At 34.3% G+C, this 115,907-nt stretch overlaps 6 protein-coding genes across 17 annotated transcripts; 4 read left to right on the top strand and 2 right to left on the bottom strand.

The window, feature by feature from the left end:
• The first annotated feature begins 227 nt into the window (after nucleotides 1–227).
• On the top strand, nucleotides 228–23,351 carry LOC126720721 (uncharacterized). 10 transcript variants are annotated; one of them, XR_007653624.1, is made up of 13 exons: nucleotides 230–724; nucleotides 873–968; nucleotides 1,635–1,718; nucleotides 3,093–3,167; nucleotides 3,297–3,377; nucleotides 6,734–6,873; nucleotides 7,516–7,761; nucleotides 9,263–9,437; nucleotides 12,402–12,485; nucleotides 17,368–17,557; nucleotides 17,883–18,088; nucleotides 19,975–20,219; nucleotides 23,333–23,351. XR_007653624.1 is itself a non-coding variant. In XM_050423488.1 (12 exons), exons 1-12 carry the CDS (start codon nucleotides 587–589, stop codon nucleotides 20,167–20,169), a joined length of 1,710 nt encoding a protein of 569 aa, XP_050279445.1. In that variant the 5' UTR covers nucleotides 230–586; the 3' UTR covers nucleotides 20,170–20,376. The 10 variants fall into 10 exon arrangements, 3 of the variants coding, with proteins under 3 accessions (XP_050279446.1, XP_050279447.1, XP_050279445.1); XR_007653623.1 differs by lacking the exon at nucleotides 23,333–23,351 and adding an exon at nucleotides 22,601–22,937; XR_007653622.1 differs by lacking the exon at nucleotides 23,333–23,351 and adding an exon at nucleotides 21,513–22,572.
• A 26,953-nt stretch (nucleotides 23,352–50,304) lies between these two features.
• Nucleotides 50,305–55,910, top strand: LOC126720720 (NAC domain-containing protein 21/22-like). Its single transcript, XM_050423487.1, has 3 exons — nucleotides 50,305–50,569; nucleotides 53,664–53,938; nucleotides 55,210–55,910. Exons 1-3 carry the CDS (start codon nucleotides 50,404–50,406, stop codon nucleotides 55,678–55,680), a joined length of 912 nt encoding a protein of 303 aa, XP_050279444.1. The 5' UTR covers nucleotides 50,305–50,403; the 3' UTR covers nucleotides 55,681–55,910.
• A 4,419-nt stretch (nucleotides 55,911–60,329) lies between these two features.
• Nucleotides 60,330–61,304, top strand: LOC126721480 (uncharacterized). The gene has a single exon (XM_050424516.1). It carries the CDS (start codon nucleotides 60,330–60,332, stop codon nucleotides 61,302–61,304), a length of 975 nt encoding a protein of 324 aa, XP_050280473.1.
• Nucleotides 61,305–76,927: 15,623 nt separating this feature from the next.
• Nucleotides 76,928–87,961, top strand: LOC126720719 (DNA repair protein recA homolog 1, chloroplastic). The gene is made up of 13 exons (XM_050423484.1): nucleotides 76,928–77,279; nucleotides 81,012–81,103; nucleotides 81,260–81,335; nucleotides 82,211–82,273; nucleotides 82,391–82,520; nucleotides 82,664–82,749; nucleotides 82,871–82,996; nucleotides 83,266–83,370; nucleotides 83,481–83,537; nucleotides 84,130–84,192; nucleotides 84,272–84,348; nucleotides 86,634–86,706; nucleotides 87,609–87,961. The coding sequence occupies exons 1-13, from the start codon at nucleotides 77,070–77,072 to the stop codon at nucleotides 87,711–87,713; spliced, it is 1,263 nt and encodes a 420-aa protein (XP_050279441.1). The 5' UTR covers nucleotides 76,928–77,069; the 3' UTR covers nucleotides 87,714–87,961.
• A 1,392-nt stretch (nucleotides 87,962–89,353) lies between these two features.
• Nucleotides 89,354–92,083, bottom strand: LOC126720718 (photosystem II 10 kDa polypeptide, chloroplastic). Its single transcript, XM_050423483.1, has 5 exons — nucleotides 91,883–92,083; nucleotides 91,554–91,612; nucleotides 90,853–90,908; nucleotides 89,772–89,824; nucleotides 89,354–89,609 (listed from the first exon to the last, which is right to left on the bottom strand). Exons 1-5 carry the CDS (start codon nucleotides 92,034–92,036, stop codon nucleotides 89,515–89,517), a joined length of 417 nt encoding a protein of 138 aa, XP_050279440.1. The 5' UTR covers nucleotides 92,037–92,083; the 3' UTR covers nucleotides 89,354–89,514.
• Nucleotides 92,084–95,379: 3,296 nt separating this feature from the next.
• On the bottom strand, nucleotides 95,380–103,497 carry LOC126720717 (uncharacterized). 3 transcript variants are annotated; one of them, XR_007653618.1, is made up of 10 exons: nucleotides 103,354–103,492; nucleotides 103,144–103,243; nucleotides 102,354–102,534; nucleotides 101,032–101,104; nucleotides 100,755–100,934; nucleotides 98,924–99,021; nucleotides 98,653–98,741; nucleotides 98,372–98,545; nucleotides 96,434–96,577; nucleotides 95,666–95,820 (listed from the first exon to the last, which is right to left on the bottom strand). XR_007653618.1 is itself a non-coding variant. In XM_050423482.1 (9 exons), exons 2-9 carry the CDS (start codon nucleotides 103,205–103,207, stop codon nucleotides 95,649–95,651), a joined length of 1,026 nt encoding a protein of 341 aa, XP_050279439.1. In that variant the 5' UTR covers nucleotides 103,208–103,243; nucleotides 103,354–103,497; the 3' UTR covers nucleotides 95,380–95,648. The 3 variants fall into 3 exon arrangements, 2 of the variants coding, with proteins under 2 accessions (XP_050279439.1, XP_050279438.1); XM_050423482.1 differs by lacking the exon at nucleotides 96,434–96,577 and having other exon boundaries at nucleotides 95,380–95,820; nucleotides 102,354–102,529; nucleotides 103,354–103,497; XM_050423481.1 differs by lacking the exon at nucleotides 96,434–96,577 and having other exon boundaries at nucleotides 95,380–95,820.
• Nucleotides 103,498–115,907: the final 12,410 nt, after the last annotated feature.

Genomic DNA, 115,907 nt, shown 5'->3' with positions numbered 1-115,907 from the left:
ACTAAAAACAGAGCAATACTAGGATTACACTATTTTACACAACTTTAGCCATAAATCACCATATGGTGAGTTGTGAGTGGTAAATATATGGATTCACATGGACTCACCACCACTTTTCTATCACTCACAACTCTCCACGAGTTTTAGTCAAAGTTTTGTAAAATTACCCCAAAAAAAAAAAAATTGCTACGTCAAAGAAGCTTGATGTAAAAGCAAAAAACAAATTTTTTATTCCCACACACGCGTGCGCTATCTCACTATCTCACTCTCTCACGCAGACAACCCACCACAGCTCCTGCCATCTCTCCCTCCAGCCTCTCTCCGCCCAGCCCAGCCCAGCCTTGTCTCCCCTTCTTCCAGGCTTGTGTGGTGATTTTCGGTGCGGTTGGGTGCCGTGGGTGGCTCGTGTGGTGGGTTTCGGCGTGGCTGGGTCGATCGGTTCAGTGGAATTCAGGACAACAATGTACTAATTTCCTTCGTAATTTAATTTAACACTGCCATTCAGAATTCAAAAGCTTAATAAAAGTGAGAGAGAGAGAGAGAGATAGCTGTATCGACTATCGAGTAGACCTTGTCATCCCTGACAATGGAATTCAGTACAGCAAGCGATTGCAAGTATTCATGCGACACAGCTGCACATACTCTCCACTGGATCAACGCCATCATCCACTTCCTTAAACCCTTCACTTTCTTCATGCACGCCCACGTCGTCAATTTCTTCAAGGTTTTACTTTTTCCCACCACCCCCAACAAAATATTTTCCTTCTCACTTTCTCGCCAACCAAACAAACAAACAAACAAACAAACAAAACCCATTTCAATATATATATATTTATTTATTAATGCTAATGTTGTTGTTGTTGTTGTGACAGGATAGACTATGGGAATCTGTTGATAAAGAATGGATGGATTGTCTACGCAATGAACCTATTGAAAATCTTCTCCTCATTCCCTCTGGAGTTGTCCAGGTTCTCCATTCTTTTTTCTAAAAGAAATTAGTTTAATTTACACTTTTACCCTTAAAGTTTGGGTTTTTTCCATGTGGGTCCCTAAAGTTTTGAGAATTTTTTTTTTTTTTTTTTTGAGAAACTAAGTTTTGAGAATTTTGATTTCATTTTCTAAAGAGAAAGTCTAGGACACAACTTTAATGAGTGGTGTAAAAAAAAGTGTGATTGTTTACCACTTACAGTCGACTACTTCAACAAGTTGTGGCTAACGGTGTGGTCCTAGAAGAATTGTTTTCTAAAATAGTATTTATGTCCATGCTTGTGGCTAATCTTGTCGTTAAGAGAGAGAAACAATGTTGTCTTGTTGACCATTTGGGAAATAGAATCAAACTTGGGGATCAAATTGAAAAATCTCAAACTTAAGGGACCTAAATGAATGCTGCAAACTTTAAAGGATCAAAATTGTAATTTAGTTTGGAAATTTACTTCATTGTCTATGTTGTAGGTTGGAATTAATAATTCTGTATGAGCCTCATGTGTTTTGCGTGGATTATTTTGATTGTCTTTGATGGTGGGGTGGGAAATAGTGCATTGCCATGGTGGTGGTCATTGTTTGTCTTTATGGGTCCAATTAATAACGCTATGTTGGTCTGATGGTTGAATGTTTGTGTTTGTTTTTTATGGTAGGATCACTGGCCTGCTTCACTGAAGGATTTTATAGTGACTTTGAGGTCTCTTGTGTTTCCAAGAGAGCAGGCGGACTTACAGACGGTATGGTGGCTTTAGCTTTCTGTCCATGGCACTTTTTATGCAGATTATTAGGGTGCAGTGTTGTGTTACAAAGGATCAAGAATTTATCTTAAGATAGGTGCAGCTAGATGCAAAAAATCACAATTGGGCAATGATCACTACATTTTGCATTGAACAGAGAATGTTGGTTCTAGATGTTCTTCGAGAGAACAGTATAACACTCATGAGTGATTTTATTAATTTGGACTTTTCAAATGGTTGTTGATTGCCAATTTTCTTTGTACTCTTCCCTGGTAAAAAGGAAGTGGAGGATAAGGTCATGGGTTCAAAATTGTATGAATCTTATTTACCTATATAAATGGTTTTTACTATAATTTTATTTTGTGATATTTACATACTTATAATTGATAGAGTGCAAGGAGTCTTATGTGCAAAATCTAATCTAAGTGACACCTATGATAAAATGGTACGCAAGGGATTCGATGGACATGAAAAGAAATTCTTTCTAGTTTTGTCATTGCACAAGACAATGTAAGAGTTGCTAATTGCTTTGCCTCTTTATGTTGATCTCTATTCCATTTTGCGATGTCCCAAAATATGGTCCCCTTTGGAAACTCATTGCATAAGACAATTTAAGAGTTGCTAATTACTTATCAAAAAAAATAAATAAATAAAAAAAAATTTAAGAGTTGCTAATTGCTCTGGCAATCCATTGTTTCTTATTTTCAAGATTGACGAATTCTTAATAGATGGTGAGAACCCCATGATTGGTGTTACAAGTGTAAGTCGGGTAGGGAAACAACAAATCATTTTCTATTTCATTTTGATGTTGCCTAAGAGTTGTGGACTTTACTTTTCCCTTATTTGGAGTTTTGGTTGATTGTTGGCATGTTGGAAAATATGTTATGGAAAGGATTGTAGTAGTGTCATATGAAGTCCACTTCCTTTGCACAAAAATGTGGTGTATTTGGATGGAGTGAAATGTTTGGAACTTTGATGGATGTGTAGCTTCTATCGTGGAATTGAAGCTTTTGTTTTCAAGGGTCTTTGTATGATTGGATGGCTGCTACTTTGTAGTTCTCTTTTCCTCATTTGTTGGAGTTTATTGACCTCGTATATTTTAGAGGTTAGATTCATTTAGTGTTTCTCTTGTATACTTGGTGTGTACTACAGTTGCGCCCTTTTATTTTGCATATTTTCAATACATTATTTTACTTATATATAAAAGTTTGCTTATTTGGTTATTCCTTTTGCCATTTTTTGCATTATGTTTTAAAGTGATTTTATTGCTTTTCTTGTATTTTCTTTTGAGAGGGGGTGAGGGGTAGGGGGGGGGGGGGGGGTGGTGATGGACAATAAGACAGTCAACATTAATAAGCTTTTGATTTCTTGCAGGTATTACCTGGTCTGCATGTAATTTCACTTAATAGCGTTCTTGCTCAAGGCATGAATATGAAGAAAAAACATGAAGTAGGTTACTGAGTTTTTCAGTTTCTTAATTGCATTTTTTATGCCTTTACAGTTGTTCTCATTTTTGAGCCACGAAGCTGAGTCCTGGTTACATTATTGATATATAACTTTGTTATTTTATTTGAATAGGTTGAAGTTCTTTCTGCTGTTGTTAATTCGATTGCTGACAGTGCAAGAGGTCATACCATTGTTGATGTTGGTGCTGGCCAGGTGTGCCCTCACTTGTATTTTGAATGTTCCCTTGCATCTTAGTTAACATAGACATAAAGACAACTTTTCTTGCAAGTGGTTGGTCATATATTCGTTTGCCTTTTGTATGTTGATCCTGAATGTTGAAAGTAGTTTCTTCTGATAAAATCATGTATATGTATGCATTGGTTGGCAACTCCTAGTGTGTTTTTACTTATATAAAAAAAAATGTATGCATATAAGCATGTTGTGTACCTCTGTGGATATTTTTGAGAAGATTTGACTATTTAATGTTTTGTCCAGTTAATTGCCATTGGTACATCATCTCTTCTGTTTACAAAGGACTTCTTTGCCACTTAATTGATTTTGCATATTTTTAGATAAGTATGGGTTTTTACACTACTCAGGATTGGAAGCATACTAAAATACTACATTTACAAATCTAAGTTATGGACTGCAGATACAATGACTGTATGTCTGTCTGACTAATTGAGACCTTGGGAGTAGGCAAATGTTATGGCAATTGCATTGATGATAGTGGTTTTACCTCTGTAGATAAAACGAAAAAAAGAAAAAGAAAAGACAATGATGGTTATAATCATTTAATGAAGAAACAGATGACTAATTGACATTGCTATTGTGGTGTGTATGGAGAGAGAGGAATGCATGTACTTTTGAGGATTGCGAATCTTTAGGGATGATATTGAACTTTTGTTCTTAACATCTTTCTTTGATGATGGCAGCAATGAGTGGCTTTAATGTTATATCTTTGATTGAATTTGTAGATATTGTGAACATCATAAGCAAGTTTTTATTTTGATGTCTCTCTTATATATGTCCCATGAACTGGGGTTTCATGCCTTTTTGCACTTTTTAATGAATTGTTACTTTATATAAGAAAGTATTAACAGGTAAAACATGTGAAAAGTATGGACAACTGCTTGTCAATAAGTGTGTGTAAGTATGTATATTTATAGTCATTGTTTGTTTTATATAGAATGGTAATGCATAACTTATTAAAAGAAAGAAAAGAACGCTAATGCATACAAATATTGCGTTGCTAACAATAAGATCAAGTCGTTCTTGTTTTACTCTGACAATCCCAACCTTGAACATTTTGGATGCACTGAATAAATTTTTTAGGGATGGAAATGGGACAGGTTTTTTATGGGAATCCCATTCCCTGCCCTCGCCCTGTGGGTGGTTGGGCGAAGCAGAAAACTACAAAAAACAAAACTAATCCTCAAGCTCATTGCAATAAAAAGAAACTTAATCATACCGTGTTCATTGAAAAGCCAATCAATGTGGGTGACATTTTGGTCAGGAAACTATGTAGAAGATAGTATTATTTTTTTGATAGGGAGAAGTATTTTTCCTCAAAAGAGGAGATAGTTCAAATACACAGGGTCCGTTTGTATTGAGCTTATTTTTACTGAAACTGAAAACACTGTAGCAAAATAATTTTTAAATGTGTGAATAGTATCGTGGGACCCATTTTTAATGAAAAAGTTACTGAAAAGTGGAATTTGTGGGTCCGTGAACAGTACATGAGTGCATTGTTCACAGTTGACTTGGTCAAATAGTGTGGCTGAGAAAAAAAAAAAAAAAAATCAGAAAACGCAGCCCATGATTCAACGGAAAATTTCCGCTAAATCCAAACGGGCACACAATGTGTGCACTGAACCACTTCTAATTTTTTTTTTTTTTTTTTTTTTGATAAGTAAGAAAGATATATATTAAGAAGCTACCTCATGAAAACACAAGGCAGAACAGAGAATACAGAGAAGGAAACAAACAAAAAGAGAGAAGAAAAAGAAAAAAAACAAGAAAACAAACGGAGACAACAGAGAGCAAATTAATTATAGAGAAGAGAACTAAGGAACATAGGGATAGAATCACTAGAGGTGAGTCCCCAAGCCTTAGACCAATCAAAAAGAGAGCCACTAAAATAAACGAGCAACTGGTCATCAGATTTGTCCCTATCCTCAAAAGTACGCCAATTTCGCTCCCTCCAAATACACCACATTAGGCACAACGGAGCTAGATTCCAAACGCCATATGAGTGCTTTCCAAACCAATTCCACCAACCGAAAAGCCACTTCTAAATTATTATAGTACAAGTTTCAAGAGATCTAAGAACTCTAAAAGAAGTAGATGAAGGAATGCTACCCTAGGTAGTTATCCAATCGTACAAGGATCTTAACAAAGATTTTTTTATAATATAATTAGGGCATGTGACACTATTAATGGTGCAATCATTGATTGGGTAGAGAGAAATAATACTTTTTGGAAGCCTAAGATTAAGGCAAAGTCCAAGAATAAGTTTATGGGGTACTTCATTAGGTTTATTGGTGTTCCATTTTATGTTTTATTTGATTGGTTCTGGACTTAAATGTATTCTTGCAATTCTGTAATTGTCGTTTGTTGGTGGGTCATAGTTCTGGCCTTGGGTTTTGTTTAGTAAGATTTATAATCTATACTCAAAGAATAGATAAGGTTGAATAATAAAAGTGATTATTTTGGTTGTGAAAGGCATGTGTGCCCTACTGTGATATTTTTCCTTCTTTTATCCTTTCTTCTCTTTCTTGTGGTACCATTAATGGGTATTGTTTGTATTGCCATTGAACACCATGAGTTTCTCTCTTTCCTTCTTCAATACAACCCAAATCAAGGCATTAGTATTACCTATCAAAACCAAAACCATAAAACCCCACGTAATTTCTCCACCAAATAGCCATCAAATAACTCATCAAAATATCCTTTAAATCTCTAACCCTATCTTCTACAATTTTAAACTCTAGATCCACAAATTCTCCTAACCCTAAACTCAATTCTCCTAACCCTAAACTCACCACTAGCACATGTAGAAAGATTTCCTAAAAATCTATACTACGACAACTATCAAAAGTTCTACTGTCATTTACCAAATTGTCCATAATACACACAACAGAACCGCTTTCCAAATCTTGGCTCTGCTAGGACGGTGAAATTTTCCTTCCCAACAATTCACCATCTGCTGCACAGACTTCGGCATAACCCAAGATACCCCAAATAAGGCAAACACAAATGAACATATGTCCCATATGCCACTGAACATTGAAGTAAAAGATGATCAACTGACTCCACACTATTCTTGCACATATAATACCAATCAACGATCACATTACTTTCAGCATTGAGAACCTGGGGTTGTTGAGTTACTTTCTTAATATTAAAGTTGCTAATTTTAAAAAAGGCATCATTATATTGTTATGGAAGTACCTTCTTATACTAAAAAGATCAAAGTTGATCCTATTTATGTTGCATTTGATTAAAACTTGAATTTTTTTTTGATTACTTCCTATGTTTCGGCATCTCTGATTATATTGTTCTTTTAGGGTTATCTTGCACAAGTTCTTTCCTTTCAGTACCAACACTCTGTAGTTGCAATTGATGCATGTTCTCATCATGGAAGCATCACAGATGCACGTGCAGAACGAATTAAGAAGCATTATGCAGCTCAGATGCGTAAATCTGAGTACGGGAATCAACTTTTTCTTCTTTTAATTCCCTTTATTTTTTGCTTTTTGTTTATGCTATTTGTTATACACTTCTGTTTTCTTATTTGCTTCCCCCCCTTGACATTGGGAAGTCTATGGCTCCTTCCAGGTGGTAAAGGGGTGTGCATGTTACATGCTAGGAATTTGAACCTTAAGTTAACATGCACTGCTGGAAATTTGGACCTCAATGAACTGGAAATTCGGTTTAATGACTAATACTTAAAATGTATAACTCTAAATATAATTGTGGCTTTTTTTCAACACAAAATAAGGAAGACTTTCTATCATTTACAGTCTGATATGATTTGTGCATCATCAGATCTTGTTTAAAATCAAGCAATCGTGAATATATTTTCTGTAGCCTAGACGAATTCAAGTGTTCTTACTATCTCTTTGACCATATAAGTAGTTCATACTCTAGGAATTGTCTATCATTTGTGGAAGTGATTATGATGGCTACCTTGGTGCCGCTACCTAGCTTATGTTGTCAAATAGTCTATTGAGCTCTAGATAGTTCTTATTTGAAGACAACCTAGGTCCTGCCATAGATATCATAATTGCAATGTTATTTGCATGCCTTGTACTTCTTGATGACCAGCATTTTTTTAATGGGTTGTCAGAACTGGAAACTGGAGTTTGAATGTGCCTAAGACAATCACATGCCGGGTAATGTCTATTGGCATGTTGAAAGCCTTGACTGGCATGTCTCTTCATAAAGATGATGCTGAGCAACTTAGACCGTTTGAAGAAGATAATGCACAACTTGAAGGAGAAAAATTAAAATCTTCATGCAATGCAAACAATGATACTTCTTTGGTCCTTGCTGGACTTCATGCTTGTGGAGATCTTTCAGTGACAATGCTAAAGTGAGTGCCAAAACATGTTTTAAAACCTATCCTTTCACATTCTAAGTTCAATGCATATCTGATTTGCACCATATTCCTAGAGGTGGACAAAGCTGCCCTAAATGAATTTGGGGATTCGAATATAAGATTTAATGACTGTTAAATGCGCTATGACTCTAAATCTTAGTTTGAAAATAAGGGGGATGCTGGTATGCTATATTCAAAGCAAACTCTTTGGGAGCACATTTTTTATTTATTGGTAAGTTACACACACATCTTGAACCCGTGACCTAACCCTCCCCCTAGAACTTATAAGGGGAGAAGGTGCTAGTTGAGCTAGAGCTCATTGGCACTCTTATGCAAGCACTTTGGTGTTGAAAACCAGATTTTGGAGAGGAAATTATGGGAGAACTGCTTTGATAATTTTCCATGCTTGTCCAAACTTACGGTTTTGATTAGATAAAGGTCTTGGGAGGAGAGGGGGGTGGGGTCACAAGGAACTTTCATATTTCACAATTAATGGGGACAATATCACGACCTAGTATTGTATTTTGATTTGACTCAAGGTCACTTCATAAGTTGATGCCCCTGCCAGTGTTACTGTTTGACTTAAAAGTATGGGTCCTGTGGTAAAATCTATCCATGGAGAGGACAAATAACTGACCATATTGGTATGATTCTGAGAACCCAGATCAAGTCACCATCCTGTTCATTTTTCTGGTGCATTATTTTTAATTAGCATTGCATTTTATTGCACCCCAGCAATTCATTGTCAAGAATCTCCTCTAAATGTAACCATTGCATTCTTGTTATGCTTTTCCCCGTTACCTAGCGCTTAACAATTTCCTCTTGATGTAAACAATCATTCGCAATCTTTCTGTGTTGCATGCAAAAAATTCAATTAAGCATTAATATCTACTGTATGGGTGGATAAATAAATCCTTTGTAGTCTTTCAGCAAATCTAATTATATTTTGTTTCATCTTTGATGATCATGTCTTTCCTTAATACTGTGTTATTCTTGGCCTCCCCTCAACTATTTTGGTTCCTTTAACTTGTTGCAATTAATTCTTTTGCACTGGTTCTCTTATAGATCTTTGTTGCACCTGAATAAAACATCATAAGGGGTGTCTTGATTCCTTATTCTATATCTTTCATTCATCTTATCATCTTCATCTTAACGGAAATTCTTACCTATCAAAAAAAAAAAAAACCTTATCATCTTCATCTCTATATCTTTCATTCATCTTATCATCTTCATCTCAATTGTTCTCATTTTATGGACATGTTGATTTGTAATTACAACATTTTGTGCCATAAATCATAGCTACCCTTGGAGCAGCCCAACAAAATTTCCTTTTACAACCACATTATACCTCAGACCTACTTCTCTGCTTCATTCACAGAGCTCTATGTTGTATAAAAATTTTCCCTTGATCCCCTATTTTCATGGTCATATTTGAGTGTATCTTGTTACTTCTTAGTGTCTAAGAAAGAAGGAATGCTATTCTTTTTTGGATCAGGACCTTTTTGGACTGCAAAGAAGTTAAAGCTATTGTTAGCATTGGCTGTTGTTACAACTTATTGTCGGAAGAGGGTATCGACAAAACTGAAACTCAATGTGGATTTCCAATGAGTGCTGGTGTTAAGTCTGCAGGCTTTTCACTTGGAAAAAATTCGCGTGATCTTGCTTGCCAGGTATATGCATATCTTGCTTCTCTTATTTTCTTTCATTGACTAGAGCAATATCATATGCATTGTTGTACATGTGGGTTTGTTTTTTATGGTAAAAAAAGAAAAAGAAAAGATAAACTACCTTAAATCACAACAACAGTAACAAAGCCTCTCACCAAATTGAGGAAGAATAAAATAAAATGAAGCAGAAATATAACAATTTTATTGAGGGCGCTTTTTACATTGGAAGAAAATAAGCAAAAAGCAGTATGAAATCAGGTTGTCCCTGGGACATTGTAACTTGATTAGACCTGTCCAGTCACATGTTTTCAGCATTCTAGAGTGAGGCCATAAGATGATGTAGAGTTAGTTTGTTATTGTGGCTTGGTACATGTTTTCATATTATCCGTTGTACCTTTGGGCGACATTGGAGCTGTTCCTCATTGCTTGATGTGGTGCATTTGGCGGGGAAAAAATAACTGGAGCTTTGAGGATTCTAAAAGGACAATTCCTGACATTAAACTTCTCTTCTTCAAAACTTTATCAGATTGGTTGTCTGTAGTAGGCAGCCATTCTATTTTATTTCGGTTTTTCTTTGATGGATGCTTGTAATTTGTTTTTTTTTTATTGTTCTTGTCCCTAGTGTATACTTCTTGTGTGCAAGTGACTTTTTTTTTGATATTTTAATAAAATTTTTCATTACTTATCAAAACAAAAAATATTATCCATTGTACCTGAATTTCATCACCAATTGATGACTGCTGCCTTTTTAGATTTCTAAAACCAGACTTCTAAGACAATCTGAAAAATAATACATGTTGGATTACAGACCAGTACTTCTGACATCATAATCATTTGTGCGAATGTGTTAAACTTCCAAAGGGATTATGTGAACCTGTTAAACCTCCAAATGCTCTATGTCAGTTTGCTAGGCTCAAATCTCTTCATTTCACATATATTAATTATTGTGAATGTGGGATGCTCCTGTGAAGAGATGACATAAATGAGATGGATCTTAATGAGTTGACCCAAGCCTGGTACCAGAAGTTTAAGCTCCTCTTGTCATGATTTGGGTTGTTGATCCAGTCCTAATTAGATTACAAGAGGTACAAGTTTATCTCAATTGAGATAATCAGCTATATTTATGATATTGTGGCTTAGATCAAGTTTGCAAAGTTATGGGTGGCGTATAGGAAGGCTTTACTATGAGTTGTGTTTGATATATATATATATGTGTGTGTGTGTGTGTTTTAAGTGCAAAGGAGCAAAATCTATGTACGGATGTTAAATTGAAAGCATTAGCTAGCTTCTAAAATCTAAATAATTTGTTAAATTGAAAAAATAATAGCCGCTTGGCGTGGACATCCAACTGAAGACTGATAGGAAAAATACCATCTTAAACCTATGCTGTGGAAGCGCAGTGACCTCAAATATCTGGTTGTTTGGCTTATGCAACATGTAAGCTATAGTGGTAGTGAGTCAGGATAGATGCCTTAATGGACTTGATATCTATTTTGATGTAGGATCTTCAGGAATTAAGAACTAAATTAGATTTCTTGATGAAATTTCAAAGGGTACTTGAATAAGGTTTGATGTGTAAAGGTTTTGGTAGGTTTAGATCATAAAAAGTTTGGATCTTGAATGTGTTTGATGGTGATTTGGTGTTAAAACAGTGAATAGAATGAGATATAAAGAAAGATAAACATTAGGCAATCACACCTAGGATTTTCTAAGCTATAACACTAATGTAGGAGGAGCCAATCACACCTCAAAGCTTAAAATAAGATGTTGGAATTTTATTAAAACTATCTCATTATCTCTCCTTTATTGAATACATAAAGACTCTTGAATAGGCTATTGTGATTACTAATCCTAGAACTAGGACTCCTAATAACCTTTTCCTAGAAAGAATAATATTCCTAATAACAAAGAAAGTACTTAAGAACTTCTAAATCAAATAGAACAATGACTCAGAATATAAAATAAGAATCATGGGTGGCCAATTACAGCCCATTCCAGAAAATCTAGAAAGTTCAAAACTACCTCTAGTTTAGTTAAATTGAATACATGAAGACTCTTTTATAGGCTATTGCCAATACTAATCCTAGGACTAGGACTCCGAAATAACCTTTTCCTAGAAAGACTAGTATTCCTAATAACAAAGAGGAGTACTCAAGAATTTCTGAATCAAATAGGAAAATGACTAAACTACCCCTAGTTTTGTTAAACTTTATAACTACTGAACCAGCAACTTTCTGAAGAAAAAAAAGAGGGTAAATTACACCCACCTCCAGTTTATCTAAATGATACTCCCCCTAAACATATGTAAAAGTCACATGCCCCATTGAGGTTTGAATAAATACGATAGATATGGAGTCATCTTCCTCTGTGTTAGTCCTAACTACTGAACCAGCAACTTTCTGAAGAAAAAAAGAGGGTAAATTACACCCACCTCCATTGAGGTTTATCTAAATGACACTCCCCCTAAACATATGTAAAAGTCACATGCCCCTTTGAGGTTTGAATAAATACGATAGATATGGAGTCATCTTCCTCTGTGTTAGCCCTCAAGTCTGTTTAAAAACAATACTGGCTGAGAATTTTGTGAATTGCCTTATTAGCCCTTGAATTATATTTAACCTGCAGCCTTGTTTGCATTAGTGTGCTTTTCAAGGAATGTGGTTTGAGAATTACATGGTGCCTCTTCCTTTATGTTAGCCCTTGAATCAGTTTAAAATGATATGATGCCTTCCTTATGATATTCTCCTAAACACTTCCAATTTTCTTGCAGTATGTTTGCCCCTACAGGGTGTACTTACATTTATTATGTCTTAGACCTGGTTGTATTTTTTTCTTTCTGTTAAGGTTTGTATTGGCAGAATTCATATCTTTTTCTTTTCACTGTAAAATTACAATTATTGATGCTCCTGTAAATATTTTATTTTGGCCTTGTAAAGATAAAATCATGACCTTGCTTTATCTTATTAGAGTGCAGAGAGATGGAGAGGTATGGAAAAAGATGCCGGCCTTCACAATTTTGAGTTGCATTGTTTTCGTGCTGCTTTCCAGATGGTATTCAATATTTACAATTTTGTTTTGTTGTCAGATTATTATTGTTATTATTAGCCTGTGCAATTGCTTTACTGCCTGGCATCCTTCTCTATCTCTGTGTTTACACGTGAAAATCTTAGTGGATTTTGACATGTTTTTTCATCTGATTGTGTCAGGATCTTTGTGTTTTCGAGAACATGTAGGATGTATTTTAAATTCTGCTTGTGCTTGCAGCATTTTTATGTGTTTGTAATAAGGTACCAGCATGCCTTATGTGGTTAGTTTGGAAGGAACGCAATGCCTGAACTTTTGAGGACATTGAAAGACCCGTAGATATGTTGAAGAACTTGCTGGCTAGGACTTTGTTTGAGTGGTCTCGTATTTGGGGTCTTATGCATTGTAGTTCTTTGTCTGATTTCCTTATCTCTATTAGACTTTCCTTTTGATTTGATTGTATTTGTTTCAAGGGCAATGCATTTACAATCGTAAACACATTGTTCCTTTTCATCAATAAAACTCTTATTATCTATCAAAAAAAAGTATTTGTAATGTATAATGATGTCTCTTATCAAATCCAGAATATTTTTGTTGTTTCTTTCCAGTTTACTGGATAAGTTGTTTGAAATATTTCTTGTGAAAACATACCAAGAATAATTGAATGGAACAATGATGCAGTATAGTGTAGGAGAATAAGATAAAATAGGAACAAAAAGATAAACAAAATAAACCCTAGGCTTCACCCCCTAGAATCTGCCTGAAACCCTAGGCATCACCACCAATCAAAGAGCACTAGTATAATAAGGTTTTAGGGATTACACCAATAGGGAAAATATCTAATTAAATCCCATAAAACCCTCAACATTAAAAACCAAATTCAAAAATAAATCTTAAATGATTTTGGTGCTCCTTGCATCAAACAACCTGAGCAAGATCTTCAAAATTGATTACAACCAATATATTTGGTCATGGTTTATCTACTCATGGTGTATTCTAATCAGACATGAGATTTTAGTGCATTTTGGCTTTTGTATTTCTTGCAATTTTATGCCTCTTTTTATGTGGTGATTACTAATTTTATCATTAATCTAACTTCTTAAAACCTTAATCTAATATTGGTATATTAAAATGGCATTTAGAATATTTATCATTATGGTTTTTGTTAAAAGATTAGAAACATTTTGGACAAAAGTTTAGTAAAAAATAACTGGTAAGACAGCCAAGGCCTACACTGTGACATTTTAGATGATATCTTTTTTTTTTTGATAAGTAATAAGTTATATTGATAAAAAAAGGAACACCCTAGTACACAGGAAGTGAACAAGGGATAAGAAATCAAATACAAAAATTGCAAGAGTCTAGGAAATCAATAAAAGAAGGGAATGATTGTTTTTGCAAAGCAAACAACCAATCCCTTAAAGTTCTAAAAAAGAGTAGCTTGAGGTCCGGAATAGATCTCTCAATATCTTCAAAACATTTACTATTTCTCTCCCTCCAAAGACACCACAATAAGCAATGAGGAATGATGGACCAAATATAACCATTTCGATGACGACCAAAGCTGCCTTGCCAACACCGAAGCAGCCCCAAAACAGTGTGTGGCATAACCCAAGTTACTCCAAATAGACCCAAAACCATAGACCATAGATCCATAGCAAAAGGACAATGAAGGAATAGATGGTCAACCGATTCACCATTTCTCTTACACATGTAGCACCAATCCAAAATCTACACCTTCCTTTTTCGTAAATTATCAATCGTCAAGCATTTCCCTAAGGCAGCAGTCCATACAAAGAAAGCTACTCTAGAGGGAATCTTCTGCTTCCAAATACTTTTCCAAGGAAAACCATAGAAAGTGGTGCCAACTAAAATTCTATAATAATCACTAACCAAGAAACCCTTATCTTTGCTAGGAATCCAACACATTTTATCCTCACCTAGCCCCCTTATAGGAGAACCATATATGGTTTCCATGAAGTCTGATATAGCTTCTAGATCTCGAGCATGCACACCCGTAAAGAGTCTCACATCCCAAAAGAGGACACCATTGGTGGATATCATAAGCTCAGCCACATTGGCATCCTTATTCCTGCAAAATCTGAACAAGTCCATATATCTAATAGCAAGAGATGTCTCCACACCACCGGTCTTGCCAAAACTTCACTCTAAACCCATCACCAATATCATACAGAATATGGCGAGAGAAAGAAGGCCATCCCTGACTGATATTTTTCCATAAACCAACACCATAAGGGCCATTCACAGATCTGGTACACCAGCGCCCCCACACACATCCATATTTCATCTCTATCACTTGCCTCCAAAGGGCATCTTCCTCAATCCCAAATCTCCAAAGCCACTTCCCAAGTAAAGCTTCATTGAAAAGTCTTATCTTCCTTATACATAAGCCACCCGAAGAAATAGCAGCACAAATAGTAGCCCATTTAACCAAATGAATTTTAGGATCATCTCCAAAACTGCCCCATAAGAAATTCTGTTGGAGCCTCTCAATTCTGTTAGCCACACTAGCAGGTATAGGAAATAAAGATAGAAAATAAGTGGGTAAATTAGATAGGAAACTGCCCCATTGTATCATGTTTTTTTGTTTGGTATTGTCTTTCTATGGTGTATGTTGTGTTCAGGGCCTTATCTATATGTTGTATCTTAAGTAAAGGAACCTCTTAGTGCAAATTCTTTTGTGGAGTCTTTATGAATTGTTGGACTTGGTATGTTTATGAGCTTGTTATACATTTCATGGTCCACTTCTTAACAGGTTAGAGTTTGAGGACTGATGCGCCAATGAGTTCCAGCTCAACTAGCATTTCCTCCCCCTTATAAGTTCTTGGTGGAGGGTGAGATCATGGGTTGAATACCCATTGGGTGTATGTGTAACTTTACCAATCAAAAAGAAAAAGTTTGTGGACTGATGCCCTGATGGTTTGTTCGCATAGTATCAGAGCTTAGGTGTGAGTGAGGTCCTTGGTTTCCTTGTTTTACAATATTGCATGTAAAATAGAAATGAAAGATTCATATACCAACCCTAATTAGAATGGCTTAGGCCCGAGGTTTTGTTTTGTTATTATTATTGGACTTAAGTCGGTGTTGACTTCAGTTGGCCAGGGAAAGTCAATATTATGAGAGAGACTTTTAATCTAATTTGCATGATTTATCTATATTTTTGGGACCATTGATGAGCAGTGAGTATCATACACATAAAACATTATTTCATGTAATTGAGCAACGTTAAGGAACATAAATGATCAATCAATGGTTAGTCTAGGAGTGAAACTTGCCAATGAGCTCTATTACAAATCGCACCTCTCTCCTCTCCTTAGAAAAGCAATGTGGAGGGTTAGATGTGGGTTCAAGACCCACCCTGGTGTGTGTGTGTGTGTGTGTAATTATCAATAATGGAAAAAAGAAAAGCTAGGAGTGTAACTTAACAACTCAAGTCTCAAAGTTGATCCTTAATATTAGAGTTGGAATTTTTTTTTTTTTAATTTTTTAATTTTTAAATTTAGTAGATCTTTGAACTTCAAGCATGTCTCTCATTTGAATGAAAAGGCAGCTTTTCATGCGCAAAAGTTGATAACTTGAAATCTCTTTTTGGGAAGTTATATAGGCTTATTTTATGAGAATGTGGACATTGGAAATTGTTGTTTGATTGCTGGACTTCTCAAGCTCAAACCACAGATTTTTAACCATTAGAAGTTGAACTCATATCCAAGAAGAACCTCTTCCAACATTTTTTCTTCTCCATTACTAAAATAAACATATTTGAAGTCAACTCATATCTATGCACTATTGCCACTTTCTTGAAATCTATTTTAAAGCTTTTCTAACTTGGTCCTATATCATGAGTTCTGCTTGTTGCATAATGTTATATGTATGAGTGAGAGGAAAAATTGTAATATCATTGTAATTACTCTCCTAAAAATAATATGGATGTGTGCTTGGGTAAATTAATTTACCCTATACACTCCAAATGCTTAACACATACTTTGATTCATTGATTCACTATTCTCCTAATAGCATTTCGCTGAAGTCTTGTTCTTGAATTTACTTTGTTGGGTAAAAGCATTATAATTTGAGTATCTCTCAGATAATTTTGACAAGACTTATTGTTTTCCTCAAATCTCTTTGTGGGCATGCCCATGCATGCACATTTATTAACACACACACACACACGTGGTACACACTCTTACACTTGCTAAATGTTTCCTCTTCTTGTACACACTCTTACACTTGCTAAATGTCTCTTCTTGTAGGAGGGATACTGATAACTTTCTCATGTTATTTGAACGTGAAATTTCTTGCAGTAAAGCAAGTAATTGTGTTCAACATTCTTGCAAGTGGATGATCTCATCTAGAGAAAAAAAAAAAGTAGTTTTAATGATTAAGTATCAAAAAAAAAAAAAAAAAAAATTTAAACACTTGAAATTTGTTTCAATTGATTTAAACAATGTTCGCTTTTAGTCTCAATTGCCTGTCTTTGTCTTTTTTGTTGTTTATTTGGAATACTCTCCATTCAACTTAATGTTTCTGTCTGTACCTCTACCTGTGTTACACTAGGAAACTTATAGCAGTCTTGATTTTTGATGAGCCATATGATAGTGTTTGGCATTTATGTGAACACCATTTTTGTGCTGGATGCATTCTATCTTTTTGGAACTCTTTTATATGAAGATATTTCCAACATGGTGCTAAAAGCATCCATTGAAAAAGAATTAAAAAAAAGGTTCCACAGCTTCTTTATTTTGTGAATCTCTGTTCCATTATATTTCTAGTTTCTGAAGACAGAATTTCTTATGAATGGTATATACTTTTTTTTTCCCCTTCTTTATTTCCCCCCCTTTGGGCATCCTCTCTGTTGCAAATAACATTTTCTTGTTCTTTTCTCCTGAAGGTTCTTTGTAAATATTATCCAGAAGTCATGATAACAAATCCTTCTATTGGTCGTCAAGGAAAGACTTTGCGTCGCCGACAGCATAGGAAAGTGGAGTATCCATTGAATCATAAAGAAATTGCGTGTCCATCCTTGCATTCAAACACGAAAGGAAGTTGCTGTAACATAGAACCTAAAGAACTGGAAACAGGTAAATAATGGTTCCATGTAGACTTTGAAGGTCTACCAGAATTCCAGTTGAGATAGAGCACACTGTCTTCCTCACACTCAGTCTTACCTGAACATCAAAGGGAGAAATAACAAAGAAAATAATAAAAAATAATGAGATCATAAGACAAGAAGAGAAGATGGTCAATTGATTAACCTAACACAACTGATATTGGCAGAAGAGTTGTATAAGCAATGGACATTGAAAGAGTTTGGCTGCATTTTCTGGGGTGTCAGCTTGAAAGTTTATAGCTAGGCTTACTGCTGTGAGGATGGGGACCTGTTCACTAATTTGAAATATGCTGCAGATAAAAACTCAGGCTTGGCATTGGACACAGATGTCTTATTTCATGGACATTCTTCCAGTAAGAGTACAAGATGTGAAGGGCCTAAATCTGTTGACAAATATGCACTTTTTGAGAAGTTCAGCCAGTCTGGATTGTGTCGTCTTGGTCTCAAACCTTCCCAGGATATAAAGTTCCATGAAATATGGAAGGAAGCAGAGCCATTTGCAGTACGTTACTCTAATCCCATGGTAGTTTGTATTGTGTTTAGAATAAATAGTTTCTGTGATTACTGCTTAAAAAGATAATGAGTGTCATCTTTAATTGAAAATTATACCATTTCCGTCTTGCTCGTAATGTTTGCTAATATATGTAGTCTGTGTTAATAAAATAAGTTGGCATATTATATTTGTGTATTGGTATCCACACTGGATGCCCATGACTAGAAATGAGGCTTTAGAGTCTTTTTATGCTACACTCACCTTGTGCTTTGTTTGGTTGGGGTGATGTGGGCAATGCTTATAATGGTGTCTGAACTGTTGGCTTGTTGGAAGGAGCACTTTGGAAACCATTGTGTTGTCGCACTTTGGAAATCATTGGTTGAGTCTTGGCAAGGTAAATTCAGGCGACATTGCAATATAGGATTTTTGGAGACTTGTGCCACATTGTTTGATGTGGAATATTTGGAGCGAAAGGAATGCTAGATGCTTGGAGGGATGCGAACGGTCATTGCTAGAGATTAAGTCCTTTTTCTTACATACTCTCCTTGATTGGAGAGTAGCTTTGTCACATTTTTCTTGTTTTTCCCTTCCTGTTTTGCTTGATCATTGTAATTTTGGTTATTGATTTTTGCCCCCACAGTACATCCCCAATGTACTCAGGTTGGCTATTTGTTTATTAATAAAATCTTTCATTATCTATCAAAAAAAAAAAAAAAAAAGAGATGTAAAAGGCTGTTTATGCATTATGGGGTGCATTTGGAGAGAGGAATGCTCAAACTATTGGTGGTCATGAGTTACCTGCATAGAAGGTTGAGTATGCATAGCATAAAAATAATTCATTGGGAGGGCCATGAGAATCCACATTGTACCTTCATCCATCAATATCTTGCTGCTGCTTCTGCTCAAGAGATGTAAAAGGCTGTTCCTTTATGCATTATTGGGGGGCATGTGGAGAGGAATGCTCAAACTATTGGTGGTCATGAGTTACCTGCATTGATGTTTGAGTATGCATAGCATAAGAATAATTCATTGGGAGGGCCATGAGAAATCCACTTTGTACCTTTGTCTTTTAATATCTGGCTGCTGCTTCTGCTTCTAAGGCAACCTCTCTACATTTCTTTATGATTGGACAGCTGCTGCTAATTTTTTTTCTTCCTATAATTTTCTTGAAGTCTTAAATATTAATATTTCTTTTGTATGCTCTTGTATACCATCCATGTGGTTCCACTCCCTTTTGCACCTTTTCTACTACATATTTACTTAATATGGAGAAAAAGGACTCTGGCTCTAATGGCACTTCCTTCTCACATAAGAATGAGTGGAGAGTGAAGTTGTGAGTTCAAAACCATTTGGGTGCTTGTGCAAAAGGATGGAAGAAAAAGGGAGGAAAGAAAAAGAATCTGCAGAAAAAATAATAAATTTGTTATAATTGAAAGAGCCTATGTCTTATGTTAGATTTTCGTCTTAAGCCCTTAACAGAATAATGAAATATGATTAACTACCTGTGGGTCCATAAAATTGAGCTTTGCTCTAATTACGTGTTGGTGCTTATAATTAAGATTGCTCTCTCAGCTTCCTGTCAATGATTTACCATCTTCATGAAAACTGCATGTTTGCCTGAAATTGATGTAAACTCTCATAATAGGATGTTTGATTGTAGTTACAAATCACAAATATCCTCTTGTAAAACTCCGAATCCTTTGCATAGGACTTTATTTGAAATTATTGGGGCTTTGATTACTTGAATTGTAGGATACATGTATAAAATGGCAGGTTGCACCAATAGTCATTAGGATACCCCTTTCAAAGGTTGCAATACTTTTCCTGTGGTGAAAATGTATGTGGAAGCAACTCTGGACAAGTACTGATTTGTATACCTTACGAATATCATGCAGGAACTCATAGGACCTTACTGGTCTCTTCGAGCTGCTTTGGGGCCTCTTTTAGAAACTTTTCTTCTGCTTGATAGATTACTATTCCTCCAGGAGCAAGGCAGTTCATTGGAAGTGATCATGTTGCCTATTTTTGATCCAGAGGTATCCCCAAGGAACGTGGCCATAATTGCAAAAAAGATTTTGACACAAATATGACTCCTTAGGCAAGGGAGATCAAGAAAAAAGATTATGCAATGTGAGAAAAGGTGAGATTTGCACCCCAACACCTCCACTTTCCCCTGTTTGTCTGTGTATGTTTGTTTGTTCTTTGATTTGTCTTCTAAATGGACATGAGTCTTGTGTTATGGCCTCAATAGTTCTCTATGAGCTTTAATCAATTATATGTTAATATCATCTGATCAATGCTTTTGTCCTCCTTTTGTATGCTTTATTCTTCAGCAGGTTCCTCTCAACTTGTTCATAATATTTGAAGTAAAATGAATTATAGATTGTCCAGATCTAGTTCAGAATCCAAGTTCAAGTTGTTTTCTAGTGTACTTCAGAATCCTGAATATTAATAGTGATATTGATATCCATTCTTTTACGTATTACAATCTATTCTATTAAATTTTAAACAATATGTATTGTCATCACAAAAGGGTATTTACAATAGATACCAACGTACTTCTGGACACTGCAATTATACAGTGCTCACTGTGAGGACATATAGTAGCATTTAAAGATTACAGTTTGCAGTGATTTATGCACAGATACAAAAAGGATGGGGAGTGCATACATGTTGATATTGCTGATTGAAAAACGGTTGGATATGGAAATGTAAATGATATATCAGAACACACATGCACGCATGCACACACTGTCAACAATCATTCACTTGGTCGCCATTTACTAATTTTTGGTCATTTACAACAACAACCAAGTCCTAGTCCCAAATTTTTGCGATCGATCATAGATTCTCAACGAACTAATTAAGGTCAGGCACGTGTATTATTTTCTGCTATTGAAATTTTTTTTTGGCTCCCACTCCTCTGCAATCTAAAAGAAAAATGATCATCCATGATCCCATCTTTATTAGTGCTTTCCTAACAGTAAATTGGCAAAAGAAAAGTGAATCTCAAAAACCGTGAAATGTGAGGTTCGGTCAACACGAATGCGTGAATTAATTTCTTTTACTCTGGTACTGAAAAGCCAAACACATATGGTCCAAAGAATGGGGATTCTTGGGGTTTTTACCTCTTCTGAATTGTGATTGCTGTAGGATTGATTTCAGAATTCTGATGTGATTATGATCGGTAGTGGAATGCTCGTCTAACTATTGTTGTTCAGAATGTGCTTTTATGAAAAAGACTAAATCCATACATGTTTTTTCCTACCTTGTAAATATAAACACTAACTGTGCTCTTGAAAAAGTAATCCTAAATAGTTGTTAAGAAGGATTCTTAAGGTTGGTCCAAAAAAAAAAAGGATTCTTAAGGCTTTTAGTTGGCCTCCATTGGGTAATGCCAATGACAGTCATCAATATGTTTGCAACTTGGCAGGGGTCTTTCGTAAAGCATAGAAACATTGCTTATTGGAAGGTTGTGTGACATAGCATTATGTGGTGTCTTTGGCAAGAACGGAATTCCAAAAATTTTGAGGGATGTGAACGGAATATCCTAGACATTAAAGCCTTCTTCTTCCGTACTTTGTTGGATTGGAGTGCTGCTTCTCTCTCTCTCCCCCTTGTTTTTCTCTCTTGCACTTGTTTGATCATTGTTTTTTTCTAATAAAATATTTTGTTACTTATAAAAAAAAGGATTCTTAAGGCTTTTAGAGAACAGTTAACTTGCATGCAGATTATAGCATCTTGTAAGTAATTTGTAAAGCCCCAGTATTTCATTATTTGTCAAATTTGAATCAGTTTATTTCTCTTGTCAGAAAGATTTCTAAAAATTACAGACAGTTAATGCTATTTGTGAGGAGCCTAGAAAGAGCATTAGATATCAGAGCTTCTTTCTGGTTTCAAAATATCAATGCATACATGTATAGCAGTGTATGTGCGGCCATGGGTATATGTACTTGTGTGTGTGCATTATATACACATTTCTAACGTGGTTGTAGAAGTGAAATCTGTATTTGTTACATTTTCACTACAATCTATGCATTCTCACTATGATCTATATAGGGCCGCTGCTATATTTTTCTTTACATTGCATTTTAAACCAAATATGTGTTGCTTGTGTGTTTAAAAAAGAGCCAATACACCTCTGACTTGTTTTTTGATATATGACTCCGCTTACTTGTTTGTTCTGCTCAGAAACTCAATAAATACAATAGGATTTTTCCTAAACGCCAACTGAAATCATATACTTAAAGGAACTCACTCTATAGGAATTTTTGTATTTTTCATTAATAACTTGTCAGTTGTCACCAACTATAAAAATTGCCAGTTGGCAACAAAAATTATAATTCCTCAATTTTAAGACTCTTAGGCAAGATTAATGAACAATGTAATCACTGTCATGATATATTGCTATGCAATCATGAATTTTATGAGTTGAGATAATTTCCCAGTACGTAACTTTGAAGTGGTAGACATAGAATAGTGGTGGTATTCCGTGCTTATTCTATATTGTTTTCTATGAAGGACAGGTGTAATAGTATATTCTCTGTTGATGCGGTTTAACATGTTGACTGGAGAATGCCAGATATCATAACCTCTACAATGTTTGGTGTTGTATTTGCAATAATTAGTTCTAGGAATTTAGTGATTGGAAATGTCAAAGGTTGAAGTATATGTGAACTTTATCCATTTAGCAACAGTTGTACCCACAAAGCAGTCTTCCTAAGAAGTCTTTGTTAGCACGCTGGGATGAAAAAGACAGATTCGTATGTATTCAGTTGTTATACATATCTTGAATGATTGTATTATTTACAGAAGTATTATTACTCTTGAAAGATCCAATGGATTTAAAATATTTCAAGTGCATATTCCAGTTGATGCCTTAGATAACAGTTGATAATGCTATAATCACAAACATTTTTTTTCAAACCATCTGGAAAAACTCCATCTTCACTCATCCTAAAAAATGAGTCACATTAATACTTGATTTTTCAAAAATAATGGTAGAGATGAAAGCTTGTGAGCAGTTTATGAACACTAACGATATTGCACCTATGATGATATGCTCTGTTTGTTTTGATGTAAAATATTTTCCGGAAAATGTTTTCTCATTTTCAGAGGTTGTTTGCAGGTAAAATATAGTCAAACTTGAAAAATATTTTATAAGAAGTTGTAAAATGTTTTATTTTCGAAAATTTGGTAAAAAACATTTTCCAAAATCATACAGTGGCTTTCTCTCCCTCATCTGGTTGCTAGGTCAATAGTTTGGTGGCCGAAGACTCCGTTTTGCCTACTGGTGATGGCGGTCTGGTGTCTCCGCTCTGCCTAATGTCCGGAAACTCTGCTTTGGCGATTGGTGTTGGTGGTTTGATGGTTGGAGATGCCACATCATCACCAATGCCGGAGGTCTGGTAATTGAAGACGATGATTTGTCAACTGGTGTTGGCAGTCCAGTCACTGGAGATATCTCTTTGACGATGATCGTGTGCAATCCAGTCACTAGAACCACCACTTTGATTGCCAGTTCCAGCAGTCCGATCATTGAACCTTTGGCACTAGCAGCTTTAGTGTAGAGTCATCGGTTTTGGTAATTTACTTGAAAAATTTTACTTGTCATACCAAACACCCGGAAATATTTTTCTGAAAATGTTTACATGTAAAATATTTTATGTTTGCAAATATTTTTCAAAACAAATAGAACACTAGCAAACATCACTTTCACTTAGATTTACTATTAACATTACATTTATTATGCATCAATAGTACAAGTTATACCTACTGTTGTGAGAAATGATTAAGGGGCTTTTTAGTGATAGAAACAATCTTTGGTGGAGAAATTTGTGGCGGCAGAGTTTACTACAATTTGGAGGTGGAGGTTAAGCCATGTGAGTTGTGATTGCCTCAGCACAAAGTTTACACGACTTGACATCAAATGAAACAAGCCTGCGTTGTCGTACTCGTTCCTGTAATGGTTGCTGTAATAGCAAATGCCAAACCTTAAAGAAGTCCTCATAACACGTGTGCATGTTTGAATGAATTCTTGTAGTTTTGGACACCTAGCTAGTTTTTCTTTGTCCTTCACTGAATACGGACACCCATGTAATTTTCAGATAAATCTACTTTGTTTTGAGCAATACGACATTATAAAATATCTCCATCACTATAAAGGGGTTTCAAACTAAGGTCCAACAGAAATGAGAAAACTTCTCCACTTAAAAAAGTAGTTTGAGAAAATAAAAGGGCACTTGCCCTCATGGGGTTGGTCAATGGTTGATCATTTATGTTGAAAATTAACGTATTGGAATGTTAACTATTTTTGTTAAATACTATGTATTTTGGTATTTCTTGAGCTTTCTTTTTCAATTCAGGAAAGGACATCATGAGTGCTTTCCTTTTCATTTTGACACTAGATGATGTTCTTATCTCTATCAAAATTATTGGGAGCTAGCATGGTTTTTCAGTTAAGGACCTGGATTCTGTAGTAGCAGATAAGGAATGGGTTCCTTTGGGTTTGAAATTCCTTTTCATTTTGACACTAGATGATGCTCTTATCTCTATCAAAATTATTGGGAGCTAGCATGGTTTTTCAGTTAAGGACCTGGATTCTGTAGTAGCAGATAAGGAATGGGTTCCTTTGGGTTTGAAATTCTTTCCTTTTCAACACCAATTATTGCTGACTAGTTGGCAAACAAATTCTGGACCACAGGGCCTTCCTTCCTTTTTATTTGTGTTGAATTGTTACACCAGTTTCTACTTTTCCATTTCAGTATGTCAAGCCACTAATTAAGCCTTCAGCCCTTTAATTTCTTTAATGTTATTATTATGTGTCTTATTCCTTATAGCTGCAAAATCTGCCGACTGCTCGATCTTTATCACTGACTTTATTGTTCTCCTCTCATATCACCAGTATCTGGCTGCTACTAGTACTAGCCAATGTGTTGTCTATATCATTCCAATTTTATTGTATATTTGAAGAGAATAGACATGTTTGAATAAGCTGTTCGAAAACGGTGTTTTGCGTTTACACTGACCGTTTGGAAAAATATTACGAGGAGTTGTGGTTGCAAAATAGAGTTTTGAGTTTTAAAAATGCTCTTTTAAACTCTCAAAATGCCTAACCAAATGGACCCAATGTCTAAATGAAAGAATTTTTACCATTTTTTTTTTTTTTAGATACAAGATAGAATTCCTACTCTAGTCTAATCTAAGTGTATATGTGTGTGAAGCTCTCTTTTGGAGACTTAGCAAATGGCACATTAAAGCCTAGTTAAACTTGAAGGGAGAACAATCTTGAGAAATAAGAAGAGGTTGGGTATCTGTAGGAAGACCATCTTATGAATTTTACATGGTAAGATCATGTTATCTTAGTTATCCGCAAGGGGGAGGAGGGGTTTCATTTTTGCTGCTAGACAAAACCATATAGGAAAGCAATTGTACGTACGCTTCCTTGAATAGATGTATGGACAAATAAGAAGAGGGTGGGTAGGCCCGTCACTGTGGAAGAGTCTTCTAATCCCAATTAGATAACATGGTCTTGTGCTTTAATTTTTTAAGAGTGAACTTCTTTTTTATTTTTTATTTTTTATTTTATATATATTTTGACATTCAAGAAAGGAGAAATTTAAATCCTGGACGTCTCTGTTATGCATATCTAAAGTTCTAAATTCTAATGTTTGAATAAGCTGTTCGAAAACAATGTTTTGCGTTTACACTAAGCGTTTGGAAAAATATTACGAGGAGTTGTGGTTGCAAAATAGAATTTTGAGTTTTAAAAATGCTCTTTTAAACTCTCAAAATGCCTAACCAAATGGACCCAATGTCTAAATAAAAGAATTTGTACCATATATATATATATATATATTTTTTTTTTTTTATACAAGATAGAATTCCTACTCTAGTCTAATCTAAGTATATATGTGTGTGAAGTTCTCTTTTGGAGACTTGAACTCCGGCGCTTACCCCCCACACCCCACAAATATTTATACTCATGGAGTGACCACCGCATCAAGGGTGTGCGGTTGTAATTTTTACAATAATTTGAATTCATGCATAGCAAATGGCACATTAAAGCCTAGTTAAGCTTGAAGGGAGAACAATCTTGAGAAATAAGAAGAGGTTGGGTATCTGTAGGAAGACCATCTTATGAATTTTACATGGTAAGATCATGTTATCTTAGTTATCCGCAAGGGGGAGGAGGGGTTTCATTTTTGCTGCTAGACAAAACCATATAGGAAAGCAATTGTACGTACGCTTCCTTGAATAGATGAATGGACAAACAAGAAGAGGGTGGATTGGCCCGTCACTGTGGAAGAGTCTTCTAATCCCAATTAGATAACATGGTCTTCTGCTTTAATTTTTTAAGAGTGAACTTCTTTTTCATTTTTTTTTATTTTATATATATTTTGACAATCAAGAAAGGAGAAATTTAAATCCTGGACGTCTCTGTTATGCATATCTAGAGTTCTAAATTCTAATGTTTGAATTTTTCTTCTTCTTTTTTTTTTTTTTTTTTTTTGAAAAGAAAGTTTGTTGTATATTATTAAGTTAGACTGTTCAAATCAGCCTAAAATACAGAATTAACATCTAAAAAACGTAAAAGGGTACTATCCAAGTAGACATGGAATATAGAAAAAGACAGCATTAAAATATGATAGAAAAGCAACAAAAGAATTTATATATCTAGGAATTCTAAAAACTTTGCATATTCTAAAAAGTTTATAGTAAGTAAAGTATAAGACATCAAAGTTGATTATATAAGGTCTTCAAAAAGAGTAATTTTTAGGTACTCCTAGAATACGAAGAATGGTATTCTCTTTATTCACATTCATGGTGGGGTTTGTTCATTAAATTCAAGATGGGGTCTACCATGGATGCGAGAAAAGAAAATACTATTTCATTATACTCCAGGACTAATTAAGAATTTTCCCTTCAAAAATATGAACTTTAGCTTCACCAAGCTTAACCCCCTCCCCTCAAAGTAACATGCATTCCTTTCTCTTCAAAGGCACCACGTTAAATACAAAGAAGCAACTTTTTGAATCCTCTCATTACTCTTGCCAAAATGTTCGTTCCAACTAGATAACACCTTCATCATAGATTAGGTCTTAACCAGAAGACACCAAATATGCAAAAAATTATTAACCACGACTTTGGATCCACCACATAATATTAGAAAAGATGAGACACATTCTCTTCATGTATTTTACACATAAAACACAAATCCATAATAATAATCCCTAACTTCCTTAAGATTATCCATTGTCAAAGTCGTTCTTAATGCCACACACCACAAGCAAAAAGCCACCCTTGACAATGCACTTACTTTCCAAATGCTATGTCAGAGAAAGACTTTACCTTCTCCTCCTCTCAATGCTTTGTAATAGCTTTTTAGTTGGAGGCCTTGCTTTTTCCAAGGGGACCATACCAAATTATCTACCTATCCACATTTAAATTTTATTGTGTATATATCTTTCAATAATTGTGCTATAGATTCTACTTCCCAATCATGCGCCTCTTGAATGAATATATGATCCCTTTAAAAGCAGCCATTCATGAACTCCTTAGTCCTTATAATCTACCACTCTAGCATCTCTACCTCTTGCAATTAGAAAAAAAGATTAGGATATGTCTCATTCAAGTAGTCTCACAATTCCACAAACTATGCTAAAAATAAATTTTAGAGTTATCTCCAATATCATAGCTGATAAAATGCGAAGTTCCATCCTTTTCTAGTATGCTTCCGTAATCCCACTGCCCATGGTCTCTTGACCTTGCCCGAATACCGATTCCCCCAAGTGGTGCCATACTTTAAAGCAAATGAGAATGCATCTTAAATAGCAAAGATGTGTAGTGTTTACCTCACAAAAGATGATGTGTCGTAAATGGGGATGGGATATTACAATTGTTTCCCCCTCAAATTATCATTGAAAAAATGTTCAAATAAACCCTTGACACAACTTTTTTTTTATCAACCAGCGCAAGGCATCCATAACCACCGGGAGCATTATCGGGGGTAATGGATCACCTTGATGTGAGCTCTTACTACAAGTGAAGAAACCAAGGATTGATTTTCACTAGAACATAAAAATTTGATTGTGGACACACAAAATTCTATCAACTTCCTTCACTTTCCCCAAAGCTACACAATTGAGGTAAATAAATCAAAAACTTCAATTGATGCAGTCATAAGCCTTTTCTATAAAAAATTTGGATAATTCCCCATTCTCCCAAATTTCAAGAGACAATTCAAACATTCATTAATTGTGAGGAAAATGTCAAGTATTTATTTGCCATGAACAAATACATTTTGCATGTTAGACACAACTCTCCCAATATTGCTTTAAAATTTTTGCCAAAACTTTTACCAAAATTTTATAAATACAACTCACTAGACTAATAGGCCTAAAATCCTTCACTTCAAGTGCTCCCACTTTTTAGATATTAAATCCATAAAGGTGGCATTTAAACTTTTTCCAAACATACATTTATCATGGAATTTAGAGAAGTACATTATGTCCATCTTTACCACACTCCAATAGGATCAGACAAAATGCCATTGTGAACCTATAGAGCCTATTGCTTTGTCACCATCAATACTATGCAAAACCTAAAGAAACTCTTCCTATTGGTGCTCTATTTATGGCATTAGAATTCCAACTTTGGTCTCCAAGCTTCCCATTCTTGATAAAGATGAGTGTAGAAATGCTTAATATGATCCTTTATTACAACCTATCATTAGTGAGTGTGTCTCCAATTTAAGCAGCCAACACAGATATTTTGCCTATACAAATTGGCCAATCGATGGAAAAACTTAGTATTTCTATCCCATGCTTGGGTGTGTGTAAATTGAGTCAAACCGTTGAAAACAATCGGCACTGATGCAACTGCACCGAAAAATGGACCGACATATGGAGTTGAACTTGGTGAGTGAGACCAAAGCTCTCTTCGACACCAGTGTAGTGAAATGGTCAGAGGTGAAATCTTGAAATTGATGCAAAACCAACCTAACCAACATCTCTCTCTATATATCAATAGATCCCTCTCCCCCCCCCCTCCCCCCCCCCCCTTCTCTCACTTTACTCAATATTCAGAAATACTCTCTCTCTCCCTTTCTCTCTCCGCCTACCATAGACACCCCAAATCCCTAAAGACCCTAACCTTGCTTAGTTTGATTTTTTCTTCTTCTTCTTCTTCTTGTGGGATTTAATGTTTAGATCTTAGGTTTTGGTTTGTTGTGGATTTTGATATGTGGGTTTTGATTTTGTAGTGGTTGTTTTAGTCTAAAATTTCCAAACCAATAAAACTGACCACCCCAATGGAGAAAAAATGCATCGCCTAAGGCTGGAGAATTGACCACAGGTGATGTTGGATGGTGTCCGTTGTTGGTGAAACTAATCCCATTGGTGCAATGCCAAAATTGGGCACATTTTTAAAGTCTTCAAATTTCAACCACATTTTTAAATTTGAAAGGATTTTTTTTCTTCTTCTATTAACTCCATTGTTATCAAGTAAAATAGTGAAGTGATCAGATATGGGTTATTGAAGCAGCCTCTAAATCAAACTAGAAAGATACATTTCCGAATTAGGTGAGGCCAAAAATTAATCTAAACTAGACATTACAGATGAATTGTGATTATTTAACCAAGTAAAAGCACCTCATTCCAAAGGAAAATCTTTCATAGCAATCTAATATAAACTCAAAAAAAATTCAACATCCATGTTGTTCTTGTTGCCTTATTATTTTGCTTGAAAAATGGATAGTGTTAAAATCTCACCCAAAGCACCAAGGCACATTCCCTTGACTATGTCTTGCTTTCCCATTGTCACCTTCTAGTTGCATATATTGTAGGAAAAAGGATACCATGTATTTGATACATGTGACCACCCACTCGCATGAGGTTGGATCATGGGGATGGCTATTAGAACAATGTCCCCCCCAAAATTGTTGGCATGGAGGACATATTCAATAGCATTAAATGTGATGTTTGGTAGGGTGAAATAATTTTTGTTTTGGGGGGGGGGGGGGGAAGTCAGTGGAATTCAACTAGCTCTCATTTTGAGGAGAACAATATCAACTGAGCCGACAAGTTAAAGAAAAGAGGCCACTGAGAAGGTAGATAAGTTATCTTATGACAAGTTAATTGTCAATATCCTCTGGGATGACAATCGAGGGACACTTGAGGACCAAACACTCATTTAGGGGATTTGAGGTCTAAAGTGGAGCTTGGAAATAAACTTATTTAGGGTTGGTTTTCCTTATTGGCTTAAGAAGGCAAGCCTGACCATGGGCCTAAAGGCTTTCAAGGAAGATTGGAATTCTATGGTAGTAAGGTAAAGTATAAAAAATAGGCCTAGTTTCATAATATTTTAAAAGATTTTATGAGGATTAGATACAAAAATTGTATTGTTTAGGATTTGAACCAATTCCAAATTTTCCTCTAAAATCGAGAAACCTTTTTTTTTTTTTTTTTTTCCCTTGCCAACACAACAACTCACAAACAAAGACCTAAACACCTCCATTAGTACTTCCTATCCTAGTGAAAGAAGAGGATTTGGGCAAAATGAAATAGCAATGGGTCCATTTTAAAAATAGGTTTGGATTCGTTAGGGTTTTCATTTTACACCCTAGGTATATAAACTTGTCATGATTATGTTTTAATTTACTATAATAGCTTAATTATTAATTTTATTTTATACAAAAAAAGAGTTTCTAAAACAAACATGTATCTTTCTTTCTCTCTTTAAATATTATTTAATTTGTGGGTTCTAGCTAGTTAGTTCAATTAGTAAAATCTCTTGTCGTCGAACAAAAAATCTGAGGTTCAAACTCTGCCTACAACAAAAACCGATTAGTGCCTTAGTTTTATGATAAAGAGAAATTATCATGGAACGAACACTATAAGTTGAAATACTATCATAAATATTGTTTAATCTAGTGTTAAAATGCTTGCTAATGCTTATATTTAGATAAAAGTATTTTAGATGTTCAAATTTAGGTTAACTTGACTTGATGTGATATGTTGAAGCGGACTCATAATTAATTAGATAAATGGAATAATTTGGGGAAAAATTTGAGTTTTCAAAAATAAATAGAACTGTTTTAGAAGGAAATTTCTAAAATTTAATAGTGTTTGATAATAGTTTGGTTTGTAAAAATTATTTAGATGGTTTGAATTTGAAGTTTTTTTTTTTCCTTTTCTTTTTTACCCCTAAACCCAACTTCTTGCCATTCTTAGACTAAAAAAAGAAAGTGAGGGATAGGAGGAAGAACTTAATAGGTGTCTTGTGACCCTTGATCACAACATTACATATATGAGATGCGAAAAATAGAGCAAAAGTTAATAAACTTTTTTCATATATCTAGATGAAAGATGAAGGGTTGGCTGTTGGTGTGTATTGAAATCATAAAAAAATTATATTATATTATTTAATAATAAAATAATTATGATTTTAATAATTTAATGATGAAGGTAATGGTAAACTCTAAGATTTTGATCGATTAAGGATGGTACAAACATTTCCCCGCCAAACTGTTTTTGTCCTTTTGGCCGTTTGGCTTGTTTTGCCAAATCTAAGATTTGTTTCACTCTAAATTCTATAATGAACATTATTTTAGAGCATTCATATGAAAGGTACTAAACCACTATAAAAAAAAACTATTCTTAGCACTTTAAACACCAAAATACATGCTATATCAAAGGTGATAAACCCTACGTTATTCTATTAAGTCCCACTCATGACTATTTTGACACCTTTGCTATGTCCTTCAATGCAAGCTCGAGACACACAAAAAGGGTACATAAGTACTCCATCAAATTCATTAAAAAGCTTGTTCTTTCTTTGGTAGAATAGTTAAACTTCTTAAACTTAGAAAGTATTATTCATTCCCTTACTTTCACTAAGAGAGATCGCCCTCGCTAATAGAGACGGGATCCTTCTTTTTATTTTATTAATAAAATATATTATATCCTTGGATTAATTATAGAATGCACATATATGATATACAGGAAAGCATCAATTTTAGAAATAGTTTGTGGTTCTAGGTAATTTAACTGGTAAATTCTTAAAAAGAAAAAAAAAATTGATAAAATCCTTTGTCTTCAAATAAAGGATTTCGATTCTATTCATGTCTATACCAAAACAAAAAATTCATTAGTGTTTTGACATAATCATAAGGAAATTAACATATTTCATAAGTTTTAAATTATACCGTGTCCTACAAAGTGAGTTTTTTTTTTTTTTTTTTTTTTTTTACAAATGGTTTAGGAATTGTTTTCACATTACTCCTTTTTCTTTTTCTTTTCTTAAAAAAAAAAAAAAAATCAATATTGATTTGTTTATGCACATTATTCCTGAAATCACATTGGTCAGATGGACTAGCCGATTGACAAACCTCAAGAGGTTTAGCATACACAAACTGACAAAAGGTCTTTCTTTTTTTCATTTTCTCTTTTTTTGATCTCCACAAAAGGTCTTTCTTTTTTCTTTTTTCTTTTTGAGAAAGCAAAAGGTCTTTCTTAAGGTGGTCTCAAAATGACATTATATATTTATATATATATAAATCTTCTATGGCCCCAAACTGTTATTATATAGGCCAGTAAAAAAAAAAAGAAAAAAAACTGTTATTATATTATCTTTTATCATTGTTGGTCCGGACCTTGTTTCATGCAACATTTCGGCACACTAGTATCTCGCCAAATGTCATTTAATTCAACATCTACGGTAGGCTCCTAATATTCTTATTCTAATGAATATTACTGATTCCTAAAATTTCTTAATTGTTTTAGAAACCAACTTATTCCATGGTTTATAGCTTATAATGTATATCATCCGATATATGTCGTGTTCAATAAAATCTTAAGGGTTAACAATATACTGCTTAGTGTTGGAGGAGAAGTACTCTACTATTTTAAAATTTTTTTAAGTAAATGAGATATTCAAAATTATTGTGCAAATTATTATGTAATTAAATTTATGAGTTACATTATGAAACTATGGGATAGAGTAATTGAATATAGGTTAGGATACAAAATAATTGAATAATTAATTTGGTTTTATTTCTAAGCGATCTACTGTGTAAGCTATTTTCTTACTTAGACACCTAATCGAAAAATATAGGGAGACCCATCGAGATCTTTATATGGTTTTTATTGACTCGAAAAAAATATATGATAGGGTCTGTAGAGAGGTTATGTGGTGAGTTTTGAAAAAGAAATTGTTTCCTCTAAATATATTATATTGATTAAGGATACGTATGATAGAATTATAACTAAAGTAAAAATAAGTGGATGCATTACACATAGGTTTCCTGTAACTAGGTTTAAATCAAGGATTAGCTTTAAGCATGTATAATGAGCTCATTAAGTAAATTCAAGAGGAAGTCCTTGGTGTATGCTTTTTTGTAGATGATTTAGTTTTAGTGGATGAAATTAGACATGAATTTAATATCAAGTTAGAAATTTGGTGAGATGATGCAAAATCTAAAACTTTAAGTCAAGTAGGACTAAAACAGAGCATATATAGAATGTAAATTTAGTAAAAATAGAAACAAAGACAGAGCTACTGTCGGAGGGAGAGGGTGGGCAGAGGGGGGCCATGGCCCCCCTGGGTTTTGAAAAAAGCCCTCCTCCTCCTTGTAACTTCTATGAAAAATAAAATTATATATTAGTTTTTACACCGTGCCCCCTTAAGAAATTAGTCTGGCTTCACCACTGGACAAAGCTATTAGACTTGTTGGTCATGACATTACCAAAAAGCGAAAGCTTTCAATGAAGAGATTAAAAATGAAGTGAATCATAGGAAAAGAGCATGTGGATAAAGTGGAGAAGTGCAAAGGAGTATTGTATGATCCTATAATACCTATTAAGTTATAAAAATAAATTTATAAGACTGCTATAAGACCATTTATAATCCATGGTACTTAATATTAATTCATAAAAGAAGAATAGGTTAAACGAGAATTTTAAGGTGGATAAGTGGGAATTTAAGGAAAAATAGAATTTGAAATAAGGGAATTCGCTTAAAGATAGGGTAGCCTCTATTGATGAAAATATGAGAAAGAGTCGCCAAAAATGTTTTGGTAAAAGAGTGTTTAATGCACCAGTGGCAAAGAGTAAGATGATTCAAGTTAAAGGAAAAATAAATAATAGAGGAAGACGGAAAATGATATTGATATATTAGTAAAAAAGAAAAAAGACATGTCAATTAATGAAGTAACTGAGAGCATGACTTTGGATAGAATATGATAAAGTAAAAAGATAAATGTATTTGACCATGATTAGTCTATTGAGAATTCATAATTGACTTCACAATTTTGGGACTAAGGTTTGGATGTTATTGTTATAAAAATAATAGTTCAATGATTAAATTTAACCTTTCAATATTAGCATAATCATGTATATAGAACAAATTATTTGTATATTCCTGAAGCACAGGGCCATCCTTCCTTTGTATTTGTGTTGAATAGTTTCACACCAGTTTCTACTTTGCCATTTCAGTACGTCAAGCCACTAATTAAGTCTTCAGCCCTTTAATTTCTTTAATGTTATTATTATGTCTCTTATTCCTTATAGCTGCAAAACCTGCCGACTGCTTGATCTTTATGACCGACTTTACTGCTCGATCTTTATCACTGACTTTATTGTTCTCCTCTCATATCACCAGTATCTGGCCGCTACTAGCCAATGTGTTGTCTATATCATTTCAATTTTATTGTATATTTGAAGAGAATAGACGCGTATGAATAAGCTGTTCGAAAACGGTGTTTTACGTTTACAATGACCGTTTGGAAAAATATTACAAGAAGTTGTGGTTGCAAAACAGAGTTTTGAGTTGTAAAAATACTCTTTTAAACTCTCAAAATGCCTAACCAAATGGACCCAATGTCTAAATGAAAGAATTTTTACCATAATTTTTTTTTTTTTTTTATACAATATAGAATTCCTACTCTAGTCTAATCTAAGTGTATATGTGTGTGAAGCTCTCTCTTGGAGACTTGAACCCTGGCCCTTGCCCCCTACACCTCACAAGTATTTATACTCATGAAGTGACCATTGCACCAAGGGTGTGCGGTGGTAATTTTTACCATAATTTGAATTCATGCATGGCAAATGGCACATTAAGCCTAGTTAAGCTTGAAGGGAGAACAATCTTGAGAAATAAGAAGAGGTTGGGTATCTGTAGGAAGACCATCTTATGAATTTTACATGGTAAGATCATGTTATCTTAGTTAACTGCAAGAGGGAGGAGGGATTTCATTCTTGCTGCTAGACAAAACCATATAGGAAAGCAATTGGCACTTACGCTTCCTTGAATAGATGTATGGACAAATAAGAAGAGGGTGGGTAGGCCCATCACTGTGGAAGAGTCTTCTAATCCCAATTAGATAACATGGGTTCCGCTTTAATTTTTTAAGAGTGAACTTCTTTTTCATTTTTTTTTATATATATTTTGACAATCGGAGAAATTTAAATCCTGGACGTCTCTGTTATGCATATCTAAAGTTCTAAATTCTAATGTTTGAATTTTTCTTCTTTTTTTTTTTTCTTTTTTTTTGAAAAGAAAGTTCGTTGTATATTACTAAGTTAGACTATTTAAATTAGCCTAAAGTACAGAATTAACATTTAGAAACCGTAAAAGGGTACTATCTAAGTAGACGTGGAATATAGAAGAAAGAGACAAAACATTAAAATATGATAGAAAAGCAACAAAAGAATTTATATATCTAGGAATTCTAGAAACTTTGCATATTCTAAAATGTTTACAGTAAGAAAAGTATAAGACATCAAAGTTGATTCATATAAGGTCTTTAAAAAGAATAATTCTTAGGTATTCTCGGAACACGGAGAACAGTACTCCCTCCTCTCATATTCATAGTGCGGTCCGCTTCTTAAATTCAAGATGTGGTCTATCATGAATGTGAGAGGAGGGACTACTATTTCACTATACTCCGGGACTAATTAAGAATTTTCCCTTCAAAAATAAGAACTTCAGCTTCACCAAGCTTAACCCCCTCCCCTCAAAATAACATGCATTCCTTTCTCTTCAAAGGCACCACATTAAATACAAAGAAGCAACTTTTTGATTCCTCTCATTACTCCTCTTGCCAAAACGTTGGTTCCAACTAGATAACACCTTCATCACAGATTAGGTCTTAACCAGAAGACACCAAATCTGCAAAAAGTTATTAACCACGACTTTGGAGCCACCACATGATATTAGAAGATGAGACACATTCTCTTCATGTATTTTACACATAAAACACAAATCCATAATAATAATCCCTAACTTCCTTAGATTATCCATTGTCAAAGTCGTTCCTAATGCCACACACCACGAGCAAAAAGCCACCCTTGACAATGCACTTACTTTCCAAATGCTATGTCAGAGAAAGACTTTACCTTCTCCTCCTCTCAATGCTTTGTAATAGCTTTTTAGTTGAAGGCCTTGCTTTTTCCAAGGGGACCATACCAATTTATCTACCTATCCACATTTAAATTTTATTGTGTATATATCCTTCATTTTCCCCAAAGCTACACAATTGAGGTAAATAAATCAAAAACTTCAATTGATGCGGTCATAAGCCTTTTCTATAAAAAATTTGGATAAATCCCCCATTCTCCCAAATTTCCAGATACAATCCAAACATTCATTAATTGTGAGGAAAATGTCAAGTATTTATTTGCCATGAACAAATACATTTTGCATGTTAGACACAAGTCTCCCAATATTGCTTTAAAATTTTTGCCAAAACCTTTACCAAAATTTTATAAATACAACTCACTAGACTAATAGGCCTAAAATCCTTCACTTCAAGTGCTCCCACTTTTTTAGATATTAAAGCCATAAAGGTGGTATTTAAACTCTTTCCAAACATACCTTTATCATGGAATTTAGAGAAGTACATTATGTATGTGTTTGGATTCCACGTCCACGGCTGCGTTTTGCGTTTTATGCGTTTTCTCTTTTTTCTTTTCTTTTTTTTGTGTTTAGCCCGCAATTATTGACAAGTCAACTGTGAACGGTGCACCCATGCACTGTTCACGGGTCTCACAAATTACATTTTTCAGCAACTTTTTCATTAAAAATTGGTTCCACAATACTATTTACACATTTAAAAATTATTTCGCTACAGTGTTTTCAGTTTTAGTTTTTAGTTTCAGCAAAAATAAGCTGTATCCAAACAGACCCTATGTCCATCTTTACCACACTCCAATAGGATTGGACAAAATGCCATTGTGAACCCATAGAGCCTATTGCTTTGTCACCATCAATACTATGCAAAACCTAAAGAAACTCTTCCTGTTGGTGCTCTATTTACGGCATTAGAATTCCAACTTCGTCTCCAAGCTTCCCATTCTTGATAAAGATTAGTGTAGAAATACTCAATTTGATCCTTTATTACAACCTATCATTAGTGAGTGTGTCTCCAATTTAAGCAACCAACACAGATATTTTGCCTATACAAATTGCCCAATCGATGGAAAAACTTAGTATTTCTATCCCATGCTTAGGTGTGTGTAAATTGTGTCAAACTGTTGAAACCAATCGGCACCGATGCAACTGCACCGAAAAATGGACCGATATAAGGAGCTGAACTTGGTGAGTGGAGACCAGAGCTCTCTTCGACACCAGTGTAGTAAAATGGTCGGAGGTGAAATCTTGAAATTGATGCAAAACCAACCTAACCAACATCTCTCTCTCTCTCTCTCTCTCTCTCTCTCTCTCTCTCTATATATATATATATATATCAATAGATCCCTCCCCCCCCCCCTCTCTCTCACTTTGCTCAATATTTAGAAATACTCTCTCTCTCTCTCTCCCTTTCTCTCTCCGCCTACCATAGACACCCCAAATCCCTAAAGACCCTAACCTTGCTTAGTTTGATTTTTTTTTTCTTGTTATTGTTGTGGGATTTGATGTTTAGATCTTAGATTTTGGTTTGTTGTGGATTTTGATATGTGGGTTTTGATTTTGTAGTGGTTGTTTTAGTCTAAAATTTCCAAACCAATAGAACTAACCACCCTAATGGAGAAAAAATGCATCACCTAAGGCTGGAGAACTGACCACAGGTGATGTTGGATGGTGTCCATTGTTGGCGAAATTAATCCCATTGGTGCAGTGTCAAAATTGGGCAAAAGTTGTACCAACTACACCATGCACACCCCTAATGGTAGCTCCTCTCCCAATTTCACATTCTATCTATAAGGTCTTCAAATTTCAACCACATTTTTAAATTTAAGCAGCCTCTAAATCAAACTAGAAAGATACATTTTCGAATTAGGTGAGACCAAAAATTAATCTAAACTAGACATTGCGGATGAATTGTGATTATTTAACCAAGTAAAAGCACCTTATTCCAAAGGAAAATCTAGCATAGCAATCTAATATAAACTCAAAAAAAAATTCAACATCCATGTCATTCTTGTTGCCCTATTATTTTGCTTGAAAAATGGACAGTGTTAAAATCTCACCCAAAGCACCAAGGCACGTTCCCTTGACTATGTCTTGCTAATTCTTCCCATTGTTGCCTTCTAGTAGCATATATTGTAGGAAAAAGGATACCATGTATCTAATACATGTGACCACCCACTCACATGAGCTTAAGTCGTGGGGATGGCTATTAGGACAATGTCCCCCCCAAAATTGTTGGCATGGAGGACATATTCAATAGCATTAAATGTGACGTTTGGTAGGGTGAAATAATTGCTATTATGGTGGGGTAGGGTGGGGGGGGGGGGGGGAGGGGGGAGTCAGTGGAATTCAACTAGCTCTCATTTTGAGGATAACAATATCAACTGAGCCGACAAGTTAAAGAAAAGAGGCCAATGAGAAGGTAGATAAGTTATCTTATGACAAGTTAATTGTCAATATCCTCAGTGATGACAATCGAGGGAGACTTGAGGACCAAACACTCATTTAGGGGATTTGAGGTCTAAAGTGGAGCTTGGAAATAAACTTATTTAGGGTTGGTTTTCCTTATTGGCTTAAGAAGGCAAGCCTAACCATGGGCCTAAAGGCTTTCAAGGAAGATTGAAATTCTATGGTAGTAAGGTAAAGTATAAAAAATAGGCCTAGTTTCATAATATTTTAAAAGATTTTATGAGGATTAGATACAAAAATTGTATTGTTTAGGATTTGAACCAATCCCAAATTTTCCTCTAAAATCGAGAATCTATTTTTTTTTTCTTCTTTATTCTTGCCAACAACTCACAAACAAAGACCTAAACACCTCCATTAGTACTTCCTATCCTAGTGAAAGAAGAGGATTTGGGCAAAATGAAATAGCAATGGGTCCGTTTTTAAAATAGGTTTGGATTCATTAGGGTTTTCATTTTACACCCTAGGTATATAAACTTGTCATGATTATGTTTTAATTTACTATAATAGCTTAATTATTAATTTTATTTTATACAAAAAAAGAGTTTCTAAAACAAACATGTATCTTTCTTTCTCTCTTTAAATATTATTTAATTTGTGGGTTCTAGTTAGTTCAACTGGTAAAATCTCTTGTCGTCAAACAAGAAATCTGAGGTTTAAACTCTGCCTACAACAAAAACCGATTAGTGCCTTAGTTTTATGATAAAGAGAAATTATCATGGAACGGACAATATAAGTTAAAATACTATCATAAATATTGTTTAATTTAGTGTTAAAATGCTTACTAATGCTTATATTTAGATAAAAGTATTTTAGATGTTCAAATTTAGGTTAACCTGACTTGATGGGATATGTTGAAGCGGACTCATAATTAATTAGATAAATGGAATAATTTGGGAAAAAATTTGGGTTTTCAAAAATAAATAGAACGGTTTTAGAAGGAAATTTCTAAAATTTAATAGTGTTTGATAATAGTTTGGTTTGTAAAAATTATTTAGATGGTTTGAATTTGGAGTTTTTTTTTTTTTTTTTTTTTTCCTTTTCTTTTTTACCCCTAAACCCAACTTCTTGCCATTCTTAGACTAAAAAAAGAAAGTGAGGGATAGGAGGAAGAACTTAATAGGTGTCTTGTGACCCTTGATCACAACATTACATATATGAGATGCGAAAAATAGAGCAAAAGTTAATAAAATTTTTTCTTATATCTAGATGAAAGATGAAGGGTTGGCTGTTGGTGTGTATTGAAATCATAAAAAAATTATATTATTTATTTAATAATAAAATAATTATGATTTTTGTGGGGCCAAAGAATTCGACAACCCCGACCCACTTTATACTGGGCCCAAGACCCGTGCCGAGGAGGGAGAAATGGCTAAGGACGGACAAAGAAAGCCCAAATGGCCTAGAAACGTTGCCGAGGACGATCTTGCTCTCGGCATCCCAAATCCCAAGAGGAAAGAACAGCATGCCGGTAAAGGTAGCCTCCCAGAGCGCCCCTAGGAGAAGGACAAGTACAGTAGGATACCCATGGGCGTATGGTGTAGGAGCAATCCAAGGAGAAACTGTCACCTCCGCATTGAATGCACCCAACTAACGTTCTGGCCGCATTAATGAGGAAATGACCCCTGAACAGTGCGACCTTGGTTGCCGCAACTCACAGAGGGTTTGGGAAGGTGGCTGATGGGACGAGCACTCGAGTAATGACCTGCATGATCAACAAGTGAAGGGTCAAGATCGACTGGAAAGAAGTATATAATGTGAGAGACCCTCCAAGAATGAGGGAGAGTGGAAAAAAGAGCAGGAGGAGAGAAAAAGGAGAAAACTATAGTAGTCTGCATGATCTTGGAAACCTCTGTACCCTAGTACTGAAGGAAGAAGAAGGATACTAAGTTCCTCGGACGAAACGCCCGAGGACCAAATTTCATGCTTTAATCCATATCCTTGTTACTCAGCTTGTTTGTAACCATGTCTAGTTGTTATAATCCAAACTAAAACCTAGTTCTTAAACCCATTCTCTACAAATTTATTGTATTGGGCTAGTTAGGCTTGAGACCATTCATCCAACAGGAGAAGTGCTCGAACCCGGTCCCTACAATTTTAATAATTTAATGATGAAGGTAATGGTAAACTCTAAGATTTTGATTGATTTAGGATGGTACAAACATTTCCCCGCCAAATTGTTTTGTCCTTTTGGCCGTTTGGCTTGTTTTGCCAAATCTAAGATTTGTTTCACTCTAAATTCTGTAATGAACATTATTTTAGAGCATTCACATTAAAGGTACTAAAATCACTATAAAAAAAACTATTCTTAGCACTTTAAACATCAAACTACATGCTATATCAAAGGTGATAAAGCCTACGTTATTCTTTTAAGTCCCACTTGTGACTATTTTGACACCTTTGCTATGTCCTTCCATGCAAGCTCGAGACACACACAAAATGGGTACATAAGTACTCCATCAAATTCATTAAAACGCTTGTTCTTTCTTTGGCAGAATAATTAAACTCCTTAAACTTAGAAAGTATTATTCATTCCCTTACTTTCACTAAGAGAGATAGCCCTCGCTAAGAGAGATTGGATCCTTCTTTGAGCCTTCTTTTTATTTTATTAACATAATATACTATTTCCTTGGATTAATTATGGAATGCACATATATGATATGCAGGAAAGTATCAATTTTAGAAATGGTTTGTGGTTCTAAGTAATTTAGCTGGTAAAGTTTAATTTCGATTCTAAAAAAGAAAAAAAAATTGATAAAGTTTTTTATCTTCAAATAAAGGATTTCGATTCTATTCATGTCTATACCGAAACAAAAATTTCATTGGTGTCTTGATGTAACCGTAAGGAAATTAACATATAGTGAATTTCATAAGTTTTAAATCATATCGTGTCCTAAAAAGAGAGCAATTTTTTTTTTTTTTTTTAACAAATAGTTTAAGAATTATTTTCACATTACTCCTTTTTTCTTTTTCTTTTTTTTTAAAAGAAAGAAAGAAACATAACTAAATGTAAATAATTAAAAAAATCAGTATTGATTTATATATGCACATTATTCCTGAAATCACATTGGTCAGATGGACTAGCTGATTGACAAACCTCAAGAGGTTTAGCATACACAAACTGACAAAAGGTCTTTCTTTCTTTTTCTTTTTCCCTTTTTTTGATCTCCACAAAAGGTCTTTCTTAAGGTGGTCTCAAAATGACATTTTATATATATATATATATATATATATATAAGGAGGGTTTATTAGAACTACTAGAGGATATATGGGCTTCTAAGACATTTACTTCTGGTGAAGGAGAGACTGATTTCTCTTCTTGCTGTGCTGAATGTCTAGCCTTTGTTGGTGGAAGGGTCTTTGCAGTAAGTTTGGTTTTGACATCACTCTTTTTATGCCATTTGAAATGTTTCTCAAAGTATTCAAAGAAAGGATAATCAGCTTTTACCTCTTTCATGAATAACTTCCATTACTCCAAAACTTCAACTTTTTGTTCTCTGGTATGGTTGGCTCGATAGGCTTCTCTTTTAACTCTGTTCTGTTCAGAATTAAATTCCTTTTCAAGCATGTCCATATCAGGGATGAAATCTTTTGTTAATACTAGGAGCTGATAGTCATATTCAGTTTTCTGCTAAATAGGATTCTTAAAATCAGATCCTGATGGTGAAGGGGGCTTAAGACTGTCCTGACTAGTGCTGTCTTCTTCTTGGTCAGCAACTGAGTCTTGTTTGGCTGTGTAACAAGGGGTACTAACCTGAGATTGGTCTTTGACACCTTGAAACTGTGGACCTAAGTCTCTTCTAGACGTAGGAGCTCGTGTTCTAGACGAACTATACTGGGATGCAGGTCTATCTTTTAAAAGGATAGTTGGCTGCCTAAAGGGTTGGCGTAGATCAATGGATCTAGACCTGTGGTGTAGATCTATGGGAGATCTGGGTGCATCATAATCTAAGGGTGACCTAAACCTAGACTGATCAAAGCTCAGTCTAACCGTTCCATTGGCTAGCTGCTGGATGATATCTAGATCTGGATTCCTAACAGGGTTCTGGACCTGTAAAGGATAATTTTCATTTTCTAAAGTCCATTGTGCTGGGAATGTTATTTCAGACCATTTCAGGGTCTTGGGTACCTAAACAGTGGATCTAACATCCGAGGTTTGGATAAGAGTAGTTTCTCCTGGCTTTCTCTTATCGAATGCTTGAATGGACATGTTGGTTCTCATGCACTTATAATACACCCTGTATATAAGAGCAATCTGTCTGGTACCATGTAACACAAGGTTTCCATGGGTTTTGTTGTTGAGAGTGAGGACCTTCAAAATGTGAGGGTCGTCAAGTGCAACTGTGAGGTTTAGGTAACAGTCGAAGTGAACTAGATTCTATGGTTCCTAGGAGACTATCATTAAACCTGATGAGGCGGGTGTCTCTAAGGACCATAAGGATTGAGTTGTTCAACCCTTCTCTGATCAATGGTTTTACTCCAACTTGGACAAGTCCTATATGGAAGAATTTATGATCTTTTTCCCTGTGAGCTTTTACGGCTGCAGGGAACAACAAATAACAGGTTTCATATTCCTTGTTAATGCTGTAGACTTATTCTATAGTCCTAACATGGTAGTCCGTTCTAAAAGACTTTTTTAAGGACCATGATGATGACTTATAGACCTGGGTTGTGGGAACTTTGGGTATGTTCCAATCTCCTAACTTCTGATCTAGATCTGAAAGCTGGTACGACTCCGAGTTGATTGTTCCATCTTCTTGTGGAATGTCAGGAGGGTTTGTACTGCTAGATCTAATGGAAGTGGAAGAGTCACTCCTTCTAAACATCCTATTTATCATTCTGGATTACAAGCCTAAGAAATCAATTACAACCTAGACTACCTTTATCTTCCAATTTTTGGATCTAACCTTAGATCTGAAACAAGGAGTGTATGGATGCCTTCAGTAATATGTTACCAACTTACCGCCGCTCGAACGCCTTTTGTGGCGTTTGCTACTACTAATCGCCGCTATTCCCTATTATTGGTGCTGACAAACCCTATCGCTCACACCCTAACGCCTAACGCACTCCTTGCTAACGGCTCAACGGGCTTTACTGTTTGACGCAGGTTTACACCAACCTCGGTACTCTAGACTTATTGGGCAGCAAACGGACACAAAACCGGGCTTACTCCTAGGCACGAAGTTGCACTACCTTATGTCAAAGATTTCCATGAAAAGAACATTCCTACCAAAGCCAGACCTATCCAAATGAGTCAAGAACTTATGGATACTTGCAAGGCAGAAATAGAAGATCTTCTTAAGAAAGGAATTATCAGAAATTCTAGGTCACCATGGTCTTGTCCAGCCTTTTATGTCCAAAAAAATGCTGAGATAGAGAGAGGTGTTCCTCGACTTGTCATCAATTACAAGCCCCTTAACAAAGTCTTAGAGTGGATTAGGTACCCTATCCCCAACAAAAGAGACTTAGTTAACAGGCTTAGTAAAGCAGTGGTTTTCAGTAAGTTCGACATGAAGAGTGGTTTTTGGCAGATACAAATCAGAGAGTCTGATAGGTACAAGACAGCCTTTACCACACCCTTTGGTCATTACGAATGGAATGTAATGCCCTTTGGTCTCAAGAATGCACCTTCTGAATTCCAAAACATCATGAATGAGATTTTTAATCCATTCTCCAGTCATACCATTGTATACATTGATGATGTACTCATCTTCTCAGAATCCCTAGACAAACATTGGAACCATCTTAGAACATTCTTCCAAACCATCAAAAGAAATGGTCTTGTTGTCTCGGCTCCAAAAATTAAGCTTTTCCAAACAAATGTACGATTCTTAGGCTTTGATATAAGACACGGTGTCATCAAACCCATAGATAGAGCCATACAGTTTGCTGAAAAGTTTCCTGATGAGATCCTTGAAAAGACCCAGCTCCAAAGGTTCTTAGGATCCCTCAATTACATTTCTGATTTCTATCAAAACCTTAGGCAACAATGCAAGCCTCTTTTTGATAGACTGAGAACCAATCCTCCTCCTTGGACACCTAATCATACATTGGTTGTTCAACAGATCAAGAAATACGTCAAGATACTCCCTTGCCTTGGAATCCCCTCTGAAAATTCCTTCAAGATAGTCCAGACAGATGCCTCTAACATTGGTTATGGTGGCATTCTCCTTCAGCGTGCTAGTCCCACTTCCCCTGAACAAATTGTCTGTTTTCATTCAGGAATTTGGACTCCCACTCAACTAAATTATAGTACTATTAAAAAGGAGATTTTATCTATAGTACTATGCATTTCAAAGTTCCAAAGTGACCTTTTAAATCAAAAGTTTTTAATAAGAATTGATTGTAAATCTGCAAAACATGTTTTAGAAAAAGATGTTCAAAACATTGCATCAAAACAGATTTTTGCACGTTGGCAAGCCATTCTTTCAGTTTTTGATTTTGACATTGAATTCATAGCAGGAGCTCAGAACAGTATCCCTGACTTCCTAACCCGTGAATTTTTGCAGAATCCAGCACAAAATGACCGGGAAGAAACCCGTACAACCTCAAACCCCCAAATTGCCTAAACAGCAAACCACTAGGAGTACCAGTCAGGCACAGAACCCTGGCCCTTTAGTACCCTTTTCCAGTTCTCCTAAAGTCTCACCTGTGTCACCATCCATTGTTGCCAATCGTTATTTGGTCTCTACGATCCCGAAACCAAATTACCATAGGCCCCAAGGACAACACAGTTACAGTTCTGCTTTAGCCACACTTCCTCCCAAAGCAACTTTAGCTCCATACAAATTTGAAGAACCCTTTGGTCCGATCGTGTCTAAGCAATCTTCATATACTCTCCCTCCCAGAACAGGCAGAGCTTCTTATATCAAGAAACCTTTTGTTCAGCATATCTCTTATATTGAGCCACACTTAGCTCATATAACGGATCCACTGGCACTAGCAATGGAAGTATTGCCTCCTGAATGGCATTTCCTTCCTAAAAGCCCAGAAAAGAGCATCAAATTCTATAAAGGCTTCATTCCAAGGCTTAATTCCTAGGAATACCTCAGAGGCTTAGTTTTACAACTTCCTCACTCAGACCTCCTCTCTCCCAGAGCTCTTTTACTTTGTACTCTGAAATACTTTGTAATCAGAATGGCTCTCTTCTCTCCCCTAGTTTACACTTGTACTAGAACTACACTTGTAACCTATTTATGCTTCCGCCCCCAGTGCCCTCTGAACGGCACCTTTCTTTTGTAGCTTACCCCATTTGGTATCAGAGCCAAGTTGTGGCCGATCGTAAGTGTTTGTAAGTTACTGTAATTATTTTGATTTTCAATCAAGTTGGCCGGTGATACCGCCATAGTTATCCATTATTTTATGGTTATACATTACTTTGAAGTATGTTATCTCTAACAAACATTATTTTGTTTTACATCTATTTTCTGATAGCACTTCCACTCCCATATGTTGCATTTTATATATATATAAATCTTCTATGGCCCCAAACTGTTATTATATAGGCTAGTAAAAAAAAAAAACTGTTTTTATATTATCTTTTATCATTGTTGGTCGGGACCTTGTTTCATGCAACATTTCGGCACACTAGTATCTCGCCAAATGTCATTTAATTCAACATCTACGGTGGGCTCCTAATATTCTTATTCTAATGAATATTACTGATTCCTAAAATTTCTTAATTTTTTTAGAAACCAACTTATTCCATGGTTTATAGCTTATCATGTATATCATCCGAAATATGTTGTGTTCAATAAAATCTTAAGGGTTAACAAAATATTGCTTAGTGTTTGGAGGAGAACTACTCTACTATTTTTTTTTTTTAAAGTAAATGAGATATTTAAAATTGTACAAATTATTATGTAATTAAATTTATGAGTTACATTATGAAACTTTGGGAGAGAGTAATTGAACATAAGTTAAGATATGAAACAACTAAATAATTAATTTGGTTTTATGTCTGAGCGATCTACAATGTAAGCTATTTTCTTACCCATCTAATCAAGATATTTTTTTTTGAGAAAAAGGTAAGAGAGGCTTTATTAAATAGAGAAAGACTCTTGACAAAATTACATCGCAAAATCACCCTGGAATACAACATCCATCTAATCAAGATATTTATATGTTTTTTATTGACTTAGAAAAAATATATGATAGGGTTTGTAGAGAGGTTATGTGGTGAGTTTTGGGAAAAAAATGTTTCCTCTAAAATATATTATATTGATTAAAGATATGTATGATAGAATTATAACTAGTGTAAGAATAAGTGGATGCATTATACATAGGTTTCCTATAATTAGGTTTACATCAAGGATTAATATTAAGCATATATCATGAGCTCATTAAGTAAATTCAAGAGGAAGTCCTTGGTAACTTCTATGAAAAATAAAATTATATATTAGTTTTTACACAGTGGCCCCCCTAGGAAAATAGTCTGGCTTCGCAACTAGACGGAGCTATTAGACTTGTTGGTCAAGACATACCAAAAAGCGAGAGCTTTCGATAAAGAGATTAAAAATGAAGTGAATCATAGGAAAAGAGCATGTGGATGAAGTAGAGAAGCGCATTAGGAGTATTGTACGATCCTATAATACCTATTAAGTTATAAAAATAAATTTTTAATTAAGGCTGCTATAATACCATTTATACTCCATGGTATTGAATATTAATTCATAAAAGAAGAATAGGTTAAATGAGAATTTTAAGGTGGATAAGTGGGAATTCAAGGAAAAATAGAATTTGAAATAAGGGAATTCGCTTAAAGATAGGGTAGCCTCTATTGATGAAAGGATGAGAAAGAGTCGCCAAAAATGTTTTGATAAAAGAGCGTTTAATGCACGAGTGGCAAAGAGTATGATGATTCAAGTTAAAGGAAAAATAATAGCGTTTAATGCATCAGTGGTAAAGAGTAAGATAATTCAAGTTAAAGGAAAAATATATAATAAAGGAAGACGAAAAATAATATTTATATATTAGTAAAAAAAAAAAAAAAAAAGACATGTCAATGAATGATGTAACTGAGAGTATGACTTTGGATATAATATGATAAAGTAAAAGGATAAATGTGTTTGACCATGATTAGTCTATTGAGAATTTATAATCGACTTCACAATTTTGGGACTAAGGTTTGGTTGTTATTGTTATAAAGTAATAGTCGAATGATTAAATTTAACCTTTCAATATTAGCATAATCATGTATATAGAACAAATTATTTGCATATTCCTGAAGCCATAATGATCAGATGGAGGAAAACCAATATATAGCTGATTCACAAAACCTAGAGTTATTTAGCATCAAGGTTTATGCACCACCACATTATTATTTTCACATAATATTTTTTTTATGGTTTATTTGCATATAATTTAAGGTCTTTACTAAGGTGGCCTCTAGACTAATATTTATATCCTTTATGGCCCCATATTGAGAGTATATATTTCTTTCTCCCCTCATCGTTGGTCAAGAAACTCAAGACCTCGTCTCACGCTAAAAAATTTCGGCACATCAATCTTACACGCACATGGTTTTAATATTCAACAAGTGGTTGGTTGTATGGATATCTTTTTGATTTTTGAGTGGTGAGAGTGACCGAGCATGATTGAAGCTGCACACCAAATTATGAAATGATATTTCTCCCTTTTTTTTTTTTCCTCTTACACATTTTTATGAATGTAATTAAGAAATATCTGACTTTTTTTTTAATTTTTTTACCATACTTAATATATTATTACATTGGAATGTAAAATTCATGACATTTCCAAGTGAAAATTGGAAAGGTCCAAAGATCACATGCTCTCATTTGACAATCTTGACTAATTAAAAACGAGGTTGAAAAGGTCACTACGTTGCAATTGTTGTATTCTTATAAATACGAGGTACGAAGTTTCGTAGCAATAGCCATATAGTACTCAAACCAATTATTTAAACCCTGAAATAATTAAATAATTAAGCTAAACTTTATATTTTCATTCTTTTTTTCTGGTTGGATAAACAGAAATTAACCCAACATCAATCTTTTTCACCATTTTATATTTTATTATTTTATAATAGTGTAATACAACTAGTTTTATCCTCTTTACTATCTCTTAAAAATGAGTTAAAAAAAAAAATTATGACTACACTTTCTTTAACCCTTATTATATAACGTTTTTTAACCTGACTTTCAATTACTTAGCTAAGGTCACTTTAAAAGTCCTTAGTAGAAACCAGCTTATCTACGATTAATTCCCAAGACGCATTAATTGTGATATTTTGAACCAAACAGGAAGTGAGACCCCGTAACATTAGCTCAAGGTCCGGTGGAAATGGACAATTAAAGAGAATGTCATCACACAGTGGGACCCACTTGAATTTGAGATTTGAGATTGGCTGATTCAGGTTCCAACTCTTGAAATGTTTCTAATCTAATCTAAACTCGTTGAATTTCACAGAGAAGTTCGAAGAAAAAGACAAAGAAGCAAAGGACCCCATGACTTTCTCCTCCAGGCCCCTCCCACACGTGTAATGTTAGGATTAATTGCTGATATGATTTGATACAAATTGAAATAATATTATTTTTATTTTTATCGTATTTTTATTGTACATACAAATCATAGCAGATCATGTTAAAAGTTTATGAAAAAATTCATGAAAAATATTGTATCTTTAGATTTATAGTCGCTTAACTCGTTGTTAATAGAAAGAGATTAAATTTTGTAAGGATGTGGTGTAAAACCTATGTTTTACCCTTTCAATTCAAATATGCTACATAATCTTAACACATATTTAAAAATAAGCACAACTACATTCAATCAATTCTAATATCTATATATAAATCCAACCAAATTGAGAATTTATTGAGATGTTATTAAGTGTGGTAAGATGTATTAAATTTCAAGTAAAATGTTAATATAATAATTTCTTATTTGATGGTATAAAACAGAGATTTTACACCTCGTCGTTATGAAATTCGAACTCTAATAGAAAAATCTCATGAGACCCTCTCACGGAGCACTTATTTTATGTAAAGAGGAGCTATCAGCCATACATTTGTGAGGTTCACATCCATGTGAGAGACGTAGTTCTGCGTCTAACTGTTACATAAAATAATAAATATTACGAAAGAGTAAGATAATATTTTAATAATATATTAGACTGTACATTTCAATAGGCTGGCAGTGATTATTTGGATCCTCATTGGATCCAAATCATCATGCCACGTAGGCAAGTTCCTTACCACACACTCTCTCTCTCCCTCATATATTCATGCCATGTCAGATATTTGTGATGCCATTTTGACCCACCATACTTACACGGAATTACCAGTTGACTCACCCCAAATTTTGTTACTTTATTTATACCCCAACTAGCCCCCCTTGTTTAAGATCTCAGAATTGAGAAAAACTCCCACACCTTGAGCTCCTTCACATACTGGTTCTCTCTCCTCTTTGTCTCTCTTTCTCTGTGTGATAAAATGAGCAACATAAGCATGGTAGAGGCAAATTTGCCACCAGGATTTAGGTTCCATCCAAGAGATGAAGAACTCGTATGTGAGTACTTGATGAAGAAGGTGACAAACTGTGACCCCTCTCTTATGATTGAAGTTGACCTCAACAGGTGTGAACCTTGGGATATTCCTGGTGAGTCCTGTAAACACCATCTTCAAATTTTACTCATCATCTTCTTCATATTTATGACCATGGTCATGTTCATCATCTTCTTAGTCTGATTTGTCTGTACTTTTTTTTGCAAAGTCATATCATTGTCATATGTGAAAATATTCTTGTTTCTTATCCAATACCTTGCGTATATTTAAAAAAAAAAAAAAAAAAGGATATTCCTGTATATACTAAGCGTATACACCATAAGCATATATACACTTAATATATGGAAGAGAAAGAGGGTATTTTTATATTTTGTTGGTTAGCTGGGGAAGGAAAGAAAAATGGTATTGTTATTTCCAGCTCTCTTTTGTTTTGCTTGAAAATGTGATGGGAATTTTTCCTCCTTTGGTTGTGGGTGAGTTTGATAGCAACCGGACTGGCCACAAATAGACACCATTATATGGTGGTCTACTTGCTCCATATACGTGGTCGAAAAAGATTGTAGCAAACCACGACTAATTGTCTAGCTAGCTTGGTATGACAAAACTTGTCATGATATTTTCTTTAACAAAGATTGATGGTAAATGAACAATGTTCTCTTATATGTATAAGTCATACAGCCGTCTGAATAGTGTTTTCTAGGGAATCTAGTTTGCATGGATTGTCAAAGCCAACATGAAAACCACTAGCTACATGACTGATTAGACCACAGGACTAGTTATGTTTCGACCAGTGGAAAATGTCATAACATTGTGCTATCATGGAGAAAATGAGAAATCCTAATATTTTCATCAGGGAGATGAATAAATTGGTGTAATTTGATAGTTTCAGAGCATGTGGCTTTCAAATGATCCATAATATCCATATTTGTTTGAAAAACAAAAGTTAAAATTATTGTCAATTTTAATACAAAAACCTTGCAAATTGATATAATGGTCAATTTGATTGATATCATCACATTAACAATATATAATAAATAAATTTCTTATGTACTCTTTTGTCTTATGTTTAGAAATTGATAAATCAGTTTATAGTGCCTTAAACATTACTCAGTTGGTTTTATTTTTTCCTTTATATTTAAGTTTTTGCTAGGTCAAACTGACAGCTTGTGCTTCATTTATTTGGTGTACCCTTTTCAAACTCAAGAGTTTTATTTTCCAAATTAGGCTAGTTACTTCTTCTAAGTATATTGACATATTGATCACCTTATTCACTTAAGAAGTAATATTAGAGATTTTGCTGCTCAAGGATCTTTGTCAAGTTGACAAAACTGTCATAAAAATCAAAGGAAGAATACTTTGTAAATTTCTCTACTAAAACATACCACTCCTTTTTTCTTTTTTCTTTTCAAAATTACAGAATTGTAAATACATTTATACATGCAAGTGAATTTACAAATTTCTGATCAATTATAAAAATGGTTAATTTTTTGACATGATTATTTCTTATTATATGTCTCTAATATATAATTCATTTTTGCATTTTTCGTATATATTAATCTATTAGTCTATTAATCTAATACAATAAAAACAATATTATCTTTTTTAAAGATAATAAGTTTTAACCATGTAGTTTGATCAATACAATTATACAACTACATGATTAGAGAATTGACTAAGTACTTAAGTTTAGTTTACCATGGCACAAAGAAAAGTCATTCAAAACAGTGTCTTTTTTGACCAATCTCCTAGGTAGATATGTGAGCACTCCTTTGAAGGCCAATAGAATCTCAAATATCTCTAGAGCAAACTCACTCATCATCATCAATGCCCTATCTAGTTTTTCCAAAATAAACCAAAAAATTTCCTATTCGTAGCTTTTTGAAGAAGTTGACAATCTTGGAACTGTCTCAACTAAAAGTGGTGGCACTGATTGAAACAATAATACAAGCACAAAGTCATCAAATCCCTTATTGTTTTTAGAATACATTGCAACCATACGCGTGTAGATACTTGTAATTCGGATTGGAAGGAAGTGAATTTTTCTTTCTTGCTCTTACCAAATCCAATAAGGCTTGTCACTATCATCTCTCAACTATTGGAATCTCCTTAGTTTTCAAACATTTAGTTCTTCTTCTAAGTCACAGTGTGACAAATGTTTTCAGCTACACAATAATATTAATTAAACTTAATCACTCACATATGCCATATGCGTGTAAGACAAGCAACTTTTCTTTGACTTGGCTTATTACCAGTATTACGTTCATAATTCTCTATTTATGGGGTAGATAATGACTACTCAACCGCATAATAATTGGATAATTGTTAGCTAATTGCCACAGATGATACTGTTGGTGCCATATTGTGCCTTGCAACGTGCTAATTATTGTAATCCTTTTAAATTTTTATGTGATGGAACATTTGATAGTAACATCTCCAGATTAATTTGAATTTTTGGTCCATGCCAATTTAATACATGAATATAATTAATATAACTTCAAACAATGATAATAATAATAATAATTTTGTAGTGTTACATGCCTTCAAATTCAACTTTTTTAAGGGATATGAAATCAAACTTATGTACAACTTTTAAAATTAAAAAAGAAAAAAGAAAAAAAAAAGGTTGAATAGTCCCCTTTTACCTAACTTAGCTTACTTTTGGATAGAGTTAAAACTGAATTTTCAGCTGCGTCTAGCGTTTTTTCGTGGGTCCTGTGAACAGCTGTGTACTATTCATGAGACCTACAAGTACTTTATTTAGAAGAAAAAAAACACTTAATTGGGTCTCATGATACTATTTATACATTTAAAAATTATTTTGCTACATTGTTTTCAGTTTTCAGCAATAAGCGGTATCCAAACAGACCCTTAATATTTAAGTCAAATACAACAATAACAACAACAAAGTCTTTCATTTAAGTAAATTAAGTTATCTCAAAGGGGCTGGAGATATACAGTTAGGAATTGAAAGGAAATTAATATATAATTTTTAGCACTGTGGTTAATGGTGGAGACATGAAAGCCACAGTTTGCTAGAAAGTTTAAAAAAGAAAAAGAAATCTACTGATTTTGCTGTACTTGTTGGAAGTGACTGATTATAATCTTGTTGCTTTTGGTCATAAAGAAAATTGATTGTATCATGACAAGTCTATTAACAATGTCACCATATATTTTTATGGATTTGGTAGAAACGGCTTGTGTGGGAGGAAAAGACTGGTACTTCTACACTCAGCGTGATAGAAAATATGCAACTGGGTTGAGAACAAACAGAGCTACTGCCTCAGGCTACTGGAAAGCCACAGGGAAGGACAGGTCAGTCTTTCGCAAGGGTTCCCTTGTTGGGATGAGAAAAACTTTGGTGTTCTATCAAGGAAGAGCACCCAAAGGAAGAAAAACTGAGTGGGTCATGCATGAATTCAGGCTTGAAGGACCACTTGGTCCTCCTAAGATTTCGTCTCCCAAGGTACCTTTCAATATGTTCTCCCTCTGGTTGATTTTCTCTATTTTATTTGCGAAAAAAAGAAAAGGAAAAAAAAAAATGTATATGGTCACTTTTAAAAAGCTTGAGTAGTTTAATTTTAGACTTATGAATGTATTTGTGTTTTAATATTACATATTTTGTTTACTGTCAGTCTCACACTAGAAGAAAAATAACAGGGTAAATGAATCATTGTCCTAGTAGTTTATGTATATGATAGTGTGATTTTCAAGAGTGATGTTATAAAATTACAAATTTTATTACATAAATTTTAAAAAAACTAAGATGTCGATTTTTACATATTATGTGTGACTCTAATCACATAAGCTGTTATTATGTCAATTTACAAATAATTTATAATAAAATAAATTGATAGTGCCCTTAACGGTTTCAATTTTTAATTGCAAAAACTTGTAGGTCAAATTTTTGACAAACTATCACTTCTGAATGACATGTCTACCCTTTTTTCGTACATAATTTTTTTCTAGTTTTTCCAGAAGTCACGGGGCAAGTTGTAGTTTACAAACATTTTTTCCTGATATGAAATATTGAAATCCTTGACTTTATTAGAAAAATTTTTCTCTATTCCGAAACCTTATTTGTCTTATTTGCACCGATTAATTAGTATGTAAATATTTAAATCATAATGGGTAGCTGACCTAAGAAAATCCTTCTTATTATTATATTTAAGCATATGATGTAAGTCTATATGCTAGTTTATTGTTCTTGGTCTAGTGCATATAACTTTGATTTTCAATCAATGGCTAGTGGAGATAAATATAATTAACAAGTTAGCTGACGGTAATGAAATCCAAGTCAAGAATATATAAAATTGACTTTACAAATCAACTAGGGGATATAGGCCAACCAACTACTTGTTGTATATACATCCACAATTCTTCCTCATTTGTCTGCTTCATTCATTCCATATGAGACAATGTATTCTGAAAACCTATTAATTATAACATGCATCACCATCTACTCTTGTTTCAATCTTCATTTAATTGGGTCAATTTTTTGTTTTGTTTGGTTTGGGACAAAATCTAAGTACATCTTGTATCTTAATCTTTAAGTTAATTAATTAAATTCAACTATGTATTTGCATCCACCAATGAATCACAAAATTGAATTGATATGTTCTTAAAAAAAAAAAAGAAGAAGAAGATAAAACTATGTTCCTAAATTTTGGTCTCTTCTTTCATGAGTCTAAAAGCTTCAGCATATTAATGTTACACATTTTTTGTTGGTATGCACAGGAGGATTGGGTGTTGTGTAGGGTGTTCTACAAAAATAGAGAAGTTGCTGCCAAACCTAGCATGGGAAATTGCTATGATGACACGGGCTCTTCAACTCTCCCAGCATTAATGGACTCTTACATCAATTTTGACCAACCTAAAACCCATGCAGATGAGTTTGAGCAAGTGCCCTGCTTCTCCATTTTCAACCAAAACCAACCCAGCCCATATTTCACACAGATGACCAACATGGAACCAAACCTACCCACCACCAAGATTAACACTGAAACCACTTTTAAGGGAATACCAAACAATATTGGTACTTATTTAGACCCTTTCTCTTGTGACAACAAGGTACTAAAGGCTGTTCTGAGTCAACTCAGCAGCACGGATAACAATCCTAAAATGAAAGGGTCACCAAGCTTAGGAGAAGGAAGTTCTGAGAGCTACTTATCTGAAGTGGGCATGCCCAACATTTGGAGCCATTACTGATTTTTGGCTTCCAGCATTGTTGTAAAGAGATTGTAGCGAGTATTAATATATATTTAAGTTTTCCATTGTTAGCATTATGCAACTATAGGGATAGTATTTTTCTCTTAACCGGTTTGGAACCAGTTTGGAGTAAGGTTTCTCCAACCCACTATATATGCCAACTCAAATGAGCACCTATGTGTACTTTTGTAGTCACATGATTTATTAAATGATTATGTGATTTGTTTAAATGATTTAATGAATCATGTGATTAAATACATGTGTATGTTCCTATGAATTATCACGTATCTCCTCCCGTTTGATTAATTGACTTCTTGATGGCATCAATTTTAACTTTATTGGGTTAAATATATATTATGAAATTTCATGTTTATTAAAGCCATAAGGGCCAAGGGTTTGGGGAAGCTGATTTGTAATGCATAGTGCAATATAGAAGATTGGAGAAGGTGGCCTTCTCCTATATATACTCAAACCCTAGCTAGGAAGAACCAAAGTTCTGATTCAAACATGGAACTTGGTATATCTAAGTTTATTTTCATCCTTGCAACCTGAGTTGCATCTTTTAAGGTTTGGGGTACACTTCCATCTCCTCCATCTCTTCCTAGAAGTCCATTTGTTTATTTGTAGTTCACTTCCATCTAATCAAGAAATAATTTTTTCCTCATTCACTAATTTTTTCTACATAAAAATATGAATTTCTTGTAGTAACTATTGAATTAAGGATTCTTCCAAAATCAACAACCTTATAATTTAGTGGTACTTCTCCTCCTTAGAAAGATGGAAATTTTGGTTTTAATCCATCAAGGATTTCCTAATTGTTTAATTGGTTCGTTAAAAAGATGATTAATTCTTGATTATTATAAGTTTTTAGTAATATCCAAAGTCTATCTATAGGGATAATATAAATGAAATTATGTCGGCATTTGGTTCATGAATTCAGAATTATATACGATTATTTCCAGGTCAACGACACAGCAACATTAATATTACATTGAGGCAATAATAAACTCCACAAACAAACATGGTAATTCATGCATGAAAAGTATAGTTTATTAATTTGATCAGTGCCTAAAATATAAATCCACACAAAAGGGTGATGGGTGAAAATTAGAAGGAATTATAGTCAAAATATGTTAGACAAGTGATGCATGTATGACTTGGAGGCTTCATGCACGACATATAAGATAGTGTCGCCAAGCCAAGGAATTAGTATGAACTAGTAGAGGTGTTACCAACCTTACCCTACAATCTTCAATAGGATAAAATTAAATCCAGAAACAAAACTTTGATTTGCTTCAATAATATTGTTTTGGCTTATTATCAATTGAATTGAATAAGCACATAAATGGGTTTTATTTATCTATAATATCATTGTCTTTATGCGTTGGTACTTAGTCATCACCTGTGGCACACAGTTGCAGGTTCTATCCAACCACATGACAAACATTTTGTAAATATTTTAGTTTATATTTTATAAATATATGTGTGAGTGTGTGTATTTTTATAATATAACCCAATGTGTGAAAACAGAAAGAAAATGTTGGAATGGGAATGAAGTGACATTTGGAACATTTTCCTCTTACTTTGATTTTTATTCTTTAATTTTTTTTTGGTTAAAAATTGAATATACATTTAAGGCATTTGGCTTGTCATGTAGTGCCAAACAGAAGAAAACAATTAAAGGGTTCGACCTTGTTTATAGATTTTAAATCACTGTCAATTTCCTTCACAGAACTAAGAAGAAAAGACAATAGCAATGAGAGGAGACTAAATCCCCATGATCTCACCGCAGGATTCGCTGACTCGATTTCTTAAGGAATTGTTTGGTTTCCGTGTTTGTTGGAGATTATTTTCTCTAAAAAGAAATAAATTTAACATATTACCTGTTTAAATTATTGTTGTGATTGATACTATAGAGATTAATACAAAGAAAGATAAAGTAGAATGGTAGGACTGGAACTTTTATGGTTTGGCCTAATAGTTTAGGTTTATAACAAAAAGTCCTTATATAGTAGTTGCATATATGTATACTCTAATAATGGATATACTAAGCCAAGAGTCTTGTAACTCAAACACCTCCTAATATTTCCAACTCGGTAGTATCGCAAAACCATAATAACTCATGTTATTTTACAAAATCATGATATAGCCTATATTGAGTTCATACAACCACTTAAATTCAAGGTGGGTGGTTGTTTGTTTGGGTGTTTTTTTTTTTTTTTTGGGTGTGTGTTTTGAGTAACTCTAGGCTATGAAGCACGGTGCGAATTCGGATTTGGATGCGAGTTCGGGACTTAGCAATTTTTTAAAAAGTAGGGTGCAGGTGTGGCGATTAAATAATTATTAAAAATATTTTTATATATATTTTCTATATATTGCTAAGCATTTTTTTATATAATGGTAAACATATACTAATTTAAGAGTAATGGTAAACATATATTAATAAATTTAAAAGCATATTTATATATATTATTATAATGTTTACAAAACCCCAATTTTAGCCCAATAACATATTTATAATATTAAATTATTTTCCTTCACGGTGGTTTTCAAAGTTTGAAAACCTTATATTTTTAAAGTTATAACTAAGAATGGAGTGTGACTTCTCTGAGCGCAAAAGGTCTCGAGAGGAAGATGCGGAACTTCAACGGAGTAACAAGAAAGTCAAGGACTCGACTACGGCTTTCGCTTCTGAACCCCCTCCGTCCTATAGGGACAAGCTGGTTGGTGAGATTCCAGGGGCTTTTGCGCAAGCCTTTAAACTTGATCCTGGTGTGAAGGAAACTCCCAGGCCTGATAGAGTCATTGGGGAACTTAGTAAAGGGTTGTTGACTGTCAACTTGACACCGGAGACGAGGAACCTTGTCCGAGCCAAATGGGCACATGCGCTGATTGTGAAAGTCCATGGGAGATCAGTGGGGTTCCAGTTCCTCCACTCCAAACTGATGAGTATGTGGAAGCCAGCAAGTAGAATGGACTGTGTAGACTTGGAAAAGGATTTTTATCTGATAAGGTTTGGATTGGTTGAAGACTATGATAATGTCCTCAAGGGAGGACCTTGGTTTGTGGGTGGGCATTTTCTCAACATCAGAGTTTGGGAGCCAAATTTTAAGCCTACATTAGCAGTGTGCAATATGGTCGCTGTTTGGATTAGGCTTCCCGAGCTTCCCATCGAGTTTTACGCCGTGTACTTAAGGAAATTGGAAGTGCGATTGGACCGATGTTACGGATTGACTCCAACACTGCCACAGAAGCAAGGGGTAGTTATGCCAGGATTTGTGTCAAAATTGATCTCAACAAACCTCTTGTTTGACAAATCCTTTTGGAAGGGCAGATTCAAGATATCCAGTATGAAGGGATCAATTCTCTCTGCTTCTCCTGTGGGCGAGTAGGCCACCAGTGAGAAAATTGCCCTTACACGGTGAAGGTGGTCACATCTGAGCAAAAAGCTGATGAGGTAGACATGTCAGTAGGTGAGGGGGAGTTTGAAAATAGGGAGCATTGTTCCCTAGAGGCGGGAAACACGGACGTTGATGTGAAAGAGGAGTTTGGTGCGTGGATGCTGGTTCGGCACAGGAAAGCAAGTGCAAATTCAAGGGGCACTTGAGGACTTAGTCAAAGAGTAAGGAATGGGCCTCCTACAGGTCTTGTTTCTCATTCTGAAGCCCATGACCCTCGAGCCCAACACTCCCCTGTTAGGACTGGTGTCAAGTCAAATCATGGGTCAGCGGATGGTAAAAGAAAGAAAGAGCAACTAGACGTTGCAGGGGTCAGAGAGCATGTGGATGAAGCTCTCTTGGAAAAGGGTGATTTATTGAAACCCAACACGGCATCTAGCTCACGAACCCAGGTGCGGTTTGCCCTTAACTCCCCTAATCTGTACCCCTCTCCCATTGGTGCGACTGGTGCTGAAACTCCAGTCTATTCTCCAGTGAATCGGAAAAGCTTAGGCAACGGTCGGAAGGGCGCTGGTAGAGCTGGGGTGGTTTCGTCCTCTGTGTCGAGCTCAGCTCAAGGTAACGCTCATGGAAGCAAGCAGCGCCCAGCAGTGGGCAATTCTTCGCAACGGAAAAATTCAAGTACTGTCAAAGGGAATGCTGGCTGAGGTAAAATCAAGTCCCACGATGATTTGGGGATGGTTTGACAAGGACGAAATGAAGGCTTGGAGCCATATTTTTCCTTTAACGCCGGTGAGTCAGAAGATGGGCTGCCTACCTCTAGCCGATCCAACTTGGATGGATTGGGAAAACCCCTGGTGGATCTTCCCATCAGACAGACCAACAGCAGCAGAGGCTCGAATCCTCAATTGGAGGGGTCTATCGCCACGATTACTGGAGCAAAGTTTGAACGAATTAGGCCAGGAGGAAGAAGTCGTGGAAAGGAAAATTCTGAACTTCGAGATAGCAGCGGTATGGTGCAGGGGGAATCTAATATCAAAGAAGCTAGTCTCGGTATGTGCCCCTCTCCCTTGCTTCAATCTTCTCATCTGCTCAAGCGAGAGAATGTAGGGAGTGTTGGATCATGCAATCTTTTGTGCAAAAGGGGAGATGGTCCCCAGGGAGACATTATTGATGGGATGGAGGTCGTTGAGCAGGCTGGAAGCTCAGACCACCTTTGATTGGTCCGCACCCCTACCCCAATCCCCATTTATGGATATCTTATTTTGGAACTGTAGAGGGGCTTTGAACCCCCGTTTTCATAGTGTTTTGGCTGATTTGATCAATGCCCATTCCCCTTCCATTGTGATCATAACTGAAACAAGGATTGGTGGAACTAGAGCAAAGGAAATTACGGACAGGCTCCCGTTTGATAGAGCAATCCATTCTGACACTATTGGCTACTCCGGCGGTATCTGGGTATTATGGAACTCTGATGGTGTGGAGGTTACGCTTTTGGCGAAAACTGAACAGGAGATTCATGTGGTAGTCAAGGTACGCTCTTTAAACTTTACCTGGCTCCTTTCTTCTATTTATGCAAGTCCTAGGCTAGAGGAAAGAAAATTACTTTGGAATAATTTATCTGCTGTTGCATCTCTTCATCAACTGCCTTGGCTTATGTTGGGTGATTTTAATGAGCTCCTTTCCAAACATGATAAACTTGGAGGAAACCCCCTTAATCCTAGGCGTGTCCAATTATTTAAGGAGTGTCTGGACTCCTGTAGTATGGTTGATTTGGGTTTTCATGGACCAAATTATACCTGGGTTAACAAAAGGGATGTGGGACAGTTTATTCAAGAGAGATTGAACAGGGGCTTTGCCAACCCCCTGTGGAGTGATCTCTACCCGGAAGCTACTATACATCATTTAGCCCGCACTCACTCTGACCATTGTCCTGTCTTGTTGAAGCTTGATAATACCCCTACCTCCAAGCTGACCAGACCGTTTAGGTTTCAACCAATGTGGATGTCCCATCCTCTTTTCCCGAATATTGTGAAGGACTCGTGGGCTGATGACTTACGCCTTAAACCAAATGTGGATAAATTTACAGCTGATGTCAAGATTTGGAACAAGGAAGTTTTTGGTAATCTTTTTCATAGGAAGAAAAGGGTGGAAGCTAGATTGAGGGGTGTCCAAGCTAGCTTAGCCACTTGCCTTAGGGATCACCTCCTGGTTCTTGATGCTTAGTTAAGAAAGGAATATTTTGAGATTCTCCAGCAAGAAGAAGAGTTTTGGTCTGTGAAGTCTAGGTATAATTGGCTTATCCAAGGGGATAGGAACACAAAATTTTTCCATACTTCCGCAATTATCAGAAGAAAGCGGAACAGGATTTCTTGTCTTAAGGATAGCCTTGGTAATTGGGTGCACAATGAAGAGGATATTGCCACCTTAATCAGGAACGGGTATCAAGACCTTTTCTCATCCAGTACCACTAGTGCGCCTAGAGCTATTTGGGATATCCCCACGTGGCCGCGATGTGTGCCACTAGATGATAGGGGACAGCTGACATTTGAGATTAATATCTTAGAGGTGAAGGAGGCCCTTTGGAGTATGAAGCCTTTTAAAGCCCCGGGACCTGATGGGTTACATGCGGGTTTTTTCAAATCCTACTGGAGTATTGTGGGTGATACCGTTTTCGGAGAAGTTAAGGAGATTCTTGATAAACTCTCTATGCCTGTCCACCTAAATGAAACTCTTATCACCCTTATTCCTAAATGCCCAAGAGCTGATTCCCTTGGGTTGTTCAGGCCAATTAGTCTGTGTAATACCGTTTATAAGGTGGTCACAAAGATGATAGTAAGGAGGCTTAGACCGTTGCTGCCTCACCTTATTTCTCCTCTTCAAACTGCCTTTGTCCTGGTAGATTGGGGGTTGATAACATGATTATTGCTCAGGAAATCATCCATACCATGAGTCTCAAGAGGGGCAAAGTAGGTTACATGGCGATCAAAATAGACTTGGAAAAAGCCTATGATAGGCTTGAATGGCACTTCATTCGAGATATTCTCCACTTGTACAAGATTCTGCATCAGCTTGTCAAACTCATCATGAGCTGCGTCTCCTCTTCTTCCATTTCCGTGTTTTTTAATGAGGGAAAATTAGATCCGTTTTTGCCTTCCCGTGGTATCAAGCAAGGAGACCCGATGTCTCCCTACCTTTTTATATTATGTATGGAGATGTTGGGTTTTCTTATTTCAGAAAAGTGTGAGGCAAATCTTTGGGACCCAGTTAAAGCCTCAAGAAATGGCCCTGCTTTCTCTCATTTGTTCTTCGCGGACGATTTGGTCTTATTTGCTAAAGCAGACTTGAAGAACTGTTGCCATATTAGAGAAGCTCTTGACTCTTTTTGTGAATTGTCCGGGCAAAAAGTTAGCTTTCACAAGTCCAAGGTTTATTTCTCCCCCAATGTCAACCAAGATTCTAGGGCCGACTTTTGTGAGGTCTTGGGTTTCAACTCAACTCCTAACTTGGGTAAATACTTGGGTTTTCCCTTAAAACACCCGGGTTCAACTTCTAGGGATTTTAATTTCATTATTGAAAGAGTCCAAGCGAAGCTACAAGGGTGGAAAGCCAATATGCTGTCTATGGCAGGGAGAGTCATCTTGTCTCAATTAGTTATTTCGGCGATCCCATCCTATGTGATGCAAGGATGTGTCTTACCGGCCAGGGTTCTTAACCACATTGACAAAATCAATAGAGACTTTCTATAGGGAGAAAGTGATTCAGGGAAGAAAATGCATATGATTAGCTAGTCTAAGATTGCTAAACCCAAGGCAAAAGGTGGTTTGGGCATTCAGGGCACCAAGGGAAGAAATCTTACTCTTGCAGCCAAACTTTATTGGAGAATGACTAGGTGTAGAGGTGCTGGCTGGGCTGAGGTCCTCCATAAGAAATATCAGTGCCAGAGGCAGAACCAGAGAAGTAGGCAGTCCCGGGTGTGGGCTGCTGTGGAAAAGGGCAAGGAGATTTGCGACTTAGGAGCAAAATGGACTATTGGAAGCAATAGTAGTCTCAAATTCTAGCATGATAAGTGGCTAAATGTAGGTTCATTGAGATCTTTAGTTGAAGGGCCTTTGGCCAGAGGAAAGGACAACTTATTGATCAAGGATGTTACTTCAAATGGCAGCTGGGACTTGCACATGCTATCTGTCCCACTTAGTCCTTCTATCCTAAAAGCTATCCATGCAACCACGCTTAGAAGAATCTCGGAGAAGGAGGACCAGCTGAGTTGGATTTCGAGCATCAATGGTGAATTCGACCCAAGAAATGCCTATTTGTTGGCTATAGGAGAAGACTTGAGTGCAAATGATTTCCTTGGGAAATGGGTCTGGAAGGTCAAGACTCTACCAAAAATCCAAGTTTTTTTGTGGAAATGCCTCCACAAAAGTCTACCGGTTAAAAGTATATTGACTCATAGAGGTATTGAGGGGTTAGGAGGTTGTGCTTTTTGCTTAGACAATGACGAAAGCATTCTGCATGTGCTTAGGGAGTGCCCTGTTGCACAGGAGTTTTGGCGCTTAGCTAGATGCCCTTCTCAGCTCCAATCCTCTTTTTCAAGTGACCTTGAGAGTTGGCTTCACGTGAATGCCCATAGTCCTCATCTGGCAGTTCTCAGGGACTACCCGTGGAAGTGTTTTTTTCTGTTTGGGATTTGGAACCTTTGGCTGCTACGCAACCGCAAGGCTTTCAAACAGCAAGAAGCAAGCCCCAACCTTGTCCAGGCTGTGGAGATGCAAGTTAGAGAATTCTTTTATTGTGTGGCTAACTGGGAGGAGACAAACAGGAAGGTAATCAAGCAAGTTAGGTGGTCCAAACGAAGTGGTGGGTGGCTTAAGTTGAATACGGATGGCTCCTTTGGGGGAGAAGGTGCTGCATCTGGATGCGGGGGTCTACTCAGGGACAGCAATGGGCTGTGGATTAGGGGTTTTGCAAAGGCCATGGTGGTTAGTTCTAGCCTCGCAGCTGAGATGTGGGCTGTGAGGGAGGGGCTCACCCTTTGTCTGGAGTTGCAGACGCAGGCAGTTGAGATTGAACTTGATGCAGCAGCAGCCATTACCCTTTTGTCTGGTAATAGCAACACTAATGGGGACCTATCTGGCCTTGTTGATGATTGCAGGGATCTGTTGAAGCAACTACCTCATGCTAGGATGCTACATTGTTACCGGGAGGCCAATGCTTGCGCGAACGCCTTGGCACGAATGGGAGCTGCTAGTGTTGGTGGTGATACTTATTTTGTTACCCCTCCCCATAATGTTATCCCCCTTTTGAATTTTGATTTCCTGGGCAAGCACCGTAATAGGCTTGGCCCCCCTGTTTGTGGAACTTCAGTTATTTCTTAATGCAATTACTCCATATTTACCAAAAAAAAAAATTATTTTCCTTCAAAAAAAAAAAGTAATGAGATGATAAAATCAAAGTATTAAAGAATAATAAAATGTGATGGGTAAAGGTGATAAAATCAAATAATCAAAACCTGTATTATATTGTTTTCACAAGTTCCAACCTTTTCTATCTTTTTGACTTTTCAAGTCCTTATCTCTTCTACCAATACACCTATTCAAAAATCTATCCACAATTCACAACTTTCTCCCTTGCTCTCTCTGTCACAGTTTCAAGAGCTCAGTTTACTGCCTTCACCAGTTAGTGCACATGAAGCAGTGTTGACCTTATCTCTTCTTCCTTCTCTTCTTCTTCTTCTTCTTCTTCTTTTTTTTTTTTTTTTTTTTTTTTTTTTTTTTTTTTTTTTTTTTAACAAGGGCACATAAAGCAGAAGAATGGAGAATGACGACATGGTGGCGGCCCGTTTCGGCCAGAATCGGGCCATATCGGTTAGAATCGGTGCAAATCCGAAAACCAAAAAAAAAAAAAAAAAAAAAAAAACGTGGCATAGATGCGCGGTCAACAACGTCGCACACCGTGTCGATGCGTGTTGGGTGCAGGTAGAGCGGCCCTAGAGCCGCACCTGTGCTTTCTAGACTCTAGGTGGAAATTTGATAAGACCTTGAATTTGGAATTTAAGCTTGTAAAGGAAAATATGGCATGGCTGATTGATTTGGATATGTAAAGACCAAGCTTGATGGGAACTAGAATGCATGAGACTATTGCTAGTGACAGGGAATGACAATGGTTAATTGGCAATGAATGGAGACCATAATGCTTGCTATGGCTAGAGGATGACTGCGTTAGTGGCCAAAGGATGACTACTACGATTGAACAATGGCTACACCAATAGCCGGAGGATATCAGCAAAGAAATAATGACTAGAGGGGATAGGTATACACAAGACAAATATATGCCAGTAGTAACAAATATTGGTTTGAAGATGTTGACACCGACCACCATAGGAGAGCTACATTGTTGATTGGAAGATAATTGAGAGGAAAGTTTCACAAGAATAGAAAGAGATTGATAGGAGGCGCGTGTGCAAGTTGGCGACTTTTGGGGAATTAGAAAAGGGTCTTGCTCTATTACCATATAGAAGTGTTGTTGATGTTGGGATTTTTATTTTATTTTATACAAAATAGAAATTTTACTCTAACATAATCTAAGTGTATATGTGTGTGAATCTCCTTTCTAGAGACTTCAACCTTGGCCCTTGACCCTTGCCCCTCACGCCCCACAAGCACTTATTCTTGTGGAGTGACCACCGCACCAAGGATGCGCGGTGGTGTTGATATTGGGATTGAGATTTGAGAGTGAATGAGAGAAAAATAGAAAACAAAAAACAAAGTTAACATGGTTAGGTCTTACGACATATGTACATAAAGGAAAGCCTAAGGAATATCCCTAAAATCATGATAACGTGTGATATTGTAAAATCACAATAGTCCATAGTATTTTATAAAATGATTAAACTTATGAGAGATGCTATAGCAACCCTAGCAAGTATTTAGAACCCTAAACCATGTTTTTTATGGCTTAATCACTTTTAAACAAAACAAATGATATTAGTCCAAGTGTAAGTGATTTAACCAATTTTGATAAAACTAAAGCTATACTGCAATGCATAACAAAACAGAAATAAAATGGAAATAAAGGGAAAGCAAGCAAACCAAACCAAATGCCAAGAAGTGTTTAGGAAGAGGAAAACTCGTAACACCAAGCAGAAAAATCTCTCCCCGACCATGCGTCGAAAATCTCCACTAGACAAGATAATTGCAGTACATAAGGATACTATGAACCCTCCAAGCCCAAAAGCCTATATGTACTTGAGTCCTTCAAGCTCTAGCTAGCAATCGACTGCTCTGAGTCCCTTTTCTCTCTAGCTTACTAGAGAACCTCCATTGAAGTACCAATGGAAACACCACCAAAATGAATTGGATTTGAACGTGACTTCTCAAGTTTTCATAAACCTTCACTCACTCGAAAGGTTTGTGTGTATGGGTGAGATGAGGGAATACAAAATCTCAATCAAAGATTGCAAGAGATGGAAAAGAAATGATAGAATGTGTTTTTGCTCAAAGCAAAAGTTATCTCTATTCTTACGATTGCCATGGCCTCTCTTGGATGTCTATCTTATCAACTAGGATTTTTTGAGACCCTTATTAGAAGCATTTTCCACACCTCACAGTTGTGTGCGTGAGCTGGCAGAAATCCACTGGCCATGCAATATGTAGAGAACAGAGTGTTGATACCGTATTTTGTCCGGCCCTTGCCATGGGCGGCTAGCACTAGTGTATCCTGATACACTAATGCTATAAATACCCCCCCCCCCCTCCCAATTTTTGAGAAAAATCATGGAGAAAAATAGGAAGAAATAGGTAGAGAAAATAGTGAAATAGAGAGAAAAAAGTGAGGAAAATTAAGAAAATAATAAGAAAATTTTGGAAAAATACCTTTAGAAATTCAAAAAAAAAAAATGTTTCTCTCTCCTCTCTCTCTCTCTCTAGGAAACCCACACAAAAAATCTCCATCCATTTTTGTTGTAATTTTTGTGGGTAAGGCTATAGGGATGGGTTAATTTCTTAATAGCTACACCCATCCCACCCTTTTTATTACCTTCTAATCATCATTCTCCATATGTATAAAATCTTTCTTTTATCTTGCTTGTTGTTCATATTTGCTTTATTTTCTATGCTCTTGTACATATTGTGTATATATCTATCTTTTTATTTCAATGTTCATATTATTGTTGTTGATTTATATTGTTATGTTTGTTTTCCTAGATGGGTATTGGACCACCTCTTAGGCTTTGTATGGGAAGTACCCTTAGGGGGAAGAAATCTCATCCCACCTAGGCATCTAGGGATTTTATTATTAATGCTTTTATTTTATGTCATCTCATTTACTTTCAAGCAACCTCCATACTCTTTTATTTTATGTTGTCTCATTTACTTTCGAACAATCCCCATCCTCTTTAATTTTACGTTGTTCCATTTACTTTCAACCCATTTACTTTCAAGAAATCCCCATTCCCTTTTATTTTATGTCATCCCATTTTATTTCTTGCACGTCCCCTCTCTTCCTTTATTTTATTGCACACACACACATATATATATATATATAGAGACCTATATATATATATATATACACACACTATATATAGACACCTAAATAATAAAAAAGATTTTCTACTGTCTTTTTTAAAGTTTTTTAGAGTACAATATGGGTATGTCTCATAAAAATGTGATGGCTTAGAACTCCGATTTCTTAATGATGAAGAATCCATAAGGCTCGAAAGAGATTATAAACTATTTAAGAGAGAGAGAGATAAAAAACATATTTTTAATCAACGTTTACAATATTTCAGCGCTTTACTTTCTTGTCATTTAATTTTCTGCACTTTACTTTTATGTCATTTAAATTTCTGTACTTTATTTTCCTTGCAATTTATTTTCTGCACTTTATTATTGTTGTTCTTTTACATTTCTCATTATTAAAGTTGCCATAAAATAAATATGCTTGGGTAAACATTTCCCCTGCACACTTCTAAGAAAATGCTTTTCTTCAAAGATCTTTTCCCACCTCTTTCTTTAAAAATGAAGTCATTTTCAAAAAATAGAAGGTCCTTTTAAAATGTTTTTCCTTTGTTCTTCTTAAAAAATTTCAAAACAAAAACCTTTTTTTTAATGCTTTTTCCTCTCCTTAAAAAAAAAGGGTTTTGAAAATATTTATAAAAAAAATCTGTTTTACAAAACTGTTTTTTTTTTTAAAATATATATATAAAACTATCTTTTTTTGTTTTTGAGAAAAAAATCTGCTTCTTCAAAAACTGTTTTCTAAAAACTGTTCTCAAAATAAAAATCTGTTTTCTAAAAAACTGTTTTCAATATAAAAAATCTGTTTTCTAAAAACTTTTTTCAAAAAATATATAACTGTTTTCCAAAATAAAAAACCTGTTTTCTAAAAACGTTTTCAAAATATTAAAAAAAAATCTGTTTTTCAAAGAGGGGAAACCCAAAACCTAAAAAATAAAATAAATTTTTTCAAAATAAAATGTTTTCAAAAGTGTTTTTCTATATGCAAAAGTATGTTTTCAAAAAATGCTTTCTTTAAAAAAGGTGCATGCTTTTCCCACAACTTTTTCAAAAAAATTCTCTTCTAAAAAAATGTGTGCTTTTCTAATATAATAAAAGTTAACGTTGTCTAGCCTTTTCTTAAAATAGTAGTAGTTTAAGGATTTGTGTTTAAGGTTCATTCTCTTGAGTCTTTGAACACCCTATAAGCTTATATTGTCCCTAATATTTCTTGGTACTAATGAATTTTCTTTGTCATCTTTTTGCATAATTAAAATGAGAAAATGGTGAATGACAACAAGGTGCTACTCTTCCAACCCTCTCTATTTTTTTTTTTTTTTTTTTAATGTTGAGACTTGTTTGTGTATATATAGTATTTAGTACTCACATGCTAGTTATATAATAAATAAATACTCACATGCTATTGTAAAATATACTTGTATGCTTTCTCACATGTTACTTATGTATATATCTCACATGTCTTGATTGTATATATTTCGTTGGAGTTAATATTCACATGATAGTTATATGTAAATATTTACTCACATGTATATATGTGTGTGTGTGTGTGCAAAAACCTTTTTAAAAAAAATTAAAATGTCAAGTATTCTATTTTTTTCATAAAAGTTAATGTTTAAAATATATTAAAATGAGGCACTATCTTTGGATAAACGTTGTGGGGTGCCTAACACCTTCCTCACATGTAACCAAATTTCCGAGTTCGAGATCTTTGGTTCAAAAACTTTTGGTTTACCTTAATTAATGAATCTTTAAAATTTGGTTTAGTTAATTAGGTAACTTAAAATAAAATTAGACATCTAGGTGACACCTAATACAAAACCAATGGTTGGTGGCGACTCCTAAAATAAAAATAAGAAAAAGGGACACACACACACACCCGACTCTAGATACACAAGCACACAAGAGTCACGTCGCCAAAGACCCAACATGCGACTAAACCCCTTAAGGAAAAAAAAATTAGCGAGGGGGGGGGGGGGGGGGGGGCACACAGAGTACAAAAATCATGCAACTCTCGACCTTGTCGTTGCTTAGGGTCGCAACTTGCTCAGTTAGCACTCTGATCTTGACATTCTACCATGTGTATCTCGCGGGCTAGCTAGGCAACTTGACGTCATGAGATCAATAAGGATGCAGCTTTCCAAAGAAGAAGATGAAGCTTGTTAGGGTACATTTTTTTTTACACCTAATTTTATTTAAGTACCACCTATTTATTTTCAAACATCACTAATAAGTTATTGGGCTTTCACAAATATTTTTTGCCCTATTATTATGTTAACCACAAATATTTCATATCTTATTATCTAAATTGGGTCATGATATAAACTATCACAAAAAACCCAAAAAACTCATATCTTATCAAATTTTATTATTATTATTTAGTTAAGCCCAAAACTAACCTTATGAGCCCAATACACACATCTCATTCTATTTAAAGTCCAAGAATACTTATGTTTGGTAATATTTGAAAAGCTCATGATTCAAGTCCATTGCAAAACAATTTTATCAATGGAATTCAAATCCATAATCAAAGTCCATGATTTAAACCCATGGCAATTTATTTATCAAAACCCCAATTCATATTGGCAACATCACCAATAGCCCAATTCTTATTGACAATATCAAAAACTCAATTCTCATTGACAACATCATCAAAAGCCCAATTCTCATTGGTAATATCAAAACTCAGTTCTCATTGGCCATATTTAAACTCCAATTCTTATTGGCAATATCAAAAATCAAATTTACGTTGGCACTATTAAAAGCCCAAGTTAACTACTTGGCATTATTTTATCAAAAGCCCAAGGTTATTAATACTTGGCAAAATACTATATCATAATTATTTAACTTAAAAGTCCAATAATGAACGATACTTTAAGTTCTTAAACCTAATATTATAATATTACGAGCTCATGGAATTTATGGCAATTATCTATTCTCAACCCATGGCAATCATCTTATAAAAGCCCATGGAAAGTTATGATTATCTTAAACCCATGACATTTGTTTATTTATACCATATTATAAACCCATGGAATTTTTATAAGAACCCATGGTCACTATTTATCTTATACATTCTTAATATCTATTTCCAAAACCCATGATAATTATTCACCTTATTATGATTATCTATAAAAAAAACCCATAAGAATATCACATTATTCTACTATAGTGGTTGTTACCATATTTTATTTGAAACCCACGGTAAATATTGTTCTCAAGAAATATTGGAGGTATTTAAAAGCTCCAAAGAAAATATCATTTACAAAATAATCTATAGCAAAAATTATGAGAAACCATTCAAATTGTTATTTAAAACCCATGGAAATTAATACCCAAAACTTATCATAAATATTTATTAAAGCTCATGAATACATTTCATTTTTACTAACAACTAAAGCCTATGTGGAATAAAAACTATGGCAATATGTGGTAGTTTTGTCCATTTTGTAGGGTTCACAAAGAGAAAGTAAAAGGATAGACCCAAGTGGAGAGAACCACAAGTCAAAGGCCCACCAAAATACTTTGCTCTCATGGCTAAGCCTAACATAAAATCTTAGTCAAAACAGCTCATGTGTACAAACTAACCCAGCTGGAGAACTCCTTTCAATTCCGCCTTCCGTTCTAGAACATCTCAAAAAGCAACTAAACTCCCAAACCAAATTAGGAGTTGGCCACCTGACCCATCAACCTCTGTGCCATTGCCAACTCTGACGTGAATAGTACTAGAGGCTAGGCCAACACCTAAAAGCTAATAGGCAATAAATACCCTTCTTCCTCAAGTTTTGGTCACAACTCAAGGAAGCCATAATCAAGACCTCTAAACTCATGAAATTATCAACTAAATAGTTTACTTTATTACTAAAAATGTATGTAATTGATTCATGAACCAAGCCCATGAATCCCCAAAGGGGAACTTAGGGAAAAGTGGTTTGGAAGGCATAATGGGGTGTCCAACAGAAGCTCCCAGTAGAGGCATCAATGGTTGACACTTGGCTTGGAGTGTCAACCAACCCTCTTGAGCTTTGATCCTAGTGGCAGCAAATAAGATCTCTAGTCCTCATACTTGCTTTAATCCTATTGGACGAAATTAATCTTCAAATCCCAACATTTAATGCCTAGATTAGGAGTATCTCAGCCTCTAGCTGCATTACCCAAATAAGCAAAACACCCAAAAGCAAGTCTCAATATTTTGAGCCAAATCTCAGAAAACAACAATCTTATCATAAAATTCCTCACCCATCATGCTATTTCAACCCATAAGTTAGTCCCTTAGTTCAGAAACTAGCCTTTAGTCCATAAATGCTCATATACACTTACCCATAAACATCACATTCCATCTTCTTAGAAAATTCCAGCACCTTAAAATAGTCATAAACAACCCATCTTTACACCATACCCAAAAATGGCTTAACACCACTTCATCTCTTTTCCATATTTCCATATATTCATTTATACTTTCCATAAAGTCACTCCCACCACTTACTATACACATATATTCATCATTATGGGCATGGTATGACACATAGAGAACTTGTTTAAACATTTGCTCCACTAGATGGACACTCTTTCTCTCCCTTCAATCCATCCTAACTTTTCCTCTTTTACTTGTAATTATGAAGCCTTTAATCCTTATTTATTGCTATTGTAATGAAGGTCATAATGTCTTGGATACTATGGAAGTTTTCCCTCTTGTTGACTATATAATAATAAGGAAAATGTATGATTTTTATCATGTAAACACATTTATTAGCTTATTAAACATTACTATTGGAGGTCTGTTATATTCACTACTGGACCATTTTTCCTCTTATGTACTTGTTATAATGGGCCCACTTTTATATTAACTAACTATAGAGGAAATGCATAATTTTTACTATGCAAATTCATTTATCAATTTTCCAGGCATCTACCGTTGAACGTTTCTTTTATTTATTGCTAGACTATTATTTAAGCACTTGTTGTGGTGGGCCATCCTTTGTGCTAGCTTATCTTTGCCGGAGGTATTTTGGGGCTTTATTATAATCTTTGTTGGATGCAACTTGGACCTTGAGCAAAATGAGCTTTTGACACTTCACTGATAGCCTTTAGGCCATATTCCAAGCCCAAAGTTGAGTCTCGGTCTTGACTTCCCAAATATCACGTGGGTAATGAAAAAAAGGCTCCCAACAAAGTTCAAGTACATCTACCCCAAATTACAATTAAGTCCCAAAAAGATATATTAAAATATAATAAATAAAATACATACAAATTTGTCATTGAATAAAACCAACAAACATGGACTTCGATTAATTTATTGAGGTCAAACTATGATAAAATCATATTTAATTTAATACCAATTTTCAAATAAACATCATTCCAAATTGTTCAATCACTAAAGCAAGATCATGACGCAAATTCAGTAAAACAGTATAGTGCATACGAATCCAATACAAAACATAACATTCAATAGTTATAATGTATAGTGTATGCAATAATCAAATAACATAATAGAACATTCACAGAATTTTTGCAACAACAATGACAATAGTTCAGAGGTTCAATCTCATGTGGGTGCATGAGTTGTGCACTTACCTTCCAAGGAATTAAAAAAAAAAAAATCACCTTGCTTTACAACAACTAAACAACTAAAGATGCCGGTATGACTACTAAATAAAAGAGTAGAGAATCTAATTTTGCTATTGCAAGTCAAAATCAATTTCCTCCATTTTTACTAACAGTAAATTTTTCCAACACGTGATAGTCATGCGTCTTCAAAAGCAAAATGAAGGCAAGCATGAAGGACCTTTTTGGGTATGTAATAATAATTGAAATAAAAAAGCACTAATAAAAGGTAAGCAACCCCAGTACATTGTAAATACAAGAGTAACACAAGGATAAAAAGAGCTAGATACTAAAATTCAGTAATACCAAATCAAAAGTTTAGCAAAAAAAAAAAAAAAAAGTAATATCAATCAAAAACAAAAAACAAAAAATCAGAAGTATTAGAAAATCTACTTATCAAAAAAAGAAGTAACAGAATCAGCATCCATCCATGCAAACAAATATCTTAGAAAAAGAAACTTTAATGTCAAAGTAGACGATTCATGATATACTATCTGTCATATATTTGGGTCTTTAGGCTAGCTTCTTGAAAATCTTGTGTTGCTTCCATCATTACGATATTAGTAAGAGAGACAGAGCAGCTTAGTTCAGCCATCAGCATAATATTACTTCAAGTCAAACAACCGATATTCATGATAGCAATATGTAATGGTCCTAATGTAAGTTACATTCTTTCTAATAAGTTCTAATAAACTCTTCTCCAACTATAGTCAAATGAAAGACTGAAGTATGTCCATCTTTCTACTGTATTAATATTATATATATATATATGGGTTAAAAACTGAGGACCCTGGCTAATGGGCTGGGCTTTTGTCTGAGACAATTACTTTGTTAGAGGTAAATTTTTTGGACAAACAGTTGAGTCTAAACAATATTTCAATGTAGAGAATTATAGGAAACAGCAATAAAAGCCAAAGTTATATAAGATATGAATTTCTTGTTTATTTCTCTTTCCTCGAAATGTCTAGGGAATGTTTGTTCTAAGGTGAGAATACAAGGCGAATCTATATTCAATATTACAATAGGTTTCTCTTTTTCTCTCCTATTTTTCTGGACCAGATCTTTGTACATGGGGGATCTTTTCCTATTTATAGCTTTAATGCTTCAATCCTAATTGTTCACTTGTATAATGGATCATTCTTCAGGCAAGATATTTGTCTCATCTTTCTTCTTCCTTCCTTTTGAAGTTGTGCTAAGTAGGTAACAGGTTGTTGAAACACTGTTCAAGTGTCGTTTAGCCATTAATGCGGCATGCTTGGTTGGTGCAGAGCATTTAATGTGAAGGGGACAGTAGCTTCGTTAGAAAGTTTCTTCCAAATTTCGTTTGAATTAATTACCATTACTTTCCTCAGTCAACATCCTTGGCATGGTCCAACAGCTCTCCATCCTCCTCGATCCATTCTTTCCTCAGTTCCTTCCTTGAACCAATTCCTTCTTCAGTTCTTTCCTTGGACTAATTCCTTCTTCAATCTATCTCTTTCTTTAGATTATTTGAGCCCAGGTTCTCCATATGAATATCTAGTTGGGCCTTCCCAAATTCCAACCTAGGCCCAACTTCCTTTAACTCTCCTTGGCCCACACAAATATTATTGTGTTTGATGACCTTTTTTAAGAGTACTATTGTTGATGGCACATGCAAGGCACGTGCTTGCTTTATTAGATGACTTCATTTTTTTTTTTTTTTTTGAGAAGATAGATGACTTCATTTTAATAAGCATACTTAATCTTAATTTGTCAAATATATATATATATATATATATAAAAGTTGATGTGTAACATTTATTGTTGCTATACTCATGTTACACAACCTCATCCACCACGTCATTAGCCATATAATTATTATTTTTCTTATTTATTTTTTATTCCTAAATTTTGTTGACAATATTAAATATACAAATATATTTGACTTTACACATTCATCTTGGGTGATTGTAACTTTACATATAACTTTGTCTTTACATATTCATCTACTATAATTTAGATGTTTATAACTAAAAAATAAAATCAATGAGTAATAAAAAACCAAAAACAATGTCTATACATATCTATCTATAGTATATATAATATGGAAGCTTAACAATAAATTTTACAAATCTCTTTTTAAACTACGTCATTAGCATCCTTTCTTCTTTATTATTTTTGCAATTTTTACTTTATTCAATCTTTCATTTTCTTCAACCATTGTCTTCTTCATTCAATCTTTCATCTCCTCCAATCATTGTCTTTTTAAAATTTTCATTTGATTCCTTTATAAATTTTTAAATTTTATCCATCTTCTTAAATTTTACCGTTTCTAAATTTTCTCAATTATTGTCTTTTAAAATTTTTAACCTTTCATCTACTTCAAACCTTACTCTTCCTTTTTAATTTTCTTAAAAATTTCTTTTTACTTCATTTCCACATTTCTCCCCAGTTCCTGTTGTTCATGACAAAAAAGGTCAAAACTCTTTCTCTCTCTTCAATTTTATTTCTCTTCTGATAGATTTTTTTTTATTGTTTCAACCATTTTTTTTTCACCAATGGTTTTTTTTTTTTGTTATTATTAATTTAATTATCACATCACATTTGTTTCTCTTTTTGGCACATTTGTATTGACTTTTACGCATATTTATGTATTTTGGTATTCAATTCCCGATCACAAAGTTCTTTTTCTTCTTCCCATTTGTTGATACCATATTTTGTCTGCCATCGATTTGAGTGCTAGACCCCAAAAATTCCAAAAGAATTTATTTTTTGACCAGGGGACATCAGGAACATCTAGAACATTGTGGTTCAACCCGTTTGGAAATCAAAACACTCAAAGTGTCATTTCAAGTCAAAATGACCAAAACACCCTTGGTCAATTGAGAGTTGACCGAATGTCAAAATTGTTCAAAACAAGGATGGACTTAATGCTCCTAGACGAAACAAGGATGGGCCTAAGCCCAAGATACAACAAAAAGGAAAGACTCAAAATATCAAACAAAAATGGGCTACTAGAACAAGCCAACATTTGAAAAAAAAATTATTACTAAAAGAAACTCAAAAGATATTTATTGAAAATTTTTATTTTGAAAGAAACTCTTTCTTGAAAACTCAATTTTTTTTTTTTTTTTAAATTATTTACAAAAAAATCACTTAAAAAAAAAAACTTTTTAGGAATTCATAAAGAAAAACTTCAATAAAAACTCACATTTTTTAAGTTTTTATTTATACGTATAATTATTTGTAATTATAAAAAATATTAATGATTTTTCATGCGAGTCAAACGACACAAATTTTTTTAACTCATTTTCAGGATCATAATTGAACAACAAAACATATTTTCCACTATATATATATATATATATATATAAATATATATAAAATAATTTTTTTTTTTAAAATCTCGGGATTGATAGGATTAATTTCAGCCCAACATTTTTACACAACATGGCCTTTTGGGTGACATAGATTTGCACCTTGTACTATGTTTAAGGACCCATTTGGATGGAAGGGAGAAGGAAGGAGGGTAGAGTGGAGTAAAAAGTTGGTTGAAAATAAGTTAATTTTAAGTTAAATCTACTTTATACTACCCTACTCCAACACCTTTCCTCTGAATCCAAATATACCATAAAGCCTAAGTGGGAGAAAAAAAAAAATCCCAAAGAGACACAGCGCACATAAGTAGAAGTATAGAATTAGAACATAACGTCAGAGAGTAAAAATAAATAAATTTTAAAAGCCAAAAAAATTTGTAGGTTAAGGAGGGGTTGGGTTTAGGAAAAATGAAAAAACACAAACCCCTCCCTGTCCAAAAAAAGACAGATGTAGAGGATGACAAGAGAGAACATTTATAAGTTGAAATCAGAGCAAACGATAGAGAGGTTTTACATTTTTTAGTTTAGTAAAGATTATGGATTTGGTTTTCCCTCAAAATCTAAAACCCAACACTCTCTCTTGGCCATCATCATCAACTCTATTCCTTCCTTGGAACTCAAAACCATGGCGTCCACGCACCCTCACCCCTGCCTCCAAGCTTAAACATGTCAAAATTCGTAGTGAGTTTGATGGCAAAGTAAATGGGGCTCTCTCTAATGACTTTGACCCCCGCTTTCTCGACAGGGTATACTTCACCCCCTCTTTCCTTTTCTTCTTCTTTAGCTGTTCTTGCATTTGCGTTTCATTCCCTTAATGCAATTCTATGTTTATATTTATCTGGGGTTCTCTTATAACTGAAGATGTTGATTTTACACGAACCCATTTCTTGTTTTTGAATTTCGATGAAAACCCATTTGTTGTTTTTGCTAACCTTAGTATTTTAGTAGAAAAGACACTACCTTTAACCATCTTTCTGTGTATTCTCAGTAACTTTTTGTCTGAATCAATATTTTGCTGAGTTTATTTTAAATTGTGTTATTCCAAATGGCGGTTATATAGTATTTGATAGGAAACTTTTATAGTATTTGTTAGAATTATGGTTAAATTCAATTTCCTAATAGCTTAACCTTTTGGGATAATCAGTCATTTAACATGGCATCAGAGCACTAGATGCTGAATTTGATCCCTATCTCAACTCTACCTCCCATTTAAAATGTTAAAAATCCCATGTGACAGGCCTCACTTATTAAGGCGAAGCTGAGGCCCACACGTGAGAGGGAGTGTTAGAATTGTGGTTAAGTGATTAAATTCACCATTTCTAAATAGCTTAAGCTTTTGGGACAATTGTTATTCATTTTAAGAAGAGGTGTATTCTTGGACTGCATAGTTACGGCATCCAATTTATTTGTTATCATGTGCATTCCAGATATATAACGCTTGGTTTTAAACGGTGGAGGGGCATTCAAACTATAGACATCTCCATTGGAAACCCTAGGAAATGTTGTTTGACCCAAAGTTCATTGGTGCTGTTGCCCCCTTTCCTCAAAGCTTTATTATAAGTATTAACATGAAAGGCCCGACTCTTCAAAAGACCCCAAACCAGCTTATCTTTCCTTCCATGATTTACCTTGGCAGCATACAAATCATCCAAAAATACCCCGAAATGAAGGGTTCCATTAAATGCTGCCCTCAAACAATCTGTATAATCTACTGCAGTAGTGTCTTTATTCTTGGCTCTTCAAAAAGAAAAAAACTCCAGGAATCTATTTTTCTAGGTATCATCCCCACACCAAAGATCATGCCATCACCAACCTCATAACGATATATATCTAGTAAAATTAGTCCAACCATTTCTGATATTCTTCTATAGGCCTACTCCATATGCACTCCTGCCAACATCCAAGCACCACCCTCCCCAAGAGCCCATAATTTTTATGCAAACACCAGATGCAAGCCCGTGTCACATGGCCAGATGATGGAGGGCTGCTACCAGTTGGGCTCAATTGATATTTATTAGACATTATTATAATTTTAAGATTTAATTTTTATTTGCAATATGTAATTGATTAAGAATTATTTCCTTTTCTATTTGGCTTGGGACTTTATTTATTTTATTTGCTCAGTTAGAAGGTTAGTAATATAGCTTGTGAATCCTATTTAAAGCCCCCAAGGTTTAGTATTGTTATGCTTGATTTGATGAATCAAATCTCATTGGAATTTCCAATGGCTTGGTTTTGATTTCAGGCAACAGTAGGTGCTGAATCTTAGGTTTTCTATCCCTTTTCCCCTGCTTGATGCTAACTCCTAAGTTTTTGTTCATTTATTTCTTTCCCACAAATTTCTTTCAAGGCTTGTACTGCATCACTTTTGCTCTATTACATCTTTCCAACAGAAATCCCTCTCCACTGCATGCTACCATAACCTCTTACCAGGTAAAGCTTGGTTAACAACCAACAACTTCCTAATCCCTAAACCTCCATTTTTTATAGGAGTACAAACAATATTTCAATTGGCTAAATGGCATTTTAATTCGTCCCCTATACCATCTTATAAAAAAATCTCTCTGAATTTTATCCATTTGAGTTGCAATTCCATCTAGTAAAGGGAACAAAAACATAAAATAAGTGGGATCACTAGAAAGTGTACTCTTAATTAGCGTAATCTGCCCTCCTCTTGATAAATAAATCTTCTTCCAACTTGCTAAGTTTCTTTTCCATTGTTTCTAAGATGCCATACCAAATGGATCTTGATTTAGATCGAGCAACACCCAAGGGCAACCCCAAATATTTCAGTGGAAGGTGAGATGCCTTATATCCAAGAATGGTGCTAGCTCTTCTTGATTCACCACCTCTATCACAAGTGATATCTCTAATTTACCCAAATTAATCTTCAGGTCAGAAACGACGTCAAAGCATAGAAGGATACATCTTACGTACCGGAGTTGAGTAGAGTCAGAATTTAAAAAAAAAAAAAAAAAAAAAAGTAAATCAGAAATATTCGGTGGGTCAATACTCTTCTGGCTTACAGATATAGCTGATAATAAACTCCTTCTATTGCCTTAGCTACGAACCTGGTAAGAGTGTCCATTTCAAAAACAAAGAGGAGTGAGGGCAAAGGATCCCCTCTCCTAGTGCTTTCGAAAAACTGCTAGGAATGCATGATTCACCACGATGGAAAATCTTTAGATTAGCAAAGACCAATCTACTTCCTCCATTTTTCCCCAAAACCACATCTCTTCAGCATGTACAATAAGAAATCCTAATTTACATGGACATAGGATTGTTCTAAATCTAGCTTACATAACATTCCTGGAATCCCTTCAATTCTAACATCTAAGTACTCATTTTCCATGAAGACATAATCTAAAATCTGTATCCCTTGAATGAATGCATTCTGAGTCTTAGACAGCAAGTCACTCATCACACAAGGCAGTTTTCTATAATGGCACAGTATTTTCTTGAATTAAAGAGTAAATTGCCTTTGGTTACTAAATTTATGCCTTTTCCACATTCATAATTTGCAATATGAATCAATCTGCAACACAAGAAACAAACTGACTTTTGTATATATCATATTGATCTTCTTCATGTCTCATCCTACAATATCACAGAGGCAGTTCTCTATAATGGCATAGTCCTTGCATGATTTACCTTCTTGCTTCTAGTTTTGGACTGTCTGTAAGTGCCTAAATCATGATTCTTCCATCCTTGAAGACATTTATTAGCATTAGTGTAAAACTCCATATAATTAGGTGGATACAATGATTTATTCTTTTATGTTACTGCTTAGGATGTTTAACAAGTTGGATGTATTATATATTTTGGTTTTTACAAAAATTGGAGTTTGTGAACCATTCACACTGATCTGACTGCTGCAGACAATGTGAGGACTGAGTCATGACATAAACCGTATGTTAGATGGGATATTGTCCTTGGTATGATTGTCATGAAATGGATGGAAGATGGATATGAGGGCACTATCAGGACCCTCTTGCATAATCCTCTAGATAGTTACTCTGTTACCTGGACCCTTAATTTCACATTGCCGTATCTGTCTTGACATGAGATGACATAAAGAGTTTGGCTAGCAGACACTTGAAAATGGTGGGAAATCTTTTGAGGACTAATGAATACAACACTTGCACAAGTACATGTGTGCAACCTGCATACTCAAGTATGTGTAATATAGTTCCACCAGTATGAAATTATAATTAGTATGGCCTATGTTTTATTATCTTATGCTTTGATTTTAAGGATTTTGAATCTTTTCATCTATGTACTTATTTCAGTTTATGTTTTATGATTGAACATGTTCTGATTTGAGTTCCTGACTATGTTATTTGCTTTTAATACAAATACTTGTAGTTTTAAAGTTTGAACATGAGCCTTGCAGTATTTGTAGGATGCTAAATGGCATCGTGAATTACTGAGTCACTTAGAGATTAGATCTAATTTTTTTACTTTTTTTTCTCCTCCAGCAAAAAGCACTGGAAGCAGCAATGAATGATATAAATAGCTCATTTGGAAAAGGAAGTGTTACAAGATTAGGCAGTGCTGGTGGTGCTTTGGTGTATGTATTTTTATCTTTGTAATAATAAAAAAATGTACTTTATCGCCCCCATTTAACACCCCCCCCCCCCCCCAAAAATTTTTCATTTTGAACAATGTTTTAGCTTCTGGAAGCAGCATTATTGAGCATGATTTTGTAACATTTTGTGCATTGCAGTGAAACCTTTCCCAGTGGCTGTTTGACATTAGACTTTGCCTTAGGTGGTGGCCTTCCCAGAGGGAGAATTGTAGAGGTATTAACTCTTTGTATGTCTTCGCGCCGGGGGGGGGGGGGGGGGGTGTTTCTATTTGTGTGTCTCCTGGTTTCTCCTTTAATTTTCCTTTTCTTTTTTTTTAACATTTTTATTATTTTTAAAAAAATGCTTTGGGTTTAGGGTATTTTGCCTCTTTCAAGCTTTGACAAAAACTGCCTTTTCCACCCTGCCTTCTCTGAAACCTCTCAATGTGAAACCCATACCACTTTTTCCTTATTCATGAGGAATCACAGTGACTGGTACTGGAAATTTAAAACTTGTTAATACCTACCATTGGCAATGTGTTGGGCAGTTGGGATATTACTGAAAAAATTATGAGTTGGAAAAGTTTGAGAGTGGAGCATGTGGGTGAAAAGTATAAGCACATGTTTATTCAAATTTTGGCCACAAGTATATGGAATACACATCTTAAAACATTGACTTGTGCGCAATAATGATGGGTGTGCCTTATCGTGTAGGCACATTTAGTTATATATAAATTTTGTCACCATACATAAGACTAGTCAATACACGTTCACTTTCAAAATTCTGTTATATGCCTTTATGTTTAGGACTATGCCTTTATGCCATCGTGCAAATAGACTGCTCAAATTGAATCAATGAAGTCCTGATCAATTTGAGCATCTGCAGAGTATGCGATACTTATAGTATTATATGCATCTAAAATCTGGTCACCGTATGCAATAAAAAGAAAATTGAGCATGCTACTTAATTCTGCTGCACTCCTATCATAATTTGTAGTGGGTCTTTGATGTGCTTTCTTGTTCTAAAGAACTGCTCTAGCATTTTGCTGATCAGATAGGATAACTTATGCTCCAGAAAGGTCTGATATAATCTGCCATATTTCTTTCCAGATATTTGGGCCAGAAAGTAGTGGAAAAACCACCTTGGCACTCCATGCAATCGCAGAAGTGCAGGTATTACTTCTTTCCGGACTTCACTTCTTAATCTTTACTTCTGTCAATAACTAGAGCTTCACTTAGAATGTTGTTTGTAATGAGACCAACATGTAGCTTTTCAATGAAAATATGCAGAGGCTGGGAGGGAATGCAATGCTTGTTGATGCAGAGCATGCTTTTGATCCAGCATATTCTAAAGCATTGGGAGTGGATGTAGAAAATTTGATTGTTTGCCAACCCGATCATGGGGAGATGGCACTTGAGAGTAATATATTTTTTCTTGGTCTATGTTGTTGTGTAAGAATTCATGTGATGCGCTGACCATATTCAATATGGACTGGTGCTTATGAAATTCTTATCTTTACGCTTGATATATATTGATTTTTTGAGTTTGTCATGTCATCTCAGTCGCAGATCGTATGTGCAGATCTGGTGCCATAGATCTTATCTGTGTTGATTCTGTCTCAGCTCTCACTCCACGGGCAGAGATTGAAGTAAGTTGTCATCTGTCTCTCTCTCTCTCTCATTTATAGGTTAGTCTTGGCCCCAAGCTCTTTTAGATTTTGAATTGACAAGGTTGCCCATTTCTGACTTGTATGCTTCACTATATCATAGGGTGAGATTGGGATGCAGCAAATGGGTTTGCAAGCACGCCTTATGAGCCAGGCTTTGCGTAAAATGTCAGGAAATGCCTCGAAAGCTGGTTGTACTCTCATTTTTTTGAATCAAATAAGATATAAGGTACTTTTGATTAATTAGGGTTTTTTTATTTTATATATATATATATATATATATATATTTTTTTTTTTTTAATTTCTAAAGACTGCACGAGGGATGATTGTAGTTAATTTCCCTGGTGGAGCCTATCGCCAACAGACAGAATTGAGTCTAGCTCTTGCTTACATATTATTTTCATTGTACCTTCCATTTCTGTTACAATATTCTTGGATTGAAACTGAAATTCTCTATCTTGCTGTAACTAATGTTTGCATTCTTGTGGGTTTTGTAAGATTGGTGTGTATTATGGAAATCCAGAAGTGACGAGTGGAGGAATTGCATTAAAGTTCTTTGCCTCTGTTCGGCTTGAGATACGATCTACTGGGAAGATAAAGTCTGTAAGCACAGCAGCTGCTTGGATGATTACTACATAGATAGAGATCACTTTGTTAATTTTTGTTTTATCTCTGTGAAAATCTCATCATGCATCTGTCTTTTTCTACTTTAGGTTAAAGGAGATGAAGAAATTGGGCTTCGGGTACGTGTAAGAGTGCAAAAGAGCAAGGTAAATTACATTGGCATCAAGATTGTGCAAGGATTGTTTAATGCTCTGAAACGAAGTTTTCATTTTTATTATGCCTTTATAAACTTATATAATGTTTCTAAGATGTTCACTTGACATATATGAACGGATTGTTGCTGTTAATATAAAGAAAATGAATTGTTTTACCACTTTTAATATTGTTCTTTATGTTGACACTTGACACCAGTCTGACTGAAAGGACCTATGAATGGAAGAACTGGATGTGACATTCAATTACAGTATCCCAATATTTATATAATTTTCAATTGATTGCATTAGAATCTCTTGCTGAAGCTAGGGTTTGCCAAGTGAAGCCACTGCTGCCTTGAAGTTGTAAACATCCTTTTAAAGATATTATCTAAACCGCTTTCACTTTTTAATTTGATGAGTAATTTTTGTTATGATGCTTGACTATGTATTTAAGGTGTATCAACTGTTTTGTTTCAATTGTTACTTCACAATTGATGCCAAAATTTGTACCTATCATTTGATTATTAGATCTACCACCATTTTGTGCGTATGATTGATGCTTTCCCATGTGTAGAGAGATCCTCATTTCAACTAATTTTTCTAGGTGTCAAGGCCATACAAGCAGGCTGAGTTTGAAATTATCTTTGGAGAGGGAGTGAGCAATTTGGTTAGTAATGCAACATGAAAGCTTTGTTCCCCCCAAATGGTGCAAGTCACACTCCTCTTGACATCCCTTAGTTTTGCAGGGTTGCATTTTGGACTGTGCTGAGATGATGGATGTTGTGGTAAAGAAGGGCTCTTGGTATAGCTATGAGGACCACAGGTTTGTCTTTGGACTTACATTTGTAGTTCCTGGTGTTATTACTTCATACTCTTCTATATGGTCCTTTCTGTTCCTGAAGGGTAAACAAACTTACGTTACTATGCAATATGCATCTGATTACTATTTTTTTTTTCTTCCTAAACAAATAATCTGCGTAATCTTGTTAATATTGAATATCAAGGGGCTTTATGTATGATTAAATAACACAATGATTTGCTTGTCTCTCAAGGCTTTCATTTCTCTGTTTCGAAAAGTTTCAAAGTTTTTTTTTCTAAAATTTTTTTTTAACTTCTTACAGTCAAAAACTCAAGAATAATAGCAAGATTTTCTCTTTACAAAGTGATGACAGGGCTAGTTTAGAACAGGGCAATCACAACCTAAATTTTCCTGAATTAAACCATAGCTCTTTAAATCCATTGTGAATCTGCAAATCATTTTAGCCTTAATCCTTGATTTGGGGTGAAGTACTATTTCAATGAAATTAAAAAAATAAATAAACCCATGAACTTATCCTCTATCCCTTGTGAAAATGAGGGGGCAAGGACACTGTATCTGATATTTTCCCTGTTCATAGACCTCTATATGTTGATTAAACATCTCCTCCTTGTATTGCTATTATCAGTTTCTGTACCCTTCATTTTATTGACCATTATTATCATTGGTTGCTGTAAGATTAGGGAGATTGAAGAGGGTGAATCATAGGATAAGAGCAAGGTGGATGAAGTGGAGAAACACATTAGGAGTATTTTGTGACAATACAATACCTATTAAGTTAAATGAATTTTTTTACAAGACTGATATAAGATCAACTATACTCTTTGGTACTTAATACTGGGCCATTAAGAAGCTTTATGTTCATAAAATGAGTTTAGTTGAAATGAGAATGCTAAGATAGATAAATGGAAATATGAGGACAAAAAGGATTCATAATGAGGAAAATCACTTAAAGATAGGGGTGTCTCCTATTGATGATAAGATGAAAGAGTCACTTGAGATGGTTTGGACATGTGCAGAGAAAAACGATTGAAGGACTAGTGAGGAAAAGTGAATTAATTCAAGTCGAGGGAATGAGAAAAGGTAGTGTATGGCCTACGACAACATTAGTAATAGCAATAATAAAATACGTGTCAATTAAGGAGATGACAAAGAACATGTCTTTAGATTGTGGCTGAAAATGATATATGTGGCTCACCCTAATTAGTGTATATGTGGCTTATCCTGATTAATTTGTGAGGATCCATAGCCGACCCCAAAGTTTTGGTACTAAGTGAGCGTTTGGTTTCAGCTGAAACCAACGTTCACGTTTTCATTTCCGTGTTTCTGTCCTTTCTTTTTTTTTTTCAGCGCATGAACAGTAAATTTACTGTGCAGAGACAAAATTACTGTTTATGCACTGTAGCAGTACTGTTCACGTACTTAGCAGCACTGTTCACGCATTAAAAATATTAAAAATGGGTCCCACGGTACTTTTCACACATTTAAAAATTATTTTACTACAGTGTTTTCAGTTTTCAGTTTTCAGTTTCAGCAACAATAAGCTCAATCCAAACGGACCCTAAGGCTTGTTGTTATACTATTTTTCTTTTGTTAAGTATCATGCATTTCTAGTTAAAACATAAAAGCTTATTGGAGGCACAACCCCACAGCTTATGGGAGGCTATACCAGATTTAATGTTTGTTCTGTGAACAGGAAGACCAACAACTGTTTTCTGTTCTTACTTAGGTGTTATGAGTTAGAAATGTCTCCAGAATTGCTGGCTGTCTGTTTGTGAAGATTTTGATTTACTAGGCTAAGTGGTTTGTTATCAGCTAAAGAAGTAAGCACCATTTGGGTGGTAATATATGCCAGACTGATGGGTCATTAGATCCATGTTAGTTGTTAGTTTAGTATTAACAAATTACCATTTCAATCATTTGCTTGTTAAACATAGTAGGATGTGTTGAAATAACCCTTTTTATGGCCAAGTATGTACTCTAGCTTTGAGATAGCTCTCTAAGAACTACAGTCTCCTATCACAGTTTTTGTGCACCATCCCTTGAGTTCTTAGAGGTAAGAAACAGGACTTTTGCGAATCTGCATGTGATTGGACTTCAACCTTTAATTTTCCCACTATACTTTCCCTCCAGTTCTAGATGAACAATCATAAGTTTATAAGAACTTCTCAAATTCTTTTGATTACATATAATATTATTTTCCTTTCATACAAGTGAATTTTGTGCTTTGTCTAAGAAAATATAATTAACGTGGTTTATTGTTGTCTTATGTTGTTTGCGTTTGGAAAAAGGTTGGGGCAGGGAAGAGACCGAGCATTACAGTACTTGAAAGACAACCCCAATCTTCAAGATGAAATAGAAAAGGTTTGGATGCTTATGCCCTTTACACTTGGCTGAATCTTATTAAGTCTGCTGCATTATTCTTTCCCTGTACATTAATCAATTTCTGTTTTAATGTCCAGTTGCTTTGGTTATAGACCTGTTTCATTTGTCTGGGGTTTACCATTCTGCCTAAACATGATTTGATTTACCCAATTCACTGAATGAAGCCGTTCTTCCCAACTAATTTACTTCAACAATAGGGTTTACTCAACTCTTTCCCTCCAGCATCTGACATTTTCAAATCAATAAACAGCTCCGCAATTCTTGTGATCTTTCATTTTGATGCATAATTATTGCGCATGATGTGAAATCCTTGTTACCAATCAGTTCAATGTATGCAGTGCTGGGAAATAATGATTATTGAAGAAATCGTTCACATTAATTATTACATGACTCTGAAGGCTGAGTATGCTTAACTATATAACAAGTGTCTTAGATAAAAAAAAAAAATGGCCACAGTTCTCTTTTTTGTTTTACTTTAGTTGGATATGTATATATACTTTTGCAGTTATAACAAAGTCCCCATGTCAAGTTGGATAAATTGAATTAAAAGAAAGCAATAGCAGCAATGTAGCATTCTCCAAAACTTCAACTAACTAAAATATTTAAACATGAAATGCGTTTCTCTACTAGTATATTATAATTCTACAATATTAATTGTTATCCACCTATTATCAAATTAATAATTAGAAATAACAATATTAGTAGTAACAATGATGATATTTAGCATCAATTTGTGTGCATGCATCCTTGTCCCTGAGAGGAAAAGATAGACCCCTTTTCTTGAAATTATGACAACTTGCTCTTTTTAAATTTCCTTTTTATCAAACTTTCATAAGCAACTTGCAAAGACTATGGGAATGAAATTGAAAATGCATTTGCAGATTGTTCGGTCCAAGATGGCAGATACAGGACAAGTAAGCTCTCCACTTGTGAAGAACTTGCCATTGCCACATCAAGAGGAAGACATTTATGAGGATATACAATGAGAATGGGCAACTACTACTAATGACTGATGCTCTCTATACTGAATGACGGAAGAGGTAGTGATGGAGGTTAAAGGCTGAAACGAATGTCTTTTCCCTATGTGCATCAACTGTAAGCCAGTTAGGTTTGATCAGTTGATATTTTTCCCCATCTATCCACTTCCAAAATGAAAAAGAACACTGATTTTGGAGGAAATTGAAATTGGAATCTCTAATTGTTGTATTATTGACAAAAGAAAAAGAAAAGAAAAGAAGAGGGTCTTTTTTTTGTAGGGGGGGTGGGGGGTTGTGGTAAGGGGAGGGTTTGTATGCTGAATATTCTAACAGGTAAGAAGCAATTAAATTATTCCATTTTCATTTATTGATGTATTCAAAGTCACTTCAGAAAGTAGGTTCAAACTTTGGTAAGATGCGTGCTCCAGAATTGTGTTCTACATGAAAGTTTCTATCAATGAACTACTACCAGTGATTGAAACAAAATAGGCGATTTATATGATGGTAACTTTATAGGCTGCTCATTAAAATGAACATCACCAGTATGTAGATCACTCATAAAAACGAACTTCACCAGATAAACACAGGCGACCAATTTTACTCAAATTATTGTGTGTCCACTATTAGGGTATTTCTTATAATACACATGCACAGCTCTTTTTTAGTCATCTAATCGAGTTGATATAGAGAAAAGAATTGTGATATATTGAAGCAAATAATAAATTTTCACCAAAATTTATTTTCATCATCTCATTCTCTTTCATGTTCAATAATTATCACATTATCAATCTTGGCAGTTACACTTCTTTCAAAATTTTGGTTAAATAAAACTTTTCTCGAGCTTTTTCTTTTTGTTTGTAAAAACCTAATAAATTGTTAAAGGGATCAAACTTTAAAGACAAAGTTTGACTACAAAATTAGTTATAACTTAAAACTACAACTCTAACTAAACAAATTAACATGTATACATATTTGAAAATCTAACCATTTAGTTTCATGTTTTTTATGTTCCTAAAACACTAGTCAAAATTCATATCAATCAAAAGTTATTTACTATTCAATCTATAAACTTATTTTTTTATGTATAATTTTAGAATACAAAACTTTAAAATTTAAACATTTGATTAATAATATAGCTATTGATCTTTGATCTTCTTGAAATTTTGCTTGTATGGAGGAGATAAGGAAAAAAAAATGTAATCTAATAGTGGATTTGTCAAAATTTACATTCAATAAAAAAATATTGAATCGAGTTGTAATCTTAGTTTACAAGACTATAATCAAGTTTATTACCAAACTTTGTCCAAAGTTTATTATGTTGGGCCTAAAAAAATTTAGCGTGGTCACAAATCTTTTTTAAGGATAAAAAAGTCATAAAATTTATATATAATATTTTTTTTTTCCAAGTCAAGATTGCCCTGTGACCACCCTGGACACAATGTGGAGTCGCCCCTGGTTCTTGGTTTAATGGACCATTGTATTAATCGCCTTAACATAATCATTAATTATTTTATACATAGGACATGCATCATCTCTTTCATAATACGTGGATTCCACAACTATATGGGACCTACATATTGTGAGAAAACTTATTAATACGTTGATGAACATTATTCCTTCTTTAACATGATATCCAACAAGAAGAGGAATAGTTCAATAATAATTCACATTAAAGTATGCTACAAACATGAATTCAAATTCATGGAAAATATTACACATAAGGTTGAGCTCTAGTATTTCTTTGATGTTCTTGGGGACAATTACTAGGAACAGGCTATATATAGTAGAGCACAGATGATAGTAATGCATTCTACTGAGACAAAGCGCTAGTGCTGTAGACAAGGAGTGCACCCCCAGCAAGAAGGGCAGCGAGGGTAACAGCCCATATGGCCAAGCCGGTAGTACCTGCAATTTCATATTTGTTTCATGCTACTAAGTTTACCCCACTAATAAGTAACAAGAAAACCCTTAAAAGAAATGAAAAGAGAAGAAACAATGTAATACTATTCTTCCAAAGTCTGAATTAAAGCTTCAAAATCAAAATTTAGTAGTACTACATTTTCTTACCTCCCACATAGACATCACCACTTGGGGCCCAATCGTTGGTGTCGTAGATAGGACTGCATATCAATCATAGAATGAAATCAGGAACATAATTGCATTGAAGAATTCTTCTATTCACCCCCAAAAAAATGTCCTAAAGATAAATTTATCATAATTATCAGCACAAGATGTGAAGTAAACCAACTTTCTTTTCTTGATGGAACCAAACCAACAAAATGCAAAGGAAAACATTTTTCTCATATTGCTGACTCATTGATTCCTTTGCTAAGAATCATTGGGAGAGAATCTAGCAACTCTGCAGAATTTATAGTGAAGTTTGCAGGAGGAGCTCCTAGTTCAATTAGATTAAAACTAACTTGAAAGGGAATAATCAAAGTTTGTTATTTCAATGACAACTTGCTAACTCTTGTTTCTCTCTCTATTTTCTTATCAACCAATCAGTAAGATGCTAAACAGTTCTAATCTAGTCAACAGGTTTAACTCATAAGGTGCAGTTTCAATATTCAACATCCCATGTTCTCCTACATCCAAGGCATGTTTTGCAATTAGTTCTTATGGACTAATGGTAAAACCATGACAATTGTGGAGCAGATGAGATGATTCTTTTTTTTTTTTGGGGGTGGGGGGGGGGGGGGGGGGGGGGGTATTAATGAGTGAGAAAATTCTATTGCTCAAAAGCTTGGTAAAAGCCCTACACACAAGACACAACAGCAAATGACAAAGTAGGACTAGCATGAAATGAAAAACTATTCCATTTAAATACAAAAAATTTTCTAAGAAACATTTTTACCCAAATGAAGACTAATTTCAACAATCTCACAAACAGACCTTAATACTTAATTGACCAGTTATTAGTATTATATCTCATTCATCTACCTCACCTTTTTCCCTTACTTTTTCTTGTTAGAATTCCTTCCCAAAGATGTCTAATTTGTGAGCTATCTATCCAACTTCACTGATTTTCAGTATAATTAACTCTATAAATTCCTCTTTAAGTAAGGTACAATCACTTTTCTTTTTCAGCCAGAACCATAATTAATAAGAAAAATACATGACAAAAGAATTAAAGAACTTGAAATATTACCTGTACCCATCAACATTAGCGCCATACTTGTCTACAAATTGATATACTCCCTTTCCCTGAATAAAGTTCAAAGGTTAAGACTTAGGAGTATTGTCAAGAAAAGTAAGATAATTAAAGAGGTAATTAATTAAAGATCAATATGTTCTTCCAAGATAACACGGTTCACAAATTACTCACACACTCACACATACAAACCCATGTATAGGTCTGAAATGGTAGTCAATGCAGTTTATATCCATTTGGACGAAAATTATCTTGATTTCTAAATACACTTAGATATAAGGTCAACTGCATAACTTTTATAAGTTTATACAGGTCCAAAAGTTTATATTTAAAATAAAATTAAAAGAAATTTTTTTTATTGTTGTTAAAATAATACTTAAAATGATTAATTTCACAATTTTCTAATAGTTTAAGCTTTTAAGACCATTAGTAGCATAGTACCAAAATAGGTTGTCCTGAGTTTGAATTCTATCTAGTTAAGGAGCGTTTAAGTTTTATTAGGATGATCGATAATTTATCAATTTTTGGACTAGTAAGAGATATTTAATTAAATGACAAATCTAAAAGGTACATGACTTATTAGAGAACCATGTGATCATTTGCGAGAACCCAATAAAACAAAAGCTACTTCATGTGAAAAAAGAAAGAAAATTTTAAACATATGCCAACAAATTAAGCAGTAAAGATTAAACACCAACCTTTGGCTTCCTCCCAGATGCATCAAGGCCATTCCTCAACTTCATGCCACCCCCAGTTCCTATAAACATTATATATTTTTCAGAACAAATCTTCAACTTTCTTACATATTTCATAACCATGCATGTCTATCATTAATTTTTCAAAACTCAATGAAACTAGCAGATAGAATAACTAACTAAAATCACATGCTAGCTGGTGAGCCATATATATAGATCACACTTGTGTGTATGCCATGCATGCATGTGTAAATATTTAGTTAATTACGTAATGAAATTGCTACATATTGTTGGAAAGATCGAACTCATCATGCAAATGGTACATATGATACCATAAGGCGTATCAGTCTTGATCTTCTTGCCGCCACTGGCCTGAACTTTGAGTGAAGAAGTCCTAGCAAGAGAGGGAAGCCCTCTCACTGCTGACTTCTCAACAGTGAAAGGAGATGGTTTTAGACTCACTGAAGCCATAACTGATGCTGCCATTTTTTGCCTTCAACAATTGTGTGGTTTGGTCTTTAGGATAATATTGTATTCCTCTTGATAATAATAGTGCAGGGAGTGATTGCCAAATATGACACGTGGCAGTGCTTGTGTGGCTGAAATGTGGATATGATATTGCAAAACATTATCAAAATCCTCTGCTGTTTTAACCAGTTCTTTGTGAGGCATATAGATCCTCACCCATCTTTTCCCATGAGTCGTGATGACACGTGGAGTGAGCCCATCGGATGGGGATGAATTCTTGAGGGAACAAAATACCCAAGATTCCCATTCATTGTGATAACTATTACTTGTTAATTATTATCAATTTTTTAGGTAGGAAAAAAAAATTATTATCTCCTCAAGGTGTAATCAAATTATCTTTTAATTTGAAGATAAGGATTTGAAACCCAATTTCCTTTATAAAAAGAAAATAAGTAATGCCACTCAACTACAAGATTCTTAACATTTTTCCTGAGATATATATATATATATATATAACCAAAACTTTTGACTTTTTATTGACCTCTCTCTAGAGTTTGTCACATTATTATCATTTTTTTTAAACAATTTTTTTTTTAGTCCAAACTTAACAAGAAGTGAAATTCTATCTCTCTATCTTAATCAATTTAAGATTTTATAAAATTATTTTAGTCTACCTCACAAATAAGTAGATTCCTGTGCATAGCACGAGTTAGTAACTAGTTAAATACTAAAAGGAAATACTAAAAGGAAGAGCATGTCACCTAGCTACAAGATTCTTGACATTCCCTCTTATTAAATACTAAAAAAATGTCAGGAGTCTTATAGTTCAGCATCATCAATGGTCCAAGTTGTTCAAAATAGAACAAAAAGCTTCCCTTAAGTGCTCCAGTGCACCTTCTCAAAAAAAAGTGCTCCAGTGCACTGAATTGGATATGAGATTGACATAAATATTTTTGAACATGTGTTGTATCCGTGTTACTAGACATTGGACTCAAGCCAAATATATCATTAAGATAGGTTTAGGACTCACATGCTTGTTTACTCCGCTAATAATTATTTTACTTTGCATTTTTTTTTTAAAAAAAAAAGAAAATTTTACAAGATTTGATGAAAATACGTTGCATTTAACTTATAAATAACGATTTATAATTAAGATTTAATCAAGTATTTTTTTGGTAAAAAAGATTTAATTAAGTTGGTTTATATTACTCAAAAAAAAAAAAAGTTGGTTTATATTAGGAGATGCGAACTTGTAAATACCAACATCATTCGGAAAAACATGAGCTATATTCCATCCACCTATTTCATTTCGTCCTTACTTAAACCCAAAAAGATTTTTCAAAAATGAAAATTGAGTTATAAATCACTATCATTATTATCGGTACGTATACTATCACTACCATCACCATATATATATGTTATTACTTTCATTACTATTATTAAACAACTTGACAGATAACGCATCAAAAAGAGATTGCACTTTCATGAAACTCCCATGCGTAAGTTATATTTGCTATACCCAAAGGAAAAGTAACTTGCATTATCCATGAAAGTGCTGTAAAACAAAGCAAAGTGGCTTGTTGATAGACAATTAATTGCAGTCATGATGAACTTGAGATTAGCCATTGCAACAATTCTGATGCTCCAGCTGATTGCAGAACTACAATCTGGCACAGCCCACAAGCTGGTTATAACAAATTTACTAGACTCAAGGTTTCAGGTTACTTGCCATGATGATGATGATACTAATTCTAACCTTGTCAACAAAACTGTAGCACCACTCCAAAATGCCACAATTGGGATAATACAAAACCCTTCTTGGACCTGCTGGGGGAATACTGATACGATTCACATGTGGCACAAAATATATGATCAAATGATAGTCTATGGGAGATGCAAGGAAAATTGCCAACTGAAAATAAATCCTATGGGCTATTTTATTCGGAATGAAGAGACGAGAAGCTGGAGTATTATTTGGCCTATATACATTACATAATAATAAAATCTTTCAAGATTTACAAATTCTCCTATACCCATAAAAGTGGGAGTTTTATGCACTGGTTACGACCTTTTTCTTCAAGATATATGAAACTTATTAAACTATATATGTGTGTCTATTTGTTTCATTTTTCTTTCCAATGGTACTAGAGATTCAAAATATTCAGTGAATCACTTCCAAAATCTTTATATAAAAGTTAATATTTAGAATTCCTTAGTGCCAAACTCACTCTTTTTTTTTTCTTTTCTTTTTAAAAAAAGAATGATATTCATAACTTGTTAAAATTTGGTTGCCTAAGCTTTTCTCTCTTTTCTTCCTTCCCCATCCCTCCCTCCCTCTTTTCTCCTTTTCAAATGCATGCCTAAAGATAAATCTTGAAAGTTCTTATTAATGCAAATTTCTGATGTTGTAGAGATAATACATGAACAAAATTGGCTACATCTTCTTGCAGCTTGTCCTAATTTGGGCATAATAACTAAGTTTGTATTTGTAAGATAGTCATAGGTACTTAGCACTAGTTTTCTTTTGGATCTGAACCATTTTTCGTTCTTCCAAATATTAAAATAAAGAGCTGATGGTTTGAATCAAATGTAGGCCGGACAATCATGTTTTAGTACCACTAAAGTTACAAATATATATGAGTTGGTAATATGAACCATCAAGATTGGTTGCTTTCATTGTAAGAAAAAAGAAAATTAGACTAGTCTATTTGAAGAAAAGCTATGTTACTTTTTAGATTTTGTTTCAAACAATATAAAATTTAGTGTAGAATTTTTTAACAAAGTAGAGTGATACTTTCAAAAAGAGAAAAAGAACAGAACCAGTTAGTACCAAAACAGCAAAATCTTTGAATATTAGCACATTAATTTTCGGTGCATAGTCTCATTATTGACACTTTTGCAATTTCTTTTCCTACCAACTGACTAGATTCCATGATAGAAACTACAGGAGTTCTGGCTTAAATTGACACTGGCTGACTAGATTCCATGATAGAAACTACAGGAGTGCTGGCTTAAATTGACACTGGCATGGCTTGCAGAAACTGTTAAGAACGCCTTTTGCACCAATGCCTCGTCTGCAATCATAGCAGAAGCCTCTGCTGTCAGCAAAGGTTCAACTAATGGTCTAAACCCTGAACCGCAGAGAGTAAGACTACACAAATTATCAGAGCTGTCTTCTCCCCCAGTTAATCCTTGCAGTTGGAAAGCTCTATATCTAATGGTCAAATGATATTAGAATCGTGCGCCCATGCTAAGGGCACAAGTGTTGTTGACTAAGGGTTTAGGGGTGTGAAGAGGGAGGGAGAAGAAAAAATAAAGAGAGAAGCTACTAAGTTCCTCAACCATATACAACAGGCTAAAGTAATGTAGCAACGATAAGTGCATTGTTACAATCTGCAATCATGAATATCAGAACATTTGTTATACAAACAAACAAAAAAAAAAAAAATTCAGAAAAAAATTATTCTCTGCAGACCACAATGAACACCAAATTCATGAAATATAATCATGTATTAAAGTTTCTCAAAATTATTTTCCCACTAAAGCCGAAACCAAATTGCAAATACACCTAAAATTTAAATAACTCAGATGACAGTAAGCATGTTACTTGGCTAAATGATGATACTGTGCTTATAAACAGCTAAGCATCTCGGTAAGTTTGGATGCTGCAGCAATGCCACTTACTATGGCACCTTCAATATTTGGACTAACACAAAAATCTCCAGCAATAGCCAGCCTCTTGTTCTTCTCCCAAAGGCATTTCTCCTCTTTAGCTATGCTTGTAGCAGGAAATGCGCTCCCCCTACAAGAGTATCAAAAGTGTCAGAGATACTCAGCAGCACAGCTACATGTATTCAAATGATCTTTATGCCCACAACATGATACAATAACAACAAACACAAAAAACTAGAAATTTTCACATAGATAACATAGAAGGATATAGAATACAAATGAAATGGTTCCCAAGTCATTTGCTAGATAATCATCCAAAAACAGTCACAAACTCAAGTCTAACCCTTCCATCCAACCCCAAAAAAAGAACCATCAAATGCCTAATATGACAAGTGGGAAGCTAAAAAATTCCAGCCAGTTTATAGTCACTAAACTAGATGTGGCCACAGATAATCTGCAAACAATTGTTTTGAAAAGATCCAAGGCATATGAGATTCTTTTCTATATACTCCCAGTAAAGGGAAAGTGTTATTATAATTCTGAATCATCAACTGTACTGAGTTCGTAAACACATGGAAAATTGCAGTTGAACATTATATGCTACTTTGGGAACTATGGGAAACCAGACAACATTCAACTATTTCCTTCTTTATCTCTATTGAATATAGGTTCAATTATCTAATAACCTGAAGCCTATCCTTACATTTGAAAATTTTTTAAAGAAATAACCACACCCAACTAACCTCCAAAATCTCAACTGGAATCCAGGCACTAGCCTCTTCCAGAAAGAGCAACTGAAAATCTCAATAACCTAAGGAGAAAAGCCGAAGTGAGCTAGCCTATGGTTTGCCACAGTCCAATTGCATTTTAAGTTCTTAAAAACGCAACTGCAGAGGAAGAAGACAAGTCAGGCAGTTTTCAGTTAATGGATACCCTTACCTCACATAAAGGCACACTAATTTCAGTTCTACCTGAAAATATCATTTATAGTCAAATGGGGAGATTCATGAAGGGAAGCTAACTAGAACAATTCCAGCAAATTTCTTTAGTGAAATAGTCGTGAAGATGGAATGCAATTTGAACATTAATGGCAGCACTGCATGTCTTGTTTGTTTGCTAGGTAGTCCACAATTGATGTTATCCATTAAGAAAAAAAAAACAAAAAAAAACAAAAACAAAAAAAGACCAAAAAAATTCAATAAATGGGGTAGAGGGATTTGAACCTTAGACGTCTCCATTGGAAACACTAAGAAGTGCTAGTTGAACTACAAGGCTCTTGGCACAATTTAAGTTTAAAATGTTCAAATCCTTATAAAAAATTATCTTCTATCAGTGTAGTGGACATCCAATGCCAGGAGTGAGGAGGCTAGAATGTGTTCTATCAAATAAATGAGAATTTATCAACTCTAACCACTAGTAAGCCAAGGGAACATGTATGTCACCATGACTGTTCAGGTTTCAGATTATTGGAAAAGAAAAAGTATACTTCACATACACTAGGATAGACCAAGGCACAATTTTAAGAATTGTCAAGCCATGCTCATCTATAAATCTGATTTCAACAGAAAGATAACCATCAGCTCACAATATATATAATTCATGAGACATGGTCCCCCAACTGATTGTGCTACCCCTTGGGTTCTTCAGCTCACAATATCAATAGTCCTGAATCTATTGCATCACCTACTTCTAGTAAGACTTCTCTAGTTTCAAAAGAAATTCTGAACAATATGCCACTCTTCATGTGGTAATTGGATGTAGGACTTCTAAGATGGATTTGAATTTTGAAAATGATACTCGGTTTATTTTAATTAGGCTTCTACAACAAATTAATGTTTAGGGATGTAACCCAAAGGGAAGAACTGATTGTAAGAGTGTGAGAAGTTTTGTCTATAATGATATCCTTTGAGCAATATATGCAATAATGCTACTAACAAGACTGAAAAGACTCTTGTTCATCCATAGATTTCATTAAAATTAACAAAATCTATACAAAGGTGAAGGAAATTTCATTTCAAAACAAGCAGAAAACACAAGAATGGAAAAGGAAGATTGGAACAAGCAATTGAGAGAGCACCACATGCACATAGAGAACTATTGTACGCATAGAAGATTGGAAGCATTTCAAACCTTATAATCTTATATATACAAGCAACTTAAAATCTACACTGAAATTCAAATCCCTCCCTAGAATTCTCAAATCAAAATGCAACCCCATCAAGTTCTGAGAGATTACAGCAATAAATTTTACATGCAGTTTCAGGGTGGAAAATATCTGCCAAGTACTTTGTAGGGCTTAAATTCAACAAGAAGTTAAGACAAGGAAAAGATTCTATATCTGGAGAAAGATGAATACACCATTTAAGAAAGACTTAATTTTGCTATCACAACAAATCTCCAGGAGGAGACACGTTTATTTTTTGGGTGGTTCAGTTCAGCCTAAAGATAGAGTGTGATTTTGAAATTGATCCTGGACACTTTTTTTTATTGGTAATAATAATTTTATGGAAAAGAGACTACTTGGTGGACTGGACACTCTTTTTACAACACTAATTCACGAATAATGACATTATTGAGAATGTACTGAGATTGAAACTTCCAGTCCTATGATTAATATTGGTATGTATGTTTGTGACCTGACAATCAGCAGTCAACCTTTGAATTCTAATCTATATACTGACCATCTATGAGCTTTCTTGAAGAAGGGTTGAGAAAGACTAAGTCCAGTGCTCTGAAATTCATGGAAAATTTCTTCAGCTACTTTTTTCAGTGTTGCTTCTGAGAGCTTTTGAAGACCCGTTTGAGCAATTACACTATTTGCATACTCCATTGTTGAATGCAATACCCACCGTTCACTGTGCAGAAAGTGTGCAAGAAAGTAGAACAAATCAATAAAACATCTCCTAAAACTTGATCATTTATTTCCATGAATCTGTTAAGAATGTAACATATAAGCATATACCTAGCAGCAGAACGCCCTGGCTTGATACTGTCACAATGAGCCCAGCTTAGTACTTCAGAATTTATCATTGTGAAGCCTTTTATGGGTATCTGAATTCATGAAATAAAATTCAATGAGACACCATGGTCACCCTCAACTAAATCTCTCAAAATATTAAATTTCCCAAAGGAAAAAGGAAAGAAGCACAAATCAAATGAGCCATGTAAATGTTGATGAATCAGAAAAATATGCAGAGAATAAGGAACTTAAAGTTGCATAACTAATATCTTACTGCAGAAAGAGGCTCCGCAAATGCTAGCATGAGAGCAAAACATGGGATAACAGGAATATCTTGCAACTTTGCTGCCAACTCAGGAACCAAATTCAAATCTGCGTAAGCAACACAAGTTAGGATGAACTTACGCAGTTTCTTTTTTTTTTTTTTTTTTTTTAAGAGATAATTACAATATGCTGCCAACCCGCAGCTCGAACCCTTTCCTCCCTAAACCCCCAAGTACTTTGTGCATGGAGAGATGCCAATTCAACACAATATGCCGTTATTTTTATGCAGTTATACTTTACCAAAGAGTCTAACATGAAAACCAACAAGAACAGTGGGAACTAAGAAAAGAAAGAAAAAACTTATAAGATTAAACTTATTTTCTGCTTATCACAGAATATTTAGTTGGAAAAACAAAAACAAAAAAATTCAACATCACCTAGACAAAACAATTCTATTTTATCTTCCACCATTGTTTTTAAGGATTTTATCTGACAAATGATATCATTATAGGAAATGACTTACTGTGAATGCAACAAAATATTTAGCTTCATTATCTAATGCTAGCTTATAGCTTTTAACCCTACTTGGCATAACCCAGCTTATCTACTACAATTTTATTTTGAGGCTTCACAATTTAGTACGAGAAGGAATTGCATGAAAATCCTAACTGTATCAAGCCCACTCCAGATGATTACATGCCCAAAAACTCAGTTGATTAGTTCTCTAATTGAAACTATCTAATGAATACTAACACCAGATGTAGGGAACTTAAGGGCTTAAAATTCCATGAAATCCCGTTTACAGAATAAAGTGTTTAGTCCAAAAATATTTCTTCCAACTTCTCACGCATGTCAAAATCATTTCTTTGATCACCCATTGAGTCCTCCCCCCCCACACCCACCCCCCCAAAAACCAAAAAAAAATCAAATTAGCACAAAATCCTTAAAGTAGCCAGTCCTCATTAATTAATTATTGAGCTTGCCTTAACGAGTGGAAGTTTTTGACTTCCAAAAGAGTTCTGTGAATGCCGCTACTTGATTGCAGTTTATCCATTTGGATTACTGATCGAATTTCCTACTTAGTTTTTAAAATGATTAGCCTTAATTTAATGTTGAAAATTAATTTGTGAATAATCTAGCTTGCTGATCTCTACAGACTCCACTGCATCCATACTTAACACACCCATTACATGCACTTGCATGGTAGCTGTGTCATGTCTAATTCTGAACTCCAGTCTATCATGTAACCCACAATGTTTGAAATCATAATAAAAGGAATCCAAGACTGATCTGTGAGATCAAGATTAGATTAAAACCCATGCTGATTAGATTTACTGAAGGCTTCCCTGCAAAGCAAGACCAGTAGCCACGAAGGAGAAGCTTCCCAAACATGAGGCAGCAACACTAGATAGCATGGAACTCCTAGAAAAAATTAACGAGGACTGGCTTATATCAAACAGGTTCTCCTTCCTTCATCTTTTCAGTCAAATTTCTTACAAGAAAAATTACAAATTAAATGGTCACTGTGGGTGCAATGCGTACAAAATGAGGTGTCTACAGTCACCAGTATGTATTGTTGTGGGGTTCAGGACCCTACCATAAGTTTTATGTTTCATGACCACCAAAATCATCAAACATCATTGCTAATAATCTATAAGGACCTTGATCATTAATCACAATGGAATTTTACAAACACACACATGTGCGGGCATGCGCTAGAAAGAAAAAAGGGTGCTCAAGCCTGGACGCAACTAGAAGTCATTTGTATAAAGCAAACCGAGTGTTAGAGAGACATCGTTTATCCCAAAAAAAAAAAAGGGAGTGTCAAAGAGACATCATACCAAGAGGAGGTGGTCGTCCTGTTACACTTGTAAACCTTGGAGAAACTATGTTTTTGTCTGAAGCAACCACCCCCTGAAAGTGACCAAGATTTTGTCCATCCAAACCAGTCAAAGACCATAAATTCTCACTCTCTAACCACTCCATCCTTCCAACACCCACCCCAAACTTCCTTTCCACCCCTGAAGAAAAGTAAGACAAGAAATGAGCAATATTTATTGTACATTTGATACTAAATAATAAACATTTCAAAAGAGAAGAAGTAGAGTTAATACATACCAGGCTCTTGGCATAATGCTTTACATATAGAATTCATGCCTGGCACACCCACATATCTTTTGGTTAATCCTTCCTAAATAAAATTGATAATCAGAGAAATAGTTGCTCGATAGGAATTGATATATGGCTTATGTTATTTCATGCATTCAACTTCTGCATGTGTCTGAACTATTTATATACACAAACATCTTTCAAAGAAAGAAAAGGGAAAAAGTACACTAAGTTTACATACAAAAAACTTTTTCCCCTAAAATCTCAGATGGAGGTTAGATATCTCATAGATAGGGTTAAGACTTAAGAGTTACCACGAAGTGAAGAAGAAAGAAGAATCTCATGTAAAAAATGCAGTTTTATAAACATCAGAGTCAAGGTATGGTAAAGGTTAATCTAGTAAAGGTAAGATTAACTGAAAATATGTCTCAGTTAATGCTTTGGGATATCATATACCTCTGTTTGAATATCCATGAAAAGGGAGGATATAATTAAAATGTTACTTGAAACATTGTTTTAGAAAGAGTAATCTTCAACAACTATCAATTTCTACTCACTAAAACAAAAAAAATAGATATCTATTTCATATTAATCTATTTGCTTTTTGTGATACTTATGTGTACATATACTATTATGCACATCTGCGCACAATAAACTATACAATTTAAACTAAAGAACTCCAATTCAATAAAAGAACTAGTGAGATAGAAAAACCATATATTTAACTTGACAACATCAATGTCCTAACTTAAAAGCAGGCTGAAAGGCTGTGGGAAAGGCTGTGGTATACAGCACAAGCAAAACTAAAAGTAGGAGCACAAATACCCACAAAGCCAAACTAACAGAATTAGGGCACAAATTGAGCTACCATACCAAACAAACAAAAATAAAATCTTTATCAATCAATTAATCACAAATATAATTTGTGGGAGAAGCATAGCAAGCAATGATAACCAGTTTCAACATATCCTAACCTTTGATGGGTGAAAAAAAAACATATAGCACAACTGAACATAGATAACAATAACATAGAAGAGAAGCCCGAATACACTATCGGTCCTTAATCTTTAGCCCATGAGCAATTTTATTTCCTAAAGTTTAAATTGATTGCTTTTAGTACCTAAAAAATTGAAATGGGATCATTTTTATGCCATGAGGTTTAAAGTAATCACTTTTAATCCCTAATAAACTGATTGCTTTTAGTCCCGAACATGTCAGATTTTATCCTAAGATGACAGAAAGACTAAAAGCGATCACTTAAACTTCACAACTAAATTAGCTCCTTTATGGGATAAAGTTTAGGGACTAACAGAGAAGAAATAGTAGCAAACCTGTTCCATGTCAAAAAATTTGTTGGAACTACAATCAAAAGATCCAAAATTCTGTTTCCACTCAGCAACAAGACCTCTTGATTCCCACTCACGAACCAGACCCAATACCTCAGCATTGTTGACAGTAAAAAATGGAGCTCCATGGTCGAACACCAGCTCTTTCCCATCTTCAGAAACTTCTCTATTTGGAAATGTTAAAAGCATAGCAAAATTAAACACCCCCTTTACATAATACTTCATCAAGCCAACCAAATGGTTTTTGATATAGGCAAAATTATAACCCAAAACGTTTAGATATTTTAAAGGTTAACCTAATTGAACGAACTCAGTTATTCCTAATATTAGAACATCATGGTCATATGATTAATTTCACCATTTCCTAACAGTTTAATCTTTTGGGACAATTGACTAGTGGTTCTAAGCTCAAAGATGGTGCCTACTCTACCTCCCATGTGCCTCATTCGTTAAGGGGGTCTCGGCACACGCGAGGGAGAGTGCTAGAAGAGTGATGCTATGCATATTACAAATTTTACCACACTCATCTCACAATCTGACTTGTCACCAATCATAATAAGAAAATTTACTACAAAAAGTTTACAAACTAACATGTCATGTCACTGAATGTGATTGTTACCACTAATTAATAAATGGGTGTTTTGAATTACTTCTTGTGATTGATAACAGCTTTGTAAGAGAGCTATGATTAAATGATGGAATTAAACTTTGGAGAATAATAAATCATCAAAGTAAAAGTGATTGTGATAATGGGGTTTGGAGAAAGAAGTGGTACCTTCTTTGGGACATGCGGCCACCAGGGCCTCTAGCGGACTCGAACAAGGTGACAGAAACGCCATTCTTGGCAAGACTTGATGCACACACTGATCCTGAAACTGCGAAGTAACACACATTTTTTTATGTCATATTATAATAATAATTATAGTGTGGATTTTTTTGACAAAAGAGGAAACTTTGAAGAATGAATTTTGAATTGAAAACTCACTTCCACTTCCAACTACAGCAACCTTAGTGGCGACGGTATTCATGCTGTCGTGGTGTCTCTTGTCTCCTTCCCAGATACTGGATTGGTCTCTTTTTCTTTTCTCTGCAATAGCCTATAGGACGTCACCGTTTTGGATATGGCATAATATTAAATTATTATTACTACTTAATATTATATATACATATATATATATATATATAATAAAAAATACTAAATCACAAATTGCATCATTTAAGTTTGACCGAAATTTATTATTCTCAAAAAAAAAATAAATAAACCTTTACTTTATTTGAATTTTGAAAGTTTAAAATCTATTCAATTCGGGCATTTTGTTCAATTTTATTAAACATTTGACATTATAAAAATATTAATTGAATAAATTTGAAACTTGAATAACTCAATTGAATGAATTTCAAGAAAAAAGTCTAAAATAAATTTCAATCAAACTTAAAAAGCGCAATTCAGGTTCAATTATCTCAATCGATAACAAATCTCTCATCATTATGGAGTTAATCACATGATTTAATGTAATTGTCATTGAAAATGTTGACACCATTTTTATTTTATTGATAGCTATTTAAAAAGAATGTCTCCATGAATTCAGACTTGAACAATAGTGTTTTTTTACAAAAAAAAACAAAACACAATCCACAACCTGAATGCTTCGATGAAATTGATAAGAAAGAGGGAAAGATATTTCTCTATGTGCCATTATCTACAACACCACACTTAGATAAAAATTCTATCATTTGCACAAAAAGTTTCCCTATATATAGATAACCAAAAAGTATGAAATTAAGATATATATTACTCTTTCGTAATGAGCACAATTTTTTGACATTGGGTTGTGCTTGGTCCACTATTGGGCAAATCCTATTTGGGTTTGGCTTGGCCAATATTTCTAACAATAATACAATTATGTGGTTGAATTCAATTGAGAAAACTTAAAATCAAACACCTAAAGATCCGTAACTAAGTTATATTTTAGATAAACTAGTAATAATTAACATATTAATCTAAATAAATTTAAAATTTTAAACATATCTTCACAACTTATATTAGACAAAATCAAAATAATATAGCATAGAAAAACAAATTAATATTATAATTATAATTAATCCTTTATATACAAAACACAATTATATTAATAAACAAATAAATTAGCAAGTTTCACATTGTAACATAAAAAATAATAAAATAAAATAAATACTAAACTACAAAATATAAAGTCATACTAATATATAAGCATAACTCTCATTCTTGTTTAATTTTAAATTTTTTGGCTAAAAGTTTACATTTTTGTCATTAGAGAAGGACTAGTTAAAATAAAGTGACATAATGAAAAAACACTAAATCAATTAAGTTGCACTTATACATGCTTAGAGCATTCACAACAGTGGTGCTAAAAAAGTTAACTTTTAGTAACTCAAAAAACTATTTTATCTATTTTAACACCTTACTTTACAGTATACCCAACATCAAAAATTCTATTATTTTACCACTTCATTTATATCTTCTTTCTTTTTTCCTTTTTTTATTCTTTCTTTATCTTTTCTTTATTCTTTCTTTCCAACGGTATTTACAATTGATCATTTAAATGTAGCAAGCATATTTTTTTAAAACCCAACTTTTTTTAATAAGGATTTTTTTTAATTGAACAATCATATTTTTGGAAATCCATGTTTGTTGTGGCAATCATATTTTTAGAATTTTTTTTTCCTTCAACTACCATGAATGTATTTTGTGCGCTTAGCATATGAAACATTTCTCTCACTGACATGTGGGTCTTATGCTAGGAGCATTTGAAAATTTCTCAACGAACTCATATGTTCTTTGAATAGTATGATAGATGCAATGGAAACTCACATCTACTCCAATTGAACTAAACTTTCAACCTCTCAAAAAATATTTACATAAAGCATATACTAAACTATGAACCTGTTAAAACTCATCAAAATGCAAACATATTATAAATGCAACATAAATTCACCTTGTCAATTTGTAGTTTTAGTTGAACTAAACTACCAATGCAGTCCACAAAAAATTCACATAAATAACTCATATCAAATTACAATAAAAGCTCACACATATAACTCACACACTCAAGCTCTTACGACTTGCCTTGTAATTGTCATAAATGATCAACAAGGTCTGATAGGAGTTGAGAATGAATTTCTTGGTCTCTAATGCGTTCTTGACTTTTGATGAACGCCATAAATCCATTTGCATGCTCATGTGACACTTGTATAGGAGGATTATCCACTTCATCAATTTGTTCATAATTGAAGTCTACCGCTTCATTTTCATCTCTCTTATCTTCAACAATCATGTTATAGTGTTGTCAAATCGTGAATCATATCGTGATTCGTTTTTTTCATTTTTATGTACCATATATAGTATCGTATCATGTATTGTAAGATACATAAATACTATATAAAATTTATAAAAAAAATTACACACACACACACACATATATGGTATATTTGTTATAAAATTGAAACATATGCAAATAATGTCTACTTTAATTATCACTTATGCAATAATATTTGACCAAGCTAACCAAATGGAAATATATTTGTAGCATCCATATCCAAATTCATTAAAGCTCAAAGTCATTACATATTATATTAGTCAAAATATTTTTTTTTTCCCCATCATTTTTATCATTGCCTAATCAAAATCATTTGCATAGCCTAAGTCAATGAAGTTATCGTCTTCATCATCTTACAAAATCATTTCATCATTGACATTTTGAGCTTTATCAAATTTCTCCAATTTCTCCAATTGTAGATCAATCCTACACCTCTCCAAAATTGTAGGACACATCCTTTCAATCACTACATACAAAAAATAAATATTAAGATTAAAATATATAACAATTCAAATAATAGATTTATTTAGGATTGAGATAATATGCTACTACTTGTAAAGGCCTATGAAGTTGAAGCACCCATCTAATTTCAATAATTCTCAATATAGGTCCATATCTTTTTTGCACATTATTAAAATTTTTCCATAGTTGCTCTTTTGCTCTATCCATAGCTTCATATATGTAGCACATTGCTGGTTTTGCATCACCATCTAGGTGTCTACAAGCATTAAAACTTTTACTAAAGGGATTGCACATTTCAAACAAAATTTAATAGTAGGCCAAAACTTTGAATCACTCAAGAAATTTAATTGGACATTAATGCCATCACTTTTCTTTGCAAGGAACTCAACCCATTCCTAAGATGCAAACATAGATATTAATCCAATCTTTTGTTCATATATACTCTTCAAAGTTAAGTAAACCATGGCAAATCTTGTGACACATTGATTTGTCAATTCCCTTCATTTTGTATATTTTCTCATCAAATCAAGCACCCAAATATGATGATAAATAAAAACAATAATCTTCTTACTTTTTTTTTTAGTGTATTTGCATGCACAAGCTAATTACCAACGTCATGAAGCATTAAATCACTACAATAGGAAGCACAAGGAGTCCAAAAACATAAGTAGAAGCTCTATTTGTCACTACTTATACCACATTCTCCTCTCCGATTTCTTGCACCAAAGAATCAAGCAATAGAAATAAGTTTTCAACATTCTTGGAAATATTGTAGGTGTCAATAGATTTAAGAAAAATTGTTCCCTTTGAATTTTTAACAAGGAATTTTGTAATAGATCTCTTTCTATTATCCATCCATCTATCTGACATTAAGGTACAACTTGTTCTTTTCCATTCATTTTTATACCTATCTAATGTGAAGTGCATATTTTTCACCTCTTTTTTCAATAAAGTCACCATTATTTCATGATAATTAAGAAGTTTCAATCCCTTACCATAATTAGCAACTTAGTCCATTATTTTTTTTAAATGAAGGGCTCTTTACTAAATGAAAATGTATTGCATGAGAATAAAAAAATAAAATAAAAAATCTACAAATAGCCAAACAAGTTGCAATACGATCTTTCATCAAGGAAGGTAGAGTCACTTGTTTAGGATTTGATTTCTTTTTAAATACACATCCATGGTTCTCTTTTTTGTATTATCACTAACAATCTTTTGTAATTCTTCTTCTTAAAGACAGCCAATATCAAACTCATCATCAAGTTGCTCATTTCTTTTTTAAATGTTTGCCTCATCTAGCACCTTCAAGCATGGTTTAACATCCTTATGAGTACATGCTAGGTGGTTTTTTGTTCTTCTAAGTCCATTCCAATATTCATTTGAGCAATAATTTCATTTAAGCTTAAGCCTACTTGTTTTATTATCATCAATACGTACACAATGATCCTGAGTGGGATCTTTTTCCTTATTTCCCTTCCTCTTATCACCTTTTTTTTCTATACCTAAAAACAAATAAGAACATATGAATATTTAGTCAATCAACAACTTTTCATGTATACAAATTACAACAAATTTCTAAGCAATAAGCATCAATCATCATGAATTCATGGTATCGGTATTAACATTACAAAATACATATATAAATATAAAATATTTATATATAAACATATATATACATACACTGATACGCATACACATTCTGTTATACTAAACAAATTTTTTTATAAGCCACTTGGCTATATTAAACTAAATTAACTAATATAATAGGTTAGTAACAATAAATAATTATAATAATTTTTCTGGTTCAAAGAATTAATCAAAAAAATGAATCAAGGAAAAAGAAAAACAAACCTTACAAGTTACAATGGACCGAAAAGTGAGGCAATACTTGACATTTTTGTTATCTTGCTCTAGTAGCATCACTAGCATGTGGTACTTTAGGTTAGGAAAATGAATAAAAGAAAAGGACAAGGTTCTGGTCCTTGTGGAGCTTGTGATCCCTTGGATGAAAAATCTCTTTATCATTGATGATCCTAAAAGCAAAAAAGATGAAAACATAGAAAGAGAGAGAGAGGAAGGCAAAAGGTTTTGGGAAAGTTAAGACTTGAAAGACAGAGGAAAAGATCTAAATAAAAAAGTGTGGTCGTGTGGGTTAATTTTGGTTCAAAGTTTTTAGGATTAAAGAAGATAAATTAAAAAATATCATAAGGATTTTGTATTGGGCCAAAGTAGCCCAATTTGTTTAAAAACAAGTGGAAAAACGTTTTGGACTAAACTAGAAAAACTTTTGGGCTAAAATTTTAGTTAAAAAGTTAAAATTTTATGCGTCATCCAATTCAATTGATTTGTATGATACGTGCGATACATACGATACACACAATCGTACTATGCGATTCATAAGCACCTACAATACGTATCTTTAATATGACACTTTTTACATACGATACAATACTTATCACGTATTGTACATTACTAATAACTATGAGTTATGGAAAATTATGCATACTTTCATGATCTCTTAGAACATTTCAAGATAGAAAAAATTCTGCAAGTCCATAAACAATTGCAAATCATGCTTAAAGTACTCCAAACGCACGCTTAACATTAGTGATAACGTTTATGTCGTGATATCGAATCCATGACAACTTGTTTAATTATTTCATCCTTATATTAGTTATCAAGAAGAAATTTGCGAAACAAAGAACAACTCATGGAGACAACTTTCAAGACAACATTGAAAAGCAATTATCATTATAGATGGAAGAAACATAAGCAACACTTATTCTATAGTTTTATTTTTGGAGGGGGTGAGGGGAAAGAAAGTAATTAATGCATGAAATATAATATAAGAGTAAAATCCTAGAAACATTTAGAATTTCATTATAGAAGAAAAGAGCAAGAAGATAGTACATCAAGCATAAGAGTCTAGACCTTTTTTTCTAAAGTAACAAAATACATTAAGGACTTTAAGATACTACCAAAATAAGATCGAAACAAGACATCATCTATATGTGTCAACATTTTTCTATCATAACAAAATATATCAACCCTTTTCTAACTTAACAAAATACATCAATGCCTATAAATAAGCTACTAATAAAATAAGGTCTATCCAAGACATTATTTACGTGTGCCAAACCTAATTGAAGTCCGTCTTGCAAGAATTCCCTCTTGGAGTTGTACATAAAAAAAAAGTTTTTGTACTCTGAACAAGCCACTTATATTCACCTTCTTAATTCTCTCATCCTCTACCATATTTTGGATATGAAGATTTTCCTTTTCAATAATAGTTTTTTTATAGTCCATGAGAATTCTTTTCTCCTTCAATCGAATTCTCTCCTTATACCTCAACTCTTCCAGGTGAGCCCTTTTCCGCTTTGATGTGAGCACTCTCTTTTTTTTGTTCCTGTGATTCCTCAATAAATTTCATTTTTTTCGCCAAATATTCCCCAACATCTTTCTTACTAACTTTTTTTCTTTCAATTGGCCTTTTCAACCTTCCTACCTATTGGTCTCTCAAAGTCAGTAGTGTCATCAAGTAAGGTCACATCATTCCTCTTGGCAATAGGTACTGAATACAGAGTTGGAGGTAACACTATTCTCGATCTTTCTTTAGGCATACTTCACTTTAGTTGGCTCTTCAACATGAGCCAACAATATTTAAATTGAAAATATTTTTTGTATGTGTTTCTATACATAGCCTTTGCATTTTCAAATTAAACAAAAAATTAAAATAAATAGAACATAATTAGTATCTTCAAACTATTGGTAAATGTCTATTTTGGCACTATTGCAATATAATTTATACCTTAGTTTGTACGGTTGTACCATTTTGAGGTGTTGCTTCAAGTTTAGCCCACAAAATCTATTTGTTTTATTAATCACTCCCCATCGACTTGTTAGGGAGATAAGAATACGTGTGGTGCCAGAGGTACTATGCATACAGAAGTATTGACAAATTGTTTTCATTAAATGTTTCTTGTTTTTACTCATTACCATGCACGGCGTCAATATTAGGATTAAGTCATGCTGATACTAGGAGATTATCTTCGTCTACACTAAAGTTGCTACCCTGTTTTGTTCTATTAATAGTGACAATCTCAACTTTAGGTGTAGAATTAGAAACCAATATTGGATTATTTTGAGACACACCCAAAAAATGTGAGTCAACATCAATGTCCCCTTGTATAATACTAGTGTAAAATGGCAAGTCTCATTGTGAGTCCATGAATAGATAATGTAAATAATGACATAACCTAATTATTAAAGACACCCTACAAAACACCAAAATCACCATGAATATGAGATGATAAAACAAAACAATCATCTAAAGCAACCATTGCAATTAGAAACAGCAAATGTAATTCCCAAACGTAAAACCACGTGACTCACTGCCCCATCTTTCCTCTGACACTACTCTTCTTTCTCTTATTTTTACTTTTTCATTATCACATAACATTTTCAAACTCTCTCCTGTCACCTTTTTTCACCTTATTTTAGTTTAGACTTTAGCCTCTCTAACCTTCTCGCTGCATCACAAGTCAAGTATTGAGCAACTCATAACATTTGAACCTACTCATTCTTCATAATCAATTGAGATCAAATACATGAAGTCAAGCAAATTAGCAAATAAGAGCAATTGCATAAGTGCATCATTTCACAAATTTTTGCTCAAAATCTACCCATATCAGTCCTTCTATATCACTTTTCATTTCCAAAATTACTACAGTAATTGTTTATATTTACATGGTTACTATATCTTTCTTTCTTTTTTCTCTCTCATCTCTCATTTGATTATCTCTCCTCTCTCATCCGATCTCTCTCTTCCTCTACCGTCTTTCTCCTCATGTCTTCCTTTAAATCCAACAACAAATTATCAAATTCTTCAGACTTAATCTAAATCTAGATCCCAACTTCATCAAGCCCTCTCCTCAAAAAAAAAAAAAAAAACCTCATCAAACCCATCTAAATAATTAAACCCAAATTGCAAAAGAAGAAGATAACAAGAATGTGCCGAAGAAGAAGAAGCAACAATAGTCTAGTGGAGAGCCCTAATATCACAGCCCGCTGTAGTGGAAAAATCTGCCCAAAATCAACACCCAAATTGCTAACCCAAAATCACAGCCCATAATCAAACTCAAATAGAAAAAGAAGAATGAGAATGAGAAGAAGAAGAAGAAGATGTCGAAGAAGGAAAAAATGCAAAAGAAGAAAGAAGGAGAAGGAAAAGAAAAAAGAAGAAAGAAGAAGAAGGAGAAAAATAAAGAGAGATAAAGAGTGTTCAGAAATATTACTAGAGTGTGTGGTAAGGTGGTGGGGCCGTGGATGGATAGGTGTGAAATAATAATAAACTAGGTTAGAATGTATTATCTATATATATTGTAAGGTTAAGGTCCCAAATTATATATTGGGCCTTGGGCCTTAGCCGAGAGCATGAGCAATCCGAGGAGGAACAAATGGTAATGAATGATTCAGGCTCAGGATTTAACGAGTAAGATACGAATGGGAAGTCGGTCCGAGGAAGAATAACTCCTCGGATACGATAAGTACAACTCAAATATGTATTCCAACAATCAAGATGACCTTCCAAAAAGCTCCATTAATAGGGATGTGCATCATGAACATATGAAAATGAGGGAAACCCAAAAATATCTAAAGGAAAGCTGCTACCACTGCATTGAATGCACTGCAGCTACTTTTCTGGCCGCATTTATGTGGAGAAGACCTTTAAACAGTGCTACCTTGGCCACCACAACTCACAGAAAGCCAAAGAGGGTGTCTGATGAGACAGGTACTCAAGTAAGGACTCAGATGGCCAATAAGTGTAGGATCAAGATGATCCAAAGGGAACTATATAATGTAAGGGACCTTCCTTGAGGAAGGGATTAGAAAAGTAGAAAAAGAATACTGTAGCAATTAAAATTATACTTGTACCCAATTGTTATTGATTTATATGACAAAATACCTCTTTGGGCAATGAATTCATTCAGCTCTATTTTTTTTGTTCTTGCTTGATCATCTTTTAAATCCATACTAGCCATTGTCAAATTCATTAGGGTCTAATTCTTCGACTCACTCTCTACAAATTTATTGTACTAGGCTCATTGGGTCACGATCCCATACATCTTGGACTTGGGCTACAAAATGTGTCCCTACATATATAATAATAGGTAAAGCAGAAAGAAAATCTAATTAAATTTCAAATTGAAATTCAACTAGAGTATAATTTTGCGTCATGTGTCTCATCTAATCTAAATTTTAGAATTTTGTGCTAATTGAGTTAATTTAGTGAAAAAATTGAATTTCAATTAGAGTTTAATTTTGCGTCTCGTGTCTCATCTAATCTAAAATTTTAAATTTTGTACCAAATTAGTTAATTTAGTGTAGAAAATGAAGAGTCTAATATAATAAACTATAAAAAAAACATAATCATATAACTAAAAAAAATTCAAATTTATAAGTCATCTATATATATATATATATATATTAATAGGTAAAACTTAGAGAAAATTGAATTAGAATTTGAAATTATAATCCAATTTTGCACCTGTCTAAATTTATGTGAGGACTACACCATAATTATCCACTTAAGCATATGCCATGTGTTTACTTAAATTTTTTAATCTTTGTGTCAAGTGAGTTAATAAGTGCAAAATAATAAGAATCTAATATTAATGAACTATAAAATTAAAAAAAAAAATACATATATTCAATAAAAATCACCACATGTTTCTCAAAAAATAAATAAAATAAAAATCACCACACACTCTATTTTATTAAAAATTAGGAAAAAAATATCATAAATAGTATTAAATTTAGGTAAAAATTTTAATATGTGACTAATTATATTTACTTAAAAAAAATCATTTGACTAATTAGCTATATTTTATGATAAAAATTATGTTTAATTTTAAATGTATCTATACGTATGCATGAATGCATGTTTTACATTTTTTTTTTAAATAATAATTTGACTAATTATTTATATTTTTATAATAAAAATTTTGTTTAATTTTAAATGTATCCATGTGTTTGTATGGAGTTACATGCTAGTTTAAATTAAAGAGAGTGTATTATAAATAATTTGATGTGGGTGTTTTTGTAAATTGGTTGTGTAAAATAGAAAAAGTAGACTTTTATGCTAAAATAGAAGGAAAATTTTACACATAATACGGGGCTGTTTGGATTTGTTGTTTCCATCACTCATAACTCAAAAATAGTGAGACCCATGACCAAGAAGTGTGTTTGGTTTTTGTTTCCATCACTCAATTTTTTGATTTTTAAGTGATGAGTTATGGAAACTAAAAACACATTTTAAGTGTTTTCAGTTTCCAAAACTCAGTTCCCAATGGTATTTTCATAATTAAACTCATAACTCTCTCATTGTTCAACCGCAATGTTTGACTTTTGGTTTTTATTTATTTTTTTTGAAACAAAGCCCAACCGCACATCTTGACTTTTTTTTTTTTTTTTCTTTGAAACAAAAAGTAACGGCAAAACTGAGTGATGAGTGCCATTTGGAAAAATTTGGGTATTTTAAGTAATGAGTGACGAAAATTGAGTGAGGAGTGATGAGTGATGAGTGATGACAAAAAAAAAAACCAATCAGCCCTAATACTCTAAGGCTAGCTTTTTTAATCAACACAAAATGGCAAAATTTCAGTCAGCACGACGGCTTAGTTAGGCACAAGCTAGAATTTGAAGTGAAATGAAATAAGAGGGTTAGAGCATTACCATCAGGTGTACTAAATGTGTTAAATGCTATAATATTTAGCATTTGGCACATCAAACATCAAAAACAGAGCATCATCAGGTGTGTTATATGTGCCAAAATTATGAGACATGCTACAGTACGCTCTCATTTTTGAGAGTGTATGGATGAAAATGTCATTTCCGTTTATTATTTTTTTATTCATCTTTCTCTCTCCTCTCTCATCACTTTATTCCTTTTTTTTTTTTTTCTCTCCTCTCTCATTCTTTCTCAAACATTCCTATCAACCCATCTCTTCTTTCACTCTTTTTTCTTCTCATTGTTGTTGCTTTTCTCTAATATGTTCAGCCTCGCCGCGCCACCTGATGCCGATCTCTGTTGCTATGGGTTTTTTTTTTTTTTGCAGTGATTTGATGGGTGGGTTCGGGAGGGGGTGGCTTTTCTCTCTCTTCCATTCAGCCTCACCGTGCCACCTGATGCCGATCTCTGTTGCTGTGGGGTTTTTTTTTTTTTTTTTTTTTTTTGCAATGATTTGATGGGTGGGTTTAGGAGGGGGTGGCTTTTCTCTCTCTTCCATTCAGCCTTGCCGCGCCACCTGATGTCGATCTCTGTTGCTGTGGGTTTTTTTTTTTTTTTTTTTTGGCAGTGATTTGATGGGTGGGTTCGGCAATGGGTGGCTTTTCTCTCTTCTGTTCAGCCTCACCGCACCACCTAATGCCGATCTCTGTTGCTATGGGTTTTTTTTTTTTTTTTTTGGTAGTGATTTGATGGGTGGGTTCGGCAGTGGGTGGCTTTTTTCTCTTCCGTTTAGCCTCGCCGTGCCACCTGATGCCGATCTTTGTGTTTTTTGTTGTTGTTTTTGTTTTTCTGTGGTGGTGGTTTTGGTGTTCTGCTGTGGTGGTTCTAGTGTGAGACAGTGGTGGGGTGGGATGTGGGGAGTGATAGGTGGGTGGGTGGGTGGGTTGACGATGGGTGGGTGGGTTAGCGACAATAGTGGGTGGGTGTGTGGGATGCGGTTGGGTTGTGTTTTTTATTATTGTTTTTGTTTTTCTGTGGTGGTGGTTTTGGTGTTTTGCTGTGTTATTTTTGGTGCGAGACGGTGGTGGGTGGGATGTGGGTGGGGCGTTGATGGTTGCTGGCAGCGGGGGTGGGTTGTGGGTTGTGGTGGAGGTGGTTGGTTTTTTTATTTTGTATTTTTATATATTGTTGGTTTTTTTAATATTATCTTAATATTGGAATATATTATTTTAATATATAGAATTGAAGAATAGAAGATGTGATAAATGGTGAATTGTAAAATGATGTGCTAAAATGATAAAGTAGGTTTTTGGTGTGTCAAAATGGCATTTTTTATGAGAGAACTAATGAGAATGCTCTTAGTTGCACCGGTCTACCCACCAAAACAAAAAATTCTAGCCAAAGTAGCACGGAATTCAAAACTTTGCTAATAAGTGCTTCTATTTACCGGGGTGTTAAGGAGGTTCAATGATACTTGGTTGGTTTAATTGGCGACACATGTCATAATTTAAATTGAATGATTTTAATTCTTGTTCTCCAACAAACACATGACCACATTTGATTTTTTGAGTGTTTTTTTTTTAATACAAGATAGAAATTCTACTCTAACCTAATCTATGTGTATATGTGTGTGATACTTCCTCCTGGAGACTTGAATCCCGGCTCTTACCTTCCACACCTTACAAGTACTTATATTTGTGGAGTGACTATCGCAATAAGAGTGTGCGGTGATGATTTTCTGAGTGTCTTAATTTTAAGTAACATATAGCAATATTTAATTAGATTACTTATATCTCTTAAAATTAAAATATCAACATGTGTCAACACATTATTAGCTCTTACACATTATTTATAATTTATATTCAATGATGTTTGGCAAATTTCTTTTATTCTTTGAATAAAAGTAAGTCTGCTAAGTAACACATGGCACCTTGTAATTGGTTGTTTCAAAAGTACTACATAGGCTTGGTAGTATGACGTGGTAATTTG

The sequence above is a fragment of the Quercus robur genome, chromosome 4, assembly GCF_932294415.1.
Source record: "Quercus robur chromosome 4, dhQueRobu3.1, whole genome shotgun sequence".
Classification (NCBI taxonomy): domain Eukaryota; kingdom Viridiplantae; phylum Streptophyta; class Magnoliopsida; order Fagales; family Fagaceae; genus Quercus; species Quercus robur.
This window is presented reverse-complemented; position numbering and strand designations above follow the sequence as displayed.

What these genes read in the sequence shown, in the direction of transcription:
- LOC126720721 (XM_050423488.1), top strand. Translation starts at nt 587, where the DNA reads ATGGAATTCAGTACAGCAAGCGATTGCAAGTATTCATGCGACACAGCT. An exon ending in TTCGTGCTGCTTTCCAGATG is followed by an intron (nt 12,486 to 17,367) that starts GTATTCAATATT and finishes TTTCTCCTGAAG; the next exon opens with GTTCTTTGTAAATATTATCC. An exon ending in ACCTAAAGAACTGGAAACAG is followed by an intron (nt 17,558 to 17,882) that starts GTAAATAATGGT and finishes AATATGCTGCAG; the next exon opens with ATAAAAACTCAGGCTTGGCA.
- LOC126720720 (XM_050423487.1), top strand. Translation starts at nt 50,404, where the DNA reads ATGAGCAACATAAGCATGGTAGAGGCAAATTTGCCACCAGGATTTAGG. An exon ending in TGAACCTTGGGATATTCCTG is followed by an intron (nt 50,570 to 53,663) that starts GTGAGTCCTGTA and finishes TGGATTTGGTAG; the next exon opens with AAACGGCTTGTGTGGGAGGA. An exon ending in CTAAGATTTCGTCTCCCAAG is followed by an intron (nt 53,939 to 55,209) that starts GTACCTTTCAAT and finishes TGGTATGCACAG; the next exon opens with GAGGATTGGGTGTTGTGTAG.
- LOC126721480 (XM_050424516.1), top strand. Translation starts at nt 60,330, where the DNA reads ATGGATATCTTATTTTGGAACTGTAGAGGGGCTTTGAACCCCCGTTTT.
- LOC126720719 (XM_050423484.1), top strand. Translation starts at nt 77,070, where the DNA reads ATGGATTTGGTTTTCCCTCAAAATCTAAAACCCAACACTCTCTCTTGG. An exon ending in ACCCCCGCTTTCTCGACAGG is followed by an intron (nt 77,280 to 81,011) that starts GTATACTTCACC and finishes TTTCTCCTCCAG; the next exon opens with CAAAAAGCACTGGAAGCAGC. An exon ending in CTCCACGGGCAGAGATTGAA is followed by an intron (nt 82,750 to 82,870) that starts GTAAGTTGTCAT and finishes ACTATATCATAG; the next exon opens with GGTGAGATTGGGATGCAGCA.
- LOC126720718 (XM_050423483.1), bottom strand. Translation starts at nt 92,036, where the DNA reads ATGGCAGCATCAGTTATGGCTTCAGTGAGTCTAAAACCATCTCCTTTC. An exon ending in GCTAATGTTGATGGGTACAG is followed by an intron (nt 89,825 to 90,852) that starts GTAATATTTCAA and finishes ATTGATATGCAG; the next exon opens with TCCTATCTACGACACCAACG. An exon ending in TGGTGATGTCTATGTGGGAG is followed by an intron (nt 89,610 to 89,771) that starts GTAAGAAAATGT and finishes ATGAAATTGCAG; the next exon opens with GTACTACCGGCTTGGCCATA.
- LOC126720717 (XM_050423481.1), bottom strand. Translation starts at nt 103,396, where the DNA reads ATGAATACCGTCGCCACTAAGGTTGCTGTAGTTGGAAGTGGAA. An exon ending in AGCATTATGCCAAGAGCCTG is followed by an intron (nt 100,935 to 101,031) that starts GTATGTATTAAC and finishes ACTTTTCTTCAG; the next exon opens with GGGTGGAAAGGAAGTTTGGG. An exon ending in AGGACGACCACCTCCTCTTG is followed by an intron (nt 99,022 to 100,754) that starts GTATGATGTCTC and finishes TTGCTTACGCAG; the next exon opens with ATTTGAATTTGGTTCCTGAG.